A 144,179-nucleotide genomic window follows, 5' to 3' on the forward strand; every position below is an offset into this window, starting at 1 on the left:
GTGAATGAAAATGGCCAATTTACTCACTCTGCGGCCTTAAAAAGTGTTTCTCCTCCTGGGAAGTGAATAAAATAACATTTGTAGGCCTTTATTGTTCAATCAAAAACGCCAGTTTTTTGGTGAAAGAGATAACCACCCCCCCTTACGACATGCTTCAGAAACGAAAAAAATGATCCATTTTCAAATGTTGCGTCTTTGTACTACAATTAACATTGTCCGTGGATTATCAATTTTAGAGATAAAATGAGATGTTTAACGTGATTTTCAAGCTTCCAGGGGCCCTAAACACAAGATTTGAGAAATGGGTAAACGTGAATGAAAATGGCCAATTTATTCACTCTGAGGCCTTTAAAAGTGTTTCTCCTCCACGGGAAGTGAATTAAATTACATTTGTAGGCCTTTATTGTTCAATCAAAAATGCCCGATTTTTGATGAAAGAGATAACCACCCCCCCTTACGACATGCTTCAGAAACAAAAAAAATGGTCCATTTTCAAATGTTGCCTCTTTGAACTACAATTCACATTTGTACGTGGATAATCACTTTTAGAGATAAAGTTAGATGTTTAAAGTGATTTTCAAGCTTCCAGGGGCCGTAAACACAAGATTTGAGGAATGGGTAAATGTGAATGAAAATGGCCAATTTATTCACTCTGAGGCCTTAAAAAGTTTTTCTCCACCCCAGCAAGTGAATTAAATAACATTTGTAGGCCTTTATTGTTCAATCAAAAACGCCCGTTTTTTGGTGAAAGAGAACCCCACCCCCCCTTACGACATGCTTCAGAAACGAAAAAAATGGTCCATTTTCAAATGTTGCGCCTTTGAATTACAATTAACATTGTACGTGGATAATCACTTTTAGAGATAAAATGAGATGTTTAAAGTGATTTTCAAGCTTCCAGGGGCCGTAAACACAAGATTTGAGGAATGGGTAAATGTGAATGAAAATGGCCAATTTATTCACTCTGAGGCCTTAAAAAGTTTTTCTCCACCCCAGCAAGTGAATAAAATAACATTTGGAGGCCTTTATTGTTCAATCAAAAACGCCTGTTTTTTGTTGAAAGAGATAACCACCCCCCCCTTACGACATGCTTCAGAAATGAAAAAAATGGTCCATTTTCAAATGTTGCGTCTTTGAACGACAATTCACATTTGTACGTGGATAATCACTTTTAGAGATAAAATTAGATGTTTAAAGTGATTTTCAAGCTTCCAGGGGCCCTAAACCCAAGCTTTGAGAACTGGGTAAAAGTGATTGAAAATGGCCAATTTACTCTCTCTGAGGCCTTAAAAAGTGTTTCTCCTCCACGGGAAGTGAATAAAATAAGATTTGGAGGCCTTTATTGTTCAATCAAAAACGCCCGTTTTTTGGTGAAAGAGATAACCACCCCCCCTTACGACATGCTTCAGAAATGAAAAAAATGGTCCATTTTCAAATGTTGCCTCTTTGAACTACAATTCACATTGTACGTGGAAAATCACTTTTAGAGATAAAATGAGATGTTTAAAGTGATTTTCATGCTTCCAGGGGCCTTAAACACGAGATTTGAGGAATGGGTAAATGTGAATGAAAATGGCCAATTTATTCACTCTGAGGCCTTAAAAAGTTTTTCTCCACCCCAGAAAGTGAATTAAATAACATTTGTAGGCCTTTATTGTTCAATCAAAAACGCCCGAGTTTTTGATGAAAGAGATAACCACCCCCCCTTACGACATGCTTCAGAAACTAAAAAAATGGTTCTTTTTCAAATGTTGCATCTTTGAACTACAATTAACATTGTACGTTGATAATCACTTTTAGAGATACAATGAGATGTTTAAAGTGATTTTCAAGCTTCCAGGGGCCATAAACACAAGATTTGAGAAATGGGTAAAAGTGAATGCAAATGGCCAATTTACTCACTCTGAGGCCTTAAAAAGTGTTTCTCCTCCACGGGAAGTGAATTAAATAACATTTGGAGGCCTTTATTGTTCAACCAAAAACGCCTGTTTTTTGGTGAAAGAGATAACCACCCCCCCTTACGATATGCTTCAGAAACAAAAAAACGGTCCGTTTTCAAATGTTGCCTCTTTGAACTACAATTCACATTTGTACGTGGAAAATAACTTTTAAAGATAAAATGAGATGTTTAAAGTGATTTTCATGCTTCCAGGGGCCTTAAACACGAGATTTGAGGAATGGGTAAAAGTGAATGAAAATAGCCAAATTACTCACTCTGCGGCCTTAAAAAGTGTTTCTCCTCCACGGGAAGTGAATAAAATAACATTTGGAGGCCTTTATTGTTCAATCAAAAACGCCCGAGTTTTTGATGAAAGAGATAACCACCCCCCCTTACGACATGCTTCAGAAACGAAACAAATGGTCCATTTTCAAATGTTGCGTCTTTGAACTACAATTAACATTGTACGTGGATAATCACTTTTAGAGATAAAATGAGATGTTTAAAGTGATTTTCAAGCTTACAGGGGCCCTAAACACAAGATTTGAGAAATGGGTAAACGTGAATGAAAATGGCCAATTTACTCACTCTGCGGCCTTAAAAAGTGTTTCTCCTCCACGGGAAGTGAATAAAATAACATTTGGAGGCCTTTATTGTTCAATCAAAAACGCCCGTTTTTTGGTGAAAGAGATAACCACCCCCTTACGACATGCTTCAGAAATGAAAAAAATGGTCCATTTTCAAATGTTGCCTCTTTGAACTACAATTCACATTTGTACGTGGATAATCACTTTTAGAGATAAAATTAGATGTTTAAAGTGATTTTTAAGCTTCCAGGGGCCCTAAATACAAGATTTTAGGAATGGGTAAATGTGAATGAAAATGGCGAATTTATTCACTCTGAGGCCTTAAAAAGTTTTTCTCCACCCCAGCAAGTGAATTAAATAACATTTGTAGGCCTTTATTGTTCAGTCAAAAACGCCCGAGTTTTTAATGAAAGAGATAACCACCCCCCCTTACGACATGCTTCAGAAACAAAAAAAATGGTCCGTTTTCAAATGTTGCGTCTTTGAACTACAATTCACATTTGTACGTGGAAAATCACTTTTAAAGATAAAATGAGATGTTTAAAGTGATTTTCATGCTTCCAAGGGCCTTAAACACGAGATTTGAGGACTGGGTAAAAGTGAATGAAAATGGCCAATTTACTCACTCTGCGGCCTTAAAAAGTGTTTCTCCTCCACGGGAAGTGAATAAAATACCATTTGGAGGCATTTATAGTTCAATCAAAAACGCCTGTATTTTGGTGAAAGAGATAACCACCCCCCCTTACGACATGCTTCAGAAACGAAAAAAATGGTCCATTTTCAAATGTTGCGCCTTTGAACTACAATTAACATTGTACGTGGATAATCACTTTTAGAGATAAAATGAGATGTTTAAAGTGATTTTCAAGATTCCAGGGGCCCTAAACACAAGATTTGAGAAATGGGTAAACGTTAATGCAAATGGCCAATTTACTCACTCTGCGGCCTTAAAAAGTGTTTCTCCTCCCGGGAAGTGAATAAAATAACATTTGTAGGCCTTTATTGTTCAATCAAAAATGCCCGATTTTTGATGAAAGAGATAACCACCCCCCCTTACGACATGCTTCAGAAACTAAAAAAACGGTCCGTTTTCAAATGTTGCCTCTTTGAACTACAATTCACATTTGTACGTGGAAAATCACTTTTATAGATAAAATGAGATGTTTAAAGTGATTTTCAAGCTTCCAGGGGGCCTAAAGACAAGATTTGAGAAATGGGTAAATGTGAATAAAAATGGCCAATTTATTCACTCTGAGGCCTTAAAAAGTTTTTCTGCTCCACGGGAAGTGAAAAAAATACCATTTGTAGGCCTTTATTGTTCAATCAAAAACGCCAGTTTTTTGGTGAAAGAGATAACCACCCCCCCTTACGACATGCTTCAGAAACGAAAAAAATGGTCCATTTTCAAATGTTGCATCTTTGAACTACAATTCACATTTGTACGTGGATAATCACTTTTAGAGATAAAGTTAGATGTTTAAAGTGATTTTCAAGCTTCCAGGGGCCGTAAACACAAGATTTGAGGAATGGGTAAATGTGAATGAAAATGGCCAATTTATTCACTCTGAGGCCTTAAAAAGTTTTTCTCCACCCCAGCAAGTGAATTAAATACCATTTGTAGGCCTTTATTGTTCAATCAAAAACGCCCGTTTTTTGGTGAAAGAGAACCCCACCCCCCCTTACGACATGCTTCAGAAACTAAAAAAATGGTCCATTTTCAAATGTTGCGCCTTTGAATTACAATTAACATTGTACGTGGATAATCACTTTTAGAGATAAAATGAGATGTTTAAAGTGATTTTCAAGCTTCCAGGGGCCGTAAACACAAGATTTGAGGAATGGGTAAATGTGAATGAAAATGGCCAATTTATTCACTCTGAGGCCTTAAAAAGTTTTTCTCCACCCCAGCAAGTGAATAAAATAACATTTGGAGGCCTTTATTGTTCAATCAAAAACGCCTGTTTTTTGTTGAAAGAGATAACCACCCCCCCTTACGACATGCTTCAGAAATGAAAAAAATGGTCCATTTTCAAATGTTGCGCCTTTGAATTACAATTAACATTGTACGTGGATAATCACTTTTAGAGATAAAATGAGATGTTTAAAGTGATTTTCAAGCTTCCAGGGGCCCTAAACCCAAGATTTGAGAAATGGGTAAAAGTGATTGAAAATGGCCAATTTACTCTCTCTGAGGCCTTAAAAAGTGTTTCTCCTCCACGGGAAGTGAATAAAATAAGATTTGGAGGCCTTTATTGTTCAATCAAAAACGCCCGTTTTTTGGTGAAAGAGATAACCACCCCCCTTTACGACATGCTTCAGAAACGAAAAAAATTGTCCATTTTCAAATGTTGCGTCTTTGAACTACAATTCACATTTGTACGTGGATAATCACTTTTAGAGATAAAATTAGATGTTTAAAGTGATTTTCAGCTTCCAGGGGCCCTAAATACAAGATTTGAGGAATGGGTAAATGTGAATGAAAATGGCCAATTTATTCACTCTGAGGCCTTAAAAAGTTTTTCTGCTCCACGGGAAGTGAATAAAATAACATTTGTAGGCCTTTATTGTTCAATCAAAAACGCCCGTTTTTTGGTGAAAGAGATAACCACCCCCCCTTACGACATGCTTCAGAAACTAAAAAAAATGGTCCGTTTTCAAATGTTGCCTCTTTGAACTACAATTCACATTTGTACGTGGAAAATCACTTTTAAAGATAAAATGAGATGTTTAAAGTGATTTTCATGCTTCCAGGGGCCTTAAACACAAGATTTGAGGAATGGGTAAAAGTGAATGAAAATGGCCGATTTATTCACTCTGAGGCCTTAAAAAGTTTTTCTCCACCCCAGAAAGTGAATTAAATAACATTTGTAGGCCTTTATTGTTCAATCAAAAACGCCCGAGTTTTTGATGAAAGAGATAACCACCCCCCCTTACGACATGCTTCAGAAACTAAAAAAATGGTCCTTTTTCAAATGTTGCCTCTTTGAACTACAATTCACATTTGTACGTGGAAAATCACTTTTAAAGATAAAATGAGATGTTTAAGGTGATTTTCATGCTTCCAGGGGCCTTAAACACAAGATTTGAGGAATGGGTAAAAGTGAATGCAAATGGCCAATTTACTCACTCTGAGGCCTTAAAAAGTGTTTCTCCTCCACAGGAAGTGAATTAAATAACATTTGTAGGCCTTTATTGTTCAAGCAAAAACGCCCGATGTTCGATGAAAGAGATAACCACCCCCCTTACAACATGCTTCTGAAACTAAAAAAATGGTTCATTTTCAAATGTTGCATCTTTGAACTACAATTAACATTGTACGTGGATCATCACTTTTAGAGATACAATGAGATGTTTAAAGTGATTTTCAAGCTTCCAGGGGCCATAAACACAAGATTTGAGGAATGGGTAAAAGTGAATGCAAATGGCCAATTTACTCACTCTGAGGCCTTAAAAAGTGTTTCTCCTCCACGGGAAGTGAATTAAATAACATTTGGAGGCCTTTATTGTTCAACCAAAAACGCCTGTTTTTTGGTGAAAGAGATAACCACCCCCCCTTACGATATGCTTCAGAAACAAAAAAATGGTCCGTTTTCAAATGTTGCCTCTTTGAACTACAATTCACATTTGTACGTGGAATATAACTTTTAAAGATAAAATGAGATGTTTAAAGTGATTTTCATGCTTCCAGGGGCCTTAAACACGAGATTTGAGGAATGGGTAAAAGTGAATGAAAATAGCCAAATTACTCACTCTGCGGCCTTAAAAAGTGTTTCTCCTCCACGGGAAGTGAATAAAATAACATTTGGAGGCCTTTATTGTTCAATCAAAATCGCCTGTTTTTTGGTGAAAGAGATAACCACCCCCACTTACGACATGCTTCAGAAACGAAACAAATGGTCCATTTTCAAATGTTGCGTCTTTGAACTACAATTAACATTGTACGTGGATAATCACTTTTAGAGATAAAATGAGATGTTTAAAGTGATTTTCAAGCTTACAGGGGCCCTAAACACAAGATTTGAGAAATGGGTAAACGTGAATGAAAATGGCCAATTTACTCACTCTGCGGCCTTAAAAAGTGTTTCTCCTCCACGGGAAGTGAATAAAATAACATTTGGAGGCCTTTATTGTTCAACCAAAAACGCCCGATTTTTGACGAAAGAGATAACCACCCCCCCTTACGAAATGCTTCAGAAACTAAAAAAATGGTCCGTTTTCAAATGTTGCCTCTTTGAACTACAATTCACATTTGTACGTGGATAATCACTTTTAGAGATAAAATTAGATGTTTAAAGTGATTTTCAAGCTTCCAGGGGCCCTAAATACAAGATTTGAGGAAAGGGTAAATGTGAATGAAAATGGCGAATTTATTCACTCTGAGGCCTTAAAAAGTTTTTTTCCACCCCAGAAAGTGAATTAAATAACATTTGTAGGCCTTTATTGTTCAATCAAAAACGCCCGAGTTTTTGATGAAAGAGATAACCACCCCCCCTTACGAAATGCTTCAGAAACTAAAAAAATGGTCCGTTTTCAAATGTTGCCTCTTTGTACCACAATTCACATTTGTACGTGGAAAATCACTTTTAAAGATAAAATGAGATGTTTAAAGTGATTTTCATGCTTCCAGGGGCCTTAAACACAAGATTTGAGAAATGGGTAAAAGTGAATGAAAATGGCCAATTTACTCATTCAGAGGCCTTAAAAAGTGTTTCTCCTCCACGGGAAATGAATTAAGTAATATTTGTAGGCCTTTATTGTTCAAGCAAAAACGCCCGATTTTTGACGAAAGAGATAACCACCCCCCCTTACGACATGCTTCAGAAACAAAAAAAATGGTCCGTTTTCAATTGTTGCGTCTTTGAACTACAATTCACATTTGTACGTGGAAAATCACTTTTAAAGATAAAATGAGATGTTTAAAGTGATTTTCATGCTTCCAAGGGCCTTAAACACGAGATTTGAGGACTGGGTAAAAGTGAATGAAAATGGCCAATTTACTCACTCTGCGGCCTTAAAAAGTGTTTCTCCTCCACGGGAAGTGAATAAAATACCATTTGGAGGCATTTATAGTTCATTCAAAAACGCCTGTATTTTGGTGAAAGAGATAACCACCCCCCCTTACGACATGCTTCAGAAACGAAAAAAATGGTCCATTTTCAAATGTTGCGCCTTTGAACTACAATTAACATTGTACGTGGATAATCACTTTTAGAGATAAAATGAGATGTTTAAAGTGATTTTCAAGATTCCAAGGGCCCTAAACACAAGATTTGAGAAATGGGTAAACGTGAATGAAAATGGCCAATTTACTCACTCTGCGGCCTTAAAAAGTGTTTCTCCTCCTGGGAAGTGAATAAAATAACATTTGTAGGCCTTTATTGTTCAATCAAAAACGCCAGTTGTTTTGGTGAAAGAGATAACCACCCCCCCTTACGACATGCTTCAGAAACGAAAAAAATGATCCATTTTCAAATGTTGCGTCTTTGTACTACAATTAACATTGTCCGTGGATTATCAATTTTAGAGATAAAATGAGATGTTTAACGTGATTTTCAAGCTTCCAGGGGCCCTAAACACAAGATTTGAGAAATGGGTAAACGTGAATGAAAATGGCCAATTTATTCACTCTGAGGCCTTTAAAAGTGTTTCTCCTCCACGGGAAGTGAATTAAATTACATTTGTAGGCCTTTATTGTTCAATCAAAAATGCCCGATTTTTGATGAAAGAGATAACCACCCCCCCTTACGACATGCTTCAGAAACAAAAAAAATGGTCCATTTTCAAATGTTGCCTCTTTGAACTACAATTCACATTTGTACGTGGATAATCACTTTTAGAGATAAAGTTAGATGTTTAAAGTGATTTTCAAGCTTCCAGGGGCCGTAAACACAAGATTTGAGGAATGGGTAAATGTGAATGAAAATGGCCAATTTATTCACTCTGAGGCCTTAAAAAGTTTTTCTCCACCCCAGCAAGTGAATTAAATAACATTTGTAGGCCTTTATTGTTCAATCAAAAACGCCCGTTTTTTGGTGAAAGAGAACCCCACCCCCCCTTACGACATGCTTCAGAAACGAAAAAAATGGTCCATTTTCAAATGTTGCGCCTTTGAATTACAATTAACATTGTACGTGGATAATCACTTTTAGAGATAAAATGAGATGTTTAAAGTGATTTTCAAGCTTCCAGGGGCCGTAAACACAAGATTTGAGGAATGGGTAAATGTGAATGAAAATGGCCAATTTATTCACTCTGAGGCCTTAAAAAGTTTTTCTCCACCCCAGCAAGTGAATAAAATAACATTTGGAGGCCTTTATTGTTCAATCAAAAACGCCTGTTTTTTGTTGAAAGAGATAACCACCACCCCCTTACGACATGCTTCAGAAATGAAAAAAATGGTCCATTTTCAAATGTTGCGTCTTTGAACGACAATTCACATTTGTACGTGGATAATCACTTTTAGAGATAAAATTAGATGTTTAAAGTGATTTTCAAGCTTCCAGGGGCCCTAAACCCAAGCTTTGAGAACTGGGTAAAAGTGATTGAAAATGGCCAATTTACTCTCTCTGAGGCCTTAAAAAGTGTTTCTCCTCCACGGGAAGTGAATAAAATAAGATTTGGAGGCCTTTATTGTTCAATCAAAAACGCCCGTTTTTTGGTGAAAGAGATAACCACCCCCCCTTACGACATGCTTCAGAAATGAAAAAAATGGTCCATTTTCAAATGTTGCCTCTTTGAACTACAATTCACATTGTACGTGGAAAATCACTTTTAGAGATAAAATGAGATGTTTAAAGTGATTTTCATGCTTCCAGGGGCCTTAAACACGAGATTTGAGGAATGGGTAAATGTGAATGAAAATGGCCAATTTATTCACTCTGAGGCCTTAAAAAGTTTTTCTCCACCCCAGAAAGTGAATTAAATAACATTTGTAGGCCTTTATTGTTCAATCAAAAACGCCCGTTTTTTGGTGAAAGAGAACCCCACCCCCCCTTACGACATGCTTCAGAAACTAAAAAAATGGTCCATTTTCAAATGTTGCGCCTTTGAATTACAATTAACATTGTACGTGGATAATCACTTTTAGAGATAAAATGAGATGTTTAAAGTGATTTTCAAGCTTCCAGGGGCCGTAAACACAAGATTTGAGGAATGGGTAAATGTGAATGAAAATGGCCAATTTATTCACTCTGAGGCCTTAAAAAGTTTTTCTCCACCCCAGCAAGTGAATAAAATAACATTTGGAGGCCTTTATTGTTCAATCAAAAACGCCTGTTTTTTGTTGAAAGAGATAACCACCCCCCCTTACGACATGCTTCAGAAATGAAAAAAATGGTCCATTTTCAAATGTTGCGTCTTTGAACGACAATTCACATTTGTACGTGGATAATCACTTTTAGAGATAAAATTAGATGTTTAAAGTGATTTTCAAGCTTCCAGGGGCCCTAAACCCAAGATTTGAGAAATGGGTAAAAGTGATTGAAAATGGCCAATTTACTCTCTCTGAGGCCTTAAAAAGTGTTTCTCCTCCACGGGAAGTGAATAAAATAAGATTTGGAGGCCTTTATTGTTCAATCAAAAACGCCCGTTTTTTGGTGAAAGAGATAACCACCCCCCTTTACGACATGCTTCAGAAACGAAAAAAATTGTCCATTTTCAAATGTTGCGTCTTTGAACTACAATTCACATTTGTACGTGGATAATCACTTTTAGAGATAAAATTAGATGTTTAAAGTGATTTTCAGCTTCCAGGGGCCCTAAATACAAGATTTGAGGAATGGGTAAATGTGAATGAAAATGGCCAATTTATTCACTCTGAGGCCTTAAAAAGTTTTTCTGCTCCACGGGAAGTGAATAAAATAACATTTGTAGGCCTTTATTGTTCAATCAAAAACGCCCGTTTTTTGGTGAAAGAGATAACCACCCCCCCTTACGACATGCTTCAGAAACTAAAAAAAATGGTCCGTTTTCAAATGTTGCCTCTTTGAACTACAATTCACATTTGTACGTGGAAAATCACTTTTAAAGATAAAATGAGATGTTTAAAGTGATTTTCATGCTTCCAGGGGCCTTAAACACAAGATTTGAGGAATGGGTAAAAGTGAATGAAAATGGCCAATTTATTCACTCTGAGGCCTTAAAAAGTTTTTCTCCACCCCAGAAAGTGAATTAAATAACATTTGTAGGCCTTTATTGTTCAATCAAAAACGCCCGAGTTTTTGATGAAAGAGATAACCACCCCCCCTTACGACATGCTTCAGAAACTAAAAAAATGGTCCTTTTTCAAATGTTGCCTCTTTGAACTACAATTCACATTTGTACGTGGAAAATCACTTTTAAAGATAAAATGAGATGTTTAAGGTGATTTTCATGCTTCCAGGGGCCTTAAACACAAGATTTGAGGAATGGGTAAAAGTGAATGCAAATGGCCAATTTACTCACTCTGAGGCCTTAAAAAGTGTTTCTCCTCCACAGGAAGTGAATTAAATAACATTTGTAGGCCTTTATTGTTCAAGCAAAAACGCCCGATGTTCGATGAAAGAGATAACCACCCCCCTTACAACATGCTTCTGAAACTAAAAAAATGGTTCATTTTCAAATGTTGCATCTTTGAACTACAATTAACATTGTACGTGGATCATCACTTTTAGAGATACAATGAGATGTTTAAAGTGATTTTCAAGCTTCCAGGGGCCATAAACACAAGATTTGAGGAATGGGTAAAAGTGAATGCAAATGGCCAATTTACTCACTCTGAGGCCTTAAAAAGTGTTTCTCCTCCACGGGAAGTGAATTAAATAACATTTGGAGGCCTTTATTGTTCAACCAAAAACGCCTGTTTTTTGGTGAAAGAGATAACCACCCCCCCTTACGATATGCTTCAGAAACAAAAAAATGGTCCGTTTTCAAATGTTGCCTCTTTGAACTACAATTCACATTTGTACGTGGAATATAACTTTTAAAGATAAAATGAGATGTTTAAAGTGATTTTCATGCTTCCAGGGGCCTTAAACACGAGATTTGAGGAATGGGTAAAAGTGAATGAAAATAGCCAAATTACTCACTCTGCGGCCTTAAAAAGTGTTTCTCCTCCACGGGAAGTGAATAAAATAACATTTGGAGGCCTTTATTGTTCAATCAAAAACGCCTGTTTTTTGGTGAAAGAGATAACCACCCCCACTTACGACATGCTTCAGAAACGAAACAAATGGTCCATTTTCAAATGTTGCGTCTTTGAACTACAATTAACATTGTACGTGGATAATCACTTTTAGAGATAAAATGAGATGTTTAAAGTGATTTTCAAGCTTACAGGGGCCCTAAACACAAGATTTGAGAAATGGGTAAACGTGAATGAAAATGGCCAATTTACTCACTCTGCGGCCTTAAAAAGTGTTTCTCCTCCACGGGAAGTGAATAAAATAACATTTGGAGGCCTTTATTGTTCAACCAAAAACGCCCGATTTTTGACGAAAGAGATAACCACCCCCCCTTACGAAATGCTTCAGAAACTAAAAAAATGGTCCGTTTTCAAATGTTGCCTCTTTGAACTACAATTCACATTTGTACGTGGATAATCACTTTTAGAGATAAAATTAGATGTTTAAAGTGATTTTCAAGCTTCCAGGGGCCCTAAATACAAGATTTGAGGAAAGGGTAAATGTGAATGAAAATGGCGAATTTATTCACTCTGAGGCCTTAAAAAGTTTTTTTCCACCCCAGAAAGTGAATTAAATAACATTTGTAGGCCTTTATTGTTCAATCAAAAACGCCCGAGTTTTTGATGAAAGAGATAACCACCCCCCCTTACGAAATGCTTCAGAAACTAAAAAAATGGTCCGTTTTCAAATGTTGCCTCTTTGTACCACAATTCACATTTGTACGTGGAAAATCACTTTTAAAGATAAAATGAGATGTTTAAAGTGATTTTCATGCTTCCAGGGGCCTTAAACACAAGATTTGAGAAATGGGTAAAAGTGAATGAAAATGGCCAATTTACTCATTCAGAGGCCTTAAAAAGTGTTTCTCCTCCACGGGAAATGAATTAAGTAATATTTGTAGGCCTTTATTGTTCAAGCAAAAACGCCCGATTTTTGACGAAAGAGATAACCACCCCCCCTTACGATATGCTTCAGAAACAAAAAAATGGTCCGTTTTCAAATGTTGCCTCTTTGAACTACAATTCACATTTGTACGTGGAATATAACTTTTAAAGATAAAATGAGATGTTTAAAGTGATTTTCATGCTTCCAGGGGCCTTAAACACGAGATTTGAGGAATGGGTAAAAGTGAATGAAAATAGCCAAATTACTCACTCTGCGGCCTTAAAAAGTGTTTCTCCTCCACGGGAAGTGAATAAAATAACATTTGGAGGCCTTTATTGTTCAATCAAAAACGCCTGTTTTTTGGTGAAAGAGATAACCACCCCCACTTACGACATGCTTCAGAAACGAAACAAATGGTCCATTTTCAAATGTTGCGTCTTTGAACTACAATTAACATTGTACGTGGATAATCACTTTTAGAGATAAAATGAGATGTTTAAAGTGATTTTCAAGCTTACAGGGGCCCTAAACACAAGATTTGAGAAATGGGTAAACGTGAATGAAAATGGCCAATTTACTCACTCTGCGGCCTTAAAAAGTGTTTCTCCTCCACGGGAAGTGAATAAAATAACATTTGGAGGCCTTTATTGTTCAACCAAAAACGCCCGATTTTTGACGAAAGAGATAACCACCCCCCCTTACGAAATGCTTCAGAAACTAAAAAAATGGTCCGTTTTCAAATGTTGCCTCTTTGAACTACAATTCACATTTGTACGTGGATAATCACTTTTAGAGATAAAATTAGATGTTTAAAGTGATTTTCAAGCTTCCAGGGGCCCTAAATACAAGATTTGAGGAAAGGGTAAATGTGAATGAAAATGGCGAATTTATTCACTCTGAGGCCTTAAAAAGTTTTTTTCCACCCCAGAAAGTGAATTAAATAACATTTGTAGGCCTTTATTGTTCAATCAAAAACGCCCGAGTTTTTGATGAAAGAGATAACCACCCCCCCTTACGAAATGCTTCAGAAACTAAAAAAATGGTCCGTTTTCAAATGTTGCCTCTTTGTACCACAATTCACATTTGTACGTGGAAAATCACTTTTAAAGATAAAATGAGATGTTTAAAGTGATTTTCATGCTTCCAGGGGCCTTAAACACAAGATTTGAGAAATGGGTAAAAGTGAATGAAAATGGCCAATTTACTCATTCAGAGGCCTTAAAAAGTGTTTCTCCTCCACGGGAAATGAATTAAGTAATATTTGTAGGCCTTTATTGTTCAAGCAAAAACGCCCGATTTTTGACGAAAGAGATAACCACCCCCCCTTACGACATGCTTCAGAAACAAAAAAAATGGTCCGTTTTCAATTGTTGCGTCTTTGAACTACAATTCACATTTGTACGTGGAAAATCACTTTTAAAGATAAAATGAGATGTTTAAAGTGATTTTCATGCTTCCAAGGGCCTTAAACACGAGATTTGAGGACTGGGTAAAAGTGAATGAAAATGGCCAATTTACTCACTCTGCGGCCTTAAAAAGTGTTTCTCCTCCACGGGAAGTGAATAAAATACCATTTGGAGGCATTTATAGTTCATTCAAAAACGCCTGTATTTTGGTGAAAGAGATAACCACCCCCCCTTACGACATGCTTCAGAAACGAAAAAAATGGTCCATTTTCAAATGTTGCGCCTTTGAACTACAATTAACATTGTACGTGGATAATCACTTTTAGAGATAAAATGAGATGTTTAAAGTGATTTTCAAGATTCCAAGGGCCCTAAACACAAGATTTGAGAAATGGGTAAACGTGAATGAAAATGGCCAATTTACTCACTCTGCGGCCTTAAAAAGTGTTTCTCCTCCTGGGAAGTGAATAAAATAACATTTGTAGGCCTTTATTGTTCAATCAAAAACGCCAGTTGTTTTGGTGAAAGAGATAACCACCCCCCCTTACGACATGCTTCAGAAACGAAAAAAATGATCCATTTTCAAATGTTGCGTCTTTGTACTACAATTAACATTGTCCGTGGATTATCAATTTTAGAGATAAAATGAGATGTTTAACGTGATTTTCAAGCTTCCAGGGGCCCTAAACACAAGATTTGAGAAATGGGTAAACGTGAATGAAAATGGCCAATTTATTCACTCTGAGGCCTTTAAAAGTGTTTCTCCTCCACGGGAAGTGAATTAAATTACATTTGTAGGCCTTTATTGTTCAATCAAAAATGCCCGATTTTTGATGAAAGAGATAACCACCCCCCCTTACGACATGCTTCAGAAACGAAAAAAATGATCCATTTTCAAATGTTGCGTCTTTGTACTACAATTAACATTGTCCGTGGATTATCAATTTTAGAGATAAAATGAGATGTTTAACGTGATTTTCAAGCTTCCAGGGGCCCTAAACACAAGATTTGAGAAATGGGTAAACGTGAATGAAAATGGCCAATTTATTCACTCTGAGGCCTTTAAAAGTGTTTCTCCTCCACGGGAAGTGAATTAAATTACATTTGTAGGCCTTTATTGTTCAATCAAAAATGCCCGATTTTTGATGAAAGAGATAACCACCCCCCCTTACGACATGCTTCAGAAACAAAAAAAATGGTCCATTTTCAAATGTTGCCTCTTTGAACTACAATTCACATTTGTACGTGGATAATCACTTTTAGAGATAAAGTTAGATGTTTAAAGTGATTTTCAAGCTTCCAGGGGCCGTAAACACAAGATTTGAGGAATGGGTAAATGTGAATGAAAATGGCCAATTTATTCACTCTGAGGCCTTAAAAAGTTTTTCTCCACCCCAGCAAGTGAATTAAATAACATTTGTAGGCCTTTATTGTTCAATCAAAAACGCCCGTTTTTTGGTGAAAGAGAACCCCACCCCCCCTTACGACATGCTTCAGAAACGAAAAAAATGGTCCATTTTCAAATGTTGCGCCTTTGAATTACAATTAACATTGTACGTGGATAATCACTTTTAGAGATAAAATGAGATGTTTAAAGTGATTTTCAAGCTTCCAGGGGCCGTAAACACAAGATTTGAGGAATGGGTAAATGTGAATGAAAATGGCCAATTTATTCACTCTGAGGCCTTAAAAAGTTTTTCTCCACCCCAGCAAGTGAATAAAATAACATTTGGAGGCCTTTATTGTTCAATCAAAAACGCCTGTTTTTTGTTGAAAGAGATAACCACCACCCCCTTACGACATGCTTCAGAAATGAAAAAAATGGTCCATTTTCAAATGTTGCGTCTTTGAACGACAATTCACATTTGTACGTGGATAATCACTTTTAGAGATAAAATTAGATGTTTAAAGTGATTTTCAAGCTTCCAGGGGCCCTAAACCCAAGCTTTGAGAACTGGGTAAAAGTGATTGAAAATGGCCAATTTACTCTCTCTGAGGCCTTAAAAAGTGTTTCTCCTCCACGGGAAGTGAATAAAATAAGATTTGGAGGCCTTTATTGTTCAATCAAAAACGCCCGTTTTTTGGTGAAAGAGATAACCACCCCCCCTTACGACATGCTTCAGAAATGAAAAAAATGGTCCATTTTCAAATGTTGCCTCTTTGAACTACAATTCACATTGTACGTGGAAAATCACTTTTAGAGATAAAATGAGATGTTTAAAGTGATTTTCATGCTTCCAGGGGCCTTAAACACGAGATTTGAGGAATGGGTAAATGTGAATGAAAATGGCCAATTTATTCACTCTGAGGCCTTAAAAAGTTTTTCTCCACCCCAGAAAGTGAATTAAATAACATTTGTAGGCCTTTATTGTTCAATCAAAAACGCCCGTTTTTTGGTGAAAGAGAACCCCACCCCCCCTTACGACATGCTTCAGAAACTAAAAAAATGGTCCATTTTCAAATGTTGCGCCTTTGAATTACAATTAACATTGTACGTGGATAATCACTTTTAGAGATAAAATGAGATGTTTAAAGTGATTTTCAAGCTTCCAGGGGCCGTAAACACAAGATTTGAGGAATGGGTAAATGTGAATGAAAATGGCCAATTTATTCACTCTGAGGCCTTAAAAAGTTTTTCTCCACCCCAGCAAGTGAATAAAATAACATTTGGAGGCCTTTATTGTTCAATCAAAAACGCCTGTTTTTTGTTGAAAGAGATAACCACCCCCCCTTACGACATGCTTCAGAAATGAAAAAAATGGTCCATTTTCAAATGTTGCGTCTTTGAACGACAATTCACATTTGTACGTGGATAATCACTTTTAGAGATAAAATTAGATGTTTAAAGTGATTTTCAAGCTTCCAGGGGCCCTAAACCCAAGATTTGAGAAATGGGTAAAAGTGATTGAAAATGGCCAATTTACTCTCTCTGAGGCCTTAAAAAGTGTTTCTCCTCCACGGGAAGTGAATAAAATAAGATTTGGAGGCCTTTATTGTTCAATCAAAAACGCCCGTTTTTTGGTGAAAGAGATAACCACCCCCCTTTACGACATGCTTCAGAAACGAAAAAAATTGTCCATTTTCAAATGTTGCGTCTTTGAACTACAATTCACATTTGTACGTGGATAATCACTTTTAGAGATAAAATTAGATGTTTAAAGTGATTTTCAGCTTCCAGGGGCCCTAAATACAAGATTTGAGGAATGGGTAAATGTGAATGAAAATGGCCAATTTATTCACTCTGAGGCCTTAAAAAGTTTTTCTGCTCCACGGGAAGTGAATAAAATAACATTTGTAGGCCTTTATTGTTCAATCAAAAACGCCCGTTTTTTGGTGAAAGAGATACCCCCCCTTACGACATGCTTCAGAAACTAAAAAAAATGGTCCGTTTTCAAATGTTGCCTCTTTGAACTACAATTCACATTTGTACGTGGAAAATCACTTTTAAAGATAAAATGAGATGTTTAAAGTGATTTTCATGCTTCCAGGGGCCTTAAACACAAGATTTGAGGAATGGGTAAAAGTGAATGAAAATGGCCAATTTATTCACTCTGAGGCCTTAAAAAGTTTTTCTCCACCCCAGAAAGTGAATTAAATAACATTTGTAGGCCTTTATTGTTCAATCAAAAACGCCCGAGTTTTTGATGAAAGAGATAACCACCCCCCCTTACGACATGCTTCAGAAACTAAAAAAATGGTCCTTTTTCAAATGTTGCCTCTTTGAACTACAATTCACATTTGTACGTGGAAAATCACTTTTAAAGATAAAATGAGATGTTTAAGGTGATTTTCATGCTTCCAGGGGCCTTAAACACAAGATTTGAGGAATGGGTAAAAGTGAATGCAAATGGCCAATTTACTCACTCTGAGGCCTTAAAAAGTGTTTCTCCTCCACAGGAAGTGAATTAAATAACATTTGTAGGCCTTTATTGTTCAAGCAAAAACGCCCGATGTTCGATGAAAGAGATAACCACCCCCCTTACAACATGCTTCTGAAACTAAAAAAATGGTTCATTTTCAAATGTTGCATCTTTGAACTACAATTAACATTGTACGTGGATCATCACTTTTAGAGATACAATGAGATGTTTAAAGTGATTTTCAAGCTTCCAGGGGCCATAAACACAAGATTTGAGGAATGGGTAAAAGTGAATGCAAATGGCCAATTTACTCACTCTGAGGCCTTAAAAAGTGTTTCTCCTCCACGGGAAGTGAATTAAATAACATTTGGAGGCCTTTATTGTTCAACCAAAAACGCCTGTTTTTTGGTGAAAGAGATAACCACCCCCCCTTACGATATGCTTCAGAAACAAAAAAATGGTCCGTTTTCAAATGTTGCCTCTTTGAACTACAATTCACATTTGTACGTGGAATATAACTTTTAAAGATAAAATGAGATGTTTAAAGTGATTTTCATGCTTCCAGGGGCCTTAAACACGAGATTTGAGGAATGGGTAAAAGTGAATGAAAATAGCCAAATTACTCACTCTGCGGCCTTAAAAAGTGTTTCTCCTCCACGGGAAGTGAATAAAATAACATTTGGAGGCCTTTATTGTTCAATCAAAAACGCCTGTTTTTTGGTGAAAGAGATAACCACCCCCACTTACGACATGCTTCAGAAACGAAACAAATGGTCCATTTTCAAATGTTGCGTCTTTGAACTACAATTAACATTGTACGTGGATAATCACTTTTAGAGATAAAATGAGATGTTTAAAGTGATTTTCAAGCTTACAGGGGCCCTAAACACAAGATTTGAGAAATGGGTAAAAGTGAATGAAAATGGCCAATTTATTCACTCTGAGGCCTTTAAAAGTGTTTCTCCTCCACGGGAAGTGAATTAAATTACATTTGTAGGCCTTTATTGTTCAATCAAAAATGCCCGATTTTTGATGAAAGAGATAACCACCCCCCCTTACGACATGCTTCAGAAACAAAAAAAATGGTCCATTTTCAAATGTTGCCTCTTTGAACTACAATTCACATTTGTACGTGGATAATCACTTTTAGAGATAAAGTTAGATGTTTAAAGTGATTTTCAAGCTTCCAGGGGCCGTAAACACAAGATTTGAGGAATGGGTAAATGTGAATGAAAATGGCCAATTTATTCACTCTGAGGCCTTAAAAAGTTTTTCTCCACCCCAGCAAGTGAATTAAATAACATTTGTAGGCCTTTATTGTTCAATCAAAAACGCCCGTTTTTTGGTGAAAGAGAACCCCACCCCCCCTTACGACATGCTTCAGAAACGAAAAAAATGGTCCATTTTCAAATGTTGCGCCTTTGAATTACAATTAACATTGTACGTGGATAATCACTTTTAGAGATAAAATGAGATGTTTAAAGTGATTTTCAAGCTTCCAGGGGCCGTAAACACAAGATTTGAGGAATGGGTAAATGTGAATGAAAATGGCCAATTTATTCACTCTGAGGCCTTAAAAAGTTTTTCTCCACCCCAGCAAGTGAATAAAATAACATTTGGAGGCCTTTATTGTTCAATCAAAAACGCCTGTTTTTTGTTGAAAGAGATAACCACCACCCCCTTACGACATGCTTCAGAAATGAAAAAAATGGTCCATTTTCAAATGTTGCGTCTTTGAACGACAATTCACATTTGTACGTGGATAATCACTTTTAGAGATAAAATTAGATGTTTAAAGTGATTTTCAAGCTTCCAGGGGCCCTAAACCCAAGCTTTGAGAACTGGGTAAAAGTGATTGAAAATGGCCAATTTACTCTCTCTGAGGCCTTAAAAAGTGTTTCTCCTCCACGGGAAGTGAATAAAATAAGATTTGGAGGCCTTTATTGTTCAATCAAAAACGCCCGTTTTTTGGTGAAAGAGATAACCACCCCCCCTTACGACATGCTTCAGAAATGAAAAAAATGGTCCATTTTCAAATGTTGCCTCTTTGAACTACAATTCACATTGTACGTGGAAAATCACTTTTAGAGATAAAATGAGATGTTTAAAGTGATTTTCATGCTTCCAGGGGCCTTAAACACGAGATTTGAGGAATGGGTAAATGTGAATGAAAATGGCCAATTTATTCACTCTGAGGCCTTAAAAAGTTTTTCTCCACCCCAGAAAGTGAATTAAATAACATTTGTAGGCCTTTATTGTTCAATCAAAAACGCCCGTTTTTTGGTGAAAGAGAACCCCACCCCCCCTTACGACATGCTTCAGAAACTAAAAAAATGGTCCATTTTCAAATGTTGCGCCTTTGAATTACAATTAACATTGTACGTGGATAATCACTTTTAGAGATAAAATGAGATGTTTAAAGTGATTTTCAAGCTTCCAGGGGCCGTAAACACAAGATTTGAGGAATGGGTAAATGTGAATGAAAATGGCCAATTTATTCACTCTGAGGCCTTAAAAAGTTTTTCTCCACCCCAGCAAGTGAATAAAATAACATTTGGAGGCCTTTATTGTTCAATCAAAAACGCCTGTTTTTTGTTGAAAGAGATAACCACCCCCCCTTACGACATGCTTCAGAAATGAAAAAAATGGTCCATTTTCAAATGTTGCGTCTTTGAACGACAATTCACATTTGTACGTGGATAATCACTTTTAGAGATAAAATTAGATGTTTAAAGTGATTTTCAAGCTTCCAGGGGCCCTAAACCCAAGATTTGAGAAATGGGTAAAAGTGATTGAAAATGGCCAATTTACTCTCTCTGAGGCCTTAAAAAGTGTTTCTCCTCCACGGGAAGTGAATAAAATAAGATTTGGAGGCCTTTATTGTTCAATCAAAAACGCCCGTTTTTTGGTGAAAGAGATAACCACCCCCCTTTACGACATGCTTCAGAAACGAAAAAAATTGTCCATTTTCAAATGTTGCGTCTTTGAACTACAATTCACATTTGTACGTGGATAATCACTTTTAGAGATAAAATTAGATGTTTAAAGTGATTTTTAGCTTCCAGGGGCCCTAAATACAAGATTTGAGGAATGGGTAAATGTGAATGAAAATGGCCAATTTATTCACTCTGAGGCCTTAAAAAGTTTTTCTGCTCCACGGGAAGTGAATAAAATAACATTTGTAGGCCTTTATTGTTCAATCAAAAACGCCCGTTTTTTGGTGAAAGAGATAACCACCCCCCCTTACGACATGCTTCAGAAACTAAAAAAAATGGTCCGTTTTCAAATGTTGCCTCTTTGAACTACAATTCACATTTGTACGTGGAAAATCACTTTTAAAGATAAAATGAGATGTTTAAAGTGATTTTCATGCTTCCAGGGGCCTTAAACACAAGATTTGAGGAATGGGTAAAAGTGAATGAAAATGGCCAATTTATTCACTCTGAGGCCTTAAAAAGTTTTTCTCCACCCCAGAAAGTGAATTAAATAACATTTGTAGGCCTTTATTGTTCAATCAAAAACGCCCGAGTTTTTGATGAAAGAGATAACCACCCCCCCTTACGACATGCTTCAGAAACTAAAAAAATGGTCCTTTTTCAAATGTTGCCTCTTTGAACTACAATTCACATTTGTACGTGGAAAATCACTTTTAAAGATAAAATGAGATGTTTAAGGTGATTTTCATGCTTCCAGGGGCCTTAAACACAAGATTTGAGGAATGGGTAAAAGTGAATGCAAATGGCCAATTTACTCACTCTGAGGCCTTAAAAAGTGTTTCTCCTCCACAGGAAGTGAATTAAATAACATTTGTAGGCCTTTATTGTTCAAGCAAAAACGCCCGATGTTCGATGAAAGAGATAACCACCCCCCTTACAACATGCTTCTGAAACTAAAAAAATGGTTCATTTTCAAATGTTGCATCTTTGAACTACAATTAACATTGTACGTGGATCATCACTTTTAGAGATACAATGAGATGTTTAAAGTGATTTTCAAGCTTCCAGGGGCCATAAACACAAGATTTGAGGAATGGGTAAAAGTGAATGCAAATGGCCAATTTACTCACTCTGAGGCCTTAAAAAGTGTTTCTCCTCCACGGGAAGTGAATTAAATAACATTTGGAGGCCTTTATTGTTCAACCAAAAACGCCTGTTTTTTGGTGAAAGAGATAACCACCCCCCCTTACGATATGCTTCAGAAACAAAAAAATGGTCCGTTTTCAAATGTTGCCTCTTTGAACTACAATTCACATTTGTACGTGGAATATAACTTTTAAAGATAAAATGAGATGTTTAAAGTGATTTTCATGCTTCCAGGGGCCTTAAACACGAGATTTGAGGAATGGGTAAAAGTGAATGAAAATAGCCAAATTACTCACTCTGCGGCCTTAAAAAGTGTTTCTCCTCCACGGGAAGTGAATAAAATAACATTTGGAGGCCTTTATTGTTCAATCAAAAACGCCTGTTTTTTGGTGAAAGAGATAACCACCCCCACTTACGACATGCTTCAGAAACGAAACAAATGGTCCATTTTCAAATGTTGCGTCTTTGAACTACAATTAACATTGTACGTGGATAATCACTTTTAGAGATAAAATGAGATGTTTAAAGTGATTTTCAAGCTTACAGGGGCCCTAAACACAAGATTTGAGAAATGGGTAAACGTGAATGAAAATGGCCAATTTACTCACTCTGCGGCCTTAAAAAGTGTTTCTCCTCCACGGGAAGTGAATAAAATAACATTTGGAGGCCTTTATTGTTCAACCAAAAACGCCTGATTTTTGACGAAAGAGATAACCACCCCCCCTTACGAAATGCTTCAGAAACTAAAAAAATGGTCCGTTTTCAAATGTTGCCTCTTTGAACTACAATTCACATTTGTACGTGGATAATCACTTTTAGAGATAAAATTAGATGTTTAAAGTGATTTTCAAGCTTCCAGGGGCCCTAAATACAAGATTTGAGGAAAGGGTAAATGTGAATGAAAATGGCGAATTTATTCACTCTGAGGCCTTAAAAAGTTTTTTTCCACCCCAGAAAGTGAATTAAATAACATTTGTAGGCCTTTATTGTTCAATCAAAAACGCCCGAGTTTTTGATGAAAGAGATAACCACCCCCCCTTACGAAATGCTTCAGAAACTAAAAAAATGGTCCGTTTTCAAATGTTGCCTCTTTGTACCACAATTCACATTTGTACGTGGAAAATCACTTTTAAAGATAAAATGAGATGTTTAAAGTGATTTTCATGCTTCCAGGGGCCTTAAACACAAGATTTGAGAAATGGGTAAAAGTGAATGAAAATGGCCAATTTACTCATTCAGAGGCCTTAAAAAGTGTTTCTCCTCCACGGGAAGTGAATTAAGTAATATTTGTAGGCCTTTATTGTTCAAGCAAAAACGCCCGATTTTTGACGAAAGAGATAACCACCCCCCCTTACGACATGCTTCAGAAACAAAAAAAATGGTCCGTTTTCAATTGTTGCGTCTTTGAACTACAATTCACATTTGTACGTGGAAAATCACTTTTAAAGATAAAATGAGATGTTTAAAGTGATTTTCATGCTTCCAAGGGCCTTAAACACGAGATTTGAGGACTGGGTAAAAGTGAATGAAAATGGCCAATTTACTCACTCTGCGGCCTTAAAAAGTGTTTCTCCTCCACGGGAAGTGAATAAAATACCATTTGGAGGCATTTATAGTTCATTCAAAAACGCCTGTATTTTGGTGAAAGAGATAACCACCCCCCCTTACGACATGCTTCAGAAACGAAAAAAATGGTCCATTTTCAAATGTTGCGCCTTTGAACTACAATTAACATTGTACGTGGATAATCACTTTTAGAGATAAAATGAGATGTTTAAAGTGATTTTCAAGATTCCAAGGGCCCTAAACACAAGATTTGAGAAATGGGTAAACGTGAATGAAAATGGCCAATTTACTCACTCTGCGGCCTTAAAAAGTGTTTCTCCTCCTGGGAAGTGAATAAAATAACATTTGTAGGCCTTTATTGTTCAATCAAAAACGCCAGTTGTTTTGGTGAAAGAGATAACCACCCCCCCTTACGACATGCTTCAGAAACGAAAAAAATGATCCATTTTCAAATGTTGCGTCTTTGTACTACAATTAACATTGTCCGTGGATTATCAATTTTAGAGATAAAATGAGATGTTTAACGTGATTTTCAAGCTTCCAGGGGCCCTAAACACAAGATTTGAGAAATGGGTAAACGTGAATGAAAATGGCCAATTTATTCACTCTGAGGCCTTTAAAAGTGTTTCTCCTCCACGGGAAGTGAATTAAATTACATTTGTAGGCCTTTATTGTTCAATCAAAAATGCCCGATTTTTGATGAAAGAGATAACCACCCCCCCTTACGACATGCTTCAGAAACAAAAAAATGGTCCATTTTCAAATGTTGCCTCTTTGAACTACAATTCACATTTGTACGTGGATAATCACTTTTAGAGATAAAGTTAGATGTTTAAAGTGATTTTCAAGCTTCCAGGGGCCGTAAACACAAGATTTGAGGAATGGGTAAATGTGAATGAAAATGGCCAATTTATTCACTCTGAGGCCTTAAAAAGTTTTTCTCCACCCCAGCAAGTGAATTAAATAACATTTGTAGGCCTTTATTGTTCAATCAAAAACGCCCGTTTTTTGGTGAAAGAGAACCCCACCCCCCCTTACGACATGCTTCAGAAACGAAAAAAATGGTCCATTTTCAAATGTTGCGCCTTTGAATTACAATTAACATTGTACGTGGATAATCACTTTTAGAGATAAAATGAGATGTTTAAAGTGATTTTCAAGCTTCCAGGGGCCGTAAACACAAGATTTGAGGAATGGATAAATGTGAATGAAAATGGCCAATTTATTCACTCTGAGGCCTTAAAAAGTTTTTCTCCACCCCAGCAAGTGAATAAAATAACATTTGGAGGCCTTTATTGTTCAATCAAAAACGCCTGTTTTTTGTTGAAAGAGATAACCACCACCCCCTTACGACATGCTTCAGAAATGAAAAAAATGGTCCATTTTCAAATGTTGCGTCTTTGAACGACAATTCACATTTGTACGTGGATAATCACTTTTAGAGATAAAATTAGATGTTTAAAGTGATTTTCAAGCTTCCAGGGGCCCTAAACCCAAGCTTTGAGAACTGGGTAAAAGTGATTGAAAATGGCCAATTTACTCTCTCTGAGGCCTTAAAAAGTGTTTCTCCTCCACGGGAAGTGAATAAAATAAGATTTGGAGGCCTTTATTGTTCAATCAAAAACGCCCGTTTTTTGGTGAAAGAGATAACCACCCCCCCTTACGACATGCTTCAGAAATGAAAAAAATGGTCCATTTTCAAATGTTGCCTCTTTGAACTACAATTCACATTGTACGTGGAAAATCACTTTTAGAGATAAAATGAGATGTTTAAAGTGATTTTCATGCTTCCAGGGGCCTTAAACACGAGATTTGAGGAATGGGTAAATGTGAATGAAAATGGCCAATTTATTCACTCTGAGGCCTTAAAAAGTTTTTCTCCACCCCAGAAAGTGAATTAAATAACATTTGTAGGCCTTTATTGTTCAATCAAAAACGCCCGAGTTTTTGATGAAAGAGATAACCACCCCCCCTTACGACATGCTTCAGAAACTAAAAAAATGGTTCATTTTCAAATGTTGCATCTTTGAACTACAATTAACATTGTACGTTGATAATCACTTTTAGAGATACAATGAGATGTTTAAAGTGATTTTCAAGCTTCCAGGGGCCATAAACACAAGATTTGAGAAATGGGTAAAAGTGAATGCAAATGGCCAATTTACTCACTCTGAGGCCTTAAAAAGTGTTTCTCCTCCACGGGAAGTGAATTAAATAACATTTGGAGGCCTTTATTGTTCAACCAAAAACGCCTGTTTTTTGGTGAAAGAGATAACCACCCCCCCTTACGATATGCTTCAGAAACAAAAAAACGGTCCGTTTTCAAATGTTGCCTCTTTGAACTACAATTCACATTTGTACGTGGAAAATAACTTTTAAAGATAAAATGAGATGTTTAAAGTGATTTTCATGCTTCCAGGGGCCTTAAACACGAGATTTGAGGAATGGGTAAAAGTGAATGAAAATAGCCAAATTACTCACTCTGCGGCCTTAAAAAGTGTTTCTCCTCCACGGGAAGTGAATAAAATAACATTTGGAGGCCTTTATTGTTCAATCAAAAACGCCTGTTTTTTGGTGAAAGAGATAACCACCCCCCCTTACGACATGCTTCAGAAACGAAACAAATGGTCCATTTTCAAATGTTGCGTCTTTGAACTACAATTAACATTGTACGTGGATAATCACTTTTAGAGATAAAATGAGATGTTTAAAGTGATTTTCAAGCTTACAGGGGCCCTAAACACAAGATTTGAGAAATGGGTAAACGTGAATGAAAATGGCCAATTTACTCACTCTGCGGCCTTAAAAAGTGTTTCTCCTCCACGGGAAGTGAATAAAATAACATTTGGAGGCCTTTATTGTTCAATCAAAAACGCCCGTTTTTTGGTGAAAGAGATAACCACCCCCTTACGACATGCTTCAGAAATGAAAAAAATGGTCCATTTTCAAATGTTGCCTCTTTGAACTACAATTCACATTTGTACGTGGATAATCACTTTTAGAGATAAAATTAGATGTTTAAAGTGATTTTCAAGCTTCCAGGGGCCCTAAATACAAGATTTGAGGAATGGGTAAATGTGAATGAAAATGGCAAATTTATTCACTCTGAGGCCTTAAAAAGTTTTTCTCCTCCCCAGAAAGTGAATTAAATAACATTTGTAGGCCTTTATTGTTCAGTCAAAAACGCCCGAGTTTTTAATGAAAGAGATAACCACCCCCCCTTACGACATGCTTCAGAAACTAAAAAAATGGTCCGTTTTCAAATGTTGCCTCTTTGTACCACAATTCACATTTGTACGTGGAAAATCACTTTTAAAGATAAAATGAGATGTTTAAAGTGATTTTCATGCTTCCAGGGGCCTTAAACACAAGATTTGAGAAATGGGTAAAAGTGAATGAAAATGGCCAATTTACTCATTTTGAGGCCTTAAAAAGTGTTTCTCCTCCATGGGAAGTGAATTAAGTAATATTTGTAGGCCTTTATTGTTCAAGCAAAAACGCCCGATTTTTGACGAAAGAGATAACCACCCCCCCTTACGACATGCTTCAGAAACAAAAAAAATGGTCCGTTTTCAATTGTTGCGTCTTTGAACTACAATTCACATTTGTACGTGGAAAATCACTTTTAAAGATAAAATGAGATGTTTAAAGTGATTTTCATGCTTCCAAGGGCCTTAAACACGAGATTTGAGGACTGGGTAAAAGTGAATGAAAATGGCCAATTTACTCACTCTGCGGCCTTAAAAAGTGTTTCTCCTCCACGGGAAGTGAATAAAATACCATTTGGAGGCATTTATAGTTCATTCAAAAACGCCTGTATTTTGGTGAAAGAGATAACCACCCCCCCTTACGACATGCTTCAGAAACGAAAAAAATGGTCCATTTTCAAATGTTGCGCCTTTGAACTACAATTAACATTGTACGTGGATAATCACTTTTAGAGATAAAATGAGATGTTTAAAGTGATTTTCAAGATTCCAAGGGCCCTAAACACAAGATTTGAGAAATGGGTAAACGTGAATGAAAATGGCCAATTTACTCACTCTGCGGCCTTAAAAAGTGTTTCTCCTCCTGGGAAGTGAATAAAATAACATTTGTAGGCCTTTATTGTTCAATCAAAAACGCCAGTTGTTTTGGTGAAAGAGATAACCACCCCCCCTTACGACATGCTTCAGAAACGAAAAAAATGATCCATTTTCAAATGTTGCGTCTTTGTACTACAATTAACATTGTCCGTGGATTATCAATTTTAGAGATAAAATGAGATGTTTAACGTGATTTTCAAGCTTCCAGGGGCCCTAAACACAAGATTTGAGAAATGGGTAAACGTGAATGAAAATGGCCAATTTATTCACTCTGAGGCCTTTAAAAGTGTTTCTCCTCCACGGGAAGTGAATTAAATTACATTTGTAGGCCTTTATTGTTCAATCAAAAATGCCCGATTTTTGATGAAAGAGATAACCACCCCCCCTTACGACATGCTTCAGAAACAAAAAAAATGGTCAATTTTCAAATGTTGCCTCTTTGAACTACAATTCACATTTGTACATGGATAATCACTTTTAGAGATAAAGTTAGATGTTTAAAGTGATTTTCAAGCTTCCAGGGGCCGTAAACACAAGATTTGAGGAATGGGTAAATGTGAATGAAAATGGCCAATTTATTCACTCTGAGGCCTTAAAAAGTTTTTCTCCACCCCAGCAAGTGAATTAAATAACATTTGTAGGCCTTTATTGTTCAATCAAAAACGCCCGTTTTTTGGTGAAAGAGAACCCCACCCCCCCTTACGACATGCTTCAGAAACGAAAAAAATGGTCCATTTTCAAATGTTGCGCCTTTGAATTACAATTAACATTGTACGTGGATAATCACTTTTAGAGATAAAATGAGATGTTTAAAGTGATTTTCAAGCTTCCAGGGGCCGTAAACACAAGATTTGAGGAATGGGTAAATGTGAATGAAAATGGCCAATTTATTCACTCTGAGGCCTTAAAAAGTTTTTCTCCACCCCAGCAAGTGAATAAAATAACATTTGGAGGCCTTTATTGTTCAATCAAAAACGCCTGTTTTTTGTTGAAAGAGATAACCACCCCCCCCCTTACGACATGCTTCAGAAATGAAAAAAATGGTCCATTTTCAAATGTTGCGTCTTTGAACGACAATTCACATTTGTACGTGGATAATCACTTTTAGAGATAAAATTAGATGTTTAAAGTGATTTTCAAGCTTCCAGGGGCCCTAAACCCAAGCTTTGAGAACTGGGTAAAAGTGATTGAAAATGGCCAATTTACTCTCTCTGAGGCCTTAAAAAGTGTTTCTCCTCCACGGGAAGTGAATAAAATAAGATTTGGAGGCCTTTATTGTTCAATCAAAAACGCCCGTTTTTTGGTGAAAGAGATAACCACCCCCCCTTACGACATGCTTCAGAAATGAAAAAAATGGTCCATTTTCAAATGTTGCCTCTTTGAACTACAATTCACATTGTACGTGGAAAATCACTTTTAGAGATAAAATGAGATGTTTAAAGTGATTTTCATGCTTCCAGGGGCCTTAAACACGAGATTTGAGGAATGGGTAAATGTGAATGAAAATGGCCAATTTATTCACTCTGAGGCCTTAAAAAGTTTTTCTCCACCCCAGAAAGTGAATTAAATAACATTTGTAGGCCTTTATTGTTCAATCAAAAACGCCCGAGTTTTTGATGAAAGAGATAACCACCCCCCCTTACGACATGCTTCAGAAACTAAAAAAATGGTTCATTTTCAAATGTTGCATCTTTGAACTACAATTAACATTGTACGTTGATAATCACTTTTAGAGATACAATGAGATGTTTAAAGTGATTTTCAAGCTTCCAGGGGCCATAAACACAAGATTTGAGAAATGGGTAAAAGTGAATGCAAATGGCCAATTTACTCACTCTGAGGCCTTAAAAAGTGTTTCTCCTCCACGGGAAGTGAATTAAATAACATTTGGAGGCCTTTATTGTTCAACCAAAAACGCCTGTTTTTTGGTGAAAGAGATAACCACCCCCCCTTACGATATGCTTCAGAAACAAAAAAACGGTCCGTTTTCAAATGTTGCCTCTTTGAACTACAATTCACATTTGTACGTGGAAAATAACTTTTAAAGATAAAATGAGATGTTTAAAGTGATTTTCATGCTTCCAGGGGCCTTAAACACGAGATTTGAGGAATGGGTAAAAGTGAATGAAAATAGCCAAATTACTCACTCTGCGGCCTTAAAAAGTGTTTCTCCTCCACGGGAAGTGAATAAAATAACATTTGGAGGCCTTTATTGTTCAATCAAAAACGCCTGTTTTTTGGTGAAAGAGATAACCACCCCCCCTTACGACATGCTTCAGAAACGAAACAAATGGTCCATTTTCAAATGTTGCGTCTTTGAACTACAATTAACATTGTACGTGGATAATCACTTTTAGAGATAAAATGAGATGTTTAAAGTGATTTTCAAGCTTACAGGGGCCCTAAACACAAGATTTGAGAAATGGGTAAACGTGAATGAAAATGGCCAATTTACTCACTCTGCGGCCTTAAAAAGTGTTTCTCCTCCACGGGAAGTGAATAAAATAACATTTGGAGGCCTTTATTGTTCAATCAAAAACGCCCGTTTTTTGGTGAAAGAGATAACCACCCCCTTACGACATGCTTCAGAAATGAAAAAAATGGTCCATTTTCAAATGTTGCCTCTTTGAACTACAATTCACATTTGTACGTGGATAATCACTTTTAGAGATACAATTAGATGTTTAAAGTGATTTTCAAGCTTCCAGGGGCCCTAAATACAAGATTTGAGGAATGGGTAAATGTGAATGAAAATGGCGAATTTATTCACTCTGAGGCCTTAAAAAGTTTTTCTCCTCCCCAGAAAGTGAATTAAATAACATTTGTAGGCCTTTATTGTTCAGTCAAAAACGCCCGAGTTTTTAATGAAAGAGATAACCACCCCCCCTTACGACATGCTTCAGAAACTAAAAAAATGGTCCGTTTTCAAATGTTGCCTCTTTGTACCACAATTCACATTTGTACGTGGAAAATCACTTTTAAAGATAAAATGAGATGTTTAAAGTGATTTTCATGCTTCCAGGGGCCTTAAACACAAGATTTGAGAAATGGGTAAAAGTGAATGAAAATGGCCAATTTACTCATTTTGAGGCCTTAAAAAGTGTTTCTCCTCCATGGGAAGTGAATTAAGTAATATTTGTAGGCCTTTATTGTTCAAGCAAAAACGCCCGATTTTTGACGAAAGAGATAACCACCCCCCCTTACGACATGCTTCAGAAACAAAAAAAATGGTCCGTTTTCAAATGTTGCGTCTTTGAACTACAATTCACATTTGTACGTGGAAAATCACTTTTAAAGATAAAATGAGATGTTTAAAGTGATTTTCATGCTTCCAAGGGCCTTAAACACGAGATTTGAGGACTGGGTAAAAGTGAATGAAAATGGCCAATTTACTCACTCTGCGGCCTTAAAAAGTGTTTCTCCTCCACGGGAAGTTAATAAAATACCATTTGGAGGCATTTATAGTTCAATCAAAAACGCCTGTATTTTGGTGAAAGAGATAACCACCCCCACTTACGACATGCTTCAGAAACGAAAAAAATGGTCCATTTTCAAATGTTGCGCCTTTGAACTACAATTAACATTGTACGTGGATAATCACTTTTAGAGATAAAATGAGATGTTTAAAGTGATTTTCAAGATTCCAGGGGCCCTAAACACAAGATTTGAGAAATGGGTAAACGTGAATGCAAATGGCCAATTTACTCACTCTGCGGCCTTAAAAAGTGTTTCTCCTCCCGGGAAGTGAATAAAATAACATTTGTAGGCCTTTATTGTTCAATCAAAAACGCCCGTTTTTTGGTGAAAGAGAACCCCACCCCCCCTTACGACATGCTTCAGAAACGAAAAAAATGGTCCATTTTCAAATGTTGCGCCTTTGAATTACAATTAACATTGTACGTGGATAATCACTTTTAGAGATAAAATGAGATGTTTAAAGTGATTTTCAAGCTTCCAGGGGCCGTAAACACAAGATTTGAGGAATGGGTAAATGTGAATGAAAATGGCCAATTTATTCACTCTGAGGCCTTAAAAAGTTTTTCTCCACCCCAGCAAGTGAATAAAATAACATTTGGAGGCCTTTATTGTTCAATCAAAAACGCCTGTTTTTTGTTGAAAGAGATAACCACCCCCCTTACGACATGCTTCAGAAATGAAAAAAATGGTCCATTTTCAAATGTTGCGTCTTTGAACGACAATTCACATTTGTACGTGGATAATCACTTTTAGAGATAAAATTAGATGTTTAAAGTGATTTTCAAGCTTCCAGGGGCCCTAAACCCAAGCTTTGAGAACTGGGTAAAAGTGATTGAAAATGGCCAATTTACTCTCTCTGAGGCCTTAAAAAGTGTTTCTCCTCCACGGGAAGTGAATAAAATAAGATTTGGAGGCCTTTATTGTTCAATCAAAAACGCCCATTTTTTGGTGAAAGAGATAACCACCCCCCCTTACGACATGCTTCAGAAACGAAAAAAATTGTCCATTTTCAAATGTTGCGTCTTTGAACTACAATTCACATTTGTACGTGGATAATCACTTTTAGAGATAAAATTAGATGTTTAAAGTGATTTTCAGCTTCCAGGGGCCCTAAATACAAGATTTGAGGAATGGGTAAATGTGAATGAAAATGGCCAATTTATTCACTCTGAGGCCTTAAAAAGTTTTTCTGCTCCACGGGAAGTGAATAAAATACCATTTGTAGGCCTTTATTGTTCAATCAAAAACGCCTGTTTTTTGGTGAAAGAGATAACCACCCCCCCTTACGACATGCTTCAGAAACAAAAAAAATGGTCCATTTTCAAATGTTGCCTCTTTGAACTACAATTCACATTGTACGTGGAAAATCACTTTTAGAGATAAAATGAGATGTTTAAAGTGATTTTCATGCTTCCAGGGGCCTTAAACACGAGATTTGAGGAATGGGTAAATGTGAATGAAAATGGCCAATTTATTCACTCTGAGGCCTTAAAAAGTTTTTCTCCACCCCAGAAAGTGAATTAAATAACATTTGTAGGCCTTTATTGTTCAATCAAAAACGCCCGAGTTTTTGATGAAAGAGATAACCACCCCCCCTTACGACATGCTTCAGAAACTAAAAAAATGGTCTGTTTTCAAATGTTGCCTCTTTGAACTACAATTCACATTTGTACGTGGAAAATCACTTTTAAAGATAAAATGAGATGTTTAAAGTGATTTTCATGCTTCCAGGGGCCTTAAACACAAGATTTGAGAAATGTGTAAAAGTGAATGAAAATGGCTAATTTACTCACTCTGCGGCCTTAAAAAGTTTTTCTCCACCACGGGAAGTGAATTAAATAACATTTGGAGGCCTTTATTGTTCAAGCGAAAACGCCTGATTTTTGATGAAAGAGATAACCACCCCCCTTACAACATGCTTCTGAAACTAAAAAAATGGTTCATTTTCAAATGTTGCATCTTTGAACTACAATTAACATTGTACGTGGATAATCACTTTTAGAGATACAATGAGATGTTTAAAGTGATTTTCAAGCTTCCAGGGGCCATAAACACAAGATTTGAGAAATGGGTAAAAGTGAATGCAAATGGCCAATTTACTCACTCTGAGGCCTTAAAAAGTGTTTCTCCTCCACGGGAAGTGAATTAAATAACATTTGGAGGCCTTTATTGTTCAACCAAAAACGCCTGTTTTTTGGTGAAAGAGATAACCACCCCCCCTTACGATATGCTTCAGAAACAAAAAAATGGTCCGTTTTCAAATGTTGCCTCTTTGAACTACAATTCACATTTGTACGTGGAAAATAACTTTTAAAGATAAAATGAGATGTTTAAAGTGATTTTCATGCTTCCAGGGGCCTTAAACACGAGATTTGAGGAATGGGTAAAAGTGAATGAAAATAGCCAAATTACTCACTCTGCGGCCTTAAAAAGTGTTTCTCCTCCACGGGAAGTGAATAAAATAACATTTGGAGACCTTTATTGTTCAATCAAAAACGCCTGTTTTTTGGTGAAAGAGATACCCACCCCCCCTTACGACATGCTTCAGAAACGAAACAAATGGTCCATTTTCAAATGTTGCGTCTTTGAACTACAATTAACATTGTACGTGGATAATCACTTTTAGAGATAAAATGAGATGTTTAAAGTGATTTTCAAGCTTACAGGGGCCCTAAACACAAGATTTGAGAAATGGGTAAACGTGAATGAAAATGGCCAATTTACTCACTCTGCGGCCTTAAAAAGTGTTTCTCCTCCACGGGAAGTGAATAAAATAACATTTGGAGGCCTTTATTGTTCAATCAAAAACGCCCGTTTTTTGGTGAAAGAGATAACCACCCCCTTACGACATTCTTCAGAAATGAAAAAAATGGTCCATTTTCAAATGTTGCGTCTTTGAACTACAATTCACATTTGTACGTGGATAATCACTTTTAGAGATAAAATTAGATGTTAAAAGTGATTTTCAAGCTTCCAGGGGCCCTAAATACAAGATTTGAGGAATGGGTAAATGTGAATGAAAATGGCGAATTTATTCACTCTGAGGCCTTAAAAAGTTTTTCTCCACCCCAGAAAGTGAATTAAGTAACATTTGTAGGCCTTTATTGTTCAATCAAAAACGCCCGAGTTTTTGATGAAAGAGATAACCACCCCCCCTTACGACATGCTTCAGAAACGAAAAAAATGGTCCGTTTTCAAATGTTGCATCTTTGAACTACAATTCACATTTGTACGTGGATAATCACTTTTAGAGATAAAGTTAGATGTTTAAAGTGATTTTCAAGCTTCCAGGGGCCGTAAACACAAGATTTGAGGAATGGGTAAATGTGAATGAAAATGGCCAATTTATTCACTCTGAGGCCTTAAAAAGTTTTTCTCCACCCCAGCAAGTGAATAAAATAACATTTGGAGGCCTTTATTGTTCAATCGAAAACGCCTGTTTTTTGTTGAAAGAGATAACCACCCCCCCTTACGACATGCTTCAGAAATGAAAAAAATGGTCCATTTTCAAATGTTGCGTCTTTGAACGACAATTCACATTTGTACGTGGATAATCACTTTTAGAGATAAAATTAGATGTTTAAAGTGATTTTCAAGCTTCCAGGGGCCCTAAACCCAAGCTTTGAGAACTGGGTAAAAGTGATTGAAAATGGCCAATTTACTCTCTCTGAGGCCTTAAAAAGTGTTTATCCTCCACGGGAAGTGAATAAAATAAGATTTGGAGGCCTTTATTGTTCAATCAAAAACGCCCGTTTTTTGGTGAAAGAGATAACCACCCCCACTTACGACATGCTTCAGAAACGAAAAAAATTGTCCATTTTCAAATGTTGCGTCTTTGAACTACAATTCACATTTGTACGTGGATAATCAGTTTTAGAGATAAAATTAGATGTTTAAAGTGATTTTCAGCTTCCAGGGGCCCTAAATACAAGATTTGAGGAATGGGTAAATGTGAATGAAAATGGCCAATTTATTCACTCTGAGGCCTTAAAAAGTTTTTCTGCTCCACGGGAAGTGAATAAAATACCATTTGTAGGCCTTTATTGTTCAATCAAAAACGCCTGTTTTTTGGTGAAAGAGATAACCACCCCCCTTACGACATGCTTCAGAAACAAAAAAAATGGTCCATTTTCAAATGTTGCCTCTTTGAACTACAATTCACATTGTACGTGGAAAATCACTTTTAGAGATAAAATGAGATGTTTAAAGTGATTTTCATGCTTCCAGGGGCCTTAAACACGAGATTTGAGGAATGGGTAAATGTGAATGAAAATGGCCAATTTATTTACTCTGAGGCCTTAAAAAGTTTTTCTCCACCCCAGCAAGTGAATTAAATAACATTTGTAGGCCTTTATTGTTCAATCAAAAACGCCCGTTTTTTGGTGAAAGAGATAACCACCCCCCCTTACGACATGCTTCAGAAACTAAAAAAATGGTCCGTTTTCAAATGTTGCCTCTTTGAACTACAATTCACATTTGTACGTGGAAAATCACTTTTAAAGATAAAATGAGATGTTTAAAGTGATTTTCATGCTTCCAGGGGCCTTAAACACAAGATTTGAGGAATGGGTAAAAGTGAATGAAAATGGCCAATTTACTCACTCTGAGGCCTTAAAAAGTGTTTCTCCTCCACGGGAAGTGAATTAAATAAAATTTGTAGGCCTTTATAGTTCAAGCGAAAACGCCCGATTTTCGATGAAAGAGATAACCACCCCCCTTACAACATGCTTCTGAAACTAAAAAAATGGTTCATTTTCAAATGTTGCATCTTTGAACTACAATTAACATTGTACGTGGATAATCACTTTTAGAGATACAATGAGATGTTTAAAGTGATTTTCAAGCTTCCAGGGGCCATAAACACAAGATTTGAGAAATGGGTAAAAGTGAATGCAAATGGCCAATTTACTCACTCTGAGGCCTTAAAAAGTGTTTCTCCTCCACGGGAAGTGAATTAAATAACATTTGGAGGCCTTTATTGTTCAACCAAAAACGCCTGTTTTTTGGTGAAAGAGATAACCACCCCCCCTTACGATATGCTTCAGAAACAAAAAAATGGTCCGTTTTCAAATGTTGCCTCTTTGAACTACAATTCACATTTGTACGTGGAAAATAACTTTTAAAGATAAAATGAGATGTTTAAAGTGATTTTCATGCTTCCAGGGGCCTTAAACACGAGATTTGAGGAATGGGTAAAAGTGAATGAAAATAGCCAAATTACTCACTCTGCGGCCTTAAAAAGTGTTTCTCCTCCACGGGAAGTGAATAAAATAACATTTGGAGGCCTTTATTGTTCAATCAAAAACGCCTGTTTTTTGGTGAAAGAGATACCCACCCCCCCTTACGACATGCTTCAGAAACGAAACAAATGGTCCATTTTCAAATGTTGCGTCTTTGAACTACAATTAACATTGTACGTGGATAATCACTTTTAGAGATAAAATGAGATGTTTAAAGTGATTTTCAAGCTTACAGGGGCCCTAAACACAAGATTTGAGAAATGGGTAAACGTGAATGAAAATGGCCAATTTACTCACTCTGCGGCCTTAAAAAGTGTTTCTCCTCCACGGGAAGTGAATAAAATAACATTTGGAGGCCTTTATTGTTCAATCAAAAACGCCCGTTTTTTGGTGAAAGAGATAACCACCCCCTTACGACATTCTTCAGAAATGAAAAAAATGGTCCATTTTCAAATGTTGCGTCTTTGAACTACAATTCACATTTGTACGTGGATAATCACTTTTAGAGATAAAATTAGATGTTAAAAGTGATTTTCAAGCTTCCAGGGGCCCTAAATACAAGATTTGAGGAATGGGTAAATGTGAATGAAAATGGCGAATTTATTCACTCTGAGGCCTTAAAAAGTTTTTCTCCACCCCAGAAAGTGAATTAAGTAACATTTGTAGGCCTTTATTGTTCAATCAAAAACGCCCGAGTTTTTGATGAAAGAGATAACCACCCCCCCTTACGACATGCTTCAGAAACTAAAAAAATGGTCCGTTTTCAAATGTTGCATCTTTGAACTACAATTCACATTTGTACGTGGATAATCACTTTTAGAGATAAAGTTAGATGTTTAAAGTGATTTTCAAGCTTCCAGGGGCCGTAAACACAAGATTTGAGGAATGGGTAAATGTGAATGAAAATGGCCAATTTATTCACTCTGAGGCCTTAAAAAGTTTTTCTCCACCCCAGCAAGTGAATTAAATACCATTTGTAGGCCTTTATTGTTCAATCAAAAACGCCCGTTTTTTGGTGAAAGAGAACCCCACCCCCCCTTACGACATGCTTCAGAAACGAAAAAAATGGTCCATTTTCAAATGTTGCGCCTTTGAATTACAATTAACATTGTACGTGGATAATCACTTTTAGAGATAAAATGAGATGTTTAAAGTGATTTTCAAGCTTCCAGGGGCCGTAAACACAAGATTTGAGGAATGGGTAAATGTGAATGAAAATGGCCAATTTATTCACTCTGAGGCCTTAAAAAGTTTTTCTCCACCCCAGCAAGTGAATAAAATAACATTTGGAGGCCTTTATTGTTCAATCGAAAACGCCTGTTTTTTGTTGAAAGAGATAACCACCCCCCCTTACGACATGCTTCAGAAATGAAAAAAATGGTCCATTTTCAAATGTTGCGTCTTTGAACGACAATTCACATTTGTACGTGGATAATCACTTTTAGAGATAAAATTAGATGTTTAAAGTGATTTTCAAGCTTCCAGGGGCCCTAAACCCAAGCTTTGAGAACTGGGTAAAAGTGATTGAAAATGGCCAATTTACTCTCTCTGAGGCCTTAAAAAGTGTTTCTCCTCCACGGGAAGTGAATAAAATAAGATTTGGAGGCCTTTATTGTTCAATCAAAAACGCCCGTTTTTTGGTGAAAGAGATAACCACCCCCACTTACGACATGCTTCAGAAACGAAAAAAATTGTCCATTTTCAAATGTTGCGTCTTTGAACTACAATTCACATTTGTACGTGGATAATCACTTTTAGAGATAAAATTAGATGTTTAAAGTGATTTTCAGCTTCCAGGGGCCCTAAATACAAGATTTGAGGAATGGGTAAATGTGAATGAAAATGGCCAATTTATTCACTCTGAGGCCTTAAAAAGTTTTTCTGCTCCACGGGAAGTGAATAAAATACCATTTGTAGGCCTTTATTGTTCAATCAAAAACGCCTGTTTTTTGGTGAAAGAGATAACCACCCCCCCTTACGACATGCTTCAGAAACAAAAAAAATGGTCCATTTTCAAATGTTGCCTCTTTGAACTACAATTCACATTGTACGTGGAAAATCACTTTTAGAGATAAAATGAGATGTTTAAAGTGATTTTCATGCTTCCAGGGGCCTTAAACACGAGATTTGAGGAATGGGTAAATGTGAATGAAAATGGCCAATTTATTTACTCTGAGGCCTTAAAAAGTTTTTCTCCACCCCAGCAAGTGAATTAAATAACATTTGTAGGCCTTTATTGTTCAATCAAAAACGCCCGTTTTTTGGTGAAAGAGATACCCACCCCCCCTTACGACATGCTTCAGAAACTAAAAAAATGGTCCGTTTTCAAATGTTGCCTCTTTGAACTACAATTCACATTTGTACGTGGAAAATCACTTTTAAAGATAAAATGAGATGTTTAAAGTGATTTTCATGCTTCCAGGGGCCTTAAACACAAGATTTGAGGAATGGGTAAAAGTGAATGAAAATGGCCAATTTACTCACTCTGAGGCCTTAAAAAGTGTTTCTCCTCCACGGGAAGTGAATTAAATAACATTTGTAGGCCTTTATTGTTCAAGCAAAAACGCCCGATTTTCGATGAAAGAGATAACCACCCCCCTTACAACATGCTTCTGAAACTAAAAAAATGGTTCATTTTCAAATGTTGCATCTTTGAACTACAATTAACATTGTACGTGGATAATCACTTTTAGAGATACAATGAGATGTTTAAAGTGATTTTCAAGCTTCCAGGGGCCATAAACACAAGATTTGAGAAATGGGTAAAAGTGAATGCAAATGGCCAATTTACTCACTCTGAGGCCTTAAAAAGTGTTTCTCCTCCACGGGAAGTGAATTAAATAACATTTGGAGGCCTTTATTGTTCAACCAAAAACGCCTGTTTTTTGGTGAAAGAGATAACCACCCCCCCTTACGATATGCTTCAGAAACAAAAAAATGGTCCGTTTTCAAATGTTGCCTCTTTGAACTACAATTCACATTTGTACGTGGAATATAACTTTTAAAGATAAAATGAGATGTTTAAAGTGATTTTCATGCTTCCAGGGGCCTTAAACACGAGATTTGAGGAATGGGTAAAAGTGAATGAAAATAGCCAAATTACTCACTCTGCGGCCTTAAAAAGTGTTTCTCCTCCACGGGAAGTGAATAAAATAACATTTGGAGGCCTTTATTGTTCAATCAAAAACGCCTGTTTTTTGGTGAAAGAGATAACCACCCCCCCTTACGACATGCTTCAGAAACGAAACAAATGGTCCATTTTCAAATGTTGCGTCTTTGAACTACAATTAACATTGTACGTGGATAATCACTTTTAGAGATAAAATGAGATGTTTAAAGTGATTTTCAAGCTTACAGGGGCCCTAAACACAAGATTTGAGAAATGGGTAAACGTGAATGAAAATGGCCAATTTACTCACTCTGCGGCCTTAAAAAGTGTTTCTCCTCCACGGGAAGTGAATAAAATAACATTTGGAGGCCTTTATTGTTCAATCAAAAACGCCCGTTTTTTGGTGAAAGAGATAACCACCCCCTAACGACATTCTTCAGAAATGAAAAAAATGGTCCATTTTCAAATGTTGCGTCTTTGAACTACAATTCACATTTGTACGTGGATAATCACTTTTAGAGATAAAATTAGATGTTTAAAGTGATTTTCAAGCTTCCAGGGGCCCTAAATACAAGATTTGAGGAAAGGGTAAATGTGAATGAAAATGGCGAATTTATTCACTCTGAGGCCTTAAAAAGTTTTTCTCCACCCCAGAAAGTGAATTAAATAACATTTGTAGGCCTTTATTGTTCAATCAAAAACGCCCGAGTTTTTGATGAAAGAGATAACCACCCCCCCTTACGAAATGCTTCAGAAACTAAAAAAATGGTCCGTTTTCAAATGTTGCCTCTTTGTACCACAATTCACATTTGTACGTGGAAAATCACTTTTAAAGATAAAATGAGATGTTTAAAGTGATTTTCATGCTTCCAGGGGCCTTAAACACAAGATTTGAGAAATGGGTAAAAGTGAATGAAAATGGCCAATTTACTCATTCAGAGGCCTTAAAAAGTGTTTCTCCTCCACGGGAAGTGAATTAAGTAATATTTGTAGGCCTTTATTGTTCAAGCAAAAACGCCCGATTTTTGACGAAAGAGATAACCACCCCCCCTTACGACATGCTTCAGAAACAAAAAAAATGGTCCGTTTTCAAATGTTGCGTCTTTGAACTACAATTCACATTTGTATGTGGAAAATCACTTTTAAAGATAAAATGAGATGTTTAAAGTGATTTTCATGCTTCCAAGGGCCTTAAACACGAGATTTGAGGACTGGGTAAAAGTGAATGAAAATGGCCAATTTACTCACTCTGCAGCCTTAAAAAGTGTTTCTCCTCCACGGGAAGTGAATAAAATACCATTTGTAGGCCTTTATTGTTCAATCAAAAACGCCAGTTTTTTGGTGAAAGAGATAACCACCCCCCCTCACGACATGCTTCAGAAACGAAAAAAATGATCCATTTTCAAATGTTGCGTCTTTGTACTACAATTAACATTGTCCTTGGATTATCAATTTTAGAGATAAAATGAGATGTTTAACGTGATTTTCAAGCTTCCAGGGGCCCTAAACACAAGATTTGAGAAATGGGTAAACGTGAATGAAAATGGCCAATTTATTCACTCTGAGGCCTTTAAAAGTGTTTCTCCTCCACGGGAAGTGAATTAAATTACATTTGTAGGCCTTTATTGTTCAATCAAAAATGCCCGATTTTTGATGAAAGAGATAACCACCCCCCCTTACGACATGCTTCAGAAACTAAAAAAACGGTCCGTTTTCAAATGTTGCCCCTTTGAACTACAATTCACATTTGTATGTGGAAAATCACTTTTATAGATAAAATGAGATGTTTAAAGTGATTTTCAAGCTTCCAGGGGCCCTAAAGACAAGATTTGAGAAATGGGTAAATGTGAATAAAAATGGCCAATTTATTCACTCTGAGGCCTTAAAAAGTTTTTCTGCTCCACGGGAAGTGAATAAAATACCATTTGTAGGCCTTTATTGTTCAATCAAAAACGCCAGTTTTTTGGTGAAAGAGATAACCACCCCCCCTTACGACATGCTTCAGAAACAAAAAAAATGGTCCATTTTCAAATGTTGCCTCTTTGAACTACAATTCACATTTGTACGTGGATAATCACTTTTAGAGATAAAGTTAGATGTTTAAAGTGATTTTCAAGCTTCCAGGGGCCGTAAACACAAGATTTGAGGAATGGGTAAATGTGAATGAAAATGGCCAATTTATTCACTCTGAGGCCTTAAAAAGTTTTTCTCCACCCCAGCAAGTGAATTAAATAACATTTGTAGGCCTTTATTGTTCAATCAAAAACGCCCGTTTTTTGGTGAAAGAGAACCCCACCCCCCCTTACGACATGCTTCAGAAACGAAAAAAATGGTCCATTTTCAAATGTTGCGCCTTGGAATTACAATTAACATTGTACGTGGATAATCACTTTTAGAGATAAAATGAGATGTTTAAAGTGATTTTCAAGCTTCCAGGGGCCGTAAACACAAGATTTGAGGAATGGGTAAATGTGAATGAAAATGGCCAATTTATTCACTCTGAGGCCTTAAAAAGTTTTTCTCCTCCCCAGAAAGTGAATTAAATAACATTTGTAGGCCTTTATTGTTCAGTCAAAAACGCCCGAGTTTTTGATGAAAGAGATAACCACCCCCCCTTACGACATGCTTCAGAAACTAAAAAAATGGTCCGTTTTCAAATGTTGCCTCTTTGTACCACAATTCACATTTGTACGTGGAAAATCACTTTTAAAGATAAAATGAGATGTTTAAAGTGATTTTCATGCTTCCAGGGGCCTTAAACACAAGATTTGAGAAATGGGTAAAAGTGAATGAAAATGGCCAATTTACTCACTCTGAGGCCTTAAAAAGTGTTTCTCCTCCACGGGAAGTGAATTAAATAACATTTGTAGGCCTTTATTGTTCAATCAAAAACGCCCGAGTTTTTGATGAAAGAGATAACCACCCCCCCTTACGACATGCTTCAGAAACTAAAAAAATGGTTCATTTTCAAATGTTGCATCTTTGAACTACAATTAACATTGTACGTTGATAATCACTTTTAGAGATACAATGAGATGTTTAAAGTGATTTTCAAGCTTCCAGGGGCCATAAACACAAGATTTGAGAAATGGGTAAAAGTGAATGCAAATGGCCAATTTACTCACTCTGAGGCCTTAAAAAGTGTTTCTCCTCCACGGGAAGTGAATTAAATAACATTTGGAGGCCTTTATTGTTCAACCAAAAACGCCTGTTTTTTGGTGAAAGAGATAACCACCCCCCCTTACGATATGCTTCAGAAACAAAAAAATGGTCCGTTTTCAAATGTTGCCTCTTTGAACTACAATTCACATTTGTACGTGGAAAATAACTTTTAAAGATAAAATGAGATGTTTAAAGTGATTTTCATGCTTCCAGGGGCCTTAAACACGAGATTTGAGGAATGGGTAAAAGTGAATGAAAATAGCCAAATTACTCACTCTGCGGCCTTAAAAAGTGTTTCTCCTCCACGGGAAGTGAATAAAATAACATTTGGAGGCCTTTATTGTTCAATCAAAAACGCCTGTTTTTTGGTGAAAGAGATAACCACCCCCCCTTACGACATGCTTCAGAAACGAAACAAATGGTCCATTTTCAAATGTTGCGTCTTTGAACTACAATTAACATTGTACGTGGATAATCACTTTTAGAGATAAAATGAGATGTTTAAAGTGATTTTCAAGCTTACAGGGGCCCTAAACACAAGATTTGAGAAATGGGTAAACGTGAATGAAAATGGCCAATTTACTCACTCTGCGGCCTTAAAAAGTGTTTCTCCTCCACGGGAAGTGAATAAAATAACATTTGGAGGCCTTTATTGTTCAATCAAAAACGCCCGTTTTTTGGTGAAAGAGATAACCACCCCCTTACGACATGCTTCAGAAACGAAAAAAATGGTCCATTTTCAAATGTTGCCTCTTTGAACTACAATTCACATTTGTACGTGGATAATCACTTTTAGAGATAAAATTAGATGTTTAAAGTGATTTTCAAGCTTCCAGGGGCCCTAAATACAAGATTTGAGGAATGGGTAAATGTGAATGAAAATGGCGAATTTATTCACTCTGAGGCCTTAAAAACTTTTTCTCCTCCCCAGAAAGTGAATTAAATAACATTTGTAGGCCTTTATTGTTCAGTCAAAAATGCCCGAGTTTTTGATGAAAGAGATAACCACCCCCCCTTACGACATGCTTCAGAAACTAAAAAAATGGTCCGTTTTCAAATGTTGCCTCTTTGTACCACAATTCACATTTGTACGTGGAAAATCACTTTTAAAGATAAAATGAGATGTTTAAAGTGATTTTCATGCTTCCAGGGGCCTTAAACACAAGATTTGAGAAATGGGTAAAAGTGAATGAAAATGGCCAATTTACTCATTTTGAGGCCTTAAAAAGTGTTTCTCCTCCATGGGAAGTGAATTAAGTAATATTTGTAGGCCTTTATTGTTCAAGCAAAAACGCCCGATTTTTGACGAAAGAGATAACCACCCCCCCTTACGACATGCTTCATAAACAAAAAAAATGGTCCGTTTTCAAATGTTGCGTCTTTGAACTACAATTCACATTTGTACGTGGAAAATCACTTTTAAAGATAAAATGAGATGTTTAAAGTGATTTTCATGCTTCCAAGGGCCTTAAACACGAGATTCGAGGACTGGGTAAAAGTGAATGAAAATGGCCAATTTACTCACTCTGCGGCCTTAAAAAGTGTTTCTCCTCCACGGGAAGTGAATAAAATACCATTTGGAGGCATTTATAGTTCAATCAAAAACGCCTGTATTTTGGTGAAAGAGATAACCACCCCCCCTTACGACATGCTTCAGAAACGAAAAAAATGGTCCATTTTCAAATGTTGCGCCTTTAAACTACAATTAACATTGTACGTGGATAATCACTTTTAGAGATAAAATGAGATGTTTAAAGTGATTTTCAAGATTCCAGGGGCCCTAAACACAAGATTTGAGAAATGGGTAAACGTGAATGCAAATGGCCAATTTACTCACTCTGCGGCCTTAAAAAGTGTTTCTCCTCCCGGGAAGTGAATAAAATAACATTTGTAGGCCTTTATTGTTCAATCAAAAATGCCCGATTTTTGATGAAAGAGATAACCACTCCCCCTTACGACATGCTTCAGAAACTAAAAAAACGGTCCGTTTTCAAATGTTGCCTCTTTGAACTACAATTCACATTTGTACGTGGAAAATCACTTTTATAGATAAAATGAGATGTTTAAAGTGATTTTCAAGCTTCCAGGGGCCCTAAAGACAAGATTTGAGAAATGGGTAAATGTGAATAAAAATGGCCAATTTATTCACTCTGAGGCCTTAAAAAGTTTTTCTGCTCCACGGGAAGTGAAAAAAATACCATTTGTAGGCCTTTATTGTTCAATCAAAAACGCCAGTTTTTTGGTGAAAGAGATAACCACCCCCCCTTACGACATGCTTCAGAAACGAAAAAAATGGTCCATTTTCAAATGTTGCATCTTTGAACTACAATTCACATTTGTACGTGGATAATCACTTTTAGAGATAAAGTTAGATGTTTAAAGTGATTTTCAAGCTTCCAGGGGCCGTAAACACAAGATTTGAGGAATGGGTAAATGTGAATGAAAATGGCCAATTTATTCACTCTGAGGCCTTAAAAAGTTTTTCTCCACCCCAGCAAGTGAATAAAATAACATTTGGAGGCCTTTATTGTTCAATCAAAAATGCCTGTTTTTTGTTGAAAGAGATAACCACCCCCCCTTACGACATGCTTCAGAAATGAAAAAAATGGTCCATTTTCAAATGTTGCGTCTTTGAACGACAATTCACATTTGTACGTGGATAATCACTTTTAGAGATAAAATTAGATGTTTAAAGTGATTTTCAAGCTTCCAGGGGCCCTAAACCCAAGCTTTGAGAACTGGGTAAAAGTGATTGAAAATGGCCAATTTACTCTCTCTGAGGCCTTAAAAAGTGTTTCTCCTCCACGGGAAGTGAATAAAATAAGATTTGGAGGCCTTTATTGTTCAATCAAAAACGCCCGTTTTTTGGTGAAAGAGATAACCACCCCCCCTTACGACATGCTTCAGAAACGAAACAAATGGTCCATTTTCAAATGTTGCGTCTTTGAACTACAATTAACATTGTACGTGGATAATCACTTTTAGAGATAAAATGAGATGTTTAAAGTGATTTTCAAGCTTACAGGGGCCCTAAACACAAGATTTGAGAAATGGGTAAACGTGAATGAAAATGGCCAATTTACTCACTCTGCGGCCTTAAAAAGTGTTTCTCCTCCACGGGAAGTGAATAAAATAACATTTGGAGGCCTTTATTGTTCAATCAAAAACGCCCGTTTTTTGGTGAAAGAGATAACCACCCCCTTACGACATGCTTCAGAAACGAAAAAAATGGTCCATTTTCAAATGTTGCCTCTTTGAACTACAATTCACATTTGTACGTGGATAATCACTTTTAGAGATAAAATTAGATGTTTAAAGTGATTTTCAAGCTTCCAGGGGCCCTAAATACAAGATTTGAGGAATGGGTAAATGTGAATGAAAATGGCGAATTTATTCACTCTGAGGCCTTAAAAAGTTTTTCTCCTCCCCAGAAAGTGAATTAAATAACATTTGTAGGCCTTTATTGTTCAGTCAAAAACGCCCGAGTTTTTGATGAAAGAGATAACCACCCCCCCTTACGACATGCTTCAGAAACTAAAAAAATGGTCCGTTTTCAAATGTTGCCTCTTTGTACCACAATTCACATTTGTACGTGGAAAATCACTTTTAAAGATAAAATGAGATGTTTAAAGTGATTTTCATGCTTCCAGGGGCCTTAAACACAAGATTTGAGAAATGGGTAAAAGTGAATGAAAATGGCCAATTTACTCATTTTGAGGCCTTAAAAAGTGTTTCTCCTCCATGGGAAGTGAATTAAGTAATATTTGTAGGCCTTTATTGTTCAAGCAAAAACGCCCGATTTTTGACGAAAGAGATAACCACCCCCCCTTACGACATGCTTCATAAACAAAAAAAATGGTCCGTTTTCAAATGTTGCGTCTTTGAACTACAATTCACATTTGTACGTGGAAAATCACTTTTAAAGATAAAATGAGATGTTTAAAGTGATTTTCATGCTTCCAAGGGCCTTAAACACGAGATTTGAGGACTGGGTAAAAGTGAATGAAAATGGCCAATTTACTCACTCTGCGGCCTTAAAAAGTGTTTCTCCTCCACGGGAAGTGAATAAAATACCATTTGGAGGCATTTATAGTTCAATCAAAAACGCCTGTATTTTGGTGAAAGAGATAACCACCCCCCCTTACGACATGCTTCAGAAACGAAAAAAATGGTCCATTTTCAAATGTTGCGCCTTTAAACTACAATTAACATTGTACGTGGATAATCACTTTTAGAGATAAAATGAGATGTTTAAAGTGATTTTCAAGATTCCAGGGGCCCTAAACACAAGATTTGAGAAATGGGTAAACGTGAATGCAAATGGCCAATTTACTCACTCTGCGGCCTTAAAAAGTGTTTCTCCTCCCGGGAAGTGAATAAAATAACATTTGTAGGCCTTTATTGTTCAATCAAAAATGCCCGATTTTTGATGAAAGAGATAACCACTCCCCCTTACGACATGCTTCAGAAACTAAAAAAACGGTCCGTTTTCAAATGTTGCCTCTTTGAACTACAATTCACATTTGTACGTGGAAAATCACTTTTATAGATAAAATGAGATGTTTAAAGTGATTTTCAAGCTTCCAGGGGCCCTAAAGACAAGATTTGAGAAATGGGTAAATGTGAATAAAAATGGCCAATTTATTCACTCTGAGGCCTTAAAAAGTTTTTCTGCTCCACGGGAAGTGAAAAAAATACCATTTGTAGGCCTTTATTGTTCAATCAAAAACGCCAGTTTTTTGGTGAAAGAGATAACCACCCCCCCTTACGACATGCTTCAGAAACGAAAAAAATGGTCCATTTTCAAATGTTGCATCTTTGAACTACAATTCACATTTGTACGTGGATAATCACTTTTAGAGATAAAGTTAGATGTTTAAAGTGATTTTCAAGCTTCCAGGGGCCGTAAACACAAGATTTGAGGAATGGGTAAATGTGAATGAAAATGGCCAATTTATTCACTCTGAGGCCTTAAAAAGTTTTTCTCCACCCCAGCAAGTGAATAAAATAACATTTGGAGGCCTTTATTGTTCAATCAAAAATGCCTGTTTTTTGTTGAAAGAGATAACCACCCCCCCTTACGACATGCTTCAGAAATGAAAAAAATGGTCCATTTTCAAATGTTGCGTCTTTGAACGACAATTCACATTTGTACGTGGATAATCACTTTTAGAGATAAAATTAGATGTTTAAAGTGATTTTCAAGCTTCCAGGGGCCCTAAACCCAAGCTTTGAGAACTGGGTAAAAGTGATTGAAAATGGCCAATTTACTCTCTCTGAGGCCTTAAAAAGTGTTTCTCCTCCACGGGAAGTGAATAAAATAAGATTTGGAGGCCTTTATTGTTCAATCAAAAACGCCCGTTTTTTGGTGAAAGAGATAACCACCCCCCCTTACGACATGCTTCAGAAACGAAACAAATGGTCCATTTTCAAATGTTGCGTCTTTGAACTACAATTAACATTGTACGTGGATAATCACTTTTAGAGATAAAATGAGATGTTTAAAGTGATTTTCAAGCTTACAGGGGCCCTAAACACAAGATTTGAGAAATGGGTAAACGTGAATGAAAATGGCCAATTTACTCACTCTGCGGCCTTAAAAAGTGTTTCTCCTCCACGGGAAGTGAATAAAATAACATTTGGAGGCCTTTATTGTTCAATCAAAAACGCCCGTTTTTTGGTGAAAGAGATAACCACCCCCTTACGACATGCTTCAGAAACGAAAAAAATGGTCCATTTTCAAATGTTGCCTCTTTGAACTACAATTCACATTTGTACGTGGATAATCACTTTTAGAGATAAAATTAGATGTTTAAAGTGATTTTCAAGCTTCCAGGGGCCCTAAATACAAGATTTGAGGAATGGGTAAATGTGAATGAAAATGGCGAATTTATTCACTCTGAGGCCTTAAAAAGTTTTTCTCCTCCCCAGAAAGTAAATTAAATAACATTTGTAGGCCTTTATTGTTCAGTCAAAAACGCCCGAGTTTTTGATGAAAGAGATAACCACCCCCCCTTACGACATGCTTCAGAAACTAAAAAAATGGTCCGTTTTCAAATGTTGCCTCTTTGTACCACAATTCACATTTGTACGTGGAAAATCACTTTTAAAGATAAAATGAGATGTTTAAAGTGATTTTCATGCTTCCAGGGGCCTTAAACACAAGATTTGAGAAATGGGTAAAAGTGAATGAAAATGGCCAATTTACTCATTTTGAGGCCTTAAAAAGTGTTTCTCCTCCATGGGAAGTGAATTAAGTAATATTTGTAGGCCTTTATTGTTCAAGCAAAAACGCCAGATTTTTGACGAAAGAGATAACCACCCCCCCTTACGACATGCTTCATAAACAAAAAAAATGGTCCGTTTTCAAATGTTGCGTCTTTGAACTACAATTCACATTTGTACGTGGAAAATCACTTTTAAAGATAAAATGAGATGTTTAAAGTGATTTTCATGCTTCCAAGGGCCTTAAACACGAGATTTGAGGACTGGGTAAAAGTGAATGAAAATGGCCAATTTACTCACTCTGCGGCCTTAAAAAGTGTTTCTCCTCCACGGGAAGTGAATAAAATACCATTTGGAGGCATTTATAGTTCAATCAAAAACGCCTGTATTTTGGTGAAAGAGATAACCACCCCCCCTTACGACATGCTTCAGAAACGAAAAAAATGGTCCATTTTCAAATGTTGCGCCTTTAAACTACAATTAACATTGTACGTGGATAATCACTTTTAGAGATAAAATGAGATGTTTAAAGTGATTTTCAAGATTCCAGGGGCCCTAAACACAAGATTTGAGAAATGGGTAAACGTGAATGCAAATGGCCAATTTACTCACTCTGCGGCCTTAAAAAGTGTTTCTCCTCCCGGGAAGTGAATAAAATAACATTTGTAGGCCTTTATTGTTCAATCAAAAATGCCCGATTTTTGATGAAAGAGATAACCACTCCCCCTTACGACATGCTTCAGAAACTAAAAAAACGGTCCGTTTTCAAATGTTGCCTCTTTGAACTACAATTCACATTTGTACGTGGAAAATCACTTTTATAGATAAAATGAGATGTTTAAAGTGATTTTCAAGCTTCCAGGGGCCCTAAAGACAAGATTTGAGAAATGGGTAAATGTGAATAAAAATGGCCAATTTATTCACTCTGAGGCCTTAAAAAGTTTTTCTGCTCCACGGGAAGTGAAAAAAATACCATTTGTAGGCCTTTATTGTTCAATCAAAAACGCCAGTTTTTTGGTGAAAGAGATAACCACCCCCCCTTACGACATGCTTCAGAAACGAAAAAAATGGTCCATTTTCAAATGTTGCATCTTTGAACTACAATTCACATTTGTACGTGGATAATCACTTTTAGAGATAAAGTTAGATGTTTAAAGTGATTTTCAAGCTTCCAGGGGCCGTAAACACAAGATTTGAGGAATGGGTAAATGTGAATGAAAATGGCCAATTTATTCACTCTGAGGCCTTAAAAAGTTTTTCTCCACCCCAGCAAGTGAATAAAATAACATTTGGAGGCCTTTATTGTTCAATCAAAAATGCCTGTTTTTTGTTGAAAGAGATAACCACCCCCCCTTACGACATGCTTCAGAAATGAAAAAAATGGTCCATTTTCAAATGTTGCGTCTTTGAACGACAATTCACATTTGTACGTGGATAATCACTTTTAGAGATAAAATTAGATGTTTAAAGTGATTTTCAAGCTTCCAGGGGCCCTAAACCCAAGCTTTGAGAACTGGGTAAAAGTGATTGAAAATGGCCAATTTACTCTCTCTGAGGCCTTAAAAAGTGTTTCTCCTCCACGGGAAGTGAATAAAATAAGATTTGGAGGCCTTTATTGTTCAATCAAAAACGCCCGTTTTTTGGTGAAAGAGATAACCACCCCCCCTTACGACATGCTTCAGAAACGAAAAAAATTGTCCATTTTCAAATGTTGCGTCTTTGAACTACAATTCACATTTGTACGTGGATAATCACTTTTAGAGATAAAATTAGATGTTTAAAGTGATTTTCATCTTCCAGGGGCCCTAAATACAAGATTTGAGGAATGGGTAAATGTGAATGAAAATGGCCAATTTATTCACTCTGAGGCCTTAAAAAGTTTTTCTGCTCCACGGGAAGTGAATAAAATACCATTTGTAGGCATTTATTGTTCAATCAAAAACGCTTGTTTTTTGGTGAAAGAGATAACGACCCCCCCTTACGACATGCTTCAGAAACGAAAAAATGGTCCATTTTCAAATGTTGCCTCTTTGAACTACAATTCACATTGTACGTGGAAAATCACTTTTAGAGATAAAATGAGATGTTTAAAGTGATTTTCATGCTTCCAGGGGCCTTAAACACGAGATTTGAGGAATGGGTAAATGTGAATGAAAATGGCCAATTTATTCACTCTGAGGCCTTAAAAAGTTTTTCTCCACCCCAGAAAGTGAATTAAATAACATTTGTAGGCCTTTATTGTTCAATCAAAAACGCCCGTTTTTTGGTGAAAGAGAACCCCACCCCCCCTTACGACATGCTTCAGAAAAGAAAAAAATGGTCCATTTTCAAATGTTGCGCCTTTGAATTACAATTAACATTGTACGTGGATAATCACTTTTAGAGATAAAATGAGATGTTTAAAGTGATTTTCAAGCTTCCAGGGGCCGTAAACACAAGATTTGAGGAATGGGTAAATGTGAATGAAAATGGCCAATTTATTCACTCTGAGGCCTTAAAAAGTTTTTCTCCACCCCAGCAAGTGAATAAAATAACATTTGGAGGCCTTTATTGTTCATTCAAAAATGCCTGTTTTTTGTTGAAAGAGATAACCACCCCCCCTTACGACATGCTTCAGAAATGAAAAAAATGGTCCATTTTCAAATGTTGCGTCTTTGAACGACAATTCACATTTGTACGTGGATAATCACTTTTAGAGATAAAATTAGATGTTTAAAGTGATTTTCAAGCTTCCAGGGGCCCTAAACCCAAGCTTTGAGAACTGGGTAAAAGTGATTGAAAATGGCCAATTTACTCTCTCTGAGGCCTTAAAAAGTGTTTCTCCTCCACGGGAAGTGAATAAAATAAGATTTGGAGGCCTTTATTGTTCAATCAAAAACGCCCGTTTTTTGGTGAAAGAGATAACCACCCCCCCTTACGACATGCTTCAGAAACGAAAAAAATTGTCCATTTTCAAATGTTGCGTCTTTGAACTACAATTCACATTTGTACGTGGATAATCACTTTTAGAGATAAAATTAGATGTTTAAAGTGATTTTCATCTTCCAGGGGCCCTAAATACAAGATTTGAGGAATGGGTAAATGTGAATGAAAATGGCCAATTTATTCACTCTGAGGCCTTAAAAAGTTTTTCTGCTCCACGGGAAGTGAATAAAATACCATTTGTAGGCCTTTATTGTTCAATCAAAAACGCTTGTTTTTTGGTGAAAGAGATAACGACCCCCCCTTACGACATGCTTCAGAAACGAAAAAATGGTCCATTTTCAAATGTTGCCTCTTTGAACTACAATTCACATTGTACGTGGAAAATCACTTTTAGAGATAAAATGAGATGTTTAAAGTGATTTTCATGCTTCCAGGGGCCTTAAACACGAGATTTGAGGAATGGGTAAATGTGAATGAAAATGGCCAATTTATTCACTCTGAGGCCTTAAAAAGTTTTTCTCCACCCCAGAAAGTGAATTAAATAACATTTGTAGGCCTTTATTGTTCAATCAAAAACGCCCGAGTTTTTGATGAAAGAGATAACCACCCCCCCTTACGACATGCTTCAGAAACTAAAAAAATGGTCTGTTTTCAAATGTTGCCTCTTTGAACTACAATTCACATTTGTACGTGGAAAATCACTTTTAAAGATAAAATGAGATGTTTAAAGTGATTTTCATGCTTCCAGGGGCCTTAAACACAAGATTTGAGAAATGTGTAAAAGTGAATGAAAATGGCTAATTTACTCACTCTGCGGCCTTAAAAAGTTTTTCTCCACCACGGGAAGTGAATTAAATAACATTTGGAGGCCTTTATTGTTCAAGCGAAAACGCCTGATTTTTGATGAAAGAGATAACCACCCCCCTTACAACATGCTTCTGAAACTAAAAAAATGGTTCATTTTCAAATGTTGCATCTTTGAACTACAATTAACATTGTACGTGGATAATCACTTTTAGAGATACAATGAGATGTTTAAAGTGATTTTCAAGCTTCCAGGGGCCATAAACACAAGATTTGAGAAATGGGTAAAAGTGAATGCAAATGGCCAATTTACTCACTCTGAGGCCTTAAAAAGTATTTCTCCTCCACGGGAAGTGAATTAAATAACATTTGGAGGCCTTTATTGTTCAACCAAAAACGCCTGTTTTTTAGTGAAAGAGATAACCACCCCCCCTTACGATATGCTTCAGAAACAAAAAAATGGTCCGTTTTCAAATGTTGCCTCTTTGAACTACAATTCACATTTGTACGTGGAAAATAACTTTTAAAGATAAAATGAGATGTTTAAAGTGATTTTCATGCTTCCAGGGGCCTTAAACACGAGATTTGAGGAATGGGTAAAAGTGAATGAAAATAGCCAAATTACTCACTCTGCGGCCTTAAAAAGTGTTTCTCCTCCACGGGAAGTGAATAAAATAACATTTGGAGGCCTTTATTGTTCAATCAAAAACGCCTGTTTTTTGGTGAAAGAGATAACCACCCCCCCTTACGACATGCTTCAGAAACGAAACAAATGGTCCATTTTCAAATGTTGCGTCTTTGAACTACAATTAACATTGTACGTGGATAATCACTTTTAGAGATAAAATGAGATGTTTAAAGTGATTTTCAAGCTTACAGGGGCCCTAAACACAAGATTTGAGAAATGGGTAAACGTGAATGAAAATGGCCAATTTACTCACTCTGCGGCCTTAAAAAGTGTTTCTCCTCCACGGGAAGTGAATAAAATAACATTTGGAGGCCTTTATTGTTCAATCAAAAACGCCCGTTTTTTGGTGAAAGAGATAACCACCCCCTTACGACATTCTTCAGAAACTAAAAAAATGGTCCGTTTTCAAATGTTGCATCTTTGAACTACAATTCACATTTGTACGTGGATAATCACTTTTAGAGATAAAGTTAGATGTTTAAAGTGATTTTCAAGCTTCCAGGGGCCGTAAACACAAGATTTGAGGAATGGGTAAATGTGAATGAAAATGGCCAATTTATTCACTCTGAGGCCTTAAAAAGTTTTTCTCCACCCCAGCAAGTGAATTAAATACCATTTGTAGGCCTTTATTGTTCAATCAAAAACGCCCGTTTTTTGGTGAAAGAGAACCCCACCCCCCCTTATGACATGCTTCAGAAACGAAAAAAATGGTCCATTTTCAAATGTTGCGCCTTTGAATTACAATTAACATTGTACGTGGATAATCACTTTTAGAGATAAAATGAGATGTTTAAAGTGATTTTCAAGCTTCCAGGGGCCGTAAACACAAGATTTGAGGAATGGGTAAATGTGAATGAAAATGGCCAATTTATTCACTCTGAGGCCTTAAAAAGTTTTTCTCCACCCCAGCAAGTGAATAAAATAACATTTGGAGGCCTTTATTGTTCAATCGAAAACGCCTGTTTTTTGTTGAAAGAGATAACCACCCCCCCTTACGACATGCTTCAGAAATGAAAAAAATGGTCCATTTTCAAATGTTGCGTCTTTGAACGACAATTCACATTTGTACGTGGATAATCACTTTTAGAGATAAAATTAGATGTTTAAAGTGATTTTCAAGCTTCCAGGGGCCCTAAACCCAAGCTTTGAGAACTGGGTAAAAGTGATTGAAAATGGCCAATTTACTCTCTCTGAGGCCTTAAAAAGTGTTTCTCCTCCACGGGAAGTGAATAAAATAAGATTTGGAGGCCTTTATTGTTCAATCAAAAACGCCCGTTTTTTGGTGAAAGAGATAACCACCCCCCCTTACGACATGCTTCAGAAACGAAAAAAATTGTCCATTTTCAAATGTTGCGTCTTTGAACTACAATTCACATTTGTACGTGGATAATCACTTTTAGAGATAAAATTAGATGTTTAAAGTGATTTTCAGCTTCCAGGGGCACTAAATACAAGATTTGAGGAATGGGTAAATGTGAATGAAAATGGCCAATTTATTCACTCTGAGGCCTTAAAAAGTTTTTCGGCTCCACGGGAAGTGAATAAAATACCATTTGTAGGCCTTTATTGTTCAATCAAAAACGCCTGTTTTTTGGTGAAAGAGATAACCACCCCCCCTTACGACATGCTTCAGAAACAAAAAAAATGGTCCATTTTCAAATGTTGCCTCTTTGAACTACAATTCACATTGTACGTGGAAAATCACTTTTAGAGATAAAATGAGATGTTTAAAGTGATTTTCATGCTTCCAGGGGCCTTAAACACGAGATTTGAGGAATGGGTAAATGTGAATGAAAATGGCCAATTTATTCACTCTGAGGCCTTAAAAAGTTTTTCTCCACCCCAGAAAGTGAATTAAATAACATTTGTAGGCCTTTATTGTTCAATCAAAAATGCCCGAGTTTTTGATGAAAGAGATAACCACCCCCCCTTACGACATGCTTCAGAAACTAAAAAAATGGTCCGTTTTCAAATGTTGCCTCTTTGAACTACAATTCACATTTGTACGTGGAAAATACCTTTTAAAGATAAAATGAGATGTTTAAAGTGATTTTCATGCTTCCAGGGGCCTTAAACACGAGATTTGAGGAATGGGTAAAAGTGAATGAAAATAGCCAAATTACTCACTCTGCGGCCTTAAAAAGTGTTTCTCCTCCACGGGAAGTGAATAAAATAACATTTGGAGGCCTTTATTGTTCAATCAAAAACGCCCGTTTTTTGGTGAAAGAGATAACCACCCCCTTACGACATTCTTCAGAAATGAAAAAAATGGTCCATTTTCAAATGTTGCGTCTTTGAACTACAATTCACATTTGTACGTGGATAATCACTTTTAGAGATAAAATTAGATGTTTAAAGTGATTTTCAAGCTTCCAAGGGCCCTAAATACAAGATTTGAGGAATGGGTAAATGTGAATGAAAATGGCGAATTTATTCACTCTGAGGCCTTAAAAAGTTTTTCTCCACCCCAGCAAGTGAATTAAATAACATTTGTAGGCCTTTATTGTTCAATCAAAAACGCCCGTTTTTTGGTGAAAGAGAACCCCACCCCCCCTTACGACATGCTTCAGAAACGAAAAAAATTGTCTATTTTCAAATGTTGCGCCTTTGAATTACAATTAACATTGTACGTGGATAATCACTTTTAGAGATAAAATGAGATGTTTAAAGTGATTTTCAAGCTTCCAGGGGCCCTAAATACATGATTTGAGGAATGGGTAAATGTGAATGAAAATGGCCAATTTATTCACTCTGAGGCCTTAAAAAGTTTTTCTCCACCCCAGCAAGTAAATAAAATAACATTTGGAGGCCTTTATTGTTCAATCAAAAACGCCTGTTTTTTGTTGAAAGAGATAACCACCCCCCCTTACGACATGCTTCAGAAATGAAAAAAATGGTCCATTTTCAAATGTTGCATCTTTGAACGACAATTCACATTTGTACGTGGATAATCACTTTTAGAGATAAAATTAGATGTTTAAAGTGATTTTCAAGCTTCCAGGGGCCCTAAACCCAAGATTTGAGAAATGGGTAAAAGTGATTGAAAATGGCCAATTTACTCTCTCTGAGGCCTTAAAAAGTGTTTCTCCTCCACGGGAAGTGAATAAAATAAGATTTGGAGGCCTTTATTGTTCAATCAAAAACGCCCGTTTTTTGGTGAAAGAGATAACCACCCCCCCTTACGACATGCTTCAGAAACAAAAAAAATTGTCCATTTTCAAATGTTGCGTCTTTGAACTACAATTCACATTTGTACGTGGATAATCACTTTTAGAGATAAAATTAGATGTTTAAAGTGATTTTCAGCTTACAGGGGCCCTAAATACAAGATTTGAGGAATGGGTAAATGTGAATGAAAATGGCCAATTTATTCACTCTGAGGCCTTAAAAAGTTTTTCTGCTCCACGGGAAGTGAATAAAATACCATTTGTAGGCCTTTATTGTTCAATCAAAAACGCCAGTTTTTTGGTGAAAGAGATAACCACCCCCCCTTACGACATGCTTCAGAAACGAAAAAAATGGTCCATTTTCAAATGTTGCGTCTTTGAACGACAATTCACATTTGTACGTGGATAATCACTTTTAGAGATAAAATTAGATGTTTAAAGTGATTTTCAAGCTTCCAGGGGCCCTAAACCCAAGCTTTGAGAACTGGGTAAAAGTGATTGAAAATGGCCAATTTACTCTCTCTGAGGCCTTAAAAAGTGTTTCTCCTCCACGGGAAGTGAATAAAATAGGATTTGGAGGCCTTTATTGTTCAATCAAAAACGCCCGTTTTTTGGTGAAAGAGATAACCACCCCCCCTTACGACATGCTTCAGAAATGAAAAAAATGGTCCATTTTCAAATGTTGCCTCTTTGAACTACAATTCACATTGTACGTGGAAAATCACTTTTAGAGATAAAATGAGATGTTTAAAGTGATTTTCATGCTTCCAGGGGCCTTAAACACGAGATTTGAGGAATGGGTAAATGTGAATGAAAATGGCCAATTTATTCACTCTGAGGCCTTAAAAAGTTTTTCTCCACCCCAGAAAGTGAATTAAATAACATTTGTAGGCCTTTATTGTTCAATCAAAAACGCCCGAGTTTTTGATGAAAGAGATAACCACCCCCCCTTACGACATGCTTCAGAAACTAAAAAAATGGTTCATTTTCAAATGTTGCATCTTTGAACTACATTTAACATTGTACGTTGATAATCACTTTTAGAGATACAATGAGATGTTTAAAGTGATTTTCAAGCTTCCAGGGGCCATAAACACAAGATTTGAGAAAGGGGTAAAAGTGAATGCAAATGGCCAATTTACTCACTCTGAGGCCTTAAAAAGTGTTTCTCCTCCACGGGAAGTGAATTAAATAACATTTGGAGGCCTTTATTGTTCAACCAAAAACGCCTGTTTTTTGGTGAAAGAGATAACCACCCCCCCTTACGATATGCTTCAGAAACAAAAAAATGGTCCGTTTTCAAATGTTGCCTCTTTGAACTACAATTCACATTTGTACGTGGAAAATAACTTTTAAAGATAAAATGAGATGTTTAAAGTGATTTTCATGCTTCCAGGGGCCTTAAACACGAGATTTGAGGAATGGGTAAAAGTGAATGAAAATAGCCAAATTACTCACTCTGCGGCCTTAAAAAGTGTTTCTCCTCCACGGGAAGTGAATAAAATAACATTTGGAGGCCTTTATTGTTCAATCAAAAACGCCTGTTTTTTGGTGAAAGAGATAACCACCCCCCCTTACGACATGCTTCAGAAACGAAACAAATGGTCCATTTTCAAATGTTGCGTCTTTGAACTACAATTAACATTGTACGTGGATAATCACTTTTAGAGATAAAATGAGATGTTTAAAGTGATTTTCAAGCTTACAGGGGCCCTAAACACAAGATTTGAGAAATGGGTAAACGTGAATGAAAATGGCCAATTTACTCACTCTGCGGCCTTAAAAAGTGTTTCTCCTCCACGGGAAGTGAATAAAATACCATTTGTAGGCCTTTATTGTTCAATCAAAAACGCCAGTTTTTTGGTGAAAGAGATAACCACCCCCCCTTACGACATGCTTCAGAAACGAAAAAAATGGTCCATTTTCAAATGTTGCGTCTTTGAACGACAATTCACATTTGTACGTGGATAATCACTTTTAGAGATAAAATTAGATGTTTAAAGTGATTTTCAAGCTTCCAGGGGCCCTAAACCCAAGCTTTGAGAACTGGGTAAAAGTGATTGAAAATGGCCAATTTACTCTCTCTGAGGCCTTAAAAAGTGTTTCTCCTCCACGGGAAGTGAATAAAATAGGATTTGGAGGCCTTTATTGTTCAATCAAAAACGCCCGTTTTTTGGTGAAAGAGATAACCACCCCCCCTTACGACATGCTTCAGAAATGAAAAAAATGGTCCATTTTCAAATGTTGCCTCTTTGAACTACAATTCACATTGTACGTGGAAAATCACTTTTAGAGATAAAATGAGATGTTTAAAGTGATTTTCATGCTTCCAGGGGCCTTAAACACGAGATTTGAGGAATGGGTAAATGTGAATGAAAATGGCCAATTTATTCACTCTGAGGCCTTAAAAAGTTTTTCTCCACCCCAGAAAGTGAATTAAATAACATTTGTAGGCCTTTATTGTTCAATCAAAAACGCCCGAGTTTTTGATGAAAGAGATAACCACCCCCCCTTACGACATGCTTCAGAAACTAAAAAAATGGTTCATTTTCAAATGTTGCATCTTTGAACTACATTTAACATTGTACGTTGATAATCACTTTTAGAGATACAATGAGATGTTTAAAGTGATTTTCAAGCTTCCAGGGGCCATAAACACAAGATTTGAGAAATGGGTAAAAGTGAATGCAAATGGCCAATTTACTCACTCTGAGGCCTTAAAAAGTGTTTCTCCTCCACGGGAAGTGAATTAAATAACATTTGGAGGCCTTTATTGTTCAACCAAAAACGCCTGTTTTTTGGTGAAAGAGATAACCACCCCCCCTTACGTTATGCTTCAGAAACAAAAAAATGGTCCGTTTTCAAATGTTGCCTCTTTGAACTACAATTCACATTTGTACGTGGAAAATAACTTTTAAAGATAAAATGAGATGTTTAAAGTGATTTTCATGCTTCCAGGGGCCTTAAACACGAGATTTGAGGAATGGGTAAAAGTGAATGAAAATAGCCAAATTACTCACTCTGCGGCCTTAAAAAGTGTTTCTCCTCCACGGGAAGTGAATAAAATAACATTTGGAGGCCTTTATTGTTCAATCAAAAACGCCTGTTTTTTGGTGAAAGAGATAACCACCCCCCCTTACGACATGCTTCAGAAACGAAACAAATGGTCCATTTTCAAATGTTGCGTCTTTGAACTACAATTAACATTGTACGTGGATAATCACTTTTAGAGATAAAATGAGATGTTTAAAGTGATTTTCAAGCTTACAGGGGCCCTAAACACAAGATTTGAGAAATGGGTAAACGTGAATGAAAATGGCCAATTTACTCACTCTGCGGCCTTAAAAAGTGTTTCTCCTCCACGGGAAGTGAATAAAATAACATTTGGAGGCCTTTATTGTTCAATCAAAAACGCCCGTTTTTTGGTGAAAGAGATAACCACCCCCTTACGACATGCTTCAGAAACGAAAAAAATGGTCCATTTTCAAATGTTGCCTCTTTGAACTACAATTCACATTTGTACGTGGATAATCACTTTTAGAGATAAAATTAGATGTTTAAAGTGATTTTCAAGCTTCCAGGGGCCCTAAATACAAGATTTGAGGAATGGGTAAATGTGAATGAAAATGGCGAATTTATTCACTCTGAGGCCTTAAAAAGTTTTTCTCCTCCCCAGAAAGTGAATTAAATAACATTTGTAGGCCTTTATTGTTCAGTCAAAAACGCCCGAGTTTTTAATGAAAGAGATAACCACCCCCCCTTACGACATGCTTCAGAAACTAAAAAAATGGTCCGTTTTCAAATGTTGCCTCTTTGTACCACAATTCACATTTGTACGTGGAAAATCACTTTTAAAGATAAAATGAGATGTTTAAAGTGATTTTCATGCTTCCAGGGGCCTTAAACACAAGATTTGAGAAATGGGTAAAAGTGAATGAAAATGGCCAATTTACTCATTTTGAGGCCTTAAAAAGTGTTTCTCCTCCATGGGAAGTGAATTAAGTAATATTTGTAGGCCTTTATTGTTCAAGCAAAAACGCCCGATTTTTGACGAAAGAGATAACCACCCCCCCTTACGACATGCTTCAGAAACAAAAAAAATGGTCCGTTTTCAAATGTTGCGTCTTTGAACTACAATTCACATTTGTACGTGGAAAATCACTTTTAAAGATAAAATGAGATGTTTAAAGTGATTTTCATGCTTCCAAGGGCCTTAAACACGAGATTTGAGGACTGGGTAAAAGTGAATGAAAATGGCCAATTTACTCACTCTGCGGCCTTAAAAAGTGTTTCTCCTCCACGGGAAGTGAATAAAATACCATTTGGAGGCATTTATAGTTCAATCAAAAACGCCTGTATTTTGGTGAAAGAGATAACCACCCCCCCTTACGACATGCTTCAGAAACGAAAAAAATGGTCCATTTTCAAATGTTGCGCCTTTGAACTACAATTAACATTATACGTGGATAATCACTTTTAGAGATAAAATGAGATGTTTAAAGTGATTTTCAAGATTCCAGGGGCCCTAAACACAAGATTTGAGAAATGGGTAAACGTGAATGCAAATGGCCAATTTACTCACTCTGCGGCCTTAAAAAGTGTTTCTCCTCCCGGGAAGTGAATAAAATAACATTTGTAGGCCTTTATTGTTCAATCAAAAATGCCCGATTTTTGATGAAAGAGATAACCACCCCCCCTTACGACATGCTTCAGAAACTAAAAAAACGGTCCGTTTTCAAATGTTGCCTCTTTGAACTACAATTCACATTTGTACGTGGAAAATCACTTTTATAGATAAAATGAGATGTTTAAAGTGATTTTCAAGCTTCCAGGGGCCCTAAAGACAAGATTTGAGAAATGGGTAAATGTGAATAAAAATGGCCAATTTATTCACTCTGAGGCCTTAAAAAGTTTTTCTGCTCCACGGGAAGTGAAAAAAATACCATTTGTAGGCCTTTATTGTTCAATCAAAAACGCCAGTTTTTTGGTGAAAGAGATAACCAACCCCCTTACGACATGCTTCAGAAACGAAAAAAATGGTCCATTTTCAAATGTTGCATCTTTGAACTATAATTCACATTTGTACGTGGATAATCACTTTTAGAGATAAAGTTAGATGTTTAAAGTGATTTTCAAGCTTCCAGGGGCCGTAAACACAAGATTTGAGGAATGGGTAAATGTGAATGAAAATGGCCAATTTATTCACTCTGAGGCCTTAAAAAGTTTTTCTCCACCCCAGCAAGTGAATAAAATAACATTTGGAGGCCTTTATTGTTCAATCAAAAATGCCTGTTTTTTGTTGAAAGAGATAACGACCCCCCCTTACGACATGCTTCAGAAACGAAAAAATGGTCCATTTTCAAATGTTGCCTCTTTGAACTACAATTCACATTGTACGTGGAAAATCACTTTTAGAGATAAAATGAGATGTTTAAAGTGATTTTCATGCTTCCAGGGGCCTTAAACACGAGATTTGAGGAATGGGTAAATGTGAATGAAAATGGCCAATTTATTCACACTGAGGCCTTAAAAAGTTTTTCTCCACCCCAGAAAGTGAATTAAATAACATTTGTAGGCCTTTATTGTTCAATCAAAAACGCCAGTTTTTTGGTGAAAGAGATAACCACCCCCCTTACGACATGCTTCAGAAACGAAAAAAATGGTCCATTTTCAAATGTTGCCTCTTTGAACTACAATTCACATTGTAAGTGGAAAATCACTTTTAGAGATAAAATGAGATGTTTAAAGTGATTTTCAAGCTTCCAGGGGCCCTAAACACAAGATTTGAGAAATGGGTAAACGTGAATGCAAATGGCCAATTTACTCACTCTGCGGCCTTAAAAAGTGTTTCTCCTCCCGGGAAGTGAATAAAATAACATTTGTAGGCCTTTATTGTTCAATCAAAAATGCCCGATTTTTGATGAAAGAGATAACCACCCCCCCTTACGACATGCTTCAGAAACTAAAAAAACGGTCCGTTTTCAAATGTTGCCTCTTTGAACTACAATTCACATTTGTACGTGGAAAATCACTTTTATAGATAAAATGAGATGTTTAAAGTGATTTTCAAGCTTCCAGGGGCCCTAAAGACAAGATTTGAGAAATGGGTAAATGTGAATAAAAATGGCCAATTTATTCACTCTGAGGCCTTAAAAAGTTTTTCTGCTCCACGGGAAGTGAAAAAAATACCATTTGTAGGCCTTTATTGTTCAATCAAAAACGCCAGTTTTTTGGTGAAAGAGATAACCAACCCCCTTACGACATGCTTCAGAAACGAAAAAAAGGGTCCATTTTCAAATGTTGCATCTTTGAACTATAATTCACATTTGTACGTGGATAATCACTTTTAGAGATAAAGTTAGATGTTTAAAGTGATTTTCAAGCTTCCAGGGGCCGTAAACACAAGATTTGAGGAATGGGTAAATGTGAATGAAAATGGCCAATTTATTCACTCTGAGGCCTTAAAAAGTTTTTCTCCACCCCAGCAAGTGAATAAAATAACATTTGGAGGCCTTTATTGTTCAATCAAAAATGCCTGTTTTTTGTTGAAAGAGATAACGACCCCCCCTTACGACATGCTTCAGAAACGAAAAAATGGTCCATTTTCAAATGTTGCCTCTTTGAACTACAATTCACATTGTACGTGGAAAATCACTTTTAGAGATAAAATGAGATGTTTAAAGTGATTTTCATGCTTCCAGGGGCCTTAAACACGAGATTTGAGGAATGGGTAAATGTGAATGAAAATGGCCAATTTATTCACACTGAGGCCTTAAAAAGTTTTTCTCCACCCCAGAAAGTGAATTAAATAACATTTGTAGGCCTTTATTGTTCAATCAAAAACGCCAGTTTTTTGGTGAAAGAGATAACCACCCCCCTTACGACATGCTTCAGAAACGAAAAAAATGGTCCATTTTCAAATGTTGCCTCTTTGAACTACAATTCACATTGTAAGTGGAAAATCACTTTTAGAGATAAAATGAGATGTTTAAAGTGATTTTCAAGCTTCCAGGGGCCCTAAACACAAGATTTGAGAAATGGGTAAACGTGATTGAAAATGGCCAATTTACTCACTCTGCGGCCTTAAAAAGTGTTTCTCCTCCACGGGAAGTGAATAAAATAACATTTGGAGGCCTTTATTGTTCAATCAAAAACGCCTGTTTTTTGTTGAAAGAGATAACCATCCCCCCTTACGACATGCTTCAGAAATGAAAAAAATGGTCCATTTTCAAATGTTGCGTCTTTGAACGACAATTCACATTTGTACGTGGATAATCACTTTTAGAGATAAAATTAGATGTTTAAAGTGATTTTCAAGCTTCCAGGGGCCCTAAACCCAAGATGTGAGAAATGGGTAAAAGTGATTGAAAATGGCCAATTTACTCTCTCTGAGGCCTTAAAAAGTGTTTCTCCTCCACGGGAAGTGAATAAGATAAGATTTGGAGGCCTTTATTGTTCAATAAAAAAACGCCCGTTTTTTGGTGAAAGAGATAACCACCCCCCCCTTACGACATGCTTCAGAAACAAAAAAAATTGTCCATTTTCAAATGCTGCGTCTTTGAACTACAATTCACATTTGTACGTGGATAATCACTTTTAGAGATAAAATTAGATGTTTAAAGTGATTTTCAGCTTCCAGGGGCCCTAAATACAAGATTTGAGGAATGGGAAAATGTGAATGAAAATGGCCAATTTATTCACTCTGAGGCCTTAAAAAGTTTTTCTCCACCCCAGCAAGTGAATTAAATAACATTTGTAGGCCTTTATTGTTCAATCAAAAATGCCCGAGTTTTTGATGAAAGAGATAACCACCCCCCCTTACGACATGCTTCAGAAACTAAAAAAATGGTCTGTTTTCAAATGTTGCCTCTTTGAACTACAATTCACATTTGTACGTGGAAAATCACTTTTAAAGATAAAATGAGATGTTTAAAGTGATTTTCATGCTTCCAGGGGCCTTAAACACAAGATTTGAGAAATGTGTAAAAGTGAATGAAAATGGCTAATTTACTCACTCTGCGGCCTTAAAAAGTTTTTCTCCACCACGGGAAGTGAATTAAATAACATTTGGAGGCCTTTATTGTTCAAGCGAAAACGCCTGATTTTTGATGAAAGAGATAACCACCCCCCTTACAACATGCTTCTGAAACTAAAAAAATGGTTCATTTTCAAATGTTGCATCTTTGAACTACAATTAACATTGTACGTGGATAATCACTTTTAGAGATACAATGAGATGTTTAAAGTGATTTTCAAGCTTCCAGGGGCCATAAACACAAGATTTGAGAAATGGGTAAAAGTGAATGCAAATGGCCAATTTACTCACTCTGAGGCCTTAAAAAGTGTTTCTCCTCCACGGGAAGTGAATTAAATAACATTTGGAGGCCTTTATTGTTCAACCAAAAACGCCTGTTTTTTGGTGAAAGAGATAACCACCCCCCCTTACGATATGCTTCAGAAACAAAAAAATGGTCCGTTTTCAAATGTTGCGTCTTTGAACTACAATTAACATTGTACGTGGATAATCACTTTTAGAGATAAAATGAGATGTTTAAACTGATTTTCAAGCTTACAGGGGCCCTAAACACAAGATTTGAGAAATGGGTAAACGTGAATGAAAATGGCCAATTTACTCACTCTGCGGCCTTAAAAAGTGTTTCTCCTCCACGGGAAGTGAATAAAATAACATTTGGAGGCCTTTATTGTTCAATCAAAAACGCCCGTTTTTTGGTGAAAGAGATAACCACCCCCTTACGACATTCTTCAGAAACTAAAAAAATGGTCCGTTTTCAAATGTTGCATCTTTGAACTACAATTCACATTTGTACGTGGATAATCACTTTTAGAGATAAAGTTAGATGTTTAAAGTGATTTTCAAGCTTCCAGGGGCCGTAAACACAAGATTTGAGGAATGGGTAAATGTGAATGAAAATGGCCAATTTATTCACTCTGAGGCCTTAAAAAGTTTTTCTCCACCCCAGCAAGTGAATTAAATACCATTTGTAGGCCTTTATTGTTCAATCAAAAACGCCCGTTTTTTGGTGAAAGAGAACCCCACCCCCCCTTACGACATGCTTCAGAAACGAAAAAAATGGTCCATTTTCAAATGTTGCGCCTTTGAATTACAATTAACATTGTACGTGGATAATCACTTTTAGAGATAAAATGAGATGTTTAAAGTGATTTTCAAGCTTCCAGGGGCCGTAAACACAAGATTTGAGGAATGGGTAAATGTGAATGAAAATGGCCAATTTATTCACTCTGAGGCCTTAAAAAGTTTTTCTCCACCCCAGCAAGTGAATAAAATAACATTTGGAGGCCTTTATTGTTCAATCGAAAACGCCTGTTTTTTGTTGAAAGAGATAACCACCCCCCTTACGACATGCTTCAGAAATGAAAAAAATGGTCCATTTTCAAATGTTGCGTCTTTGAACGACAATTCACATTTGTACGTGGATAATCACTTTTAGAGATAAAATTAGATGTTTAAAGTGATTTTCAAGCTTCCAGGGGCCCTAAACCCAAGCTTTGAGAACTGGGTAAAAGTGATTGAAAATGGCCAATTTACTCTCTCTGAGGCCTTAAAAAGTGTTTCTCCTCCACGGGAAGTGAATAAAATAAGATTTGGAGGCCTTTATTGTTCAATCAAAAATGCCCGTTTTTTGGTGAAAGAGATAACCACCCCCCCTTACGACATGCTTCAGAAACGAAAAAAATTGTCCATTTTCAAATGTTGCGTCTTTGAACTACAATTCACATTTGTACGTGGATAATCACTTTTAGAGATAAAATTAGATGTTTAAAGTGATTTTCAGCTTCCAGGGGCCCTAAATACAAGATTTGAGGAATGGGTAAATGTGAATGAAAATGGCCAATTTATTCACTCTGAGGCCTTAAAAAGTTTTTCTGCTCCACGGGAAGTGAATAAAATACCATTTGTAGGCCTTTATTGTTCAATCAAAAACGCCTGTTTTTTGGTGAAAGAGATAACCACCCCCCCTTACGACATGCTTCAGAAACAAAAAAAATGGTCCATTTTCAAATGTTGCCTCTTTGAACTACAATTCACATTGTACGTGGAAAATCACTTTTAGAGATAAAATGAGATGTTTAAAGTGATTTTCATGCTTCCAGGGGCCTTAAACACGAGATTTGAGGAATGGGTAAATGTGAATGAAAATGGCCAATTTATTCACTCTGAGGCCTTAAAAAGTTTTTCTCCACCCCAGAAAGTGAATTAAATAACATTTGTAGGCCTTTATTGTTCAATCAAACACGCCCGAGTTTTTGATGAAAGAGATAACCACCCCCCCTTACGACATGCTTCAGAAACTAAAAAAATGGTCCGTTTTCAAATGTTGCCTCTTTGAACTACAATTCACATTTGTACGTGGAAAATAACTTTTAAAGATAAAATGAGATGTTTAAAGTGATTTTCATGCTTCCAGGGGCCTTAAACACGAGATTTGAGGAATGGGTAAAAGTGAATGAAAATAGCCAAATTACTCACTCTGCGGCCTTAAAAAGGGTTTCTCCTCCACGGGAAGTGAATAAAATAACATTTGGAGGCCTTTATTGTTCAATCAAAAACGCCTGTTTTTTGGTGAAAGAGATAACCACCCCCCCTTACGACATGCTTCAGAAACGAAACAAATGGTCCATTTTCAAATGTTGCGTCTTTGAACTACAATTAACATTGTACGTGGATAATCACTTTTAGAGATAAAATGAGATGTTTAAAGTGATTTTCAAGCTTACAGGGGCCCTAAACACAAGATTTGAGAAATGGGTAAACGTGAATGCAAATGGCCAATTTACTCACTCTGCGGCCTTAAAAAGTGTTTCTCCTCCACAGGAAGTGAATAAAATCCCATTTGGAGGCCTTTATTGTTCAATCAAAAACGCCCGTTTTTTGGTGAAAGAGATAACCACCCCCTTACGACATTCTTCAGAAATGAAAAAAATGGTCCATTTTCAAATGTTGCGTCTTTGAACTACAATTCACATTTGTACGTGGATAATCACTTTTAGAGATAAAATTAGATGTTTAAAGTGATTTTCAAGCTTCCAGGGGCCCTAAATACAAGATTTGAGGAATGGGTAAATGTGAATGAAAATGGCGAATTTATTCACTCTGAGGCCTTAAAAAGTTTTTCTCCACCCCAGCAAGTGAATTAAATAACATTTGTAGGCCTTTATTGTTCAATCAAAAACGCCCGTTTTTTGGTGAAAGAGAACCCCACCCCCCCTTACGACATGCTTCAGAAACGAAAAAAATGGTCTATTTTCAAATGTTGCGCCTTTGAATTACAATTAACATTGTACGTGGATAATCACTTTTAGAGATAAAATGAGATGTTTAAAGTGATTTTCAAGCTTCCAGGGGCCGTAAACACAAGATTTGAGGAATGGGTAAATGTGAATGAAAATGGCCAATTTATTCACTCTGAGGCCTTAAAAAGTTTTTCTCCACCCCAGCAAGTAAATAAAATAACATTTGGAGGCCTTTATTGTTCAATCAAAAACGCCTGTTTTTTGTTGAAAGAGATAACCACCCCCCCTTACGACATGCTTCAGAAATGAAAAAAATGGTCCATTTTCAAATGTTGCATCTTTGAACGACAATTCACATTTGTACGTGGATAATCACTTTTAGAGATAAAATTAGATGTTTAAAGTGATTTTCAAGCTTCCAGGGGCCCTAAACCCAAGATTTGAGAAATGGGTAAAAGTGATTGAAAATGGCCAATTTACTCTCTCTGAGGCCTTAAAAAGTGTTTCTCCTCCACGGGAAGTGAATAAAATAAGATTTGGAGGCCTTTATTGTTCAATCAAAAACGCCCGTTTTTTGGTGAAAGAGATAACCACCCCCCCTTACGACATGCTTCAGAAACGAAACAAATGGTCCATTTTCAAATGTTGCGTCTTTGAACTACAATTCACATTTGTACGTGGATAATCACTTTTAGAGATAAAATTAGATGTTTAAAGTGATTTTCAGCTTACAGGGGCCCTAAATACAAGATTTGAGGAATGGGTAAATGTGAATGAAAATGGCCAATTTATTCACTCTGAGGCCTTAAAAAGTTTTTCTGCTCCACGGGAAGTGAATAAAATACCATTTGTAGGCCTTTATTGTTCAATCAAAAACGCCAGTTTTTTGGTGAAAGAGATAACCACCCCCCCTTACGACATGCTTCAGAAACGAAAAAAATGGTCCATTTTCAAATGTTGCCTCTTTGAACTACAATTCACATTTGTACGTGGAAAATCACTTTTATAGATAAAATGAGATGTTTAAAGTGATTTTCAAGCTTCCAGGGGCCCTAAAGACAAGATTTGAGAAATGGGTAAATGTGAATAAAAATGGCCAATTTATTCACTCTGAGGCCTTAAAAAGTGTTTCTGCTCCAAGGGAAGTGAATAAAATACCATTTGTAGGCCTTTATTGTTCAATCAAAAACGCCAGTTTTTTGGTGAAAGAGATAACCACCCCCCCTTACGACATGCTTCAGAAACGAAAAAAATGGTCCATTTTCAAATGTTGCCTCTTTGAACTACAATTCACATTGTAAGTGGAAAATCACTTTTAGAGATAAAATGAGATGTTTAAAGTGATTTTCAAGCTTCCAGGGGCCCTAAACACAAGATTTGAGAAATGGGTAAACGTGAATGAAAATGGCCAATTTACTCACTCTGCGGCCTTAAAAAGTGTTTCTCCTCCACGGGAAGTGAATAAAATAACATTTGGAGGCCTTTATTGTTCAATCAAAAACACCTGTTTTTTGGTGAAAGAGATAACCACCCCCCCTTACGACATGCTTCAGAAACGAAAAAAATGGTCCATTTTCAAATGTTGCATCTTTGAACTACAATTCACATTTGTACGTGGATAATCACTTTTAGAGATAAAGTTAGATGTTTAAAGTGATTTTCAAGCTTCCAGGGGCCGTAAACACAAGATTTGAGGAATGGGTAAATGTGAATGAAAATGGCCAATTTATTCACTCTGAGGCCTTAAAAAGTTTTTCTCCACCCCAGCAAGTGAATTAAATAACATTTGTAGGCCTTTATTGTTCAATCAAAAACGCCCGTTTTTTGGTGAAAGAGATAACCACCCCCCCTTACGACATGCTTCAGAAACAAAAAAAATTGTCCATTTTCAAATGTTGCGTCTTTGAACTACAATTCACATTTGTACGTGGATAATCACTTTTAGAGATAAAATTAGATGTTTAAAGTGATTTTCAGCTTACAGGGGCTCTAAATACAAGATTTGAGGAATGGGTAAATGTGAATGAAAATGGCCAATTTATTCACTCTGAGGCCTTAAAAAGTTTTTCTGCTCCACGGGAAGTGAATAAAATACCATTTGTAGGCCTTTATTGTTCAATCAAAAACGCCAGTTTTTTGGTGAAAGAGATAACCACCCCCCCTTACGACATGCTTCAGAAACGAAAAAAATGGTCCATTTTCAAATGTTGCCTCTTTGAACTACAATTCACATTTGTACGTGGAAAATCACTTTTATAGATAAAATGAGATGTTTAAAGTGATTTTCAAGCTTCCAGGGGCCCTAAAGACAAGATTTGAGAAATGGGTAAATGTGAATAAAAATGGCCAATTTATTCACTCTGAGGCCTTAAAAAGTTTTTCTGCTCCAAGGGAAGTGAATAAAATACCATTTGTAGGCCTTTATTGTTCAATCAAAAACGCCAGTTTTTTGGTGAAAGAGATAACCACCCCCCCTTACGACATGCTTCAGAAACGAAAAAAATGGTCCATTTTCAAATGTTGCCTCTTTGAACTACAATTCACATTGTAAGTGGAAAATCACTTTTAGAGATAAAATGAGATGTTTAAAGTGATTTTCAAGCTTCCAGGGGCCCTAAACACAAGATTTGAGAAATGGGTAAACGTGAATGAAAATGGCCAATTTACTCACTCTGCGGCCTTAAAAAGTGTTTCTCCTCCACGGGAAGTGAATAAAATAACATTTGGAGGCCTTTATTGTTCAATCAAAAACACCTGTTTTTTGGTGAAAGAGATAACCACCCCCCCTTACGACATGCTTCAGAAACGAAAAAAATGGTCCATTTTCAAATGTTGCATCTTTGAACTACAATTCACATTTGTACGTGGATAATCACTTTTAGAGATAAAGTTAGATGTTTAAAGTGATTTTCAAGCTTCCAGGGGCCGTAAACACAAGATTTGAGGAATGGGTAAATGTGAATGAAAATGGCCAATTTATTCACTCTGAGGCCTTAAAAAGTTTTTCTCCACCCCAGCAAGTGAATTAAATAACATTTGTAGGCCTTTATTGTTCAATCAAAAACGCCCGTTTTTTGGTGAAAGAGAACCCCACCCCCCCTTACGACATGCTTCAGAAACGAAAAAAATGGTCTATTTTCAAATGTTGCGCCTTTGAATTACAATTAACATTGTACGTGGATAATCACTTTTAGAGATAAAATGAGATGTTTAAAGTGATTTTCAAGCTTCCAGGGGCCGTAAACACAAGATTTGAGGAATGGGTAAATGTGAATGAAAATGGCCAATTTATTCACTCTGAGGCCTTAAAAAGTTTTTCTCCACCCCAGCAAGTGAATAAAATAACATTTGGAGGCCTTTATTGTTCAATCAAAAACGCCCGTTTTTTGGTGAAAGAGATAACCACCCCCCCTTACGACATGCTTCAGAAACAAAAAAAATTGTCCATTTTCAAATGTTGCGTCTTTGAACTACAATTCACATTTGTACGTGGATAATCACTTTTAGAGATAAAATTAGATGTTTATAGTGATTTTCAGCTTCCAGGGGCCCTAAATACAAGATTTGAGGAATGGGTAAATGTGAATGAAAATGGCCAATTTATTCACTCTGAGGCCTTAAAAAGTTTTTCTGCTCCACGGGAAGTGAATAAAATACCATTTGTAGGCCTTTATTGTTCAATCAAAAACGCCTGTTTTTTGGTGAAAGAGATAACCACCCCCTTACGACATTCTTCAGAAATAAAAAAAATGGTCCATTTTCAAATGTTGCGTCTTTGAACTACAATTCACATTTGTACGTGGATAATCACTTTTAGAGATAAAATTAGATGTTTAAAGTGATTTTCAAGCTTCCAGGGGCCCTAAATACAAGATTTGAGGAATGGGTAAAAGTGATTGAAAATGGCCAATTTACTCTCTCTGAGGCCTTAAAAAGTGTTTCTCCTCCACGGGAAGTGAATAAAATAAGATTTGGAGGCCTTTATTGTTCAATCAAAAACGCCCGTTTTTTGGTGAAAGAGATAACCACCCCCCCTTACGACATGCTTCAGAAACAACAAAAATTGTCCATTTTCAAATGTTGCGTCTTTGAACTACAATTCACATTTGTACGTGGATAATCACTTTTAGAGATAAAATTAGATGTTTAAAGTGATTTTCAGCTTCCAGGGGCCCTAAATACAAGATTTGAGGAATGGGTAAATGTGAATGAAAATGGCCAATTTATTCACTCTGAGGCCTTAAAAAGTTTTTCTGCTCCACGGGAAGTGAATAAAATACCATTTGTAGGCCTTTATTGTTCAATCAAAAACGCCTGTTTTTTGGTGAAAGAGATAACCACCCCCTTACGACATTCTTCAGAAATAAAAAAAATGGTCCATTTTCAAATGTTGCGTCTTTGAACTACAATTCACATTTGTACGTGGATAATCACTTTTAGAGATAAAATTAGATGTTTAAAGTGATTTTCAGCTTCCAGGGGCCCTAAATACAAGATTTGAGGAATGGGTAAATGTGAATGAAAATGGCCAATTTATTCACTCTGAGGCCTTAAAAAGTTTTTCTGCTCCACGGGAAATGAATAAAATACCATTTGTAGGCGTTTATTGTTCAATCAAAAACGCCTGTTTTTTGGTGAAAGAGATAACCACCCCCTTACGACATTCTTCAGAAATAAAAAAAATGGTCCATTTTCAAATGTTGCGTCTTTGAACTACAATTCACATTTGTACGTGGATAATCACTTTTAGAGATACAATTAGATGTTTAAAGTGATTTTCAAGCTTCCAGGGGCCCTAAACCCAAGATTTGAGAAATGGGTAAAAGTGATTGAAAATGGCCAATTTACTCTCTCTGAGGCCTTAAAAAGTGTTTCTCCTCCACGGGAAGTGAATAAAATAAGATTTGGAGGCCTTTATTGTTCAATCAAAAACGCCCGTTTTTTGGTGAAAGAGATAACCACCCCCCCTTACGACATGCTTCAGAAACAAAAAAAATTGTCCATTTTCAAATGTTGCGTCTTTGAACTACAATTCACATTTGTACGTGGATAATCACTTTTAGAGATAAAATTAGATGTTTAAAGTGATTTTCATGCTTCCAGGGGCCTTAAACACGAGATTTGAGGAATGGGTAAATGTGAATGAAAATAGCCAAATTACTCACTCTGCGGCCTTAAAAAGTGTTTCTCCTCCACGGGAAGTGAATAAAATAACATTTGGAGGCCTTTATTGTTCAATTAAAAACGCCCGTTTTTTGGTGAAAGAGATAACCACCCCCTTACGACATTCTTCAGAAATAAAAAAAATGGTCCATTTTCAAATGTTGCGTCTTTGAACTACAATTCACATTTGTACGTGGATAATCACTTTTAGAGATAAAATTAGATGTTTAAAGTGATTTTCAAGCTTCCAGGGGCCCTAAATACAAGATTTGAGGAAAGGGTAAATGTGAATGAAAATGGCGAATTTATTCACTCTGAGGCCTTAAAAAGTTTTTCTCCACCCCAGAAAGTGAATTAAATAACATTTGTAGGCCTTTATTGTTCAATCAAAAACGCCCGAGTTTTTGATGAAAGAGATAACCACCCCCCCCTTACGACATGCTTCAGAAACTAAAAAAATGGTCCGTTTTCAAATGTTGCCTCTTTGTACCACAATTCACATTTGTACGTGGAAAATCACTTTTAAAGATAAAATGAGATGTTTAAAGTGATTTTCATGCTTCCAGGGGCCTTAAACACAAGATTTGAGAAATGTGTAAAAGTGAATGAAAATGGCTAATTTACTCACTCTGCGGCCTTAAAAAGTTTTTCTCCACCACGGGAAGTGAATTAAATAACATTTGGAGGCCTTTATTGTTCAAGCGAAAACGCCTGATTTTTGATGAAAGAGATAACCACCCCCCTTACAACATGCTTCTGAAACTAAAAAAATGGTTCATTTTCAAATGTTGCATCTTTGAACTACAATTAACATTGTACGTGGATAATCACTTTTAGAGATACAATGAGATGTTTAAAGTGATTTTCAAGCTTCCAGGGGCCATAAACACAAGATTTGAGAAATGGGTAAAAGTGAATGCAAATGGCCAATTTACTCACTCTGAGGCCTTAAAAAGTGTTTCCCCTCCACGGGAAGTGAATTAAATAACATTTGTAGGCCTTTATTGTTCAAGCAAAAACGCCCGATTTTTGACGAAAGAGATAACCACCCCCCCTTACGACATGCTTCAGAAACTAAAAAAATGGTCCGTTTTCAAATGTTGCCTCTTTGAACTACAATTCACATTTGTACGTGGAAAATCACTTTTAAAGATAAAATGAGATGTTTAAAGTGATTTTCATGCTTCCAGGGGCCTTAAACACGAGATTTGAGGAATGGGTAAAAGTGAATGAAAATGGCCAATTTACTCACTCTGCGGCCTTAAAAAGTGTTTCTCCTCCACGGGAAGTGAATTAAGTAATATTTGTAGGCCTTTATTGTTCAAGCAAAAACGCCCGATTTTTGACGAAAGAGATAACCACCCCCCCTTACGACATGCTTCAGAAACAAAAAAATGGTCCATTTTCAAATGTTGCGTCTTTGAACTACAATTCACATTTGTACGTGGAAAATCACTTTTAAAGATAAAATGAGATGTTTAAAGTGATTTTCATGCTTCCAGGGGCCTTAAACACGAGATTTGAGGACTGGGTAAAAGTGAATGAAAATGGCCAATTTACTCACTCTGCGGCCTTAAAAAGTGTTTCTCCTCCACGGGAAGTGAATAAAATACCATTTGGAGGCATTTATAGTTCAATCAAAAACGCCTGTATTTTGGTGAAAGAGATAACCACCCCCCCTTACGACATGCTTCAGAAACTAAAAAAACGGTCCGTTTTCAAATGTTGCCTCTTTGAACTACAATTCACATTTGTACGTGGAAAATCACTTTTATAGATAAAATGAGATGTTTAAAGTGATTTTCAAGCTTCCAGGGGCCCTAAAGACAAGATTTGAGAAATGGGTAAATGTGAATAAAAATGGCCAATTTATTCACTCTGAGGCCTTAAAAAGTTTTTCTGCTCCACGGGAAGTGAATAAAATACCATTTGTAGGCCTTTATTGTTCAATCAAAAATGCCAGTTTTTTGGTGAAAGAGATAACCACCCCCCCTTACGACATGCTTCAGAAACTAAAAAAAATGGTCCATTTTCAAATGTTGCCTCTTTGAACTACAATTCACATTGTAAGTGGAAAATCACTTTTAGAGATAAAATGAGATGTTTAAAGTGATTTTCAAGTTTCCAGGGGCCCTAAACACAAGATTTGAGAAATGGGTAAACGTGAATGAAAATGGCCAATTTACTCACTCTGCAGCCTTAAAAAGGGTTTCTCCTCCACGGGAAGTGAATAAAATAACATTTGGAGGCCTTTATTGTTCAATCAAAAACGCCTGTTTTTTGGTGAAAGAGATAACCACCCCCCCCTTACGACATGCTTCAGAAACGAAAAAAATGGTCCATTTTCAAATGTTGCATCTTTGAACTACAATTCACATTTGTACGTGGATAATCACTTTTAGAGATAAAGTTAGATGTTTAAAGTGATTTTCAAGCTTCCAGGGGCCATAAACACAAGATTTGAGGAATGGGTAAATGTGAATGAAAATGGCCAATTTATTCACTCTGAGGCCTTAAAAAGTTTTTCTCCACCCCAGCAAGTGAATAAAATAACATTTGGAGGCCTTTATTGTTCAATCAAAAACGCCTGTTTTTTGTTGAAAGAGATAACCACCCCCCCTTACGACATGCTTCAGAAATGAAAAAAATGGTCCATTTTCAAATGTTGCATCTTTGAACTGCAATTCACATTTGTACGTGGATAATCACTTTTGGAGATAAAATTAGATGTTTAAAGTGATTTTCAGCTTCCAGGGGCCCTAAACCCAAGATTTGAGAAATGGGTAAAAGTGATTGAAAATGGCCAATTTACTCTCTCTGAGGCCTTAAAAAGTGTTTCTCCTCCACGGGAAGTGAATAAAATAAGATTTGGAGGCCTTTATTGTTAAATCAAAAACGCCCGTTTTTTGGTGAAAGAGATAACCACCCCCCCTTACGACATGCTTCAGAAACGAAAAAAATTGTCCATTTTCAAATGTTGCGTCTTTGAACTGCAATTCACATTTGTACGTGGATAATCACTTTTAGAGATAAAATTAGATGTTTAAAGTGATTTTCAGCTTCCAGGGGCCCTAAATACAAGATTTGAGGAATGGGTAAATGTGAATGAAAATGGCCAATTTATTCACTCTGAGGCCTTAAAAAGTTTTTCTCCACCCCAGCAAGTGAATTAAATAACATTTGTAGGCCTTTATTGTTCAATCAAAAACGCCCGTTTTTTGGTGAAAGAGATAACCACACCCCCTTACGACATGCTTCAGAAACTAAAAAAATGGTCCGTTTTCAAATGTTGCCTCTTTGAACTACAATTCACATTTGTACGTGGAAAATCACTTTTAAAGATAAAATGAGATGTTTAAAGTGATTTTCATGCTTCCAGGGGCCTTAAACACAAGATTTGAGGAATGGGTAAAAGTGAATGAAAATGGCCAATTTATTCACTCTGAGGCCTTAAAAAGTTTTTCTCCACCCCAGAAAGTGAATTAAATAACATTTGTAGGCCTTTATTGTTCAATCAAAAACGCCCAAGTTTTTGATGAAAGAGATAACCACCCCCCTTACGACATGCTTCAGAAACAAAAAAAAATGGTCCGTTTTCAAATGTTGCGTCTTTGAACTACAATTCACATTTGTACTTGGAAAATCACTTTTAAAGATAAAATGAGATGTTTAAAGTGATTTTCATGCTTCCAGGGGCCTTAAACACGAGATTTGAGGACTGGGAAAAGTGAATGAAAATGGCCAATTTACTCACTCTGCGGCCTTAAAAAGTGTTTCTCCTCCACGGGAAGTGAATCAAATACCATTTGAAGGCATTTATAGTTCAATCAAAAACGCCTGTATTTTGGTGAAAGAGATAACCACCCCCCCTTACGACATGCTTCAGAAACGAAAAAAATGGTCCATTTTCAAATGTTGCGCCTTTGAACTACAATTAACATTGTACGTGGATTATCAATTTTAGAGATAAAATGAGATGTTTAACGTGATTTTCAAGCTTCCAGGGGCCCTAAACACAAGATTTGAGAAATGGGTAAACGTGAATGAAAATGGCCAATTTATTCCCTCTGAGGCCTTTAAAAGTGTTTCTCCTCCACGGGAAGTGAATTAAATTACATTTGTAGGCCTTTATTGTTCAATCAAAAATGCCCGATTTTTGATGAAAGAGATAACCACCCCCCCTTACGACATGCTTCAGAAACTAAAAAAACGGTCCGTATTCAAATGTTGCCTCTTTGAACTACAATTCACATTTGTACGTGGAAAATCACTTTTATAGATAAAATGAGATGTTTAAAGTGATTTTCAAGCTTCCAGGGGCCCTAAAGACAAGATTTGAGAAATGGGTAAATGTGAATAAAAATGGCCAATTTATTCACTCTGAGGCCTTAAAAAGTTTTTCTGCTCCACGGGAAGTGAATAAAATACCATTTGTAGGCCTTTATTGTTCAATCAAAAACGCCAGTTTTTTGGTGAAAGAGATAACCACCCCCCTTACGACATGCTTCAGAAACGAAAAAAATGGTCCATTTTCAAATGTTGCCTCTTTGAACTACAATTCACATTTTAAGTGAAAAATCACTTTTAGAGATAAAATGAGATGTTTAAAGTGATTTTCAAGCTTCCAGGGGCCGTAAACACAAGATTTGAGAAATGGGTAAACGTGAATGAAAATGGCCAATTTACTCACTCTGCGGCCTTAAAGTGTTTCTCCTCCACGGGAAGTGAATAAAATAACATTTGGAGGCCTTTATTGTTCAATCAAAAACGCCTGTTTTTTGGTGAAAGAGATAACCACCCCCCCTTACGACATGCTTCAGAAACGAAAAAAATGATCCATTTTCAAATGTTGCATCTTTGAACTACAATTCACATTTGTACGTGGATAATCACTTTTAGAGATAAAGTTAGATGTTTAAAGTGATTTTCAAGCTTCCAGGGGCCGTAAACACAAGATTTGAGGAATGGGTAAATGTGAATGAAAATGGCCAATTTATTCACTCTGAGGCCTTAAAAAGTTTTTCTCCACCCCAGCAAGTGAATTAAATAACATTTGTAGGCCGTTATTATTCAATCAAAAACGCCCGTTTTTTGGTGAAAGAGAACCCCACCCCCCCTTACGACATGCTTCAGAAACGAAAAAAATGGTCCATTTTCAAATGTTGCGCCTTTGAATTACAATTAACATTGTACGTGGATAATCACTTTTAGAGATAAAATGAGATGTTTAAAGTGATTTTCAAGCTTCCAGGGGCCGTAAACACAAGATTTGAGGAATGGGTAAAAGTGATTGAAAATGGCCAATTTACTCTCTCTGAGGCCTTAAAAAGTGTTTCTCCTCCACAGGAAGTGAATAAAAGAAGATTTGGAGGCCTTTATTGTTCAATCAAAAACGCCCGTTTTTTGGTGAAAGAGATAACCACCCCCCCTTACGACATGCTTCAGGAACGAAAAAAATTGTCCATTTTCAAATGTTGCGTCTTTGAACTACAATTCACATTTGTACGTGGATAATCACTTTTAGAGATAAAATTAGATGTTTAAAGTGATTTTCAGCTTCCAGGGGCCCTAAATACAAGATTTGAGGAAGGGGTAAATGTGAATGAAAATGGCCAATTTATTCACTCCGAGGCCTTAAAAAGTTTTTCTGCTCCACGGGAAGTGAATAAAATACCATTTGTAGGCCTTTATTGTTCAATCAAAAACGCCTGTTTTTTGGTGAAAGAGATAACCACCCCCCCTTACGACATGCTTCAGAAACGAAAAAAATGGTCCATTTTCAAATGTTGCCTCTTTGAACTACAATTCACATTGTACGTGGAAAATCACTTTTAGAGATAAAATGAGATGTTTAAAGTGATTTTCATGCTTCCAGGGGCCTTAAACACGAGATTTGAGGAATGGGTAAATGTGAATGAAAATGGCCAATTTATTCACTCTGAGGCCTTAAAAAGTTTTTCTCCACCCCAGCAAGTGAATTAAATAACATTTGTAGGCCTTTATTGTTCAATCAAAAACACCAGTTTTTTGGTGAAAGAGATAACCACCCCCCCTTACGACATGCTTCAGAAACTAAAAAAATGGTCCGTTTTCAAATGTTGCCCCTTTGAACTACAATTCACATTTGTACGTGGAAAATCACTTTTAAAGATAAAATGAGATGTTTAAAGTGATTTTCATGCTTCCAGGGGCCTTAAACACAAGATTTGAGAAATGGGTAAACGTGAATGAAAATGGCCAATTTATTCCCTCTGAGGCCTTTAAAAGTGTTTCTCCTCCACGGGAAGTGAATTAAATTACATTTGTAGGCCTTTATTGTTCAATCAAAAACGCCTGTTTTTTGGTGAAAGAGATAACCACCCCCCCTTACGACATGCTTCAGAAACGAAAAAAATGATCCATTTTCAAATGTTGCATCTTTGAACTACAATTCACATTTGTACGTGGATAATCACTTTTAGAGATAAAGTTAGATGTTTAAAGTGATTTTCAAGCTTCCAGGGGCCGTAAACACAAGATTTGAGGAATGGGTAAATGTGAATGAAAATGGCCAATTTATTCACTCTGAGGCCTTAAAAAGTTTTTCTCCACCCCAGCAAGTGAATTAAATAACATTTGTAGGCCGTTATTATTCAATCAAAAACGCCCGTTTTTTGGTGAAAGAGAACCCCACCCCCCCTTACGACATGCTTCAGAAACGAAAAAAATGGTCCATTTTCAAATGTTGCGCCTTTGAATTACAATTAACATTGTACGTGGATAATCACTTTTAGAGATAAAATGAGATGTTTAAAGTGATTTTCAAGCTTCCAGGGGCCGTAAACACAAGATTTGAGGAATGGGTAAAAGTGATTGAAAATGGCCAATTTACTCTCTCTGAGGCCTTAAAAAGTGTTTCTCCTCCACGGGAAGTGAATAAAATAAGATTTGGAGGCCTTTATTGTTCAATCAAAAACGCCCGTTTTTTGGTGAAAGAGATAACCACCCCCCCTTACGACATGCTTCAGGAACGAAAAAAATTGTCCATTTTCAAATGTTGCGTCTTTGAACTACAATTCACATTTGTACGTGGATAATCACTTTTAGAGATAAAATTAGATGTTTAAAGTGATTTTCAGCTTCCAGGGGCCCTAAATACAAGATTTGAGGAAGGGGTAAATGTGAATGAAAATGGCCAATTTATTCACTCCGAGGCCTTAAAAAGTTTTTCTGCTCCACAGGAAGTGAATAAAATACCATTTGTAGGCCTTTATTGTTCAATCAAAAACGCCTGTTTTTTGGTGAAAGAGATAACCACCCCCCCTTACGACATGCTTCAGAAACGAAAAAAATGGTCCATTTTCAAATGTTGCCTCTTTGAACTACAATTCACATTGTACGTGGAAAATCACTTTTAGAGATAAAATGAGATGTTTAAAGTGATTTTCATGCTTCCAGGGGCCTTAAACACGAGATTTGAGGAATGGGTAAATGTGAATGAAAATGGCCAATTTATTCACTCTGAGGCCTTAAAAAGTTTTTCTCCACCCCAGCAAGTGAATTAAATAACATTTGTAGGCCTTTATTGTTCAATCAAAAACACCAGTTTTTTGGTGAAAGAGATAACCACCCCCCCTTACGACATGCTTCAGAAACTAAAAAAATGGTCCGTTTTCAAATGTTGCCCCTTTGAACTACAATTCACATTTGTACGTGGAAAATCACTTTTAAAGATAAAATGAGATGTTTAAAGTGATTTTCATGCTTCCAGGGGCCTTAAACACAAGATTTGAGAAATGGGTAAACGTGAATGAAAATGGCCAATTTATTCCCTCTGAGGCCTTTAAAAGTGTTTCTCCTCCACGGGAAGTGAATTAAATTACATTTGTAGGCCTTTATTGTTCAATCAAAAATGCCCGATTTTTGATGAAAGAGATAACCACCCCCCCTTACGACATGCTTCAGAAACTAAAAAAACGGTCCGTTTTCAAATGTTGCCTCTTTGAACTACAATTCACATTTGTACGTGGAAAATCACTTTTATAGATAAAATGAGATGTTTAAAGTGATTTTCAAGCTTCCAGGGGCCCTAAAGACAAGATTTGAGAAATGGGTAAATGTGAATAAAAATGGCCAATTTATTCACTCTGAGGCCTTAAAAAGTTTTTCTGCTCCACGGGAAGTGAATAAAATACCATTTGTAGGCCTTTATTGTTCAATCAAAAACGCCAGTTTTTTGGTGAAAGAGATAACCACCCCCCTTACGACATGCTTCAGAAACGAAAAAAATGGTCCATTTTCAAATGTTGCCTCTTTGAACTACAATTCACATTTTAAGTGAAAAATCACTTTTAGAGATAAAATGAGATGTTTAAAGTGATTTTCAAGCTTCCAGGGGCCGTAAACACAAGATTTGAGAAATGGGTAAACGTGAATGAAAATGGCCAATTTACTCACTCTGCGGCCTTAAAGTGTTTCTCCTCCACGGGAAGTGAATAAAATAACATTTGGAGGCCTTTATTGTTCAATCAAAAACGCCTGTTTTTTGGTGAAAGAGATAACCACCCCCCCTTACGACATGCTTCAGAAACGAAAAAAATGATCCATTTTCAAATGTTGCATCTTTGAACTACAATTCACATTTGTACGTGGATAATCACTTTTAGAGATAAAGTTAGATGTTTAAAGTGATTTTCAAGCTTCCAGGGGCCGTAAACACAAGATTTGAGGAATGGGTAAATGTGAATGAAAATGGCCAATTTATTCACTCTGAGGCCTTAAAAAGTTTTTCTCCACCCCAGCAAGTGAATTAAATAACATTTGTAGGCCTTTATTGTTCAATCAAAAACGCCCGTTTTTTGGTGAAAGAGAACCCCACCCCCCCTTACGACATGCTTCAGAAACGAAAAAAATGGTCCATTTTCAAATGTTGCGCCTTTGAATTACAATTAACATTGTACGTGGATAATCACTTTTAGAGATAAAATGAGATGTTTAAAGTGATTTTCAAGCTTCCAGGGGCCGTAAACACAAGATTTGAGGAATGGGTAAAAGTGATTGAAAATGGCCAATTTACTCTCTCTGAGGCCTTAAAAAGTGTTTCTCCTCCACGGGAAGTGAATAAAATAAGATTTGGAGGCCTTTATTGTTCAATCAAAAACGCCCGTTTTTTGGTGAAAGAGATAACCACCCCCCCTTACGACATGCTTCAGAAACTAAAAAAATGGTCCGTTTTCAAATGTTGCCTCTTTGAACTACAATTCACATTTGTACGTGGAAAATCACTTTTAAAGATAAAATGAGATGTTTAAAGTGATTTTCATGCTTCCAGGGGCCTTAAACACAAGATTTGAGAAATGTGTAAAAGTGAATAAAAATGGCTAATTTACTCACTCTGCGGCCTTAAAAAGTTTTTCTCCACCACGGGAAGTGAATTAAATAACATTTGGAGGCCTTTATTGTTCAAGCGAAAACGCCTGATTTTTGATGAAAGAGATAACCACCCCCCTTTTAACATGCTTCTGAAACTAAAAAAATGGTTCATTTTCAAATGTTGCATCTTTGAACTACAATTAACATTGTACGTGGATAATCACTTTTAGAGATACAATGAGATGTTTAAAGTGATTTTCAAGCTTCCAGGGGCCATAAACACAAGATTTGAGAAATGGGTAAAAGTGAATGCAAATGGCCAATTTACTCACTCTGAGGCCTTAAAAAGTGTTTCTCCTCCACGGGAAGTGAATTAAATAACATTTGGAGGCCTTTATTGTTCAACCAAAAACGCCTGTTTTTTGGTGAAAGAGATAACCACCCCCCCTTACGATATGCTTCAGAAACAAAAAAATGGTCCGTTTTCAAATGTTGCCTCTTTGAACTACAATTCACATTTTTACGTGGAAAATAACTTTTAAAGATAAAATGAGATGTTTAAAGTGATTTTCATGCTTCCAGGGGCCTTAAACACGAGTTTTGAGGAATGGGTAAAAGTGAATGAAAATAGCCAAATTTCTCACTCTGCGGCCTTAAAAAGTGTTTCTCCTCCACGGGAAGTGAATAAAATAACATTTGGAGGCCTTTATTGTTCAATCAAAAACGCCTGTTTTTTGGTGAAAGAGATAACCACCCCCCCTTACGACATGCTTCAGAAACGAAACAAATGGTCCATTTTCAAATGTTGCGTCTTTGAACTACAATTAACATTGTACGTGGATAATCACTTTTAGAGATAAAATGAGATGTTTAAAGTGATTTTCAAGCTTACAGGGGCCCTAAACACAAGATTTGAGAAATGGGTAAACGTGAATGAAAATGGCCAATTTACTCACTCTGCGGCCTTAAAAAGTGTTTCTCCTCCACGGGAAGTGAATAAAATAACATTTGGAGGCCTTTATTGTTCAATCAAAAACGCCCGTTTTTTGGTGAAAGAAATAACCACCCCCTTACGACATTCTTCAGAAATGAAAAAAATGGTCCATTTTCAAATGTTGCATCTTTGAACTACAATTCACATTTGTACGTGGATAATCACTTTTAGAGATAAAATTAGATGTTTAAAGTGATTTTGAAGCTTCCAGGGGCCCTAAATACAAGATTTGAGGAATGGGTAAATGTGAATGAAAATGGCGAATTTATTCACTCTGAGGCCTTAAAAAGTGTTTCTCCTCCACGGGAAGTGAATTAAGTAATATTTGTAGGCCTTTATTGTTCAAGCAAAAACGCCCGATTTTTGACGAAAGAGATAACCACCCCCCCTTACGACATGCTTCAGAAACAAAAAAAATGGTCCGTTTTCAAATGTTGCGTCTTTGAACTACAATTCACATTTGTACGTGGAAAATCACTTTTAAAGATAAAATGAGATGTTTAAAGTTATTTTCATGCTTCCAGGGGCCTTAAACACGAGATTTGTGGACTGGGTAAAAGTGAATGAAAATGGCCAATTTACTCACTCTGCGGCCTTAAAAAGTGTTTCTCCTCCACGGGAAGTGAATAAAATACCATTTGGAGGCATTTATAGTTCAATCAAAAACGCCTGTATTTTGGTGAAAGAGATAACCACCCCCACTTACGACATGCTTCAGAAACGAAAAAAATGGTCCATTTTCAAATGTTGCGCCTTTGAACTACAATTAACATTGTACGTGGATAATCACTTTTAGAGATAAAATGAGATGTTTAAAGTGATTTTCAAGATTCCAGGGGCCCTAAACACAAGATTTGAGAAATGGGTAAACGTGAATGAAAATGGCCAATTTACTCACTCTGCGGCCTTAAAAAGTGTTTCTCCTCCCGGGAAGTGAATAAAATAACATTTGTAGGCCTTTATTGTTCAATCAAAAACGCCAGTTTTTTGGTGAAAGAGATAACCACCCCCCCTTACGACATGCTTCAGAAACAAAAAAAATTATCCATTTTCAAACGTTGCGTCTTTGTACTACAATTAACATTGTACGTGGATTATCAATTTTAGAGATAAAATGAGATGTTTAACGTGATTTTCAAGCTTCCAGGGGCCCTAAACACAAGATTTGAGAAATGGGTAAACGTGAATGAAAATGGCCAATTTATTCACTCTGAGGCCTTTAAAAGTGTTTCTCCTCCACGGGAAGTGAATTAAATTACATTTGTAGGCCTTTATTGTTCAATCAAAAATGCCCGATTTTTGATGAAAGAGATAACCACCCCCCCTTACGACATGCTTCAGAAACTAAAAAAACGGTCCGTTTTCAAATGTTGCCTCTTTGAACTACAATTCACATTTGTACGTGGAAAATCACTTTTATAGATAAAATGAGATGTTTAAAGTGATTTTCAAGCTTCCAGGGGCCCTAAAGACAAGATTTGAGAAATGGGTAAATGTGAATAGAAATGGCCAATTTATTCACTCTGAGGCCTTAAAAAGTTTTTCTGCTCCATGGGAAGTGAATAAAATACCATTTGTAGGCCTTTATTGTTCAATCAAAAACACCAGTTTTTTGGTGAAAGAGATAACCACCCCCCCTTATGACATGCTTCAGAAACGAAAAAAATGGTCCATTTTCAAATGTTGCCTCTTTGAACTACAATTCACATTGTACGTAGAAAATCACTTTTAGAGATAAAATGAGATGTTTAAAGTGATTTTCAAGCTTCCAGGGGCCGTAAACACAAGATTTGAGGAATGGGTAAATGTGAATGAAAATGGCCAATGTATTCACTCTGAGGCCTTAAAAAGTTTTTCTCCACCCCAGCAAGTGAATAAAATAACATTTGGAGGCCTTTATTGTTCAATCAAAAACGCCTGTTTTTTGTTGAAAGAGATAACCACCCCCCCTTACGACATGCTTCAGAAATGAAAAAAATGGTCCATTTTCAAATGTTGCGTCTTTGAACGACAATTCACATTTGTACGTGGATAATCACTTTTAGAGATAAAATTAGATGTTTAAAGTGATTTTCAAGCTTCCAGGGGCCCTAAACCCAAGATTTGAGAAATGGGTAAAAGTGATTGAAAATGGCCAATTTACTCTCTCTGAGGCCTTAAAAAGTGTTTCTCCTCCACGGGAAGTGAATAAAATAAGATTTGGAGGCCTTTATTGTTCAATCAAAAACGCCTGTTTTTTGGTGAAAGAGATAACCACCCCCCCTTACGACATGCTTCAGAAACGAAAAAAATTGTCCATTTTCAAATGTTGCGTCTTTGAACTACAATTCACATTTGTACGTGGATAATCACTTTTAGAGATAAAATTAGATGTTTAAAGTGATTTTCAGCTTCCAGGGGCCCTAAATACAAGATTTGAGGAATGGGTAAATGTGAATGAAAATGGCCAATTTATTCACTCTGAGGCCTTAAAAAGTTTTTCTGCTCCACGGGAAGTGAATAAAATACCATTTGTAGGCCTTTATTGTTCAATCAAAAACGTCTGTTTTTTGGTGAAAGAGATAACCACCCCCCTTACGACATGCTTCAGAAACTAAAAAAATGGTCCGTTTTCAAATGTTGCCTCTTTGTACCACAATTCACATTTGTACGTGGAAAATCACTTTTAAAGATAAAATGAGATGTTTAAAGTGATTTTCCTGCTTCCAGGGGCCTTAAACACAAGATTTGAGAAATGGGTAAAAGTGAATGAAAATGGCCAATTTACTCATTCTGAGGCCTTAAAAAGTGTTTCTCATCCACGGGAAGTGAATTAAGTAATATTTGTAGGCCTTTATTGTTCAAGCAAAAACGCCCGATTTTTGACGGAAGAGATAACCACCCCCCCTTACGACATGCTTCAGAAACAAAAAAAATGGTCCGTTTTCAAATGTTGCGTCTTTGAACTACAATTCACATTTGTACGTGGAAAATCACTTTTAAAGATAAAATGAGATGTTTAAAGTTATTTTCATGCTTCCAGGGGCCTTAAACACGAGATTTGAGGACTGGGTAAAAGTGAATGAAAATGGCCAATTTACTCACTCTGCGGCCTTAAAAAGTGTTTCTCCTCCACAGGAAGTGAATAAAATACCATTTGGAGGCATTTATTGTTCAATCAAAAACGCCCGTTTTTTGGTGAAAGAGAACCCCACCCCCCCTTACGACATGCTTCAGAAACGAAAAAAATGGTCCATTTTCAAATGTTGCGCCTTTGAATTACAATTAACATTGTACGTGGATAATCACTTTTAGAGATAACATGAGATGTTTAAAGTGATTTTCAAGCTTCCAGGGGCCGTAAACACAAGATTTGAGGAATGGGTAAATGTGAATGAAAATGGCCAATGTATTCACTCTGAGGCCTTAAAAAGTTTTTCTCCACCCCAGCAAGTGAATAAAATTACATTTGGAGGCCTTTATTGTTCAATCAAAAACGCCTGTTTTTTGTTGAAAGAGATAACCACCCCCCCTTATGACATGCTTCAGAAACGAAAAAAATGGTCCATTTTCAAATGTTGCCTCTTTGAACTACAATTCACATTGTACGTAGAAAATCACTTTTAGAGATAAAATGAGATGTTTAAAGTGATTTTCAAGCTTCCAGGGGCCGTAAACACAAGATTTGAGGAATGGGTAAATGTGAATGAAAATGGCCAATGTATTCACTCTGAGGCCTTAAAAAGTTTTTCTCCACCCCAGCAAGTGAATAAAATAACATTTGGAGGCCTTTATTGTTCAATCAAAAACGCCTGTTTTTTGTTGAAAGAGATAACCACCCCCCCTTACGACATGCTTCAGAAATGAAAAAAATGGTCCATTTTCAAATGTTGCGTCTTTGAACGACAATTCACATTTGTACGTGGATAATCACTTTTAGAGATAAAATTAGATGTTTAAAGTGATTTTCAAGCTTCCAGGGGCCCTAAACCCAAGATTTGAGAAATGGGTAAAAGTGATTGAAAATGGCCAATTTACTCTCTCTGAGGCCTTAAAAAGTGTTTCTCCTCCACGGGAAGTGAATAAAATAAGATTTGGAGGCCTTTATTGTTCAATCAAAAACGCCTGTTTTTTGGTGAAAGAGATAACCACCCCCCCTTACGACATGCTTCAGAAACGAAAAAAATTGTCCATTTTCAAATGTTGCGTCTTTGAACTACAATTCACATTTGTACGTGGATAATCACTTTTAGAGATAAAATTAGATGTTTAAAGTGATTTTCAGCTTCCAGGGGCCCTAAATACAAGATTTGAGGAATGGGTAAATGTGAATGAAAATGGCCAATTTATTCACTCTGAGGCCTTAAAAAGTTTTTCTGCTCCACGGAAAGTGAATAAAATACCATTTGTAGGCCTTTATTGTTCAATCAAAAACGTCTGTTTTTTGGTGAAAGAGATAACCACCCCCCCTTACGACATGCTTCAGAAACTAAAAAAATGGTCCGTTTTCAAATGTTGCCTCTTTGTACCACAATTCACATTTGTACGTGGAAAATCACTTTTAAAGATAAAATGAGATGTTTAAAGTGATTTTCCTGCTTCCAGGGGCCTTAAACACAAGATTTGAGAAATGGGTAAAAGTGAATGAAAATGGCCAATTTACTCATTCTGAGGCCTTAAAAAGTGTTTCTCATCCACGGGAAGTGAATTAAGTAATATTTGTAGGCCTTTATTGTTCAAGCAAAAACGCCCGATTTTTGACGAAAGAGATAACCACCCCCCCTTACGACATGCTTCAGAAACAAAAAAAATGGTCCGTTTTCAAATGTTGCGTCTTTGAACTACAATTCACATTTGTACGTGGAAAATCACTTTTAAAGATAAAATGAGATGTTTAAAGTTATTTTCATGCTTCCAGGGGCCTTAAACACGAGATTTGAGGACTGGGTAAAAGTGAATGAAAATGGCCAATTTACTCACTCTGCGGCCTTAAAAAGTGTTTCTCCTCCACAGGAAGTGAATAAAATACCATTTGGAGGCATTTATTGTTCAATCAAAAACGCCCGTTTTTTGGTGAAAGAGAACCCCACCCCCCCTTACGACATGCTTCAGAAACGAAAAAAATGGTCCATTTTCAAATGTTGCGCCTTTGAATTACAATTAACATTGTACGTGGATAATCACTTTTAGAGATAACATGAGATGTTTAAAGTGATTTTCAAGCTTCCAGGGGCCGTAAACACAAGATTTGAGGAATGGGTAAATGTGAATGAAAATGGCCAATTTATTCACTCTGAGGCCTTAAAAAGTTTTTCTCCACCCCAGCAAGTGAATAAAATAACATTTGGAGGCCTTTATTGTTCAATCAAAAACGCCTGTTTTTTGTTGAAAGAGATAACCACCCCCCCTTACGACATGCTTCAGAAATGAAAAAAATGGTCCATTTTCAAATGTTGCGTCTTTGAACGACAATTCACATTTGTACGTGGATAATCACTTTTAGAGATAAAATTAGATGTTTAAAGTGATTTTCAAGCTTCCAGGGGCCCTAAACCCAAGATTTGAGAAATGGGTAAAAGTGATTGAAAATGGCCAATTTACTCTCTCTGAGGCCTTAAAAAGTGTTTCTCCTCCACGGGAAGTGAATAAAATAAGATTTGGAGGCCTTTATTGTTCAATCAAAAACGCCTGTTTTTTGGTGAAAGAGATAACCACCCCCCCTTACGACATGCTTCAGAAACGAAAAAAATTGTCCATTTTCAAATGTTGCGTCTTTGAACTACAATTCACATTTGTACGTGGATAATCACTTTTAGAGATAAAATTAGATGTTTAAAGTGATTTTCAGCTTCCAGGGGCCCTAAATACAAGATTTGAGGAATGGGTAAATGTGAATGAAAATGGCCAATTTATTCACTCTGAGGCCTTAAAAAGTTTTTCTGCTCCACGGAAAGTGAATAAAATACCATTTGTAGGCCTTTATTGTTCAATCAAAAACGTCTGTTTTTTGGTGAAAGAGATAACCACCCCCCCTTACGACATGCTTCAGAAACTAAAAAAATGGTCCGTTTTCAAATGTTGCCTCTTTGTACCACAATTCACATTTGTACGTGGAAAATCACTTTTAAAGATAAAATGAGATGTTTAAAGTGATTTTCCTGCTTCCAGGGGCCTTAAACACAAGATTTGAGAAATGGGTAAAAGTGAATGAAAATGGCCAATTTACTCATTCTGAGGCCTTAAAAAGTGTTTCTCATCCACGGGAAGTGAATTAAGTAATATTTGTAGGCCTTTATTGTTCAAGCAAAAACGCCCGATTTTTGACGAAAGAGATAACCACCCCCCCTTACGACATGCTTCAGAAACAAAAAAAATGGTCCGTTTTCAAATGTTGCGTCTTTGAACTACAATTCACATTTGTACGTGGAAAATCACTTTTAAAGATAAAATGAGATGTTTAAAGTTATTTTCATGCTTCCAGGGGCCTTAAACACGAGATTTGAGGACTGGGTAAAAGTGAATGAAAATGGCCAATTTACTCACTCTGCGGCCTTAAAAAGTGTTTCTCCTCCACAGGAAGTGAATAAAATACCATTTGGAGGCATTTATTGTTCAATCAAAAACGCCCGTTTTTTGGTGAAAGAGAACCCCACCCCCCCTTACGACATGCTTCAGAAACGAAAAAAATGGTCCATTTTCAAATGTTGCGCCTTTGAATTACAATTAACATTGTACGTGGATAATCACTTTTAGAGATAACATGAGATGTTTAAAGTGATTTTCAAGCTTCCAGGGGCCGTAAACACAAGATTTGAGGAATGGGTAAATGTGAATGAAAATGGCCAATTTATTCACTCTGAGGCCTTAAAAAGTTTTTCTCCACCCCAGCAAGTGAATAAAATACCATTTGGAGGCCTTTATTGTTCAATCAAAAACGCCTGTTTTTTGTTGAAAGAGATAACCACCCCCCCTTACGACATGCTTCAGAAATGAAAAAAATTGGTCCATTTTCAAATGTTGCGTCTTTGAACGACAATTCACATTTGTACGTGGATAATCACTTTTAGAGATAAAATTAGATGTTTAAAGTTATTTTCATGCTTCCAGGGGCCTTCAACACGAGATTTGTGGACTGGGTAAAAGTGAATGAAAATGGCCAATTTACTCACTCTGCGGCCTTAAAAAGTGTTTCTCCTCCACGGGAAGTGAATAAAATACCATTTGTAGGCCTTTATTGTTCAATCAAAAACGCCAGTTTTTTGGTGAAAGAGATAACCACCCCCCCTTACGACATGCTTCAGAAACAAAAAAAATTATCCATTTTCAAATGTTACGTCTTTGTACTACAATTAACATTGTACGTGGATTATCAATTTTAGAGATAAAATGAGATGTTTAACGTGATTTTCAAGCTTCCAGGGGCCCTAAACACAAGATTTGAGAAATGGATAAACGTGAATGAAAATGGCCAATTTATTCACTCTGAGGCCTTTAAAAGTGTTTCTCCTCCACGGGAAGTGAATTAAATTACATTTGTAGGCCTTTATTGTTCAATCAAAAATGCCCGATTTTTGATGAAAGAGATAACCACCCCCCCCTTACGACATGCTTCAGAAACTAAAAAAACGGTCCGTTTTCAAATGTTGCCTCTTTGAACTACAATTCACATTTGTACGTGGAAAATCACTTTTATAGTTAAAATGAGATGTTTAAAGTGATTTTCAAGCTTCCAGGGGCCCTAAAGACAAGATTTGAGAAATGGGTAAATGTGAATAGAAATCGCCAATTTATTCACTCTGAGGCCTTAAAAAGTTTTTCTGCTCCACGGGAAGTGAATAAAATACCATTTGTAGGCCTTTATTGTTCAATCAAAAACGCCAGTTTTTTGGTGAAAGAGATAACCACCCCCCCTTATGACATGCTTCAGAAACGAAAAAAATGGTCCATTTTCAAATGTTGCCTCTTTGAACTACAATTCACATTGTACGTAGAAAATCACTTTTAGAGATAAAATGAGATGTTTAAAGTGATTTTCAAGCTTCCAGGGGCCCTAAACACAAGATTTGAGAAATGGGTAAACGTGAATGAAAATGGCCAATTTACTCACTCTGCGGCCTTAAAAAGTTTTTCTCCACCCCAGCAAGTGAATTAAATAACATTTGTAGGCCTTTATTGTTCAATCAAAAACGCCTGTTTTTTGGTGAAAGAGAACCCCACCCCCCCTTACGACATGCTTCAGAAACGAAAAAAATGGTCCATTTTCAAATGTTGCGCCTTTGAATTACAATTACCATTGTACGTGGATAATCACTTTTAGAGATAAAATGAGATGTTTAAAGTGATTTTCAAGCTTCCAGGGGCCGTAAACACAAGATTTGAGGAATGGGTAAATGTGAATGAAAATGGCCAATTTATTCACTCTGAGGCCTTAAAAAGTTTTTCTCCACCCCAGCAAGTGAATAAAATAACATTTGGAGGCCTTTATTGTTCAATCAAAAACGCCTGTTTTTTGGTGAAAGAGATAACCACCCCCCCTTACGACATGCTTCAGAAACAAAAAAAATGGTCCATTTTCAAATGTTGCCTCTTTGAACTACAATTCACATTGTACGTGGAAAATCACTTTTAGAGATAAAATGAGATGTTTAAAGTGATTTTCATGCTTCCAGGGGCCTTAAACACGAGATTTGAGGAATGGGTAAATGTGAATGAAAATGGCCAATTTATTCACTCTGAGGCCTTAAAAAGTTTTTCTCCACCCCAGCAAGTGAATTAAATAACATTTGTAGGCCTTTATTGTTCAATCAAAAACGCCCGAGTTTTTGATGAAAGAGATAACCACCCCCCCTTACGACATGCTTCAGAAACTAAAAAAATGGTCCGTTTTCAAATGTTGCCTCTTTGAACTACAATTCACATTTGTACGTGGAAAATCACTTTTAAAGATAAAATGAGATGTTTAAAGTGATTTTCATGCTTCCAGGGGCCTTAAACACAAGATTTGAGAAATGTGTAAAAGTGAATAAAAATGGCTAATTTACTCACTCTGCGGCCTTAAAAAGTTTTTCTCCACCACGGGAAGTGAATTAAATAACATTTGGAGGCCTTTATTGTTTAAGCGAAAACGCCTGATTTTTGATGAAAGAGATAACCACCCCCCTTTTAACATGCTTCTGAAACTAAAAAAATGGTTCATTTTCAAATGTTGCATCTTTGAACTACAATTAACATTGTACGTGGATAATCACTTTTAGAGATACAATGAGATGTTTAAAGTGATTTTCAAGCTTCCAGGGGCCATAAACACAAGATTTGAGAAATGGGTAAAAGTGAATGCAAATGGCCAATTTACTCACTCTGAGGCCTTAAAAAGTGTTTCTCCTCCACGGGAAGTGAATAAAATAACATTTGGAGGCCTTTATTGTTCAACCAAAAACGCCTGTTTTTTGGTGAAAGAGATAACCACCCCCCCTTACGATATGCTTCAGAAACAAAAAAATGGTCCGTTTTCAAATGTTGCCTCTTTGAACTACAATTCACATTTGTACGTGGAAAATAACTTTTAAAGATAAAATGAGATGTTTAAAGTGATTTTCATGCTTCCAGGGGCCTTAAACACGAGTTTTGAGGAATGGGTAAAAGTGAATGAAAATAGCCAAATTACTCACTCTGCGGCCTTAAAAAGTGTTTCTCCTCCACGGGAAGTGAATAAAATAACATTTGGAGGCCTTTATTGTTCAATCAAAAACGCCTGTTTTTTGGTGAAAGAGATAACCACCCCCCCTTACGACATGCTTCAGAAACGAAACAAATGGTCCATTTTCAAATGTTGCGTCTTTGAACTACAATTAACATTGTACGTGGATAATCACTTTTAGAGATAAAATGAGATGTTTAAAGTGATTTTCAAGCTTACAGGGGCCCTAAACACAAGATTTGAGAAATGGGTAAACGTGAATGAAAATGGCCAATTTACTCACTCTGCGGCCTTAAAAAGTGTTTCTCCTCCACGGGAAGTGAATAAAATAAGATTTGGAGGCCTTTATTGTTCAATCAAAAACGCCCGAGTTTTTGATGAAAGAGATAACCACCCCCCCTTACGACATGCTTCAGAAACTAAAAAAATGGTCCGTTTTCAAATGTTGCCTCTTTGTACCACAATTCACATTTGTACGTGGAAAATCACTTTTAAAGATAAAATGAGATGTTTAAAGTGATTTTCATGCTTCCAGGGGCCTTAAACACAAGATTTGAGAAATGGGTAAAAGTGAATGAAAATGGCCAATTTACTCATTCTGAGGCCTTAAAAAGTGTTTCTCCTCCACGGGAAGTGAATTAAGTAATATTTGTAGGCCTTTATTGTTCAAGCAAAAACGCCCGATTTTTGACGAAAGAGATAACCACCCCCCCTTACGACATGCTTCAGAAACAAAAAAAATGGTCCGTTTTCAAATGTTGCGTCTTTGAACTACAATTCACATTTGTACGTGGAAAATCACTTTTAAAGATAAAATGAGATGTTTAAAGTTATTTTCATGCTTCCAGGGGCCTTAAACACGAGATTTGTGGACTGGGTAAAAGTGAATGAAAATGGCCAATTTACTCACTCTGCGGCCTTAAAAAGTGTTTCTCCTCCACGGGAAGTGAATAAAATACCATTTGGAGGCATTTATAGTTCAATCAAAAACGCCTGTATTTTGGTGAAAGAGATAACCACCCCCCCTTACGACATGCTTCAGAAACGAAAAAAATGATCCATTTTCAAATGTTGCGCCTTTGAACTACAATTAACATTGTACGTGGATAATCACTTTTAGAGATAAAATGAGATGTTTGAAGTGATTTTCAAGATTCCAGGGGCCCTAAACACAAGATTTGAGAAATGGGTAAACGTGAATGAAAATGGCCAATTTACTCACTCTGCGGCCTTAAAAAGTGTTTCTCCTCCCGGGAAGTGAATAAAATAACATTTGTAGGCCTTCATTGTTCAATCAAAAACGCCAGTTTTTTGGTGAAAGAGATAACCGCCCCCCCTTACGACATGCTTCAGAAACAAAAAAAATGGTCCGTTTTCAAATGTTGCGTCTTTGAACTACAATTCACATTTGTACGTGGAAAATCACTTTTAAAGATAAAATGAGATGTTTAAAGTTATTTTCATGCTTCCAGGGGCCTTAAACACGAGATTTGTGGACTGGGTAAAAGTGAATGAAAATGGCCAATTTACTCACTCTGCGGCCTTAAAAAGTGTTTCTCCTCCACGGGAAGTGAATAAAATACCATTTGGAGGCATTTATAGTTCAATCAAAAACGCCTGTATTTTGGTGAAAGAGATAACCACCCCCCCTTACGACATGCTTCAGAAACGAAAAAAATGATCCATTTTCAAATGTTGCGCCTTTGAACTACAATTAACATTGTACGTGGATAATCACTTTTAGAGATAAAATGAGATGTTTGAAGTGATTTTCAAGATTCCAGGGGCCCTAAACACAAGATTTGAGAAATGGGTAAACGTGAATGAAAATGGCCAATTTACTCACTCTGCGGCCTTAAAAAGTGTTTCTCCTCCCGGGAAGTGAATAAAATACCATTTGTAGGCCTTCATTGTTCAATCAAAAACGCCAGTTTTTTGGTGAAAGAGATAACCGCCCCCCCTTACGACATGCTTCAGAAACAAAAAAAATTATCCATTTTCAAATGTTGCGTCTTTGTACTACAATTAACATTGTACGTGGATTATCAATTTTAGAGATAAAATGAGATGTTTAACGTGATTTTCAAGCTTCCAGGGGCCCTAAACACAAGATTTGAGAAATGGGTAAACGTGAATGAAAATGGCCAATTTATTCACTCTGAGGCCTTTAAAAGTGTATCTCCTCCACGGGAAGTGAATTAAATTACATTTGTAGGCCTTTATTGTTCAATCAAAAATGCCCGATTTTTGATGAAAGAGATAACCACCCCCCCTTACGACATGCTTCAGAAACAAAAAAAACGGTCCGTTTTCAAATGTTGCCTCTTTGAACTACAATTCACATTTGTACGTGGAAAATCACTTTTATAGATAAAATGAGATGTTTAAAGTGATTTTCAAGCTTCCAGGGGCCCTAAAGACAAGATTTGAGAAATGGGTAAATGTGAATAGAAATCGCCAATTTATTCACTCTGAGGCCTTAAAAAGTTTTTCTGCTCCACGGGAAGTTAATAAAATACCATTTGTAGGCCTTTATTGTTCAATCAAAAACGTCAGTTTTTTGGTGAAAGAGATAACCACCCCCCCTTATGACATGCTTCAGAAACGAAAAAAATGGTCCATTTTCAAATGTTGCCTCTTTGAACTACAATTCACATTGTACGTAGAAAATCACTTTTAGAGATAAAATGAGATGTTTAAAGTGATTTTCAAGCTTCCAGGGGCCCTAAACACAAGATTTGAGAAATGGGTAAACGTGAATGAAAATGGCCAATTTACTCACTCTGCGGCCTTAAAAAGTGTTTCTCCTCCACGGGAAGTGAATAAAATAACATTTGGAGGCCTTTATTGTTCAATCAAAAACGCCTGTTTTTTGGTGAAAGAGATAACCACCCCCCCTTACGACATGCTTCAGAACCGAAAAAAATGGTCCATTTTCAAATGTTGCATCTTTGAACTACAATTCACATTTGTACGTGGATAATCACTTTTAGAGATAAAATTAGATGTTTAAAGTGATTTTCAAGCTTCCAGGGGCCGTAAACACAAGATTTGAGGAATGGGTAAATGTGAATGAAAATGGCCAATTTATTCACTCTGAGGCCTTAAAAAGTTTTTCTCCACCCCAGCAAGTGAATTAAATAACATTTGTAGGCCTTTATTGTTCAATCAAAAACGCCCGTTTTTTGGTGAAAGAGAACCCCACCCCCCCTTACGACATGCTTCAGAAACGAAAAAAATGGTCCATTTTCAAATGTTGCGCCTTTGAATTACAATTACCATTGTACGTGGATAATCACTTTTAGAGATAAAATGAGATGTTTAAAGTGATTTTCAAGCTTCCAGGGGCCGTAAACACAAGATTTGAGGAATGGGTAAATGTGAATGAAAATGGCCAATTTATTCACTCTGAGGCCTTAAAAAGTTTTTCTCCACCCCAGCAAGTGAATAAAATAACATTTGGAGGCCTTTATTGTTCAATCAAAAACGCCTGTTTTTTGGTGAAAGAGATAACCACCCCCCCTTACGACATGCTTCAGAAACGAAAAAAATGGTCCATTTTCAAATGTTGCCTCTTTGAACTACAATTCACATTGTACGTGGAAAATCACTTTTAGAGATAAAATGAGATGTTTAAAGTGATTTTCATGCTTCCAGGGGCCTTAAACACGAGATTTGAGGAATGGGTAAATGTGAATGAAAATGGCCAATTTATTCACTCTGAGGCCTTAAAAAGTTTTTCTCCACCCCAGCAAGTGAATTAAATAACATTTGTAGGCCTTTATTGTTCAATCAAAAACGCCCGAGTTTTTGATGAAAGAGATAACCACCCCCCCTTACGACATGCTTCAGAAACTAAAAAAATGGTCCGTTTTCAAATGTTGCCTCTTTGAACTACAATTCACATTTGTACGTGGAAAATCACTTTTAAAGATAAAATGAGATGTTTAAAGTGATTTTCATGCTTCCAGGGGCCTTAAACACAAGATTTGAGAAATGTGTAAAAGTGAATAAAAATGGCTAATTTACTCACTCTGCGGCCTTAAAAAGTTTTTCTCCACCACGGGAAGTGAATTAAATAAGATTTGGAGGCCTTTATTGTTCAAGCGAAAACGCCTGATTTTTGATGAAAGAGACAACCACCCCCCTTTTAACATGCTTCTGAAACTAAAAAAATGGTTCATTTTCAAATGTTGCATCTTTGAACTACAATTAACATTGTACGTGGATAATCACTTTTAGAGATACAATGAGATGTTTAAAGTGATTTTCAAGCTTCCAGGGGCCATAAACACAAGATTTGAGAAATGGGTAAAAGTGAATGCAAATGGCCAATTTACTCACTCTGAGGCCTTAAAAAGTGTTTCTCCTCCACGGGAAGTGAATTAAATAACATTTGGAGGCCTTTATTGTTCAACCAAAAACGCCTGTTTTTTGGTGAAAGAGATAACCACCCCCCCTTACGATATGCTTCAGAAACAAAAAAATGGTCCGTTTTCAAATGTTGCGTCTTTGAACTACAATTCACATTTGTACGTGGAAAATAACTTTTAAAGATAAAATGAGATGTTTAAAGTGATTTTCATGCTTCCAGGGGCCTTAAACACGAGTTTTGAGGAATGGGTAAAAGTGAATGAAAATAGCCAAATTACTCACTCTGCGGCCTTAAAAAGTGTTTCTCCTCCACGGGAAGTGAATAAAATAACATTTGGAGGCCTTTATTGTTCAATCAAAAACGCCTGTTTTTTGGTGAAAGAGATAACCACCCCCCCTTACGACATGCTTCAGAAACGACACAAATGGTCCATTTTCAAATGTTGCCTCTTTGAACTACAATTAACATTGTACGTGGATAATCACTTTTAGAGATAAAATGAGATGTTTAAAGTGATTTTCAAGCTTACAGGGGCCCTAAACACAAGATTTGAGAAATGGGTAAATGTGAATAGAAATGGCCAATTTATTCACTCTGAGGCCTTAAAAAGTTTTTCTGCTCCACGGGAAGTGAATAAAATACCATTTGTAGGCCTTTATTGTTCAATCAAAAACGCCAGTTTTTTGGTGAAAGAGATAACCACCCCCCCTTATGACATGCTTCAGAAACTAAAAAAACGGTCCGTTTTCAAATGTTGCCTCTTTGAACTACAATTCACATTTGTACGTAGAAAATCACTTTTAGAGATAAAATGAGATGTTTAAAGTGATTTTCAAGCTTCCAGGGGCCGTAAACACAAGATTTGAGGAATGGGTAAATGTGAATGAAAATGGCCAATTTATTCACTCTGAGGCCTTAAAAAGTTTTTCTCCACCCCAGCAAGTGAATTAAATAACATTTGTAGGCCTTTATTGTTCAATCAAAAACACCCGTTTTTTGGTGAAAGAGAACCCCACCCCCCCTTACGACATGCTTCAGAAACGAAAAAAATGGTCCATTTTCAAATGTTGCGCCTTTGAATTACAATTACCATTGTACGTGGATAATCACTTTTAGAGATAAAATGAGATGTTTAAAGTGATTTTCAAGCTTCCAGGGGCCGTAAACACAAGATTTGAGAAATGGGTAAAAGTGAATGCAAATGGCCAATTTACTCACTCTGAGGCCTTAAAAAGTGTTTCTCCTCCACGGGAAGTGAATTAAATAACATTTGGAGGCCTTTATTGTTCAACCAAAAACGCCTGTTTTTTGGTGAAAGAGATAACCACCCCCCCTTACGATATGCTTCAGAAACAAAAAAATGGTCCGTTTTCAAATGTTGCCTCTTTGAACTACAATTCACATTTGTACGTGGAAAATAACTTTTAAAGATAAAATGAGATGTTTAAAGTGATTTTCATGCTTCCAGGGGCCTTAAACACGAGTTTTGAGGAATGGGTAAAAGTGAATGAAAATAGCCAAATTACTCACTCTGCGGCCTTAAAAACGGTTTCTCCTCCACGGGAAGTGAATAAAATAACATTTGGAGGCCTTTATTGTTCAATCAAAAACGCCTGTTTTTTGGTGAAAGAGATAACCACCCCCCCTTACGACATGCTTCAGAAACGACACAAATGGTCCATTTTCAAATGTTGCGTCTTTGAACTACAATTAACATTGTACGTGGATAATCACTTTTAGAGATAAAATGAGATGTTTAAAGTGATTTTCAAGCTTACAGGGGCCCTAAACACAAGATTTGAGAAATGGGTAAACGTGAATGAAAAAGGCCAATTTACTCACTCTGCGGCCTTAAAAAGTGTTTCTCCTCCACGGGAAGTGAATAAAATAACATTTGGAGGCCTTTATTGTTCAATCAAAAACGCCCGTTTTTTGGTGAAAGAAATAACCACCCCCTTACGACATTCTTCAGAAATGAAAAAAATGGTCCATTTTCAAATGTTGCATCTTTGAACTACAATTCACATTTGTACGTGGATAATCACTTTTAGAGATAAAATTAGATGTTTAAAGTGATTTTCAAGCTTCCAGGGGCCCTAAATACAAGATTTGAGGAATGGGTAAATGTGAATGAAAATGGCAAATTTATTCACTCTGAGGCCTTAAAAAGTTTTTCTCCACCCCAGAAAGTGAATTAAATAACATTTGTAGGCCTTTATTGTTCAATCAAAAACGCCCGAGTTTTTGATGAAAGAGATAACCACCCCCCCTTACGACATGCTTCAGAAACTAAAAAAATGGTCCGTTTTCAAATGTTGCCTCTTTGTACCACAATTCACATTTGTACGTGGAAAATCACTTTTAAAGATAAAATGAGATGTTTAAAGTGATTTTCATGCTTCCAGGGGCCTTAAACACAAGATTTGAGAAATGGGTGTAAGTGAATGAAAATGGCCAATTTACTCATTCTGAGGCCTTAAAAAGTGTTTCTCCTCCACGGGAAGTGAATTAAGTAATATTTGTAGGCCTTTATTGTTCAAGCAAAAACGCCCGATTTTTGACGAAAGAGATAACCACCCCCCCTTACGACATGCTTCAGAAACAAAAAAAATGGTCCGTTTTCAAATGTTGCGTCTTTGAACTACAATTCACATTTGTACGTGGAAAATCACTTTTAAAGATAAAATGAGATGTTTAAAGTTATTTTCATGCTTCCAGGGGCCTTAAACACGAGATTTGTGGACTGGGTAAAAGTGAATGAAAATGGCCAATTTACTCACTCTGCGGCCTTAAAAAGTGTTTCTCCTCCACGGGAAGTGAATAAAATACCATTTGGAGGCATTTATAGTTCAATCAAAAACGCCAGTTTTTTGGTGAAAGAGATAACCACCACCCCTTACGACATGCTTCAGAAACAAAAAAAATTATCCATTTTCAAATGTTGCGTCTTTGTACTACAATTAACATTGTACGTGGATTATCAATTTTAGAGATAAAATGAGATGTTTAACGTGATTTTCAAGCTTCCAGGGGCCCTAAACACAAGATTTGAGAAATGGGTAAACGTGAATGAAAATGGCCAATTTATTCACTCTGAGGCCTTTAAAAGTGTTTCTCCTCCACGGGAAGTGAATTAAATTACATTTGTAGGCCTTTATTGTTCAATCAAAAATGCCCGATTTTTGATGAAAGAGATAACCACCCCCCCTTACGACATGCTTCAGAAACTAAAAAAACGGTCCGTTTTCAAATGTTGCCTCTTTGAACTACAATTCACATTTGTACGTGGAAAATCACTTTTATAGATAAAATGAGATGTTTAAAGTGATTTTCAAGCTTCCAGGGGCCCTAAAGACAAGATTTGAGAAATGGGTAAATGTGAATAGAAATGGCCAATTTATTCACTCTGAGGCCTTAAAAAGTTTTTCTGCTCCACGGGAAGTGAATAAAATACCATTTGTAGGCCTTTATTGTTCAATCAAAAACGCCAGTTTTTTGGTGAAAGAGATAACCACCCCCCCTTATGACATGCTTCAGAAACGAAAAAAATGGTCCATTTTCAAATGTTGCCTCTTTGAACTACAATTCACATTGTACGTAGAAAATCACTTTTAGAGATAAAATGAGATGTTTAAAGTGATTTTCAAGCTTCCAGGGGCCGTAAACACAAGATTTGAGGAATGGGTAAATGTGAATGAAAATGGCCAATTTATTCACTCTGAGGCCTTAAAAAGTTTTTCTCCACCCCAGCAAGTGAATTAAATAACATTTGTAGGCCTTTATTGTTCAATCAAAAACGCCCGTTTTTTGGTGAAAGAGAACCCCACCCCCCCTTACGACATGCTTCAGAAACGAAAAAAATGGTCCATTTTCAAATGTTGCGCCTTTGAATTACAATTACCATTGTACGTGGATAATCACTTTTAGAGATAAAATGAGATGTTTAAAGTGATTTTCAAGCTTCCAGGGGCCGTAAACACAAGATTTGAGGAATGGGTAAATGTGAATGAAAATGGCCAATTTATTCACTCTGAGGCCTTAAAAAGTTTTTCTCCACCCCAGCAAGTGAATAAAATAACATTTGGAGGCCTTTATTGTTCAATCAAAAACGCCTGTTTTTTGGTGAAAGAGATAACCACCCCCCCTTACGACATGCTTCAGAAACGAAAAAAATGGTCCATTTTCAAATGTTGCCTCTTTGAACTACAATTCACATTGTACGTGGAAAATCACTTTTAGAGATAAAATGAGATGTTTAAAGTGATTTTCATGCTTCCAGGGGCCTTAAACACGAGATTTGAGGAATGGGTAAATGTGAATGAAAATGGCCAATTTATTCACTCTGAGGCCTTAAAAAGTTTTTCTCCACCCCAGCAAGTGAATTAAATAACATTTGTAGGCCTTTATTGTTCAATCAAAAACGCCCGAGTTTTTGATGAAAGAGATAACCACCCCCCCTTACGACATGCTTCAGAAACTAAAAAAATGGTCCGTTTTCAAATGTTGCGTCTTTGAACTACAATTCACATTTGTACGTGGATAATCACTTTTAGAGATAAAATTAGATGTTTAAAGTGATTTTCAGCTTCCAGGGGCCCTAAATACAAGATTTGAGGAATGGGTAAATGTGAATGAAAATGGCCAATTTATTCACTCTGAGGCCTTAAAAAGTTTTTCTGGTCCACGGGAAGTGAATAAAATACCATTTGTAGGCCTTTATTGTTCAATCAAAAACGTCTGTTTTTTGGTGAAAGAGATAACCACCCCCCCTTACGACATGCTTCAGAAACTAAAAAAATGGTCCGTTTTCAAATGTTGCCTCTTTGTACCACAATTCACATTTGTACGTGGAAAATCACTTTTAAAGATAAAATGAGATGTTTAAAGTGATTTTCATGCTTCCAGGGGCCTTAAACACAAGATTTGAGAAATGGGTAAAAGTGAATGAAAATGGCCAATTTACTCATTCTGAGGCCTTAAAAAGTGTTTCTCCTCCACGGGAAGTGAATTAAGTAATATTTGTAGGCCTTTATTGTTCAAGCAAAAACGCCCGATTTTTGACGAAAGAGATAACCACCCCCCCTTACGACATGCTTCAGAAACAAAAAAAATGGTCCGTTTTAAATGTTGCGTCTTTGAACTACAATTCACATTTGTACGTGGAAAATCACTTTTAAAGATAAAATGAGATGTTTAAAGTTATTTTCATGCTTCCAGGGGCCTTAAACACGAGATTTGAGGACTGGGTAAAAGTGAATGAAAATGGCCAATTTACTCACTCTGCGGCCTTAAAAAGTGTTTCTCCTCCACGGGAAGTGAATAAAATACCATTTGGAGGCATTTATTGTTCAATCAAAAACGCCCGTTTTTTGGTGAAAGAGAACCCCACCCCCCCTTACGACATGCTTCAGAAACGAAAAAAATGGTCCATTTTCAAATGTTGCGCCTTTGAATTACAATTAACATTGTACGTGGATAATCACTTTTAGAGATAAAATGAGATGTTTAAAGTGATTTTCAAGCTTCCAGGGGCCGTAAACACAAGATTTGAGGAATGGGTAAATGTGAATGAAAATGGCCAATTTATTCACTCTGAGGCCTTAAAAAGTTTTTCTCCACCCCAGCAAGTGAATAAAATACCATTTGGAGGCCTTTATTGTTCAATCAAAAACGCCTGTTTTTTGTTGAAAGAGATAACCACCCCCCCTTACGACATGCTTCAGAAATGAAAAAAATGGTCCATTTTCAAATGTTGCGTCTTTGAACGACAATTCACATTTGTACGTGGATAATCACTTTTAGAGATAAAATTAGATGTTTAAAGTTATTTTCATGCTTCCAGGGGCCTTCAACACGAGATTTGTGGACTGGGTAAAAGTGAATGAAAATGGCCAATTTACTCACTCTGCGGCCTTAAAAAGTGTTTCTCCTCCACGGGAAGTGAATAAAATACCATTTGGAGGCATTTATAGTTCAATCAAAAACGCCTGTATTTTGGTGAAAGAGATAACCACCCCCCCTTACGACATGCTTCAGAAACGAAAAAAATGGTCCATTTTCAAATGTTGCGCCTTTGAACTACAATTAACATTGTACGTGGATAATCACTTTTAGAGATAAAATGAGATGTTTAAAGTGATTTTCAAGATTCCAGGGGCCCTAAACACAAGATTTGAGAAATGGGTAAACGTGAATGAAAATGGCCAATTTACTCACTCTGCGGCCTTAAAAAGTGTTTCTCCTCCCGGGAAGTGAATAAAATAACATTTGTAGGCCTTTATTGTTCAATCAAAAACGCCAGTTTTTGGTGAAAGAGATAACCACCCCCCCTTACGACATGCTTCAGAAACAAAAAAAATTATCCATTTTCAAATGTTACGTCTTTGTACTACAATTAACATTGTACGTGGATTATCAATTTTAGAGATAAAATGAGATGTTTAACGTGATTTTCAAGCTTCCAGGGGCCCTAAACACAAGATTTGAGAAATGGGTAAACGTGAATGAAAATGGCCAATTTATTCACTCTGAGGCCTTTAAAAGTGTTTCTCCTCCACGGGAAGTGAATTAAATTACATTTGTAGGCCTTTATTGTTCAATCAAAAATGCCCGATTTTTGATGAAAGAGATAACCACCCCCCCTTACGACATGCTTCAGAAACTAAAAAAACGGTCCGTTTTCAAATGTTGCCTCTTTGAACTACAATTCACATTTGTACGTGGAAAATCACTTTTATAGTTAAAATGAGATGTTTAAAGTGATTTTCAAGCTTCCAGGGGCCCTAAAGACAAGATTTGAGAAATGGGTAAATGTGAATAGAAATGGCCAATTTATTCACTCTGAGGCCTTAAAAAGTTTTTCTGCTCCACGGGAAGTGAATAAAATACCATTTGTAGGCCTTTATTGTTCAATCAAAAACGCCAGTTTTTTGGTGAAAGAGATAACCACCCCCCCTTACGACATGCTTCAGAAACAAAAAAAATTATCCATTTTCAAATGTTACGTCTTTGTACTGCAATTAACATTGTACGTGGATTATCAATTTTAGAGATAAAATGAGATGTTTAACGTGATTTTCAAGCTTCCAGGGGCCCTAAACACAAGATTTGAGAAATGGGTAAACGTGAATGAAAATGGCCAATTTATTCACTCTGAGGCCTTTAAAAGTGTTTCTCCTCCACGGGAAGTGAATTAAATTACATTTGTAGGCCTTTATTGTTCAATCAAAAATGCCCGATTTTTGATGAAAGAGATAACCACCCCCCCTTACGACATGCTTCAGAAACTAAAAAAACGGTCCGTTTTCAAATGTTGCCTCTTTGAACTACAATTCACATTTGTATGTGGAAAATCACTTTTATAGTTAAAATGAGATGTTTAAAGTGATTTTCAAGCTTCCAGGGGCCCTAAAGACAAGATTTGAGAAATGGGTAAATGTGAATAGAAATGGCCAATTTATTCACTCTGAGGCCTTAAAAAGTTTTTCTGCTCCACGGGAAGTGAATAAAATACCATTTGTAGGCCTTTATTGTTCAATCAAAAACGCCAGTTTTTTGGTGAAAGAGATAACCACCCCCCCTTATGACATGCTTCAGAAACGAAAAAAATGGTCCATTTTCAAATGTTGCCTCTTTGAACTACAATTCACATTGTACGTAGAAAATCACTTTTAGAGATAAAATGAGATGTTTAAAGTGATTTTCAAGCTTCCAGGGGCCCTAAACACAAGATTTGAGAAATGGGTAAACGTGAATGAAAATGGCCAATTTACTCACTCTGCGGCCTTAAAAAGTGTTTCTCCTCCACGGGAAGTGAATAAAATAACATTTGGAGGCCTTTATTGTTCAATCAAAAACGCCTGTTTTTTGGTGAAAGAGATAACCACCCCCCCTTACGACATGCTTCAGAACCGAAAAAAATGGTCCATTTTCAAATGTTGCATCTTTGAACTACAATTCACATTTGTACGTGGATAATCACTTTTAGAGATAAAATTAGATGTTTAAAGTGATTTTCAAGCTTCCAGGGGCCGTAAACACAAGATTTGAGGAATGGGTAAATGTGAATGAAAATGGCCAATTTATTCACTCTGAGGCCTTAAAAAGTTTTTCTCCACCCCAGCAAGTGAATTAAATAACATTTGTAGGCCTTTATTGTTCAATCAAAAACGCCCGTTTTTTGGTGAAAGAGAACCCCACCCCCCCTTACGACATGCTACAGAAACGAAAAAAATGGTCCATTTTCAAATGTTGCTCCTTTGAATTACAATTACCATTGTACGTGGATAATCACTTTTAGAGATAAAATGAGATGTTTAAAGTGATTTTCAAGCTACCAGGGGCCGTAAACACAAGATTTGAGGAATGGGTAAATGTGAATGAAAATGGCCAATTTATTCACTCTGAGGCCTTAAAAAGTTTTTCTCCACCCCAGCAAGTGAATAAAATAACATTTGGAGGCCTTTTTTGTTCAATCAAAAACGCCTGTTTTTTGGTGAAATAGATAACCACCCCCCCTTACGACATGCTTCAGAAACGAAAAAAATGGTCCATGTTCAAATGTTGCCTCTTTGAACTACAATTCACATTGTACGTGGAAAATCACTTTTAGAGATAAAATGAGATGTTTAAAGTGATTTTCATGCTTCCAGGGGCCTTAAACACGAGATTTGAGGAATGGGTAAATGTGAATGAAAATGGCCAATTTATTCACTCTGAGGCCTTAAAAAGTTTTTCTCCACCCCAGCAAGTGAATTAAATAACATTTGTAGGCCTTTATTGTTCAATCAAAAACGCCCGAGTTTTTGATGAAAGAGATAACCACCCCCCCTTACGACATGCTTCAGAAACTAAAAAAATGGTCCGTTTTCAAATGTTGCCTCTTTGAACTACAATTCACATTTGTACGTGGAAAATCACTTTTAAAGATAAAATGAGATGTTTAAAGTGATTTTCATGCTTCCAGGGGCCTTAAACACAAGATTTGAGAAATGTGTAAAAGTGAATAAAAATGGCTAATTTACTCACTCTGCGGCCTTAAAAAGTTTTTCTCCACCACGGGAAGTGAATTAAATAACATTTGGAGGCCTTTATTGTTCAAGCGAAAACGCCTGATTTTTGATGAAAGAGATAACCACCCCCCTTTTAACATGCTTCTGAAACTAAAAAAATGGTTCATTTTCAAATGTTGCATCTTTGAACTACAATTAACATTGTACGTGGATAATCACTTTTAGAGATACAATGAGATGTTTAAAGTGATTTTCAAGCTTCCAGGGGCCATAAACACAAGATTTGAGAAATGGGTAAAAGTGAATGCAAATGGCCAATTTACTCACTCTGAGGCCTTAAAAAGTGTTTCTCCTCCACGGGAAGTGAATTAAATAACATTTGGAGGCCTTTATTGTTCAACCAAAAACGCCTGTTTTTTGGTGAAAGAGATAACCACCCCCCTTAAGATATGCTTCAGAAACAAAAAAATGGTCCGTTTTCAAATGTTGCCTCTTTGAACTACAATTCACATTTGTACGTGGAAAATAACTTTTAAAGATAAAATGAGATGTTTAAAGTGATTTTCATGCTTCCAGGGGCCTTAAACACGAGTTTTGAGGAATGGGTAAAAGTGAATGAAAATAGCCAAATTACTCACTCTGCGGCCTTAAAAAGTGTTTCTCCTCCACGGGAAGTGAATAAAATAACATTTGGAGGCCTTTATTGTTCAATCAAAAACGCCTGTTTTTTGGTGAAAGAGATAACCACCCCCCCTTACGACATGCTTCAGAAACGAAACAAATGGTCCATTTTCAAATGTTGCGTCTTTGAACTACAATTAACATTGTACGTGGATAATCACTTTTAGAGATAAAATGAGATGTTTAAAGTGATTTTCAAGCTTACAGGGGCCCTAAACACAAGATTTGAGAAATGGGTAAACGTGAATGAAAATGGCCAATTTACTCACTCTGCGGCCTTAAAAAGTGTTTCTCCTCCACGGGAAGTGAATAAAATAACATTTGGAGGCCTTTATTGTTCAATCAAAAACGCCCGTTTTTTGGTGAAAGAGATAACCACCCCCTTACGACATGCTTCAGAAACTAAAAAAATGGTCCGTTTTCAAATGTTGCCTCTTTGTACCACAATTCACATTTGTACGTGGAAAATCACTTTTAAAGATAAAATGAGATGTTTAAAGTGATTTTCATGCTTCCAGGGGCCTTAAACACAAGATTTGAGAAATGGGTAAAAGTGAATGAAAATGGCCAATTTACTCATTCTGAGGCCTTAAAAAGTGTTTCTCCTCCACGGGAAGTGAATTAAGTAATATTTGTAGGCCTTTATTGTTCAAGCAAAAACGCCCGATTTTTGACGAAAGAGATAACCACCCCCCCTTACGACATGCTTCAGAAACAAAAAAAATGGTCCGTTTTCAAATGTTGCGTCTTTGAACTACAATTCACATTTGTACGTGGAAAATCACTTTTAAAGATAAAATGAGATGTTTAAAGTTATTTTCATGCTTCCAGGGGCCTTAAACACGAGATTTGTGGACTGGGTAAAAGTGAATGAAAATGGCCAATTTACTCACTCTGCGGCCTTAAAAAGTGTTTCTCCTCCACGGGAAGTGAATAAAATACCATTTGGAGGCATTTATAGTTCAATCAAAAACGCCTGTATTTTGGTGAAAGAGATAACCACCCCCCCTTACGACATGCTTCAGAAACGAAAAAAATGGTCCATTTTCAAATGTTGCGCCTTTGAACTACAATTAACATTGTACGTGGATAATCACTTTTAGAGATAAAATGAGATGTTTAAAGTGATTTTCAAGATTCCAGGGGCCCTAAACACAAGATTTGAGAAATGGGTAAACGTGAATGAAAATGGCCAATTTACTCACTCTGCGGCCTTAAAAAGTGTTTCTCCTCCCGGGAAGTGAATAAAATAACATTTGTAGGCCTTTATTGTTCAATCAAAAACGCCAGTTTTTTGGTGAAAGAGATAACCACCCCCCCTTACGACATGCTTCAGAAACAAAAAAAATTATCCATTTTCAAATGTTGCGTCTTTGTACTACAATTAACATTGTACGTGGATTATCAATTTTAGAGATAAAATGAGATGTTTAACGTGATTTTCAAGCTTCCAGGGGCCCTAAACACAAGATTTGAGAAATGGGTAAACGTGAATGAAAATGGCCAATTTATTCACTCTGAGGCCTTTAAAAGTGTTTCTCCTCCACGGGAAGTGAATTAAATTACATTTGTAGGCCTTTATTGTTCAATCAAAAATGCCCGATTTTTGATGAAAGAGATAACCACCCCCCTTACGACATGCTTCAGAAACTAAAAAAACGGTCCGTTTTCAAATGTTGCCTCTTTGAACTACAATTCACATTTGTACGTGGAAAATCACTTTTATAGATAAAATGAGATGTTTAAAGTGATTTTCAAGCTTCCAGGGGCCCTAAAGACAAGATTTGAGAAATGGGTAAATGTTAATAGAAATGGCCAATTTATTCACTCTGAGGCCTTAAAAAGTTTTTCTGCTCCACGGGAAGTGAATAAAATACCATTTGTAGGCCTTTATTGTTCAATCAAAAACGCCAGTTTTTTGGTGAAAGAGATAACCACCCCCCCTTATGACATGCTTCAGAAACGAAAAAAATGGTCCATTTTCAAATGTTGCCTCTTTGAACTACAATTCACATTGTACGTAGAAAATCACTTTTAGAGATAAAATGAGATGTTTAAAGTGATTTTCAAGCTTCCAGGGGCCGTAAACACAAGATTTGAGGAATGGGTAAATGTGAATGAAAATGGCCAATTTATTCACTCTGAGGCCTTAAAAAGTTTTTCTCCACCCCAGCAAGTGAATTAAATAACATTTGTAGGCCTTTATTGTTCAATCAAAAACGCCCGTTTTTTGGTGAAAGAGAACCCCACCCCCCCTTACGACATGCTTCAGAAACGAAAAAAATGGTCCATTTTCAAATGTTGCGCCTTTGAATTACAATTACCATTGTACGTGGATAATCACTTTTAGAGATAAAATGAGATGTTTAAAGTGATTTTCAAGCTTCCAGGGGCCGTAAACACAAGATTTGAGGAATGGGTAAATGTGAATGAAAATGGCCAATTTATTCACTCTGAGGCCTTAAAAAGTTTTTCTCCACCCCAGCAAGTGAATAAAATAACATTTGGAGGCCTTTATTGTTCAATCAAAAACGCCTGTTTTTTGGTGAAAGAGATAACCACCCCCCCTTACGACATGCTTCAGAAACGAAAAAAATGGTCCATTTTCAAATGTTGCCTCTTTGAACTACAATTCACATTGTACGTGGAAAATCACTTTTAGAGATAAAATGAGATGTTTAAAGTGATTTTCATGCTTCCAGGGGCCTTAAACACGAGATTTGAGGAATGGGTAAATGTGAATGAAAATGGCCAATTTATTCACTCTGAGGCCTTAAAAAGTTTTTCTCCACCCCAGCAAGTGAATTAAATAACATTTGTAGGCCTTTATTGTTCAATCAAAAACGCCCGAGTTTTTGATGAAAGAGATAACCACCCCCCCTTACGACATGCTTCAGAAACTAAAAAAATGGTCCGTTTTCAAATGTTGCGTCTTTGAACTACAATTCACATTTGTACGTGGATAATCACTTTTAGAGATAAAATTAGATGTTTAAAGTGATTTTCAGCTTCCAGGGGCCCTAAATACAAGATTTGAGGAATGGGTAAATGTGAATGAAAATGGCCAATTTATTCACTCTGAGGCCTTAAAAAGTTTTTCTGGTCCACGGGAAGTGAATAAAATACCATTTGTAGGCCTTTATTGTTCAATCAAAAACGTCTGTTTTTTGGTGAAAGAGATAACCACCCCCCCTTACGACATGCTTCAGAAACTAAAAAAATGGTCCGTTTTCAAATGTTGCCTCTTTGTACCACAATTCACATTTGTACGTGGAAAATCACTTTTAAAGATAAAATGAGATGTTTAAAGTGATTTTCATGCTTTCAGGGGCCTTAAACACAAGATTTGAGAAATGGGTAAAAGTGAATGAAAATGGCCAATTTACTCATTCTGAGGCCTTAAAAAGTGTTTCTCCTCCACGGGAAGTGAATTAAGTAATATTTGTAGGCCTTTATTGTTCAAGCAAAAACACCCGATTTTTGACGAAAGAGATAACCACCCCCCCTTACGACATGCTTCAGAAACAAAAAAAATGGTCCGTTTTAAATGTTGCGTCTTTGAACTACAATTCACATTTGTACGTGGAAAATCACTTTTAAAGATAAAATGAGATGTTTAAAGTTATTTTCATGCTTCCAGGGGCCTTAAACACGAGATTTGAGGACTGGGTAAAAGTGAATGAAAATGGCCAATTTACTCACTCTGCGGCCTTAAAAAGTGTTTCTCCTCCACGGGAAGTGAATAAAATACCATTTGGAGGCATTTATTGTTCAATCAAAAACGCCCGTTTTTTGGTGAAAGAGAACCCCACCCCCCCTTACGACATGCTTCAGAAACGAAAAAAATGGTCCATTTTCAAATGTTGCGCCTTTGAATTACAATTAACATTGTACGTGGATAATCACTTTTAGAGATAAAATGAGATGTTTAAAGTGATTTTCAAGCTTCCAGGGGCCGTAAACACAAGATTTGAGGAATGGGTAAATGTGAATGAAAATGGCCAATTTATTCACTCTGAGGCCTTAAAAAGTTTTTCTCCACCCCAGCAAGTGAATAAAATACCATTTGGAGGCCTTTATTGTTCAATCAAAAACGCCTGTTTTTTGTTGAAAGAGATAACCACCCCCCCTTACGACATGCTTCAGAAATGAAAAAAATGGTCCATTTTCAAATGTTGCGTCTTTGAACGACAATTCACATTTGTACGTGGATAATCACTTTTAGAGATAAAATTAGATGTTTAAAGTTATTTTCATGCTTCCAGGGGCCTTCAACACGAGATTTGTGGACTGGGTAAAAGTGAATGAAAATGGCCAATTTACTCACTCTGCGGCCTTAAAAAGTGTTTCTCCTCCACGGGAAGTGAATAAAATACCATTTGGAGGCATTTATAGTTCAATCAAAAACGCCTGTATTTTGGTGAAAGAGATAACCACCCCCCCTTACGACATGCTTCAGAAACGAAAAAAATGGTCCATTTTCAAATGTTGCGCCTTTGAACTACAATTAACATTGTACGTGGATAATCACTTTTAGAGATAAAATGAGATGTTTAAAGTGATTTTCAAGATTCCAGGGGCCCTAAACACAAGATTTGAGAAATGGGTAAACGTGAATGAAAATGGCCAATTTACTCACTCTGCGGCCTTAAAAAGTGTTTCTCCTCCCGGGAAGTGAATAAAATAACATTTGTAGGCCTTTATTGTTCAATCAAAAACGCCAGTTTTTGGTGAAAGAGATAACCACCCCCCCTTACGACATGCTTCAGAAACAAAAAAAATTATCCATTTTCAAATGTTACGTCTTTGTACTACAATTAACATTGTACATGGATTATCAATTTTAGAGATAAAATGAGATGTTTAACGTGATTTTCAAGCTTCCAGGGGCCCTAAACACAAGATTTGAGAAATGGGTAAACGTGAATGAAAATGGCCAATTTATTCACTCTGAGGCCTTTAAAAGTGTTTCTCCTCCACGGGAAGTGAATTAAATTACATTTGTAGGCCTTTATTGTTCAATCAAAAATGCCCGATTTTTGATGAAAGAGATAACCACCCCCCCTTACGACATGCTTCAGAAACTAAAAAAACGGTCCGTTTTCAAATGTTGCCTCTTTGAACTACAATTCACATTTGTACGTGGAAAATCACTTTTATAGTTAAAATGAGATGTTTAAAGTGATTTTCAAGCTTCCAGGGGCCCTAAAGACAAGATTTGAGAAATGGGTAAATGTGAATAGAAATGGCCAATTTATTCACTCTGAGGCCTTAAAAAGTTTTTCTGCTCCACGGGAAGTGAATAAAATACCATTTGTAGGCCTTTATTGTTCAATCAAAAATGCCAGTTTTTTGGTGAAAGAGATAACCACCCCCCCTTATGACATGCTTCAGAAACGAAAAAAATGGTCCATTTTCAAATGTTGCCTCTTTGAACTACAATTCACATTGTACGTAGAAAATCACTTTTAGAGATAAAATGAGATGTTTAAAGTGATTTTCAAGCTTCCAGGGGCCCTAAACACAAGATTTGAGAAATGGGTAAACGTGAATGAAAATGGCCAATTTACTCACTCTGCGGCCTTAAAAAGTGTTTCTCCTCCACGGGAAGTGAATAAAATAACATTTGGAGGCCTTTATTGTTCAATCAAAAACGCCTGTTTTTTGGTGAAAGAGATAACCACCCCCCCTTACGACATGCTTCAGAACCGAAAAAAATGGTCCATTTTCAAATGTTGCATCTTTGAACTACAATTCACATTTGTACGTGGATAATCACTTTTAGAGATAAAATTAGACGTTTAAAGTGATTTTCAAGCTTCCAGGGGCCGTAAACACAAGATTTGAGGAATGGGTAAATGTGAATGAAAATGGCCAATTTATTCACTCTGAGGCCTTAAAAAGTTTTTCTCCACCCCAGCAAGTGAATTAAATAACATTTGTAGGCCTTTATTGTTCAATCAAAAACGCCCGTTTTTTGGTGAAAGAGAACCCCACCCCCCCTTACGACATGCTTCAGAAACGAAAAAAATGGTCCATTTTCAAATGTTGCTCCTTTGAATTACAATTACCATTGTACGTGGATAATCACTTTTAGAGATAAAATGAGATGTTTAAAGTGATTTTCAAGCTACCAGGGGCCGTAAACACAAGATTTGAGGAATGGGTAAATGTGAATGAAAATGGCCAATTTATTCACTCTGAGGCCTTAAAAAGTTTTTTTCCACCCCAGCAAGTGAATAAAATAACATTTGGAGGCCTTTATTGTTCAATCAAAAACGCCTGTTTTTTGGTGAAAGAGATAACCACCCCCCCTTACGACATGCTTCAGAAACGAAAAAAATGGTCCATTTTCAAATGTTGCCTCTTTGAACTACAATTCACATTGTACGTGGAAAATCACTTTTAGAGATAAAATGAGATGTTTAAAGTGATTTTCATGCTTCCAGGGGCCTTAAACACGAGATTTGAGGAATGGGTAAATGTGAATGAAAATGGCCAATTTATTCACTCTGAGGCCTTAAAAAGTTTTTCTCCACCCCAGCAAGTGAATTAAATAACATTTGTAGGCCTTTATTGTTCAATCAAAAACGCCCGAGTTTTTGATGAAAGAGATAACCACCCCCCCTTACGACATGCTTCAGAAACTAAAAAAATGGTCCGTTTTCAAATGTTGCCTCTTTGAACTACAATTCACATTTGTACGTGGAAAATCACTTTTAAAGATAAAATGAGATGTTTAAAGTGATTTTCATGCTTCCAGGGGCCTTAAACACAAGATTTGAGAAATGTGTAAAAGTGAATAAAAATGGCTAATTTACTCACTCTGCGGCCTTAAAAAGTTTTTCTCCACCACGGGAAGTGAATTAAATAACATTTGGAGGCCTTTATTGTTCAAGCGAAAACGCCTGATTTTTGATGAAAGAGATAACCACCCCCCTTTTAACATGCTTCTGAAACTAAAAAAATGGTTCATTTTCAAATGTTGCATCTTTGAACTACAATTAACATTGTACGTGGATAATCACTTTTAGAGATACAATGAGATGTTTAAAGTGATTTTCAAGCTTCCAGGGGCCATAAACACAAGATTTGAGAAATGGGTAAAAGTGAATGCAAATGGCCAATTTACTCACTCTGAGGCCTTAAAAAGTGTTTCTCCTCCACGGGAAGTGAATTAAATAACATTTGGAGGCCTTTATTGTTCAACCAAAAACGCCTGTTTTTTGGTGAAAGAGATAACCACCCCCCTTAAGATATGCTTCAGAAACAAAAAAATGGTCCGTTTTCAAATGTTGCCTCTTTGAACTACAATTCACATTTGTACGTGGAAAATAACTTTTAAAGATAAAATGAGATGTTTAAAGTGATTTTCATGCTTCCAGGGGCCTTAAACACGAGTTTTGAGGAATGGGTAAAAGTGAATGAAAATAGCCAAATTACTCACTCTGCGGCCTTAAAAAGTGTTTCTCCTCCACGGGAAGTGAATAAAATAACATTTGGAGGCCTTTATTGTTCAATCAAAAACGCCTGTTTTTTGGTGAAAGAGATAACCACCCCCCCTTACGACATGCTTCAGAAACGAAAAAAATGGTCCATTTTCAAATGTTGCCTCTTTGAACTACAATTCACATTGTACGTAGAAAATCACTTTTAGAGATAAAATGAGATGTTTAAAGTGATTTTCAAGCTTCCAGGGGCCCTAAACACAAGATTTGAGAAATGGGTAAACGTGAATGAAAATGGCCAATTTACTCACTCTGCGGCCTTAAAAAGTGTTTCTCCTCCACGGGAAGTGAATAAAATAACATTTGGAGGCCTTTATTGTTCAATCAAAAACGCCTGTTTTTTGGTGAAAGAGATAACCACCCCCCCTTACGACATGCTTCAGAACCGAAAAAAATGGTCCATTTTCAAATGTTGCATCTTTGAACTACAATTCACATTTGTACGTGGATAATCACTTTTAGAGATAAAATTAGACGTTTAAAGTGATTTTCAAGCTTCCAGGGGCCGTAAACACAAGATTTGAGGAATGGGTAAATGTGAATGAAAATGGCCAATTTATTCACTCTGAGGCCTTAAAAAGTTTTTCTCCACCCCAGCAAGTGAATTAAATAACATTTGTAGGCCTTTATTGTTCAATCAAAAACGCCCGTTTTTTGGTGAAAGAGAACCCCACCCCCCCTTACGACATGCTTCAGAAACGAAAAAAATGGTCCATTTTCAAATGTTGCTCCTTTGAATTACAATTACCATTGTACGTGGATAATCACTTTTAGAGATAAAATGAGATGTTTAAAGTGATTTTCAAGCTACCAGGGGCCGTAAACACAAGATTTGAGGAATGGGTAAATGTGAATGAAAATGGCCAATTTATTCACTCTGAGGCCTTAAAAAGTTTTTTTCCACCCCAGCAAGTGAATAAAATAACATTTGGAGGCCTTTATTGTTCAATCAAAAACGCCTGTTTTTTGGTGAAAGAGATAACCACCCCCCCTTACGACATGCTTCAGAAACGAAAAAAATGGTCCATTTTCAAATGTTGCCTCTTTGAACTACAATTCACATTGTACGTGGAAAATCACTTTTAGAGATAAAATGAGATGTTTAAAGTGATTTTCATGCTTCCAGGGGCCTTAAACACGAGATTTGAGGAATGGGTAAATGTGAATGAAAATGGCCAATTTATTCACTCTGAGGCCTTAAAAAGTTTTTCTCCACCCCAGCAAGTGAATTAAATAACATTTGTAGGCCTTTATTGTTCAATCAAAAACGCCCGAGTTTTTGATGAAAGAGATAACCACCCCCCCTTACGACATGCTTCAGAAACTAAAAAAATGGTCCGTTTTCAAATGTTGCCTCTTTGAACTACAATTCACATTTGTACGTGGAAAATCACTTTTAAAGATAAAATGAGATGTTTAAAGTGATTTTCATGCTTCCAGGGGCCTTAAACACAAGATTTGAGAAATGTGTAAAAGTGAATAAAAATGGCTAATTTACTCACTCTGCGGCCTTAAAAAGTTTTTCTCCACCACGGGAAGTGAATTAAATAACATTTGGAGGCCTTTATTGTTCAAGCGAAAACGCCTGATTTTTGATGAAAGAGATAACCACCCCCCTTTTAACATGCTTCTGAAACTAAAAAAATGGTTCATTTTCAAATGTTGCATCTTTGAACTACAATTAACATTGTACGTGGATAATCACTTTTAGAGATACAATGAGATGTTTAAAGTGATTTTCAAGCTTCCAGGGGCCATAAACACAAGATTTGAGAAATGGGTAAAAGTGAATGCAAATGGCCAATTTACTCACTCTGAGGCCTTAAAAAGTGTTTCTCCTCCACGGGAAGTGAATTAAATAACATTTGGAGGCCTTTATTGTTCAACCAAAAACGCCTGTTTTTTGGTGAAAGAGATAACCACCCCCCTTAAGATATGCTTCAGAAACAAAAAAATGGTCCGTTTTCAAATGTTGCCTCTTTGAACTACAATTCACATTTGTACGTGGAAAATAACTTTTAAAGATAAAATGAGATGTTTAAAGTGATTTTCATGCTTCCAGGGGCCTTAAACACGAGTTTTGAGGAATGGGTAAAAGTGAATGAAAATAGCCAAATTACTCACTCTGCGGCCTTAAAAAGTGTTTCTCCTCCACGGGAAGTGAATAAAATAACATTTGGAGGCCTTTATTGTTCAATCAAAAACGCCTGTTTTTTGGTGAAAGAGATAACCACCCCCCCTTACGACATGCTTCAGAAACGAAACAAATGGTCCATTTTCAAATGTTGCGTCTTTGAACTACAATTAACATTGTACGTGGATAATCACTTTTAGAGATAAAATGAGATGTTTAAAGTGATTTTCAAGCTTACAGGGGCCCTAAACACAAGATTTGAGAAATGGGTAAACGTGAATGAAAATGGCCAATTTACTCACTCTGCGGCCTTAAAAAGTGTTTCTCCTCCACGGGAAGTGAATAAAATAACATTTGGAGGCCTTTATTGTTCAATCAAAAACGCCCGTTTTTTGGTGAAAGAGATAACCACCCCCTTACGACATGCTTCAGAAACTAAAAAAATGGTCCGTTTTCAAATGTTGCCTCTTTGTACCACAATTCACATTTGTACGTGGAAAATCACTTTTAAAGATAAAATGAGATGTTTAAAGTGATTTTCATGCTTCCAGGGGCCTTAAACACAAGATTTGAGAAATGGGTAAAAGTGAATGAAAATGGCCAATTTACTCATTCTGAGGCCTTAAAAAGTGTTTCTCCTCCACGGGAAGTGAATTAAGTAATATTTGTAGGCCTTTATTGTTCAAGCAAAAACGCCCGATTTTTGACGAAAGAGATAACCACCCCCCCTTACGACATGCTTCAGAAACAAAAAAAATGGTCCGTTTTCAAATGTTGCGTCTTTGAACTACAATTCACATTTGTACGTGGAAAATCACTTTTAAAGATAAAATGAGATGTTTAAAGTTATTTTCATGCTTCCAGGGGCCTTAAACACGAGATTTGTGGACTGGGTAAAAGTGAATGAAAATGGCCAATTTACTCACTCTGCGGCCTTAAAAAGTGTTTCTCCTCCACGGGAAGTGAATAAAATACCATTTGGAGGCATTTATAGTTCAATCAAAAACGCCTGTATTTTGGTGAAAGAGATAACCACCCCCCCTTACGACATGCTTCAGAAACGAAACAAATGGTCCATTTTCAAATGTTGCGTCTTTGAACTACAATTAACATTGTACGTGGATAATCACTTTTAGAGATAAAATGAGATGTTTAAAGTGATTTTCAAGCTTACAGGGGCCCTAAACACAAGATTTGAGAAATGGGTAAACGTGAATGAAAATGGCCAATTTACTCACTCTGCGGCCTTAAAAAGTGTTTCTCCTCCACGGGAAGTGAATAAAATAACATTTGGAGGCCTTTATTGTTCAATCAAAAACGCCCGTTTTTTGGTGAAAGAGATAACCACCCCCTTACGACATGCTTCAGAAACTAAAAAAATGGTCCGTTTTCAAATGTTGCCTCTTTGTACCACAATTCACATTTGTACGTGGAAAATCACTTTTAAAGATAAAATGAGATGTTTAAAGTGATTTTCATGCTTCCAGGGGCCTTAAACACAAGATTTGAGAAATGGGTAAAAGTGAATGAAAATGGCCAATTTACTCATTCTGAGGCCTTAAAAAGTGTTTCTCCTCCTCGGGAAGTGAATTAAGTAATATTTGTAGGCCTTTATTGTTCAAGCAAAAACGCCCGATTTTTGACGAAAGAGATAACCACCCCCCCTTACGACATGCTTCAGAAACAAAAAAAATGGTCCGTTTTCAAATGTTGCGTCTTTGAACTACAATTCACATTTGTACGTGGAAAATCACTTTTAAAGATAAAATGAGATGTTTAAAGTTATTTTCATGCTTCCAGGGGCCTTAAACACGAGATTTGTGGACTGGGTAAAAGTGAATGAAAATGGCCAATTTACTCACTCTGCGGCCTTAAAAAGTGTTTCTCCTCCACGGGAAGTGAATAAAATACCATTTGGAGGCATTTATAGTTCAATCAAAAACGCCTGTATTTTGGTGAAAGAGATAACCACCCCCCCTTACGACATGCTTCAGAAACGAAAAAAATGGTCCATTTTCAAATGTTGCGCCTTTGAACTACAATTAACATTGTACGTGGATAATCACTTTTAGAGATAAAATGAGATGTTTAAAGTGATTTTCAAGATTCCAGGGGCCCTAAACACAAGATTTGAGAAATGGGTAAACGTGAATGAAAATGGCCAATTTACTCACTCTGCGGCCTTAAAAAGTGTTTCTCCTCCCGGGAAGTGAATAAAATAACATTTGTAGGCCTTTATTGTTCAATCAAAAACGCCAGTTTTTTGGTGAAAGAGATAACCACCCCCCCTTACGACATGCTTCAGAAACAAAAAAAATTATCCATTTTCAAATGTTGCGTCTTTGTACTACAATTAACATTGTACGTGGATTATCAATTTTAGAGATAAAATGAGATGTTTAACGTGATTTTCAAGCTTCCAGGGGCCCTAAACACAAGATTTGAGAAATGGGTAAACGTGAATGAAAATGGCCAATTTATTCACTCTGAGGCCTTTAAAAGTGTTTCTCCTCCACGGGAAGTGAATTAAATTACATTTGTAGGCCTTTATTGTTCAATCAAAAATGCCCGATTTTTGATGAAAGAGATAACCACCCCCCTTACGACATGCTTCAGAAACTAAAAAAACGGTCCGTTTTCAAATGTTGCCTCTTTGAACTACAATTCACATTTGTACGTGGAAAATCACTTTTATAGATAAAATGAGATGTTTAAAGTGATTTTCAAGCTTCCAGGGGCCCTAAAGACAAGATTTGAGAAATGGGTAAATGTTAATAGAAATGGCCAATTTATTCACTCTGAGGCCTTAAAAAGTTTTTCTGCTCCACGGGAAGTGAATAAAATACCATTTGTAGGCCTTTATTGTTCAATCAAAAACGCCAGTTTTTTGGTGAAAGAGATAACCACCCCCCCTTATGACATGCTTCAGAAACGAAAAAAATGGTCCATTTTCAAATGTTGCCTCTTTGAACTACAATTCACATTGTACGTAGAAAATCACTTTTAGAGATAAAATGAGATGTTTAAAGTGATTTTCAAGCTTCCAGGGGCCCTAAACACAAGATTTGAGAAATGGGTAAACGTGAATGAAAATAGCCAAATTACTCACTCTGCGGCCTTAAAAAGTGTTTCTCCTCCACGGGAAGTGAATAAAATAACATTTGGAGGCCTTTATTGTTCAATCAAAAACGCCTGTTTTTTGGTGAAAGAGATAACCACCCCCCCTTACGACATGCTTCAGAAACGAAAAAAATGGTCCATTTTCAAATGTTGCCTCTTTGAACTACAATTCACATTGTACGTAGAAAATCACTTTTAGAGATAAAATGAGATGTTTAAAGTGATTTTCAAGCTTCCAGGGGCCCTAAACACAAGATTTGAGAAATGGGTAAACGTGAATGAAAATGGCCAATTTACTCACTCTGCGGCCTTAAAAAGTGTTTCTCCTCCACGGGAAGTGAATAAAATAACATTTGGAGGCCTTTATTGTTCAATCAAAAACGCCTGTTTTTTGGTGAAAGAGATAACCACCCCCCCTTACGACATGCTTCAGAACCGAAAAAAATGGTCCATTTTCAAATGTTGCATCTTTGAACTACAATTCACATTTGTACGTGGATAATCACTTTTAGAGATAAAATTAGACGTTTAAAGTGATTTTCAAGCTTCCAGGGGCCGTAAACACAAGATTTGAGGAATGGGTAAATGTGAATGAAAATGGCCAATTTATTCACTCTGAGGCCTTAAAAAGTTTTTCTCCACCCCAGCAAGTGAATTAAATAACATTTGTAGGCCTTTATTGTTCAATCAAAAACGCCCGTTTTTTGGTGAAAGAGAACCCCACCCCCCCTTACGACATGCTTCAGAAACGAAAAAAATGGTCCATTTTCAAATGTTGCTCCTTTGAATTACAATTACCATTGTACGTGGATAATCACTTTTAGAGATAAAATGAGATGTTTAAAGTGATTTTCAAGCTACCAGGGGCCGTAAACACAAGATTTGAGGAATGGGTAAATGTGAATGAAAATGGCCAATTTATTCACTCTGAGGCCTTAAAAAGTTTTTTTCCACCCCAGCAAGTGAATAAAATAACATTTGGAGGCCTTTATTGTTCAATCAAAAACGCCTGTTTTTTGGTGAAAGAGATAACCACCCCCCCTTACGACATGCTTCAGAAACGAAAAAAATGGTCCATTTTCAAATGTTGCCTCTTTGAACTACAATTCACATTGTACGTGGAAAATCACTTTTAGAGATAAAATGAGATGTTTAAAGTGATTTTCATGCTTCCAGGGGCCTTAAACACGAGATTTGAGGAATGGGTAAATGTGAATGAAAATGGCCAATTTATTCACTCTGAGGCCTTAAAAAGTTTTTCTCCACCCCAGCAAGTGAATTAAATAACATTTGTAGGCCTTTATTGTTCAATCAAAAACGCCCGAGTTTTTGATGAAAGAGATAACCACCCCCCCTTACGACATGCTTCAGAAACTAAAAAAATGGTCCGTTTTCAAATGTTGCCTCTTTGAACTACAATTCACATTTGTACGTGGAAAATCACTTTTAAAGATAAAATGAGATGTTTAAAGTGATTTTCATGCTTCCAGGGGCCTTAAACACAAGATTTGAGAAATGTGTAAAAGTGAATAAAAATGGCTAATTTACTCACTCTGCGGCCTTAAAAAGTTTTTCTCCACCACGGGAAGTGAATTAAATAACATTTGGAGGCCTTTATTGTTCAAGCGAAAACGCCTGATTTTTGATGAAAGAGATAACCACCCCCCTTTTAACATGCTTCTGAAACTAAAAAAATGGTTCATTTTCAAATGTTGCATCTTTGAACTACAATTAACATTGTACGTGGATAATCACTTTTAGAGATACAATGAGATGTTTAAAGTGATTTTCAAGCTTCCAGGGGCCATAAACACAAGATTTGAGAAATGGGTAAAAGTGAATGCAAATGGCCAATTTACTCACTCTGAGGCCTTAAAAAGTGTTTCTCCTCCACGGGAAGTGAATTAAATAACATTTGGAGGCCTTTATTGTTCAACCAAAAACGCCTGTTTTTTGGTGAAAGAGATAACCACCCCCCTTAAGATATGCTTCAGAAACAAAAAAATGGTCCGTTTTCAAATGTTGCCTCTTTGAACTACAATTCACATTTGTACGTGGAAAATAACTTTTAAAGATAAAATGAGATGTTTAAAGTGATTTTCATGCTTCCAGGGGCCTTAAACACGAGTTTTGAGGAATGGGTAAAAGTGAATGAAAATAGCCAAATTACTCACTCTGCGGCCTTAAAAAGTGTTTCTCCTCCACGGGAAGTGAATAAAATAACATTTGGAGGCCTTTATTGTTCAATCAAAAACGCCTGTTTTTTGGTGAAAGAGATAACCACCCCCCCTTACGACATGCTTCAGAAACGAAACAAATGGTCCATTTTCAAATGTTGCGTCTTTGAACTACAATTAACATTGTACGTGGATAATCACTTTTAGAGATAAAATGAGATGTTTAAAGTGATTTTCAAGCTTACAGGGGCCCTAAACACAAGATTTGAGAAATGGGTAAACGTGAATGAAAATGGCCAATTTACTCACTCTGCGGCCTTAAAAAGTGTTTCTCCTCCACGGGAAGTGAATAAAATAACATTTGGAGGCCTTTATTGTTCAATCAAAAACGCCCGTTTTTTGGTGAAAGAGATAACCACCCCCTTACGACATGCTTCAGAAACTAAAAAAATGGTCCGTTTTCAAATGTTGCCTCTTTGTACCACAATTCACATTTGTACGTGGAAAATCACTTTTAAAGATAAAATGAGATGTTTAAAGTGATTTTCATGCTTCCAGGGGCCTTAAACACAAGATTTGAGAAATGGGTAAAAGTGAATGAAAATGGCCAATTTACTCATTCTGAGGCCTTAAAAAGTGTTTCTCCTCCACGGGAAGTGAATTAAGTAATATTTGTAGGCCTTTATTGTTCAAGCAAAAACGCCCGATTTTTGACGAAAGAGATAACCACCCCCCCTTACGACATGCTTCAGAAACAAAAAAAATGGTCCGTTTTCAAATGTTGCGTCTTTGAACTACAATTCACATTTGTACGTGGAAAATCACTTTTAAAGATAAAATGAGATGTTTAAAGTTATTTTCATGCTTCCAGGGGCCTTAAACACGAGATTTGTGGACTGGGTAAAAGTGAATGAAAATGGCCAATTTACTCACTCTGCGGCCTTAAAAAGTGTTTCTCCTCCACGGGAAGTGAATAAAATACCATTTGGAGGCATTTATAGTTCAATCAAAAACGCCTGTATTTTGGTGAAAGTGATAACCACCCCCCCTTACGACATGCTTCAGAAACGAAACAAATGGTCCATTTTCAAATGTTGCGTCTTTGAACTACAATTAACATTGTACGTGGATAATCACTTTTAGAGATAAAATGAGATGTTTAAAGTGATTTTCAAGCTTACAGGGGCCCTAAACACAAGATTTGAGAAATGGGTAAACGTGAATGAAAATGGCCAATTTACTCACTCTGCGGCCTTAAAAAGTGTTTCTCCTCCACGGGAAGTGAATAAAATAACATTTGGAGGCCTTTATTGTTCAATCAAAAACGCCCGTTTTTTGGTGAAAGAGATAACCACCCCCTTACGACATGCTTCAGAAACTAAAAAAATGGTCCGTTTTCAAATGTTGCCTCTTTGTACCACAATTCACATTTGTACGTGGAAAATCACTTTTAAAGATAAAATGAGATGTTTAAAGTGATTTTCATGCTTCCAGGGGCCTTAAACACAAGATTTGAGAAATGGGTAAAAGTGAATGAAAATGGCCAATTTACTCATTCTGAGGCCTTAAAAAGTGTTTCTCCTCCTCGGGAAGTGAATTAAGTAATATTTGTAGGCCTTTATTGTTCAAGCAAAAACGCCCGATTTTTGACGAAAGAGATAACCACCCCCCCTTACGACATGCTTCAGAAACAAAAAAAATGGTCCGTTTTCAAATGTTGCGTCTTTGAACTACAATTCACATTTGTACGTGGAAAATCACTTTTAAAGATAAAATGAGATGTTTAAAGTTATTTTCATGCTTCCAGGGGCCTTAAACACGAGATTTGTGGACTGGGTAAAAGTGAATGAAAATGGCCAATTTACTCACTCTGCGGCCTTAAAAAGTGTTTCTCCTCCACGGGAAGTGAATAAAATACCATTTGGAGGCATTTATAGTTCAATCAAAAACGCCTGTATTTTGGTGAAAGAGATAACCACCCCCCCTTACGACATGCTTCAGAAACGAAAAAAATGGTCCATTTTCAAATGTTGCGCCTTTGAACTACAATTAACATTGTACGTGGATAATCACTTTTAGAGATAAAATGAGATGTTTAAAGTGATTTTCAAGATTCCAGGGGCCCTAAACACAAGATTTGAGAAATGGGTAAACGTGAATGAAAATGGCCAATTTACTCACTCTGCGGCCTTAAAAAGTGTTTCTCCTCCCGGGAAGTGAATAAAATAACATTTGTAGGCCTTTATTGTTCAATCAAAAACGCCAGTTTTTTGGTGAAAGAGATAACCACCCCCCCTTACGACATGCTTCAGAAACAAAAAAAATTATCCATTTTCAAATGTTGCGTCTTTGTACTACAATTAACATTGTACGTGGATTATCAATTTTAGAGATAAAATGAGATGTTTAACGTGATTTTCAAGCTTCCAGGGGCCCTAAACACAAGATTTGAGAAATGGGTAAACGTGAATGAAAATGGCCAATTTATTCACTCTGAGGCCTTTAAAAGTGTTTCTCCTCCACGGGAAGTGAATTAAATTACATTTGTAGGCCTTTATTGTTCAATCAAAAATGCCCGATTTTTGATGAAAGAGATAACCACCCCCCTTACGACATGCTTCAGAAACTAAAAAAACGGTCCGTTTTCAAATGTTGCCTCTTTGAACTACAATTCACATTTGTACGTGGAAAATCACTTTTATAGATAAAATGAGATGTTTAAAGTGATTTTCAAGCTTCCAGGGGCCCTAAAGACAAGATTTGAGAAATGGGTAAATGTTAATAGAAATGGCCAATTTATTCACTCTGAGGCCTTAAAAAGTTTTTCTGCTCCACGGGAAGTGAATAAAATACCATTTGTAGGCCTTTATTGTTCAATCAAAAACGCCAGTTTTTTGGTGAAAGAGATAACCACCCCCCCTTATGACATGCTTCAGAAACGAAAAAAATGGTCCATTTTCAAATGTTGCCTCTTTGAACTACAATTCACATTGTACGTAGAAAATCACTTTTAGAGATAAAATGAGATGTTTAAAGTGATTTTCAAGCTTCCAGGGGCCGTAAACACAAGATTTGAGGAATGGGTAAATGTGAATGAAAATGGGCAATTTATTCACTCTGAGGCCTTAAAAAGTTTTTCTCCACCCCAGCAAGTGAATTAAATAACATTTGTAGGCCTTTATTGTTCAATCAAAAACGCCCGTTTTTTGGTGAAAGAGAACCCCACCCCCCCTTACGACATGCTTCAGAAACGAAAAAAATGGTCCATTTTCAAATGTTGCGCCTTTGAATTACAATTACCATTGTACGTGGATAATCACTTTTAGAGATAAAATGAGATGTTTAAAGTGATTTTCAAGCTTCCAGGGGCCGTAAACACAAGATTTGAGGGATGGGTAAATGTGAATGAAAATGGCCAATTTATTCACTCTGAGGCCTTAAAAAGTTTTTCTCCACCCCAGCAAGTGAATAAAATAACATTTGGAGGCCTTTATTGTTCAATCAAAAACGCCTGTTTTTTGGTGAAAGAGATAACCACCCCCCCTTACGACATGCTTCAGAAACGAAAAAAATGGTCCATTTTCAAATGTTGCCTCTTTGAACTACAATTCACATTGTACGTGGAAAATCACTTTTAGAGATAAAATGAGATGTTTAAAGTGATTTTCATGCTTCCAGGGGCCTTAAACACGAGATTTGAGGAATGGGTAAATGTGAATGAAAATGGCCAATTTATTCACTCTGAGGCCTTAAAAAGTTTTTCTCCACCCCAGCAAGTGAATTAAATAACATTTGTAGGCCTTTATTGTTCAATCAAAAACGCCCGAGTTTTTGATGAAAGAGATAACCACCCCCCCTTACGACATGCTTCAGAAACTAAAAAAATTGGTCCGTTTTCAAATGTTGCGTCTTTGAACTACAATTCACATTTGTACGTGGATAATCACTTTTAGAGATAAAATTAGATGTTTAAAGTGATTTTCAGCTTCCAGGGGCCCTAAATACAAGATTTGAGGAATGGGTAAATGTGAATGAAAATGGCCAATTTATTCACTCTGAGGCCTTAAAAAGTTTTTCTGGTCCACGGGAAGTGAATAAAATACCATTTGTAGGCCTTTATTGTTCAATCAAAAACGTCTGTTTTTTGGTGAAAGAGATAACCACCCCCCCTTACGACATGCTTCAGAAACTAAAAAAATGGTCCGTTTTCAAATGTTGCCTCTTTGTACCACAATTCACATTTGTACGTGGAAAATCACTTTTAAAGATAAAATGAGATGTTTAAAGTGATTTTCATGCTTCCAGGGGCCTTAAACACAAGATTTGAGAAATGGGTAAAAGTGAATGAAAATGGCCAATTTACTCATTCTGAGGCCTTAAAAAGTGTTTCTCCTCCACGGGAAGTGAAATAAGTAATATTTGTAGGCCTTTATTGTTCAAGCAAAAACGCCCGATTTTTGACGAAAGAGATAACCACCCCCCCTTACGACATGCTTCAGAAACAAAAAAAATGGTCCGTTTTAAATGTTGCGTCTTTGAACTACAATTCACATTTGTACGTGGAAAATCACTTTTAAAGATAAAATGAGATGTTTAAAGTTATTTTCATGCTTCCAGGGGCCTTAAACACGAGATTTGAGGACTGGGTAAAACTGAATGAAAATGGCCAATTTACTCACTCTGCGGCCTTAAAAAGTGTTTCTCCTCCACGGGAAGTGAATAAAATACCATTTGGAGGCATTTATTGTTCAATCAAAAACGCCCGTTTTTTGGTGAAAGAGAACCCCACCCCCCCTTACGACATGCTTCAGAAACGAAAAAAATGGTCCATTTTCAAATGTTGCGCCTTTGAATTACAATTAACATTGTACGTGGATAATCACTTTTAGAGATAAAATGAGATGTTTAAAGTGATTTTCAAGCTTCCAGGGGCCGTAAACACAAGATTTGAGGAATGGGTAAATGTGAATGAAAATGGCCAATTTATTCACTCTGAGGCCTTAAAAAGTTTTTCTCCACCCCAGCAAGTGAATAAAATACCATTTGGAGGCCTTTATTGTTCAATCAAAAACGCCTGTTTTTTGTTGAAAGAGATAACCACCCCCCCTTACGACATGCTTCAGAAATGAAAAAAATGGTCCATTTTCAAATGTTGCGTCTTTGAACGACAATTCACATTTGTACGTGGATAATCACTTTTAGAGATAAAATTAGATGTTTAAAGTTATTTTCATGCTTCCAAGGGCCTTCAACACGAGATTTGTGGACTGGGTAAAAGTGAATGAAAATGGCCAATTTACTCACTCTGCGGCCTTAAAAAGTGTTTCTCCTCCACGGGAAGTGAATAAAATACCATTTGGAGGCATTTATAGTTCAATCAAAAACGCCTGTATTTTGGTGAAAGAGATAACCACCCCCCCCTTACGACATGCTTCAGAAACGAAAAAAATGGTCCATTTTCAAATGTTGCGCCTTTGAACTACAATTAACATTGTACGTGGATAATCACTTTTAGAGATAAAATGAGATGTTTAAAGTGATTTTCAAGATTCCAGGGGCCCTAAACACAAGATTTGAGAAATGGGTAAACGTGAATGAAAATGGCCAATTTACTCACTCTGCGGCCTTAAAAAGTGTTTCTCCTCCCGGGAAGTGAATAAAATAACATTTGTAGGCCTTTATTGTTCAATCAAAAACGCCAGTTTTTGGTGAAAGAGATAACCACCCCCCCTTACGACATGCTTCAGAAACAAAAAAAATTATCCATTTTCAAATGTTACGTCTTTGTACTACAATTAACATTGTACGTGGATTATCAATTTTAGAGATAAAATGAGATGTTTAACGTGATTTTCAAGCTTCCAGGGGCCCTAAACACAAGATTTGAGAAATGGGTAAACGTGAATGAAAATGGCCAATTTATTCACTCTGAGGCCTTTAAAAGTGTTTCTCCTCCACGGGAAGTGAATTAAATTACATTTGTAGGCCTTTATTGTTCAATCAAAAATGCCCGATTTTTGATGAAAGAGATAACCACCCCCCCTTACGACATGCTTCAGAAACTAAAAAAACGGTCCGTTTTCAAATGTTGCCTCTTTGAACTACAATTCACATTTGTACGTGGAAAATCACTTTTATAGTTAAAATGAGATGTTTAAAGTGATTTTCAAGCTTCCAGGGGCCCTAAAGACAAGATTTGAGAAATGGGTAAATGTGAATAGAAATGGCCAATTTATTCACTCTGAGGCCTTAAAAAGTTTTTCTGCTCCACGGGAAGTGAATAAAATACCATTTGTAGGCCTTTATTGTTCAATCAAAAACGCCAGTTTTTTGGTGAAAGAGATAACCACCCCCCCTTACGACATGCTTCAGAAACAAAAAAAATTATCCATTTTCAAATGTTACGTCTTTGTACTGCAATTAACATTGTACGTGGATTATCAATTTTAGAGATAAAATGAGATGTTTAACGTGATTTTCAAGCTTCCAGGGGCCCTAAACACAAGATTTGAGAAATGGGTAAACGTGAATGAAAATGGCCAATTTATTCACTCTGAGGCCTTTAAAAGTGTTTCTCCTCCACGGGAAGTGAATTAAATTACATTTGTAGGCCTTTATTGTTCAATCAAAAATGCCCGATTTTTGATGAAAGAGATAACCACCCCCCCTTACGACATGCTTCAGAAACTAAAAAAACGGTCCGTTTTCAAATGTTGCCTCTTTGAACTACAATTCACATTTGTATGTGGAAAATCACTTTTATAGTTAAAATGAGATGTTTAAAGTGATTTTCAAGCTTCCAGGGGCCCTAAAGACAAGATTTGAGAAATGGGTAAATGTGAATAGAAATGGCCAATTTATTCACTCTGAGGCCTTAAAAAGTTTTTCTGCTCCACGGGAAGTGAATAAAATACCATTTGTAGGCCTTTATTGTTCAATCAAAAACGCCAGTTTTTTGGTGAAAGAGATAACCACCCCCCCTTATGACATGCTTCAGAAACGAAAAAAATGGTCCATTTTCAAATGTTGCCTCTTTGAACTACAATTCACATTGTACGTAGAAAATCACTTTTAGAGATAAAATGAGATGTTTAAAGTTATTTTCATGCTTCCAGGGGCCTTCAACACGAGATTTGTGGACTGGGTAAAAGTGAATGAAAATGGCCAATTTACTCACTCTGCGGCCTTAAAAAGTGTTTCTCCTCCACGGGAAGTGAATAAAATACCATTTGGAGGCATTTATAGTTCAATCAAAAACGCCTGTATTTTGGTGAAAGAGATAACCACCCCCCCTTACGACATGCTTCAGAAACGAAAAAAATGGTCCATTTTCAAATGTTGCGCCTTTGAACTACAATTAACATTGTACGTGGATAATCACTTTTAGAGATAAAATGAGATGTTTAAAGTGATTTTCAAGATTCCAGGGGCCCTAAACACAAGATTTGAGAAATGGGTAAACGTGAATGAAAACGGCCAATTTACTCACTCTGCGGCCTTAAAAAGTGTTTCTCCTCCCGGGAAGTGAATAAAATAACATTTGTAGGCCTTTATTGTTCAATCAAAAACGCCAGTTTTTGGTGAAAGAGATAACCACCCCCCCTTACGACATGCTTCAGAAACAAAAAAAATTATCCATTTTCAAATGTTACGTCTTTGTACTACAATTAACATTGTACGTGGATTATCAATTTTAGAGATAAAATGAGATGTTTAACGTGATTTTCAAGCTTCCAGGGGCCCTAAACACAAGATTTGAGAAATGGGTAAACGTGAATGAAAATGGCCAATTTATTCACTCTGAGGCCTTTAAAAGTGTTTCTCCTCCACGGGAAGTGAATTAAATTACATTTGTAGGCCTTTATTGTTCAATCAAAAATGCCCGATTTTTGATGAAAGAGATAACCACCCCCCCTTACGACATGCTTCAGAAACTAAAAAAACGGTCCGTTTTCAAATGTTGCCTCTTTGAACTACAATTCACATTTGTACGTGGAAAATCACTTTTATAGTTAAAATGAGATGTTTAAAGTGATTTTCAAGCTTCCAGGGGCCCTAAAGACAAGATTTGAGAAATGGGTAAATGTGAATAGAAATGGCCAATTTATTCACTCTGAGGCCTTAAAAAGTTTTTCTGCTCCACGGGAAGTGAATAAAATACCATTTGTAGGCCTTTATTGTTCAATCAAAAACGCCAGTTTTTTGGTGAAAGAGATAACCACCCCCCCTTACGACATGCTTCAGAAACAAAAAAAATTATCCATTTTCAAATGTTACGTCTTTGTACTGCAATTAACATTGTACGTGGATTATCAATTTTAGAGATAAAATGAGATGTTTAACGTGATTTTCAAGCTTCCAGGGGCCCTAAACACAAGATTTGAGAAATGGGTAAACGTGAATGAAAATGGCCAATTTATTCACTCTGAGGCCTTTAAAAGTGTTTCTCCTCCACGGGAAGTGAATTAAATTACATTTGTAGGCCTTTATTGTTCAATCAAAAATGCCCGATTTTTGATGAAAGAGATAACCACCCCCCCTTACGACATGCTTCAGAAACTAAAAAAACGGTCCGTTTTCAAATGTTGCCTCTTTGAACTACAATTCACATTTGTATGTGGAAAATCACTTTTATAGTTAAAATGAGATGTTTAAAGTGATTTTCAAGCTTCCAGGGGCCCTAAAGACAAGATTTGAGAAATGGGTAAATGTGAATAGAAATGGCCAATTTATTCACTCTGAGGCCTTAAAAAGTTTTTCTGCTCCACGGGAAGGGAATAAAATACCATTTGTAGGCCTTTATTGTTCAATCAAAAACGCCAGTTTTTTGGTGAAAGAGATAACCACCCCCCCTTATGACATGCTTCAGAAACGAAAAAAATGGTCCATTTTCAAATGTTGCCTCTTTGAACTACAATTCACATTGTACGTAGAAAATCACTTTTAGAGATAAAATGAGATGTTTAAAGTGATTTTCAAGCTTCCAGGGGCCCTAAACACAAGATTTGAGAAATGGGTAAACGTGAATGAAAATGGCCAATTTACTCACTCTGCGGCCTTAAAAAGTGTTTCTCCTCCACGGGAAGTGAATAAAGTAACATTTGGAGGCCTTTATTGTTCAATCAAAAACGCCTGTTTTTTGGTGAAAGAGATAACCACCCCCCCTTACGACATGCTTCAGAAACGAAAAAAATGGTCCATTTTCAAATGTTGCATCTTTGAACTACAATTCACATTTGTACGTGGATAATCACTTTTAGAGATAAAATTAGATGTTTAAAGTGATTTTCAAGCTTCCAGGGGCCGTAAACACAAGATTTGAGGAATGGGTAAATGTGAATGAAAATGGCCAATTTATTCACTCTGAGGCCTTAAAAAGTTTTTCTCCACCCCAGCAAGTGAATTAAATAACATTTGTAGGCCTTTATTGTTCAATCAAAAACGCCCGTTTTTTGGTGAAAGAGAACCCCACCCCCCCTTACGACATGCTTCAGAAACGAAAAAAATGGTCCATTTTCAAATGTTGCTCCTTTGAATTACAATTACCATTGTACGTGGATAATCACTTTTAGAGATAAAATGAGATGTTTAAAGTGATTTTCAAGCTACCAGGGGCCGTAAACACAAGATTTGAGGAATGGGTAAATGTGAATGAAAATGGCCAATTTATTCACTCTGAGGCCTTAAAAAGTTTTTCTCCACCCCAGCAAGTGAATAAAATAACATTTGGAGGCCTTTATTGTTCAATCAAAAACGCCTGTTTTTTGGTGAAAGAGATAACCACCCCCCCTTACGACATGCTTCAGAAACGAAAAAAATGGTCCATTTTCAAATGTTGCCTCTTTGAACTACAATTCACATTGTACGTGGAAAATCACTTTTATAGTTAAAATGAGATGTTTAAAGTGATTTTCAAGCTTCCAGGGGCCCTAAAGACAAGATTTGAGAAATGGGTAAATGTGAATAGAAATGGCCAATTTATTCACTCTGAGGCCTTAAAAAGTTTTTCTGCTCCACGGGAAGTGAATAAAATACCATTTGTAGGCCTTTATTGTTCAATCAAAAACGCCAGTTTTTTGGTGAAAGAGATAACCACCCCCCCTTACGACATGCTTCAGAAACAAAAAAAATTATCCATTTTCAAATGTTACGTCTTTGTACTGCAATTAACATTGTACGTGGATTATCAATTTTAGAGATAAAATGAGATGTTTAACGTGATTTTCAAGCTTCCAGGGGCCCTAAACACAAGATTTGAGAAATGGGTAAACGTGAATGAAAATGGCCAATTTATTCACTCTGAGGCCTTTAAAAGTGTTTCTCCTCCACGGGAAGTGAATTAAATTACATTTGTAGGCCTTTATTGTTCAATCAAAAATGCCCGATTTTTGATGAAAGAGATAACCACCCCCCCTTACGACATGCTTCAGAAACTAAAAAAACGGTCCGTTTTCAAATGTTGCCTCTTTGAACTACAATTCACATTTGTATGTGGAAAATCACTTTTATAGTTAAAATGAGATGTTTAAAGTGATTTTCAAGCTTCCAGGGGCCCTAAAGACAAGATTTGAGAAATGGGTAAATGTGAATAGAAATGGCCAATTTATTCACTCTGAGGCCTTAAAAAGTTTTTCTGCTCCACGGGAAGTGAATAAAATACCATTTGTAGGCCTTTATTGTTCAATCAAAAACGCCAGTTTTTTGGTGAAAGAGATAACCACCCCCCCTTATGACATGCTTCAGAAACGAAAAAAATGGTCCATTTTCAAATGTTGCCTCTTTGAACTACAATTCACATTGTACGTAGAAAATCACTTTTAGAGATAAAATGAGATGTTTAAAGTGATTTTCAAGCTTCCAGGGGCCCTAAACACAAGATTTGAGAAATGGGTAAACGTGAATGAAAATGGCCAATTTACTCACTCTGCGGCCTTAAAAAGTGTTTCTCCTCCACGGGAAGTGAATAAAGTAACATTTGGAGGCCTTTATTGTTCAATCAAAAACGCCTGTTTTTTGGTGAAAGAGATAACCACCCCCCCTTACGACATGCTTCAGAAACGAAAAAAATGGTCCATTTTCAAATGTTGCATCTTTGAACTACAATTCACATTTGTACGTGGATAATCACTTTTAGAGATAAAATTAGATGTTTAAAGTGATTTTCAAGCTTCCAGGGGCCGTAAACACAAGATTTGAGGAATGGGTAAATGTGAATGAAAATGGCCAATTTATTCACTCTGAGGCCTTAAAAAGTTTTTCTCCACCCCAGCAAGTGAATTAAATAACATTTGTAGGCCTTTATTGTTCAATCAAAAACGCCCGTTTTTTGGTGAAAGAGAACCCCACCCCCCCTTACGACATGCTTCAGAAACGAAAAAAATGGTCCATTTTCAAATGTTGCTCCTTTGAATTACAATTACCATTGTACGTGGATAATCACTTTTAGAGATAAAATGAGATGTTTAAAGTGATTTTCAAGCTACCAGGGGCCGTAAACACAAGATTTGAGGAATGGGTAAATGTGAATGAAAATGGCCAATTTATTCACTCTGAGGCCTTAAAAAGTTTTTCTCCACCCCAGCAAGTGAATAAAATAACATTTGGAGGCCTTTATTGTTCAATCAAAAACGCCTGTTTTTTGGTGAAAGAGATAACCACCCCCCCTTACGACATGCTTCAGAAACGAAAAAAATGGTCCATTTTCAAATGTTGCCTCTTTGAACTACAATTCACATTGTACGTGGAAAATCACTTTTAGAGATAAAATGAGATGTTTAAAGTGATTTTCATGCTTCCAGGGGCCTTAAACACGAGATTTGAGGAATGGGTAAATGTGAATGAAAATGGCCAATTTATTCACTCTGAGGCCTTAAAAAGTTTTTCTCCACCCCAGCAAGTGAATTAAATAACATTTGTAGGCCTTTATTGTTCAATCAAAAACGCCCGAGTTTTTGATGAAAGAGATAACCACCCCCCCTTACGACATGCTTCAGAAACTAAAAAAATGGTCCGTTTTCAAATGTTGCCTCTTTGAACTACAATTCACATTTGTACGTGGAAAATCACTTTTAAAGATAAAATGAGATGTTTAAAGTGATTTTCATGCTTCCAGGGGCCTTAAACACAAGATTTGAGAAATGTGTAAAAGTGAATAAAAATGGCTAATTTACTCACTCTGCGGCCTTAAAAAGTTTTTCTCCACCACGGGAAGTGAATTAAATAACATTTGGAGGCCTTTATTGTTCAAGCGAAAACGCCTGATTTTTGATGAAAGAGATAACCACCCCCCTTTTAACATGCTTCTGAAACTAAAAAAATGGTTCATTTTCAAATGTTGCATCTTTGAACTACAATTAACATTGTACGTGGATAATCACTTTTAGAGATACAATGAGATGTTTAAAGTGATTTTCAAGCTTCCAGGGGCCATAAACACAAGATTTGAGAAATGGGTAAAAGTGAATGCAAATGGCCAATTTACTCACTCTGAGGCCTTAAAAAGTGTTTCTCCTCCACGGGAAGTGAATTAAATAACATTTGGAGGCCTTTATTGTTCAACCAAAAACGCCTGTTTTTTGGTGAAAGAGATAACCACCCCCCCTTAAGATATGCTTCAGAAACAAAAAAATGGTCCGTTTTCAAATGTTGCCTCTTTGAACTACAATTCACATTTGTACGTGGAAAATAACTTTTAAAGATAAAATGAGATGTTTAAAGTGATTTTCATGCTTCCAGGGGCCTTAAACACGAGTTTTGAGGAATGGGTAAAAGTGAATGAAAATAGCCAAATTACTCACTCTGCGGCCTTAAAAAGTGTTTCTCCTCCACGGGAAGTGAATAAAATAACATTTGGAGGCCTTTATTGTTCAATCAAAAACGCCTGTTTTTTGGTGAAAGAGATAACCACCCCCCCTTACGACATGCTTCAGAAACGAAACAAATGGTCCATTTTCAAATGTTGCGTCTTTGAACTACAATTAACATTGTACGTGGATAATCACTTTTAGAGATAAAATGAGATGTTTAAAGTGATTTTCAAGCTTACAGGGGCCCTAAACACAAGATTTGAGAAATGGGTAAACGTGAATGAAAATGGCCAATTTACTCACTCTGCGGCCTTAAAAAGTGTTTCTCCTCCACGGGAAGTGAATAAAATAACATTTGGAGGCCTTTATTGTTCAATCAAAAACGCCCGTTTTTTGGTGAAAGAGATAACCACCCCCTTACGACATTCTTCAGAAATGAAAAAAATGGTCCATTTTCAAATGTTGCGTCTTTGAACTACAATTGACATTTGTACGTGGATAATCACTTTTAGAGATAAAATTAGATGTTTAAAGTGATTTTCAAGCTTCCAGGGGCCCTAAATACAAGATTTGAGGAATGGGTAAATGTGAATGAAAATGGCGAATTTATTCACTCTGAGGCCTTAAAAAGTTTTTCTCCACCGCAGAAAGTGAATTAAATAACATTTGTAGGCCTTTATTGTTCAATCAAAAACGCCCGAGTTTTTGATGAAAGAGATAACCACCCCCCCTTACGACATGCTTCAGAAACTAAAAAAATGGTCCGTTTTCAAATGTTGCCTCTTTGTACCACAATTCACATTTGTACGTGGAAAATCACTTTTAAAGATAAAATGAGATGTTTAAAGTGATTTTCATGCTTCCAGGGGCCTTAAACACAAGATTTGAGAAATGGGTAAAAGTGAATGAAAATGGCCAATTTACTCATTCTGAGGCCTTAAAAAGTGTTTCTCCTCCACGGGAAGTGAATTAAGTAATATTTGTAGGCCTTTATTGTTCAAGCAAAAACGCCCGATTTTTGACGAAAGAGATAACCACCCCCCCTTACGACATGCTTCAGAAACAAAAAAAATGGTCCGTTTTCAAATGTTGCGTCTTTGAACTACAATTCACATTTGTACGTGGAAAATCACTTTTAAAGATAAAATGAGATGTTTAAAGTTATTTTCATGCTTCCAGGGGCCTTAAACACAAGATTTGAGAAATGGGTAAAAGTGAATGAAAATGGCCAATTTACTCACTCTGCGGCCTTAAAAAGTGTTTCTCCTCCACGGGAAGTGAATAAAATACCATTTGGAGGCATTTATAGTTCAATCAAAAACGCCTGTATTTTGGTGAAAGAGATAACCACCCCCCCTTACGACATGCTTCAGAAACGAAAAAAATGGTCCATTTTCAAATGTTGCGCCTTTGAACTACAATTAACATTGTACGTGGATAATCACTTTTAGAGATAAAATGAGATGTTTAAAGTGATTTTCAAGATTCCAGGGGCCCTAAACACAAGATTTGAGAAATGGGTAAACGTGAATGAAAATGGCCAATTTACTCACTCTGCGGCCTTAAAAAGTGTTTCTCCTCCCGGGAAGTGAATAAAATAACATTTGTAGGCCTTTATTGTTCAATCAAAAACGCCAGTTTTTTGGTGAAAGAGATAACCACCCCCCCTTACGACATGCTTCAGAAACAAAAAAAATTATCCATTTTCAAATGTTGCGTCTTTGTACTACAATTAACATTGTACGTGGATTATCAATTTTAGAGATAAAATGAGATGTTTAACGTGATTTTCAAGCTTCCAGGGGCCCTAAACACAAGATTTGAGAAATGGGTAAACGTGAATGAAAATGGCCAATTTATTCACTCTGAGGCCTTTAAAAGTGTTTCTCCTCCACGGGAAGTGAATTAAATTACATTTGTAGGCCTTTATTGTTCAATCAAAAATGCCCGATTTTTGATGAAAGAGATAACCACCCCCCTTACGACATGCTTCAGAAACTAAAAAAACGGTCCGTTTTCAAATGTTGCCTCTTTGAACTACAATTCACATTTGTATGTGGAAAATCACTTTTATAGATAAAATGAGATGTTTAAAGTGATTTTCAAGCTTCCAGGGGCCCTAAAGACAAGATTTGAGAAATGGGTAAATGTTAATAGAAATGGCCAATTTATTCACTCTGAGGCCTTAAAAAGTTTTTCTGCTCCACGGGAAGTGAATAAAATACCATTTGTAGGCCTTTATTGTTCAATCAAAAACGCCAGTTTTTTGGTGAAAGAGATAACCACCCCCCCTTATGACATGCTTCAGAAACGAAAAAAATGGTCCATTTTCAAATGTTGCCTCTTTGAACTACAATTCACATTGTACGTAAAAAATCACTTTTAGAGATAAAATGAGATGTTTAAAGTGATTTTCAAGCTTCCAGGGGCCCTAAACACAAGATTTGAGAAATGGGTAAACGTGAATGAAAATGGCCAATTTACTCACTCTGCGGCCTTAAAAAGTGTTTCTCCTCCACGGGAAGTGAATAAAATAACATTTGGAGGCCTTTATTGTTCAATCAAAAACGCCTGTTTTTTGGTGAAAGAGATAACCACCCCCCCTTACGACATGCTTCAGAAACGAAAAAAATGGTCCATTTTCAAATGTTGCGCCTTTGAATTACAATTAACATTGTACGTGGATAATCACTTTTAGAGATAAAATGAGATGTTTAAAGTGATTTTCAAGCTTCCAGGGGCCGTAAACACAAGATTTGAGGAATGGGTAAATGTGAATGAAAATGGCCAATTTATTCACTCTGAGGCCTTAAAAAGTTTTTCTCCACCCCAGCAAGTGAATAAAATAACATTTGGAGGCCTTTATTGTTCAATCAAAAACGCCTTTTTTTTGTTGAAAGAGATAACCACCCCCCCTTACGACATGCTTCAGAAATGAAAAAAATGGTCCATTTTCAAATGTTGCGTCTTTGAACGACAATTCACATTTGTACGTGGATAATCACTTTTAGAGATAAAATTAGATGTTTAAAGTGATTTTCAAGCTTCCAGGGGCCCTAAACCCAAGATGTGAGAAATGGGTAAAAGTGATTGAAAATGGCCAATTTACTCTCTCTGAGGCCTTAAAAAGTGTTTCTCCTCCACGGGAAGTGAATAAAATAAGATTTGGAGGCCTTTATTGTTCAATAAAAAAACGCCCGTTTTTTGGTGAAAGAGATAACCACCCCCCCTTACTACATGCTTCAGAAACGAAAAAAATTGTCCATTTTCAAATGCTGCGTCTTTGAACTACAATTCACATTTGTACGTGGATAATCACTTTTAGAGATAAAATTAGATGTTTAAAGTGATTTTCAGCTTCCAGGGGCCCTAAATACAAGATTTGAGGTATGGGAAAATGTGAATGAAAATGGCCAATTTATTCACTCTAAGGCCTTAAAAAGGTTTTCTCCACCCCAGCAAGTGAATTAAATAACATTTGTAGGCCTTTATTGTTCAATCAAAAACGCCCGAGTTTTTGATGAAAGAGATAACCACCCCCCCTTACGACATGCTTCAGAAACTAAAAAAACGGTCCGTTTTCAAATGTTGCCTCTTTGAACTACAATTCACATTTGTACGTGGATAATCACTATTAGAGATAAAATTAGATGTTTAACGTGATTTTCAAGCTTCCAGGGGCCCTAAATACAAGATTTGAGGAATGGGTAAAAGTGAATAAAAATGGCTAATTTACTCACTCTGCGGCCTTAAAAAGTTTTTCTCCGCCACGGGAAGTGAATTAAATAACATTTAGAGGCCTGTATTGTTCATGCAAAAACGCCCGATTTTTGACGAAAGAGATAACCACCCCCTCTTACGACATGCTTCAGAAACAAAAAAAATGGTCAGTTTTCAAATGTTGCCTCTTTGAACTACAATTTACATTTGTACGTGGAAAATCACTTTTAAAGATAAAATGAGATGTTTAAAGTGATTTTCATGCTTCCAGGGGCCTTAAACACGAGATTTGTGGACTGGGTAAAAGTGAATGAAAATCGCCAATTTACTCACTCTGCGGCCTTAAAAAGTGTTTCTCCTCCACGGGAAGTGAATAAAATACCATTTGGAGGCATTTATAGTTCAATCAAAAACGCCTGTTTTTTGGTGAAAGAGATAACCACCCCCCTTTACGACATGCTTCAGAAACGAAAAAATGGTCCATTTTCAAATATTGCGCCTTTGAACTACAATTAACATTGTACGTGGATAATCACTTTTAGAGATAAAATGAGATGTTTAAAGTGATTTTCAAGATTCCAGGGGCCCTAAACACAAGATTTGAGAAATGGGTAAATGTGAATGAAAATGGCCAATTTACTCACTCTGCGGCCTTAAAAAGTGTTTCTCCTCCACGGGAAGTGAATAAAATAACATTTGTAGGCCTTTATTGTTCAATCAAAAACGCCAGTTTTTTGGTGAAAGACATAACCACCCCCCCTTACGACATGCTTCAGAAACGAAAAAAATGGTCCATTTTCAAATGTTGCGTCTTTGTACTACAATTAACATTGTACGTGGATTATCAATTTTAGAGATAAAATGAGATGTTTAAAGTGATTTTCAAGCTTCCAGGGGCCCTAAACACAAGATTTGAGAAATGGGTAAACGTGTATGAAAATGGCCAATTTATTCACTCTGAGGCCTTTAAAAGTGTTTCTCCTCGACGGGAAGTGAATTAAATTACATTTGTAGGCCTTTATTGTTCAATCAAAAACACCCGATTTTTGATGAAAGAGATAACCACCCCCCCTTACGACATGCTTCAGAAACTAAAAAAACGGTCCGTTTTCAAATGTTGCCTCTTTGAACTACAACTCACATTTGTACGTGGATAATCACTATTAGAGATAAAGTTAGATGTTTAAAGTGATTTTCATGCTTCCAGGGGCCTTAAACACAAGATTTGAGAAATGTGTAAAAGTGAATGAAAATGGCTAATTTACTCTCTCTGCGGCCTTAAAAAGTTTTTCTTCACCACGGGAAGTGAATTAAATACCATTTGGAGGCCTTTATTGTTCAAGCGAAAATGCCTGATTTTTGATGAAAGAGATAACCACCCCCCCTTACGACATGCTTCTGAAACGAAACAAATGGTCCATTTTCAAATGTTGCGTCTTTGAACTACAACTAACATTGTACGTGGATAATCACTTTTAGAGATAAAATGAGATGTTTAAAGTGATTTTCAAGCTTACAGGGGCCCTAAACACAAGATTTGAGAAATGGGTAAACGTGAATGAAAATGGCCAATTTACTCACTCTGCGGCCTTAAAAAGTGTTTCTCCTCCACGGGAAGTGAATAAAATAACATTTGGAGGCCTTTATTGTTCAATCAAAAACGCCCGTTTTTTGGTGAAAGAGATAACCACCCCCCCTTACGACATGCTTCAGAAACGAAAAAAAATGGTCCATTTTCAAATGTTGCGTCTTTGTACTACAATTAACATTGTACGTGGATTATCAATTTTAGAGATAAAATGAGATGTTTAAAGTGATTTTCAAGCTTCCAGGGGCCCTAAACACAAGATTTGAGAAATGGGTAAACGTGTATGAAAATGGCCAATTTATTCACTCTGAGGCCTTTAAAAGTGTTTCTCCTCGACGGGAAGTGAATTAAATTACATTTGTAGGCCTTTATTGTTCAATCAAAAACGCCCGTTTTTTGGTGAAAGAGATAACCACCCCCCCTTACGACATGCTTCAGAAACGAAAAAAAATGGTCCATTTTCAAATGTTGCCTCTTTGAACTACAATTCACATTTGTACGTGGATAATCACTTTTAGAGATAAAATTAGATGTTTAAAGTGATTTTCAAGCTTCCAGGGGCCCTAAATACAAGATTTGAGGAATGGGTAAATGTGAATGAAAATGGCGAATTTATTCACTCTGAGGCCTTAAAAAGTTTTTCTCCACCCCAGAAAGTGAATTAAATAACATTTGTAGGCATTTATTGTTCAATCAACAACGCCCGAGTTTTTGATGAAAGAGATAACCACCCCCCCTTACGACATGCTTCAGAAACTAAAAAAATTGTCCGTTTTCAAATGTTGCCTCTTTGTACCACAATTCACATTTGTACGTGGAAAATCACTTTTAAAGATAAAATGAGATGTTTAAAGTGATTTTCATGCTTCCAGGGGCCTTAAACACGAGATTTGAGGACTGGGTAAAAGTGAATGAAAATGGCCAATTTACTCACTCTGCGGCCTTAAAAAGTGTTTCTCCTCCACGGGAATTGAATAAAATACCATTTGGAGGCATTTATAGTTCAATCAAAAACACCTGTATTTTGGTGAAAGAGATAACCACCCCCCCTTACGACATGCTTCAGAAACGAAAAAAATGGTCCATTTTCAAATGTTGCGCCTTTGAACTACAATTAACATTGTACGTGGATAATCACTTTTAGAGATAAAATGAGATGTTTAAAGTGATTTTCAAGCTTCCAGGGGCCCTAAACACAAGATTTGAGAAATGGGTAAACGTGAATGAAAATGGCCAATTTACTCACTCTGCGGCCTTAAAAAGTGTTTCTCCTCCACGGGAAGTGAATAAAATAACATTTGGAGGCCTTTATTGTTCAATCAAAAACACCTGTTTTTTGGTGAAAGAGATAACCACCCCCCCTTACGACATGCTTCAGAAACGAAAAAAATGGTCCATTTTCAAATGTTGCATCTTTGAACTACAATTCACATTTGTACGTGGATAATCACTTTTAGAGATAAAGTTAGATGTTTAAAGTGATTTTCAAGCTTCCAGGGGCCGTAAACACAAGATTTGAGGAATGGGTAAATGTGAATGAAAATGGCCAATTTATTCACTCTGAGGCCTTAAAAAGTTTTTCTCCACCCCAGCAAGTGAATTAAATAACATTTGTAGGCCTTTATTGTTCAATCAAAAACGCCCGTTTTTTGGTGAAAGAGATAACCACCCCCCCTTACGACATGCTTCAGAAACGAAAAAAATGGTCCATTTTCAAATGTTGCGCCTTTGAATTACAATTAACATTGTACGTGGATAATCACTTTTAGAGATAAAATCAGATGTTTAAAGTGATTTTCAAGCTTCCAGGGGCCGTAAACACAAGATTTGAGGAATGGGTAAATGTGAATGAAAATGGCCAATTTATTCACTCTGAGGCCTTAAAAAGTTTTTCTCCACCCCAGCAAGTGAATAAAATAACATTTGGAGGCCTTTATTGTTCAATCAAAAACGCCTGTTTTTTGTTGAAAGAGATAACCACCCCCCCTTATGACATGCTTCAGAAATGAAAAAAATGGTCCATTTTCAAATGTTGCGTCTTTGAACGACAATTCACATTTGTACGTGGATAGTCACTTTTAGAGATAAAATTAGATGTTTAAAGTGATTTTCAAGCTTACAGGGGCCCTAAACACAAGATTTGAGAAATGGGTAAAAGTGATTGAAAATGGCCAATTTACTCTCTCTGAGGCCTTAAAAAGTGTTTCTCCTCCACGGGAAGTGAATAAAATAACATTTGGAGGCCTTTATTGTTCAATCAAAAACGCCTGTTTTGTGGTGAAAGAGATAACCACCCCCCTTTACGACATTCTTCAGAAACTAAACAAATGGTCCATTTTCAAATGTTGCGTCTTTGAACTACAATTAACATTGTACGTGGATAATCACTTTTAGAGATAAAATGAGATGTTTAAAGTGATTTTCAAGCTTACAGGGGCCCTAAACACAAGATTTGAGAAATGGGTAAACGTGAATGAAAATGGCCAATTTACTCACTCTGCGGCCTTAAAAAGTGTTTCTCCTCCACGGGAAGTGAATAAAATAACATTTGGGGGCCTTTATTGCTCAATCAAAAACGCCCGTTTTTTGGTGAAAGAGATAACCACCCCCTTACGACATTCTTCAGAAATGAAAAAAATGGTCCATTTTCAAATGTTGCGTCTTTGAACTACAATTCACATTTGTACGTGGATAATCACTTTTAGAGATAAAATTAGATGTTTAAAGTGATTTTCAAGCTTCCAGGGGCCCTAAACACAAGATTTGAGGAATGGGTAAATGTGAATGAAAATGGCGAATTTATTCACTCTGAGGCCTTAAAAAGTTTTTCTCCACCCCAGAAAGTGAATTAAATAACATTTGTAGGCATTTATTGTTAAATCAACAACGCCCGAGTTTTTGATGAAAGAGATAACCACCCCCCCTTACGACATGCTTCAGAAACTAAAAAAATTGTCCGTTTTCAAATGTTGCCTCTTTGTACCACAATTCACATTTGTACGTGGAAAATCACTTTTAAAGATAAAATGAGATGTTTAAAGTGATTTTCATGCTTCCAGGGGCCTTCAACACGAGATTTGAGGACTGGGTAAAAGTGAATGAAAATGGCCAATTTACTCACTCTGCGGCCTTAAAAAGTGTTTCTCCTCCACGGGAAGTGAATAAAATACAATTTGGAGGCATTTATAGTTCAATCAAAAACGCCTGTATTTTGGTGAAAGAGAGAACCACCCCCCCTTACGACATGCTTCAGAAACGAAAAAAATGGTCCATTTTCAAATGTTGCGCCTTTGAACTACAATTAACATTGTACATGGATAATCACTTTTAGAGATAAAATGAGATGTTTAAAGTGATTTTCAAGCTTCCAGGGGCCCTAAACACAAGATTTGAGAAATGGGTAAACGTGAATGAAAATGGCCAATTTACTCACTCTGCGGCCTTAAAAAGTGTTTCTCCTCCACGGGAAGTGAATAAAATAACATTTGGAGGCCTTTATTGTTCAATCAAAAACACCTGTTTTTTGGTGAAAGAGATAACCACCCCCCCTTACGACATGCTTCAGAAACGAAAAAAATGGTCCATTTTCAAATGTTGCATCTTTGAACTACAATTCACATTTGTACGTGGATAATCACTTTTAGAGATAAAGTTAGATGTTTAAAGTGATTTTCAAGCTTCCAGGGGCCGTAAACACAAGATTTGAGGAATGGGTAAATGTGAATGAAAATGGCCAATTTATTCACTCTGAGGCCTTAAAAAGTTTTTCTCCACCCCAGCAAGTGAATTAAATAACATTTGAAGGCCTTTATTGTTCAATCAAAAACGCCCGTTTTTTGGTGAAAGAGATAACCACCCCCCCTTACGACATGCTTCAGAAACGAAAAAAATGGTCCATTTCAAATGTTGCGCCTTTGAATTACAATTAACATTGTACGTGGATAATCACTTTTAGAGATAAAATCAGATGTTTAAAGTGATTTTCAAGCTTCCAGGGGCCGTAAACACAAGATTTGAGGAATGGGTAAATGTGAATGAAAATGGCCAATTTATTCACTCTGAGGCCTTAAAAAGTTTTTCTCCACCCCAGCAAGTGAATAAAATAACATTTGGAGGCCTTTATTGTTCAATCAAAAACGCCTGTTTTTTGTTGAAAGAGATAACCACCCCCCCTTACGACATGCTTCAGAAATGAAAAAAATGGTCCATTTTCAAATGTTGCGTCTTTGAACG

The sequence above is a fragment of the Triturus cristatus genome, chromosome 9 (assembly GCF_964204655.1).
Source record: "Triturus cristatus chromosome 9, aTriCri1.1, whole genome shotgun sequence".
In the NCBI taxonomy this organism is placed as follows: Eukaryota; Metazoa; Chordata; class Amphibia; order Caudata; family Salamandridae; genus Triturus; species Triturus cristatus.